General features: G+C 32.5%; 10 protein-coding genes across 15 annotated transcripts; 8 read left to right on the plus strand and 2 right to left on the minus strand.

Moving 5' to 3' along the window:
* Positions 1 to 21172: 21172 nt before the first annotated feature.
* LOC107632706 (uncharacterized) lies at positions 21173 to 22165 on the plus strand. The gene has a single exon (XM_016336372.1). It carries the CDS (start codon positions 21173 to 21175, stop codon positions 22163 to 22165), a length of 993 nt encoding a protein of 330 aa, XP_016191858.1.
* A 12146-nt stretch (positions 22166 to 34311) lies between these two features.
* Positions 34312 to 41796, plus strand: LOC107629968 (Polynucleotidyl transferase, ribonuclease H fold protein with HRDC domain-containing protein). 2 transcript variants are annotated; one of them, XM_088508746.1, is made up of 12 exons: positions 34312 to 34849; positions 35745 to 35986; positions 36072 to 36170; positions 37193 to 37276; positions 37365 to 37451; positions 37619 to 37739; positions 38082 to 38263; positions 38343 to 38387; positions 38946 to 39448; positions 39532 to 40003; positions 40283 to 40965; positions 41284 to 41796. In XM_088508746.1, the coding sequence occupies exons 1-12, from the start codon at positions 34612 to 34614 to the stop codon at positions 41288 to 41290; spliced, it is 2763 nt and encodes a 920-aa protein (XP_088364872.1). In that variant the 5' UTR covers positions 34312 to 34611; the 3' UTR covers positions 41291 to 41796. The 2 variants fall into 2 exon arrangements, with proteins under 2 accessions (XP_088364872.1, XP_016188430.1); XM_016332944.3 differs by having other exon boundaries at positions 41310 to 41796.
* Positions 41797 to 43256: 1460 nt separating this feature from the next.
* On the minus strand, positions 43257 to 50836 carry LOC107629967 (NEDD8-activating enzyme E1 regulatory subunit AXR1). 2 transcript variants are annotated; one of them, XM_016332943.3, is made up of 14 exons: positions 50537 to 50836; positions 49633 to 49805; positions 49388 to 49551; positions 49093 to 49203; positions 48706 to 48785; positions 47372 to 47522; positions 47177 to 47270; positions 46598 to 46686; positions 46223 to 46296; positions 45949 to 46111; positions 45447 to 45508; positions 45229 to 45312; positions 44928 to 45108; positions 43257 to 43650 (listed from the first exon to the last, which is right to left on the minus strand). In XM_016332943.3, the coding sequence occupies exons 1-14, from the start codon at positions 50572 to 50574 to the stop codon at positions 43567 to 43569; spliced, it is 1548 nt and encodes a 515-aa protein (XP_016188429.1). In that variant the 5' UTR covers positions 50575 to 50836; the 3' UTR covers positions 43257 to 43566. The 2 variants fall into 2 exon arrangements, with proteins under 2 accessions (XP_016188429.1, XP_016188428.1); XM_016332942.3 differs by having other exon boundaries at positions 45423 to 45508.
* An 8294-nt stretch (positions 50837 to 59130) lies between these two features.
* On the plus strand, positions 59131 to 60052 carry LOC107632705 (serine/threonine-protein phosphatase 7 long form homolog). Its single transcript, XM_016336371.1, has 2 exons — positions 59131 to 59621; positions 59881 to 60052. Exons 1-2 carry the CDS (start codon positions 59131 to 59133, stop codon positions 60050 to 60052), a joined length of 663 nt encoding a protein of 220 aa, XP_016191857.1.
* Positions 60053 to 63241: 3189 nt separating this feature from the next.
* Positions 63242 to 72224, plus strand: LOC107629965 (aconitate hydratase, cytoplasmic). The gene is made up of 20 exons (XM_016332940.3): positions 63242 to 63756; positions 64244 to 64348; positions 64533 to 64693; positions 64800 to 64892; positions 65899 to 66084; positions 66191 to 66352; positions 66557 to 66701; positions 66812 to 66954; positions 67105 to 67161; positions 67258 to 67337; positions 67412 to 67487; positions 68497 to 68682; positions 68829 to 68896; positions 69021 to 69139; positions 69299 to 69420; positions 70205 to 70303; positions 70386 to 70865; positions 70974 to 71072; positions 71187 to 71429; positions 71869 to 72224. Exons 1-20 carry the CDS (start codon positions 63489 to 63491, stop codon positions 71935 to 71937), a joined length of 2961 nt encoding a protein of 986 aa, XP_016188426.1. The 5' UTR covers positions 63242 to 63488; the 3' UTR covers positions 71938 to 72224.
* A 12509-nt stretch (positions 72225 to 84733) lies between these two features.
* On the plus strand, positions 84734 to 87341 carry LOC107629966 (uncharacterized). Its single transcript, XM_016332941.3, has 5 exons — positions 84734 to 84973; positions 85277 to 85419; positions 86340 to 86408; positions 86503 to 86912; positions 87082 to 87341. The coding sequence occupies exons 1-4, from the start codon at positions 84823 to 84825 to the stop codon at positions 86866 to 86868; spliced, it is 729 nt and encodes a 242-aa protein (XP_016188427.1). The 5' UTR covers positions 84734 to 84822; the 3' UTR covers positions 86869 to 86912; positions 87082 to 87341.
* Positions 87342 to 89153: 1812 nt separating this feature from the next.
* On the minus strand, positions 89154 to 89931 carry LOC107634280 (uncharacterized). Its single transcript, XM_016337824.3, has one exon. The coding sequence runs from the start codon at positions 89762 to 89764 to the stop codon at positions 89315 to 89317; it is 450 nt and encodes a 149-aa protein (XP_016193310.1). The 5' UTR covers positions 89765 to 89931; the 3' UTR covers positions 89154 to 89314.
* A 4647-nt stretch (positions 89932 to 94578) lies between these two features.
* Positions 94579 to 96838, plus strand: LOC148569944 (uncharacterized). Its single transcript, XM_088506748.1, has 2 exons — positions 94579 to 94963; positions 95196 to 96838. Exons 1-2 carry the CDS (start codon positions 94579 to 94581, stop codon positions 96836 to 96838), a joined length of 2028 nt encoding a protein of 675 aa, XP_088362874.1.
* A 22555-nt stretch (positions 96839 to 119393) lies between these two features.
* On the plus strand, positions 119394 to 124203 carry LOC107629964 (putative GPI-anchored protein At1g61900). 4 transcript variants are annotated; one of them, XM_016332937.3, is made up of 8 exons: positions 119409 to 119781; positions 120595 to 120780; positions 121306 to 121905; positions 122048 to 122293; positions 122573 to 122584; positions 122974 to 123120; positions 123229 to 123273; positions 123877 to 124203. In XM_016332937.3, the coding sequence occupies exons 1-8, from the start codon at positions 119721 to 119723 to the stop codon at positions 123945 to 123947; spliced, it is 1368 nt and encodes a 455-aa protein (XP_016188423.1). In that variant the 5' UTR covers positions 119409 to 119720; the 3' UTR covers positions 123948 to 124203. The 4 variants fall into 4 exon arrangements, 2 of the variants coding, with proteins under 2 accessions (XP_016188423.1, XP_088365881.1); XR_015907607.1 differs by lacking the exon at positions 122573 to 122584 and having other exon boundaries at positions 119394 to 119781; positions 122048 to 122302; XM_088509755.1 differs by lacking the exon at positions 122573 to 122584.
* A 6273-nt stretch (positions 124204 to 130476) lies between these two features.
* On the plus strand, positions 130477 to 133328 carry LOC107632704 (uncharacterized). The gene is made up of 10 exons (XM_021117534.2): positions 130477 to 130734; positions 130861 to 130957; positions 131071 to 131220; positions 131486 to 131618; positions 131857 to 132011; positions 132187 to 132244; positions 132364 to 132552; positions 132673 to 132843; positions 132945 to 133046; positions 133197 to 133328. The coding sequence occupies exons 1-10, from the start codon at positions 130500 to 130502 to the stop codon at positions 133326 to 133328; spliced, it is 1422 nt and encodes a 473-aa protein (XP_020973193.2). The 5' UTR covers positions 130477 to 130499.
* The last annotated feature ends 10851 nt before the right edge of the window (positions 133329 to 144179 follow it).

Here is a 144179-nt window from a genome sequence, read left to right on the forward strand (position 1 = left end):
ATGTTATGAAGAGAGAAGTTTTCTGGTTTTAGAGAGAGAAGAGGTTGTACAAAAATGGAAGAGTTAAGTTCAAAAAAAGAAGGCTAAATACGGAGATTAAAGGCGTAATATATAGCGCAATGCTCAATTCAATCGATCGTGTTACACTTTCAATCGATTGAATAAAAAAAATTCATATTTTCGTGCAAAATTTAATCGATTGTGTTATACTTCCAATCGATTGAATAAGAAAAAACTCATATTCCTGTGTGAAATTCAATCAATTGTGTTGTACTTCCAATCGATTGAATATGAAAAAATCTATATTCTAGTGCGTAATTCAATCGATTGTGTTATACTTTTAATCAATTTTTTGACACCACTCATTTCTTATATATCAATCGATTGGTGTCAAATCAATCGATTGAATTAACAGCAAACACAATTTTCCTAAATTTTAGGGATGTAAGAAAAAAAATTCGTTGATTCACATTACCAAAATATTTATGGAGGTAACGATTAATAGAAGATCTATTTCGTTGTTGTTTCTAATTGTTAATAAACATAAATAACGAATAATAAAATAATAATTTATAAAATAGAGAATAAATTTTATAATTGAATAATACATAAAAGATTAATTTGTAATTAAAAGTAAATAAGAACTATTTACCAAAGATAGAGAGACTCAAACCCGCGACTTCTTAGGTGAGTATGGGGAGACTATGTCATTTGAGCTATAATAGTCCAAACCTTATGGGACCGTCAAATTCTTTGCCAAGTCGCACAGATATTAAGTTGAAGAACATAATAGAATAAAGTATACTTTTTGTCCCTAAAGTTTGGTAAAAGTTTTAAAAATATCCCTAAGTTTTATTTTATTTTAATTTTATCCTAAGTTTTTTATTTGCATCAAATATACCATTGACAACTAATTTTTAAAAAAATTTAAGACCAATTCAACAACAATTTCATAAGATCAATTCTCAACACAAACAAATCAAATATAATTTTCATGCATTATTATTAGATTTGTCTTAAAGTTTTTTGAAAATTTAACTGTTGATAGTATATTTGATACAAATCGAAATTTTTTGGGACAAAATTAAAATAAAATAAAATTTAAAGATATTTTTAAAATTTTTAACAAACTTAAATGATAAAAGATATATTTACCCTAGAATAACCATGAACCAAGTTACAAGTGTCATATTATAATATAGTTAAAAATATTGACTAATTTTTATATTAAGACAATTAGTTATGACAACTTGTTTACAAGTTATTTGGTTGGATGTCTTTTTGTCTCCATAAGAATAGTATAAATAGGTAGTTTGACTTTAAGTTTATGTATATTATTTTGTTAAGAGTTATGAGTCATAATTAGTGAGTGCTAGAGAGAAAATTATTGAATTTTTTTTTTGTATATTGCGTCTCCACATATATTTTGTGTACTACATTATTAGTCACTCTTTTAGTTAGAGGAGATTGATTTTGTTCTTTTAGGTTGTGTTTGGTATCTTCTCTTGATTAAGTGTGTACATCATTTGGTTTGGTACATTTTGTGCATAAGTGAGACTTGGTTTTAGATAGAGTATCATAAATTACCACTTTTTATTTCGTTAAAGATTTATTAGGATAGAGTGGTTATTCGATTTTGTAATTTTGTTATATCATATTTCTTTAGTAAAATATTTGGTGTTCTTTTTGTGTCAATTGTAAATGTTGCGCTTTCGTTCGCACGTTCCGTTTTCTAACTTTAGTATCAGAGCTCTAGGTAAGGGTGGCAGGCAGACTAGCCCTCTCTGACACGCCCCACCAAAAGCCTGCCATTTGGCAGGATAGCCCACCCCGCCCCGCTTAGTGAGGTGGTCCCAAATTTCTATCCCGTCCCATCGGCGGATTGGCAAACTAAGTCTATCAATTTTTTTTGGAAATTATTAAACTATTAAATATTAAAAAATATATAATTTTACAAATATTTTAATAAAATTATAATTTTTAAAGATATAAAAAATTATAATTTCTAAATTCACGAACAATAAAATCTTTTTAATTCTAAATATCTAATAAATATAATCATTAATCAAGTATTTTGAAACAAAATAATGAAATCAAAATTATCTAAAGTAGAACAAATATTATCCAAAACATATAATTAAATATTGTCCAAGTCTCTAATTAATCAAAGATAGTTCAAATTATAATTTTTAACGTAGGGTTTATTATGTTGGGTCGGGTTTATAGTATTAATATGGGTTTGGGTAATTTTTTATTATAACTAAAAAAAATGGTCGACCTGCCGGGCAAGCCCATCCCGCCCCGGCTGAAACCCACCAAAACCAATGGGATTAGGTGGTGTGGATTAGTCAAGCTTCTTTATTATAGAAATTTTAAATTTATATCCTAACTTGCCTTTTTTGGTTAGTTATGCGAGCCAGTCCAGCGGGTTTCAACTCGTTTGTCGTTTCTAGTTCTAGGTTGAGTTCTGAACCAATTGTTCAAAGATGTATTGCATGAAGTTCGAGATTCAACAATTCATTGCTTGGTTGCATCAACTTTAAAATCTGAAAAATTCATAGGATGGCAATGCTTACACAACAAGGTGTTAGAGCAGCACTTGATGGCAAAGAAAAAAAAACCTAATACTATAAAAGATGATGCTAAATGAAAAAGCATTGATCAAAAAGTCCTCTCCATGATTCATTTATGCATTACAGATGATATATGACGAGAAGTAGATATTGTGAACAAGGTCATTAGAATAAAAATTGTTCTATACTTAAAAAGAAACGAAATTATTTAAATGTTTCAACAAATATTATTGAAGATGGTGGAGATGCTCTCTAGATATCTAACTCATTGGTGGAATTTTCGAAGATGTTATTAAAATTGATTTTGAGGTAAAAATTGTGAAGAAGTCAAAATTAATTTTGATTTATCAATGTGTTAGAAATGAATGTGCACAAATTGCACAAATATCAAGTTACACAAATATCAAATTGATAAACATAATAGAATCATCATGAACTAAGTTGCAAGTGTCTGGTTACAAGTGTCATATTATAATATAGTTGAAAATATTGACTAATCTTTATTGGTAATATTAGAGGGACAAAAAAAAAACAGTTAGAACTTATTTTATTTAGTATTTATTAATTATCACAATAATTAATTAATACTAAATAAGGCAAATTATGATTGTTTTTGACTAATTTTCTTTAGTTACTAAACATTTTCGAATCTTTATATTATGACTATTAATTATGGCTACTTGTTTGCAAGTTGTTTACAAGTTGCTTGGTTGGATGTCTTTTAATTTTTGTTTTTACAAGAATAGTATAAACAATTATTCTCCACGTACAAGCGTTTTAGCTATACAAGTTATACAAGTCCACATACTCTATCTTACCTCAAACGCGTATCTTCTTTCACGTCTATTCCACACGTCTTCCTAATTTAACAGATTTTTCAATAAACGCGCGAATATATGAAATCCTTTTTCGAAAGGATTTTATTTTCTTTTTCGAATTTTCTCTGCATTTTTCGTGCCTTCTTTCTGCGTTCTCTTTCGTGCGTTTCTCTCTGCATTCTCTTTCGGAATTTTCGTGTGTTTCTCTCTGCGTTCTCTTTCTTCGTTCTTCTCAATTTCTATTGTTTTTGAAATCAAGCTCTGAAATCGTTTTGTGGATAACAAATGATTCAAGTTCAGATTGTCAACTCAACTAGAGCGAAGTGGATTTTGAATTTGAATCCAATGAAGTCTCTAATGTGGTTCAATTCCAGTTAATATTTTTAGTAGTTTATGATTTCTGGAGGTGAATAATGTTGTGATTCTTGCCTGTGAAATTTGCTGTTCATTGTTGATTGTTTGAATTATATGTAATGTAATAGTTCCGATGAATCTATTTATATCAGACTTTCAGGTGTAAATCAGGAATATTTGGGTGTAAAGTGGGAAAGTTTAGGTGTATTTACATGTTCTGACTCTTTTCAATTGACCAATGGTGAATTATCTTATTGTTTTAGTTGAATTATTTTAGTTTTTGTTTGATGATGAGTCATAAATCTAATTTTTGTTATTTTTTATGATAATTCTATAGTTGTAGTTGCATTCTATAGTTGCTTCAAAGAAAAAGAAAATGAAAGCTCTAAGCGAGGTAAAAGTGATGTTCTTTAATCAAGGTGGGGTAATTGAGTTTATTATTGTTAATAGTTTTGCTAATATGTGAGTTTATTTTTTCGCAGTTGAACCTTTTTCATGGCGGATCAGTGGTGCAATCAAATTCCAGCCAATATCATGGACATGTTATGAATTATTAGTTCAGAGATTTAGTAGCACAGGACAGGTTTTGGGGTGTAGAGTGACACTATTTGGGTATACCGATGAATATTTTTTGGTGTATTTTGCATGCTCTTATTTTTTACATTCTCTTTTTTTATATATATATTTTTGAGATGCTGCTGTTTGTGTTGGAAATTAGTGTCTTGAAGGGATTTGTTTTAAATTTACAATACATATACAATTCAATTTCTAAGGAGGGTAACAATTCAAATTTCTGAACTCCCATAACTTCTGGTTATATTTTTCATGGAAATATGTAAGCACGTAATTTGGGTGTATTCCGATTATTTTTTAATGTATTATAAAAGTAATTCGTCATATTAGTATGTTCTGTCTTGTTTCTCTTTATTTTTTTGAACCTGTGATTAACAATTTTTGAATACAGCAGAGACAGCTTCATAGAAGTTTATTTATGAAAACAAAATTATAATAAGATTGAATTAAATATTCACAAACTATACAAAAAGTGTTCAAACTATTCACAAATTACACAACATTCAAACTAATCACTGTCAATATCATTTGAATCTATTTGACAATATAGACTCAACAATGCTGCAGAAGGCTTAGACAATCTTATTGCTTTACTTTCTCGAATGTCTCTAAGATATATGTGCTTACATTGTATTTTTTTTCCAGCTGGGTTATTGCTTGCCATTTTTATTGTAAGGAATAAAAAATATTGTTAATAAATAAAAACATCATCAGTTACACTCAAATCCGATGGATATACACCCAAATACTAGTTAAATATACCCAAATATCAACCACATACACCCAAGTACCAGTCACATACATATTTATTATTTTTTGGATTACACGAGATTATATGAGTTCAAAATCATATACAAGTCAACCAAACATACATACAATGATACTACAAGCGCAAGCACAAGCACAACAGCACCAGTTACACTCGAACACGCGTGATATATATTCAAATACCAGTCACATACTGCTGTATTATATGAGTTCAAAATGATACTACAAGCGCAAGCACAACAGCACCAGTCACACTCGAATTCGATTGATATACACCCAAATACCAGTCATATACACCCAAATATGAGTTCACTTGAAATACAGTCGAAAGTTTATATGTATACAAACTCACTTTCTAACATGCAAACATTTACAAAAACAGATGAAAAAATACGTTAAACCATTCACGAAAGAGTATGTAAAATAGTTATCACCGACTTGAACAGTTTTACAAGAACAGTAATATCTACTTTGAACCAATAACACATAATGAATCTACTTAATAAACCGAAATACGACAATATAGTGTTTCGCGTTTAAAATGAGAAAGAGAAAAGTGAAAAACCTCGAAGATTAGTGAAATAGTACCTTGAATAATCTTTTGGTGTTTTTTGATGGAGATTTTGAAGTTTTCTTATTGATTTCCTTGAGTGTTGGCGACAATTTTGACGGTTTCTTTAGAGTTTTTGAACGTGGTTTGAATCTTGATGTTTGTGGTTTTGATCGAGGAAGAAGAAGAAGCGTTTTTCATAATGGTGAGTGACCCTTGAGTGCGATATGAAAACTGTTGAGTAGCACGCGTGTTAACACGCTCTTATGAGTGAGCATGCTTTTTGTTGGATTTTGTCCAATTTGTATCACTTGTAAGACAAAAAGATTTGTTTATGTAGTATAACTGTTGTATAAATAGGTAGTTTGGCCTTAAATTTATACATATTATTTTGTTAAGAGTTATGAGTCATAATTAATGAGTGTTAGAGAGAAAATTATTAAATTTTCTTTTGTGTATTATGTATCCACATTTATTTTGTGTACCAAGTCATTAGTCACTATTTTGATTAGAGAATATTAGTTTTGTTCTTTTGGTATTTTTTGTTGTATTTAAATTGAGTGTTACACTATTTGATTTGATATTTTAAGTGTAATTAGGACTTAATTAGTTTTGGATAAAATGTCACAAATTACCACTTTGTATCTCGTTAGAGATAATTTAGTTAAGGTAGAATGATTACTCGATTTTATAATTCTGTTATATCATATTTTTTTAATAAAATATTTAATATTTTTTTGTATCAATTGTAAATTTTGCGTTTTTGCTCGCACGCTTTGTTTTCTAACCGTAATTAATTAACATGTTTGTGTAAATTTTTATAGTGTAAACTCAGGTGCAGTCGACTTCACGTGAAGTTGATAACTGATGATCGTTAAATAATTTAACTGATTTGACTAAATTTTTATCTAACGGCTCTCAACTATCAACTTTACGTGAAGTCGACTGCACCTGAATTTTCACCAATTTTTATTATCATTTGATATATTTCATTGAGTATCAATGAAAATATTTTCACTTTTAATTGTTCAAACACTACAACACTAAACCTCTTTGTCAAAAACCGTTTTGTTGGCTCGTTTAGAGACAAAAATTACCGACAACATAAAACACAAAATAAAAAGGAGCTCGCTAACTTATCATTTATTTTTGAAAAAGTTTCTGCAGTCGAATGAAGTAAGTGTTAATTAACTACTATTCCTAAAGGTTCCAAGATCCAACACAGTTCAATTTGCAATAACTTTAGGGTGACGGCACCATCGCAGCAGCAAATGATAGGATTTAAGATACATACAATGATAAGACCATGATTGAAACCAAAATTTACTTTCTTAAATACCATCTTAACTTGGTGATGATCATGCCAGAAACTTATATTATTGTGCCATGATTCAATTTATAAAAGGAACTATGCCACAAACATATAATTAAAAAGGGTGATGAGCAAGGCTCTATATATAAGACCCACATAAATTACATAACACCCAACCTTTTTTCAGATATGTTAATCATTCTGAAGACAAAATAAAGAAACCTAAATTGCACTTAGCTTCTCTTTAACAACTTCACATGGAAAGGGGTGTACTTCTCATGCATCTATATTAGTTCTTTAGTCTTTACCTTTCTTTTTGGTCGGTATTTAATTGTTAATAAAGAAGAATTTGGTGAAATGCATGTGTAAATGGTAATTGTGATTTTAAATAAAATCGCTCATGCAATTTATCATTTGAAAAAACTTAACGGCCAACAAGTTTAATTTATATTTGTCAGCATTTTTATAATTTTATGTATGAGCTTTTCTTTTATGTATGAGCTTTTCTTTTAAAAAAAATATTTAATATAAAAATTATACGCATAGCCAGATTATTTATCCTATGATATTAAGAAATTAAAATTCACCTTATTTGACCTTTTTAAAGCATTGTTACACAATTATCACTCCAATAATTTTGAGCGACAGAAGAAGCCCCACTATATTTTATTCTAATTTCTTGGGACCAATTCGGATTCTGTATGTTCTTAGCTAAAGTTAATATATTTATTATTAGGGGAGCAAGGACATTTCAATGGGGTTTAACTGTACTATTGTAGTGAGAATATAATAAGGTAAGTACAGAGTAATGTCATTATCAATCCCTACCCGTGAAAGTGTCGAGTAATTTTCAGTAATGATTTCAGCTGCTGCAAAATTGTCTTTTTTTTAACATCTTCCGTGGAAAAGAGCTATGAAAAAAAGAGAGGTAGAAAAAAGGGAAAAAGAAAAGAATGATATTTGGATTTGTGTTCGGTCTAAAGTGCACTTCCTAGTTTGTACTTTACGATTTGTTTGAACGTAGGGAAGAAAATAAAAAATAAAATAAAATTATGTATGTGTTATTTGAATGAATAAAAAGTAAATAATTTTTTTATTTGAATAAAAAAATAAAAAAATCATAATAATATAAATTATATTAATATCTTTATTATAAAATAAAATATAAATATTTTTATTTATTTATATTTTATTATATTTTATAAATATTATAAAATATTATAATTTTATATATTTAATTTAAATTATTTATCCAATACATATAATGTTTAAATATGAATCTTTATTATAATAATATATTATAATTAAATTTATATTAATAATTATTAATAGGGTAAAAAACACAAATAAACCAATGGAAAATAGTTATTACATGAATAAGCAAAATTGAAGATTGATTCACGAATGAGCCAAAGCATACTTATATGTAATTCGAACCTATTTGGTTCGAACTCCAATTGCATATAAATCGAACTTATTTGGTTCGAACTAGACACACATAATTCGAACCTAATTGGTTCGAACTACATACGAATTGGGCTATCACATAATTCGAACCTAATTGGTTCGAATTACTAAGGAATAAGTGTGAATATGTTACGTGCATGGGATTGTAATTGAAATGAAACAAATTTAAAATGTTGTAACATATACAGAAAAATTATTTATTATATAAAGTTTATAAAAAATATCTTTAAAATTAATTCTAAACTTTTTTAAATTATAATTAATGTACTCTTTTAATTTCTAAGATTACTTATATTTTACTTATTATTTATTGTAAAAAAATAAGTTTTTTTTTAATATATTAGTATCTGCTTGGGTTTAATTGTATGCCTCCTTAAAAAATGCTTTTAAAATCAAATTTTTTTTATTTTTTTTAATAATTTGATTACAAATTTTTTAAGAAAAAAAATATACTTTATATCTTTAATTGTCTTAGTTTTTTAATCTTAAATTTCATTTCGTTTCAATTTACTTTTACATTTATTTTGTGTTAATTTTATCCTTACTTCAATTTAATTAAAGAACATTAAATCTTAATAAAATAAAATTAAAATTAAATAAAGTTAAATAAAATAAAATTTAAGAATAAAATTAAAATAATCTTCAAATTGCATATATAAAGTGTATTTTTAATTTAATTCCAATATTTAACTGTATAATCTCTAGAAACAGTGATGAGCTAAAGAAATATACACGTAAAAGATAAAAATCAAATTTTTTTATTGACATTAAAAAATGTTTGTAATAAATTATATATTCATTGAAATAGAACAAATTTAAAATGGTGTAATATATACGAAAAAATTATTTATTATATAAAGTTTATAAAAAATATCTTTAAGATCAATTCTAAACTTCTCTAAATTATAGTTAATGTACTCTTCTGATTTCTAATATAACTTGTACTTTACTTATCACTTATTGTAATAAAAAATTAGGCTTTTTTTTAAATATATTAGTCTCTATTTAGTTTTAATTTTCTGTGTTGTTAAAAAATGTTTCTAAAATCAAATCCTTTTTAACTTTTTTTTAATAATTGGTTTACAAATTTTGTAAGAGAAAAATATACTTTATATCTTTAATTGTCTTAATTTTTTAATATTAAATTTCATTTCGTTTAGATTTACTTTCAACATTTTATTTTGTGTTAATTTTATCCTTATTTCAATTTAATTAAAGAAAATTAAATCCTAATAAAATAAAATTAAAATTAAATAAAGTTAAATAAAATAAAATTTAAGAATAAAATTAAATAATCCTCAAGTTGCATATATAAAGTGTATTTTTAATTTAATTTCAATTTTCAGTTATACAACATTTTAAATTATAATATTTTAAATTTGTTTCATTTCAATTACAATCCCATGCAAGAATCTATCTCTCTTAAGTGCCCTGCTACTAGGGTTTTTCAAAAAGTACTCTGGTAGGGTTTTGAGGTTAATCCTTATTAAATTTCTGTGAGTAAGTCTCATACGATTTGATCATGGCAGCATCTGCTGTATTTCAGGGGTTAGAAGGAGCATTGGAGGTACTGGAGGAAGACCAAATTATTCAATTTGGGGAGGAGGATATAAAGGAAGGTTTGGAGAAATGTACAAGAAGTCTAGTTGGGAGATTAATGGCTGATCGTAAGTTTAGTGCTGGTACGTTAGAGGCTGCTCTACTTGCAATCTGGAGACAGCCGGTGGGCTTCAAAGTTTTGGATCATGGTGGCAACGTGTTTCAATTTTTCTTTGAAAAGGAGATTGAGATGATTAGGATTGAGAATGGAGCCCCTTGGCTATTTAAAAATTATATTCTCAACCTAAAGAGATGGAAAGGAGAAGATTCAATAGTGGAAACTGAATTCCTAAAAGTGCCTATATGGATTCAGTTGTGGGGTTTACCGGAATATTGTAAAACGAAAGAATTAGGTAGGAAGCTAGGGAGAGTGATGGGGGAAGTGATGGATGTTGACTTATTTATTTTAAGAGGAAAAGAGGAGCAAATAGTTAAAGTGCAGATTGGGTTGGATCTCACAAAACCATTGCGAAGATCGATTAAGATTGCAGGGGGAGATAAAAAGGTGATTGAACTGCAAGTCAAATATGAAAAAATAGGAAACTTTTGTTACTATTGTGGATTCTTGGGACACGAGGCTCGCAGATGCAGCAAATTCTTTGAGGATTCAGCGGCAGGGAAGGTTGAGGAAGAGAAATCAGCGGCAGGGAAGGTTGAGGAAGAGAAATGGGGGCCTTGGGTCAGAGCTGAACAATTTGGAAGGAGGGTTAGCTCCCAAAAAGAGAACCAGAACCCACATTCTGACCAACAGTCAGAGAAGAAAAACCAAAGAGATAGAAAACCAACTCCGTTAAACCTAATTAAAAGCTTTGCAAGTCTTTCAGTTAATGAGGCTAACACGCGAAAAGGAGTTGAGGATGATGAGGTGAAAAGTGGAACACAGAAAGAGAAGAGAAGTATTTTGGGCCTTGCTGATCAGCCAGTTCAGGAAAAGCAATATAATAGTGAAAAAGTAGCACAGATGGAGAATAGAGAAGAAAATTCAGAACAGAATTATACCTCAGATGGCATACTCTCTTTTAGTGCTTCGGCCAATTCACCTGAGATCAAAGGAAAACTCAAGTTGAGTTGGAAGCAGATGGCAAGGAGAGGTAAAATGGGTAACAAGGTAACAGGGGTTAAAAGGAGAACAAGGGAAAAGGAGGATATGGCAGCAAGTAAGAAGCATTGTTCGATAGAAACAAGTCAAACTGAGAAGGGGGAGGGTGCCGCCCAACAATTGGCACCCAAGGATCCATGAAGATGACAATGTGGAATTGTAGGGGTTTGGGGAAACCCCTTACAGTTCACAACATTAAAGGGATTGTTAAATCCCATTCCCCCGAGGTATTGTTTCTCTGTGAAATAAAAAACAATACCTCGCATGTGGAGAGGGTGATTAAGGATGTTGGTTTCTCGAATTTGTTTTGCTTGGACCCGATTGGACATGCAAGAGGGTTAATGGTTGCTTGGAAGGAGGAAACGAAGGTGCAAATCAAAGCTTTTGAATCTTTTCTAGTGCACTTTGCATGGGAGGATAGTCGAAATGCAAAGACATGGGAAGTTTTTGCTGTGCATCTCTACACAGATGAAACAATTAGAGAAGCGCAGTTCGGACAGCTACTTCAGATTATGGATACTTCGGGAGAGCATCGATTGGTGGTAGGAGACTTCAATGCTATAAAGGCCCACCATGAGAAGGAGGGAGGGAGGATGAAATCAGCATCATCCATTCAGAAATTCAATGATTTTATTAATAAAGCTGAATTGGTGGATATGGGATATGAAGGCAAGAAGTTCACATGGAGTAATAGGCAGTTCGGAGGCAATTTTATTCAAGAAAGACTAGACAGAGCACTTGTGTCGACGGAATGGAGAGCAGAATATCCAAACGGTTTCGTATCTCATTTGGATGGTACAGGATCTGATCACTGCCCCTTGCTCCTTAATTCAGAAAAGGAAGAAAGAATGTCAAGAAGAAGATTCAGGTTCCAAGAGCGTTGGTGCGATAAAGAAGAGGTATCAAATATTGTTAAACATGCTTGGGACTTGGAAGTAGTGGGCTCACCCATGTTCAAATTGGCTACAAAACTAAAACATTGCAAGCATAAATTGTTTGAATGACAAAAATCAGCAGATTCAAATTCAAAACAGCAGATCCGAAGAGTGCAGGGGAAATTGGAAGAAGAAAAAGAAAAAGGAGCAGCTGCAGATGGCACAGTAATAAGGATATTGGAGGCTGAGTTAGTAGAGAACTTGGAGCAGGAGGAACGATTTTGGAAGGAAAAATCTCGGGTGCAATGGCTAAATTGGGGTGACAAAAACACAAAGTTCTTTCACTCTAAATTTCAGTCAAGGTGCCGGAGGAATAAAATCCAAGAACTCGTAGATGACAGTGGTAATGTGGCCTCTGATCAACAAGGTATTGCGGCTGTAGCTCAGGAATATTTTGTTAATCTATTTACTTCTGACAATCCAAGGGAACCTACGGAAGTTTTAGAAGAAATTCCTACGAAGGTAGATGCTCGCACAAACCGAATGCTCACTAGAACAGTAACAGACAGTGAGATTAAAGCAGCAGTGTTTTCTATTAATCCATTTTCAGCTCCGGGAGATGATGGGTTTACAAGAAAGTTTTTTCAATTTTATTGGGAGCTAATTCAGAAGGATGTAATTAGTGCAGTCAAGAGTTTCTTTTTAGGAGGTAAATTGTTGAAAGCTTTCAATCATACAAATATCTGCCTTATTTCGAAAATTAGAAATGCTAACACTATGAAGCACATTAGACCAATCAGCCTTAGTAGTGTTTTCTATAAAATCATTTCTAAGATTTTGGTACACAGACTACAACATGTAATGAATCAGGTGATAAGTGATACTCAGAGCGCTTTTATTAGAGGAAGATTGAGTAGCGATAATATTTTAATTGCGCATGAGTTTATGCATTTTCTGAAGAATAAGAGTTATGGAGACTATGAATTGGCTCTAAAACTTGATATGAGCAAGGCTTATGACAGGGTTGAGTGGACTTTTGTGTGGGAGATTATGAGCAAGATGGGATTTTGCAAAAAGTGGATGGACTGGATCAAAGAGTGTGTGACAACGGTTTCTTACTCTGTTACTGTGGAAGGTCAACCTCATGGTTTTTTTAAACCATGTAGAGGATTACGTCAGGGTGATCCTCTCTCCCCCTATCTATTTTTGTTCTGTGCAGAGGGTTTTTCCCGTCTGCTCCACAGAGGAGAACGGAGGCTAGAATTTTCTGGTTTGAGACTGAACCCCAGATGCCCTAAGGTCAGTCATTTATTCTTTGCAGATGATTCTATTTTGTTCAGTAAGGCGACAATGAAAGATTGCGAAAGTTTACTAAAGTTGTTTAGAGACTATGAAGAAGTGAGTGGTCAGGTGATAAATTTAGATAAGTCTTCTGTTTTCTTTAGCAAGAACACTCCCCTATCAGTCCGTGATCAGCTAGCTGCCCTGTTGTCTATACCACATGTTGGCTACCAGAACAAGTATTTAGGCCTTCCAGCAGTGGTCAATAGATCAAAAAAAGAGACATTTAACTTTGTCAAAGACAAGATTTTGCAAAAACTACAGCATTGGAAGCGAGCTTTGTTGTCAGCTAGTGGCAGAGAGGTTTTAATAAAAGCAGTGGCAATTGCAGTGCCTCTATACACACTGAGCTGCTTTAAACTCCCCGAGACACTATTAGAGGACATCCAAAAGTCAATAATGCAGTTTTTCTGGGGCCAAAAGAACGCAGAGAGGAAGATACAGTGGATTAATTGGCGGATTGCTTGTAGACCAAAGAACCAAGGTGATCTGAATTTTAAGGATCTTAGGGCTTTTAACTTGGCAATGTTAGGAAAACAGGGCTGGAGGCTGATCTCTCGACCTCACTCTCTAATTTACAAGATATTTTAAATTTTCAACCTTTCTACGCGCAGAAACAGGTAATAATCCATCTTGGGGCTGGAAAAGTGTTCTGGAAGGTAGAAAAGTTTTGGAGAAAGGCATTTTTTGGAAGATTGGACGGGGACATTCAGTTAAAATCTTAGAGGACAACTGGATAAAGCAAATTCAACCAAATAAAATTCAAATTCTCAACCATTCACACAATCACCCGATTTGGGTTTTTGAACTACTCCTACCAGATCAAAATTGGAATCAAGAGCTAATCACCTCAACATTCACACAAAAAATAGCACAGACAATCATGAACACAGGCATCAGAACAGCAGAAGATATCGTTACCTGGAGTAAAGAGAAGAATGAATGCTACTCGGTTGCCTCTGGATATACGTTGGCCTTTCAGTTCTACCATGCACCAGTTGAATTTTTGCCGGAACAATGCAGAAGAAGAGAAGTCTGGAGTTCAATTTGGAAGTTAAAATGCCAGCCCAAAATTAAAATTTTTCTATGGAAAGTAATGCATGAAGGCTTACCAGTTAAAGAAAGATTGCACTCTAGAATCCAAATGGTGAACCCAATCTGTAATCGTTGTGATGCTACAGTAGAATCAATTCTCCACTGTCTCACCCAGTGTCCGGAATCAGACAATGCTTGGAAAATAGCAAGCCTTCCCTGGACAAACCAAGAAACAGAAACATGGAGATAGTGGTTATGGCTCCAAGAACAACTCAAAGAGCATAGGCAGATGCAAAAAGAAACTCATTTGGCAACAATACTAACCTGGCAGATTTGGAAGATGAGGAACTTGAGAATTTTTGAAGCCAAAGTCATTTCTGCTCAAGAAGTAGTAGCTATTGCAAGATCCGGAACTTTGGAAGCAGTGACTCACCTCCATTGATGAAGATCCAAGAACGACACTCCTTCTCCAAAAACTCTTCCTTTTTCATTTTACCCTTTTTTACGTTCTATGTCTTAATGAGGAGATAACATCTAATACTTTTACTTAGTTGGGGAATTCCCATTTCTCTGTTGCTGTAAGCCCAAAATGGGCCTTTTATTTTATTACACCAATAAAATTTGTCTTTTGGAAAAAAAAAATTACAATTCCATGCACATAACATATTCACACTTATTCCTTAGTAATTCGAACCAATTAGGTTCGAATTATGTGTGTCTAGTTCGAACCAAATAGGTTCGATTTATATGCAATTGGAGTTCGAACCAAATAGGTTCGAATTACATATAAGTATGCTTTGGCTCATTCGTGAATCAATCTTCAATTTAGCTTATTCATGTAATAACTATCCTCTATTAGTTTATTTGTATTTTTTACCCTTATTAATAATAATATAACTAAGGATAGTATTGAAAATATAAAAAATATAGCATTTTTTTTGTTTTTTGTTTGTGATGGTATAAAATATTTTATATAGTCCTATAATCATATTTATTATTTGAATGACTATTCATACGATTAATATAAAAAATAATTATTTTTGTTGACACAATATTACGTAATTAAATTACAGTAGTGACAATGTATTAAAATTAAATTCTTTAAATTATTACATAAAGCAGTTTGATAGTTAAATCCCTTATATTTCATTCAAATTTGATATTGTACATCTGACTCTCATTTAATTTCTTCATTTCTTTTAGTACAAATAAATAAAAATAAAAATAAATGTGTTAGTTTAGATAAATGATTTGCTATTTTAAAAGTTAACAATATCTTATTTAAAAAAAATGTCTTTACTACTTAAAAATTTAAAAAATATTAAATATTAAATAATTTTTGTTTATTGAAAAATATTTTTTAATATTTTTTTCAAAAGTCAATTCAATATATATATATATATTCATGATTTATATATAGAGTAAAGTATCGTTTTTTATCCCTAATATTTGGGTTAAGTCCCAAAGTTATCTCTAACATTTCAATCGTCCTATTTAAGTCCCTAACGTTTCAAAATTGACTCAATATTATCCTGTTGTTAGGATCCGTTTACAGAATTGGCGGCGGAACAAAATTGAGACGATTTTGAAACGTTAGAGACTTAAATAGGACGAAAACATTGGAGACAAAACGATACATAGAAATAAATTTTAATTTTATCCTTCAATAATATCAATTTTTTACTGTATATAGTATTCAATCATTTTTTAATAGTCACATCTAAGTAAATTACAGTTAGTCACATTACTTTCATTCTAAATAAATTAATTTTTTTATAATTTTACTCTTAAAGTAATGTAATTTTTTTGTAAATAAATAAATTTTACACTTTAATTGAGTTAATTCTGTTAACGAATCTCTAACGACAGGACAACATTGAGTCAATTTTGAAACGTTAGGGACTTAAATAGGACGATTGAAATGTTAGGGATAACTTTAAAACTTATCCCAAATGTTGGAGACAAAAATAATACTTTACTATATATATATTAAGTTAATGTATTCTTATAAATTTTAATCTACCACCGTGCTAATATTCATCTCTATTAAGCCAAATGTATTATTGTTATTTTCTTTGACAACTTTAATTGGCTTAATAGTAATTGTGTAGAGCTGAAAAAATAATCAGAGTAAACTGGCAGTAGGCACACAAATTTGTTATACCTTGTTAATGATGTGCATGTCTCAAGTCTAAATCATAGTATTATTTAGATAAAAAATAATAAATATACACTAAAATCTGTTATCAGAATCAACTATTATATTTTTATATGCCAAATCAGTTATATATTAGATTTTTTACGCATGTAACCCACTCAACCATCACTACATTGCGCCTCTACCCTTTAATTTTTTCTCTAGTCCCTTCAATTCAATTTCTTTGCCCTACCTCCATCAAATTTTATAGAGTAAAATATTAAATTAGTCTATATATTTAGATTTAATTTTGTTTTAATTTTTAAAATTTAAAATGTTTTATTTAAATCTAAAAATATTTTATTTAATTTTAATGTAGTTCTACCATAAAATTATTGTTAAATAACTAACGTCGTCATTCCACCAAACTTTAATATCTTTTTTGGAGAAGAGGTACAAATTTAAGAGGCATAAGATCAGCAACAGATACATCATCGTGAGCTATTAATCTTGGTTCAAGTACATAGAGAACATCATCGAGAACTTATTTTCTGGAGAAAAGTTCACCAGTGGCGACGAGTACAAGGCCATCGTCACCTCTACCATAAGAAACTCTCCTTGGCAATCGAAGAGTTTAGTTATATAAATTTTTCATATCTAAAAATTGAATTTCCTTGATTATTTGACATTGACTTTACATTACATTGAAAATAAATAAATTTTTTTTGAATTTAAATATAACACTTTAGATTTTAGAGACCAAAATAGAATTAAACTCATTCATAAATAACCAATTTAATACTTTATCCATTTTTTTACTATTTTCGTAAAATCTCTTTTTTTTTTTTTTTACTCTCTTTTTCTTCCATCATCATCACATTATTGTCTCTTTTGTATAATTTTCTGTTTTTCTCTTGTACAACAAATTCGAAGATCTGCATTTTAATTCACTTGTCTTGATCATTTGTTACCTTCACATACAATTTTTTACTCATTCTCTTTTGTTTTATTTTATTTTTTAGTTGCAATAGCTTTGGCGGTAAATTTAAACGCAGTAATATAAATTTACAATTGAATATTTTTCATTGAAAGTGTAATCTTTTTTTCCAATCTACCATATTACATTTAGTTGCTTCACCGAAAACTCAAATCCCAACTCATCGAATATTGGATTCACGTGCTATACAAACTATCGAAAAATAAATAAATAAAATTAGATTCCATTTGAACCAGAACTACCCTTTGGATGAAAAAATAGGGTTGTATGTAGGGGTGCACATGGGCCGGGTGAAACCGGGTTTGATGTGATCCAGACCCGACCCGAAATATACATCGAGTTTATTTATTAGACTCGAACCCGATGAAACCAATACACTTTCGGGCCACAATTATACCGGGTAAAAACCGGGCCGTTAACATTACATTACGTTGATACCTTCTTGTAAGCTAACATGTATAAATATCCAAATTTCCAAGACTCCAACCATTATTTAACATGGTAAAATTCACTTAGAAAAATATAACAAGAACCAACCCTTCTTTAAAATTAAAGCATAACCACAATCAATACTAAAGCAAAACCACAATCAATACTAATATTGTCTAATAATACCAAATATTTAAATCAATACAAATAACACAATATTATGCATTAGTCTAAAGTCTTATGCATTCTAAACATAAAACATTAACTTATAGTCTTATAACGACTAATAACACAAAATATTAAGGTTTACAATACTTAAATTCCACATAAGAATAGTCATGATCCATCACTAATAACACAAAATATTAATTATGTATGATGACCGGGCCACCGGGCCGACTTCGGGTGACCCGAGCTATGGCCCGGACCCGACCCGAAATAATGACCGGGTCTATTTTTGAGACCCTTACCCGGCCCTAAACCCGATGAAATCACACCAAATTAGTCCCTAAAGTGTTCAGGACCGGGCCGGGCCGGGTTTATGCACCCCTAGTTGTATGTTGATTCTGATTTTATTCTTTATGTGGAAATTATGTATGAAATGTCTTTTTTTATATGGATTTTCTACTTGATTATAGCATAGTTTAAATTTAGATTTAAATTTTTAAGTTTGATTATTATCTTAAAAATATTTGATTATAAATAGAGTTTGTAATATAATTTTAAAATGTGTTTAATTATAATTTAATTATACCACAAGATTAGATTTTTTATTTAGATTATTTCAAAATTTATATACGTATAAAAATATAATAATTAATTTTGGTGATTGATTTTGATATTAATATGATTGTATTTAGTTTTAGATGCCCTCTAATAATTGAACAAAATAAAAACTAGGTAACGGATCAAAGTTAAAGTTTTTTAACATTAAATCAATTATAGCCATGAATAAGGATGGCAAAAAAAATTCGAACCCGTAACGGCAGAGAAGAAAATGGAAATACACAACTTTTATGGGAACCAAAACCCCTTTCCACGGATAAACGGGGATGAGATTAGAGACTGAGGTACATATCTGTAGGGGTGTGCATGGGCCGGGTGAAACCGGGTTTGATGTGACTCAGACCCGGTCCGAAATATATATCGGGTCTATTTGTTAGACCCGAACCCGACCCTAGACCCGATGAAACCTATACACTTTCGGGCCACGATTATACCGGGTAAAAACCGGGTGAAAACCGGGCCGTTAACATTATATTACCTTGATACCTTCTTGTAAGTTAGCATGTAAAAATATCCAAATTTCCAAGACTCCAACCATTATTTGACATGGTAAAATTCACTTAGAAAAATATAATAAGAAATAACTCTTCTCTAAAATTAAAGTATAACCATAATCAATACTAATATTGCCTAATAACACCAAATATTTAAATCAATACAAATAACACAAAATTATGCATTAGTCTAAAGTCTTATGCATTTTAAATATAAAACATTAACTTATAGTCTTATATATAATGACTAATAACACAAAATATTAAGGTTTACAATACTTAAATTTCACATAATAATAGCCATCATCCATCACTAATAACACAAAATATTAATTGTGTATGATGACCGGGCCACCGGGCCAATTTCGGGTGACCCGAGCTATGGCCCGGACCCGACCCGAAATAATGACCGGGTCTACTTTTGAGACCCATACCCGGCCCTAGACCCGATGAAATCACATCAAATTAGCCCCTAAAGTGCTCGGGACCGGGCCGGGTCTTCGGGCCGGGCCGGGCCATGCACACCCCTACATATCTGATAGAGACTTGTTAAAGTTTCACTAGAATGAAATTACTTAAATATTCTTTATATATATGAGGTTGCGGGTTCGAATCTCTTATCTTTTCAAATTTTTCAGGTTAATGAGTAATATCTCAAATGACATAGTCTCTCCATACTCAATTAAGAGGTTGCGGGTTCGAATCTCATATTTTTAGTAAAAAAAAATGTTTAATTCTCTTTTTTAGTTTTATTTAAAAATAAATTAATGATATTAATAATATTTAAATTTGCACTAACTAATTATTTAAACATGTATCATTACAAAAAAAGAGTACTATCACTGAATTATAATTGTCGACCAAGATTTGTTATGTTGTTATATTAAAAAAATTTTTACTTCATTTTATTTCAGTTTGTTTGTTAGAAATTTAATTGAATAATTTGAATTGAGTTTAATAATGTTAAATATGTTTAAATTTAGTTTGATTTGATACAATTTTAGTTAAATGGTATAAAATTTTATCATGGTTAAAATTTTCTTATTTTTTAAAATTTAATATCAACAAATATCTGTAAGTATTTGTTTTCCCGACAAAAAAGAAAAAATAGAAATCTATAACAGAAATGAAAAAAAAATAGAAGACAATTTTTTAAACAAAGACAAAAAACAAAAAAAATTTCACCCCATAAATATCCATTGACATTCTAATCATGAATTCATGCGATTAGTTAGCATATTTTCAGAGGTCAATCAATGGTTAACCTTTCTTCACGTCTTATCTTGGAAAGAATTTGAATGTATCGACTGCCGACAAATTACAGTTGACAGGACTTTTCATTGATGACACATTTATCTTCCAAAGTTTCTTAAGACCAATTGCGGTTGATACAAAAATCATTATATATAATAACTTTGGCTTTTTTTTTTTATCTAAATACGCATGGAAGAATGATTTATTCCCTAAATGCGCATGGTTTAAAACTGTTCTCAAAATACACAGCTCCATTTCATGCATGGCGACCATGAAATGGAATTTAACACCATTTCATGTTGGTGCCCGCGAAATGGAGACACCATTTCTGCCTCACCGGTCACGAAATGGAGGTCCCATATCATGTATGGCAGCCGCGAAATGGACAAGCAAACCCAGGGACGGCAGACGCAAAATGGTGGCACGCCAGACGTGAAATGGAGAGCATGTCAGGTTGGGCTCTCACAAAATGGACACCCTATTTCAAGTATACTGCACACGAAATAAGACAACTTAGTGTGTACCCCGCACGAATTGCAACGAAAGCTGGGCTATATAAACCCTTCTCCTGCAGAAGTAATGCCACAATTCCAATTCTCACTTCTTCTACTCTCTCTTCCTCTCCATGAGTTTCATTTCCATATAGCTTGGTATCATAAATTTTTTGTGTGAAAATGGCCTCTGAACACATTTACGTGGTCGTATACCCGAATGGAGAAATTTCTCATACTACCTAAGGAATTTATGTGTGATGACCCACTTTGGATAATGATTCTCCCACAATCATCTTTGCAACAACTAAAAAATCTTATTCTGATGAACACTCGGTTGGTTGGGAAAAAGGAGATCAGTACCTTGTTTTACAGGATGCCAGTTACTGTAGCTAGTTCGTTTGCATATCAGAAAATGCATATTAAATCTGACCAGCACGTTTCGATGATGTTTTCGTATCATCGTAGCATTGAAAGTATCTATTCGATGGAACTTTGTGTGAAGCTTCAAGATGTGGGGGGTAGCTCATCTAGTTTGAATAACGTGGAGGAACTGCGGAATTTCGGTGCTGGTGAAGCCGTTCCATTTCCGGAGATTAGCAGAGCTCACAGTCCGTCGTTTAACGCCTTCGTTGTGCCCAGCCGGAATGCAGAAAATCCGCACGGACGTCCCTCGCTCACAACTCATGCTGCATCTCCGGAAGGTATTGCAGACGGGTTGGCTGACTCGTCTGACGAAGACGAGATTGAGGATGATAGTGTAGACGAAGCAGAAGTTATTCCGGAAACCCAACCGGTTCAAAAAGAAACGTTTATCCTAACTCTAGTCGAACCGATAAATGTGATGGGGGTAGGCAGTTTTTCCAGCAGCACTCCCGACCACTATCTTCAACTGAGTCTTGGTCCAATGAACTCGACAACCGCGGAAGACATATCGAGCAACTATGCTTTGACCAGTGAAATGGAGCTGGAGATCGGACTGAAATTCCTGAATAAAGAAACAGCAATGCTTGCGGTTAAGAACTACAATATTCGTAGAAGTGTAGAATTCAAAATGGTAGAGTCAGATCATACTCGGTATGTATGTCGATGCAAACTTTTTGGTGAGCAGTGTCGCTGGATGGTAAGGGTTGCGAAGATGAGGGCTTCCAGATTTTGGAAAATCCAAAAATACCAAGGGCCTCACAGTTGTTTGGCATTTGCGACGTTGTAAGATCATGCTCAACTTGATTCAAATGTCATATGCCAGCACATATTTCCCATGGTTCAAGCAGACGCGACCATTTGCATAAAGGTGTTGCAGGGTTCTGTGGAGTCAACGTACGGATACAAGGTGTCTTACAAGAAAGTTTGGCTAGCGAAGCAAAAGGCAATATGCGCGCCGATTGGCGATGAAAGGTGTTGATGTTTAGCGGAGGGTTCGATGGACCTTGTTTGCCGCCAAATTGCCGCATGACGCTGTCAATGTTAACAATCTCGATCCACTTGAACAATATCAACGACACGACCGCGGTGAAGAAGTCACCATGTGGGGCTCTAAGAAATTTTGCAAGCACTCTTGACAGAATACGTGCATCGCTGTACGGCATCCACGTAAACTACAAATACCGAACATCACGAAAATTGTTAAACAATATACTTGGAAAAAACAAAATCATGCTCTAACAAACGACGAGAATAAGTACCTCATCCACCTTCAGACCGTCTAACCTCAGGTGGTGCCTAAGCAAGCGTTGCTTAGCGTAGTCATTCTTTCCTCTCTTACCCGCCCACCTATAAAGAAACATGTTAGTATTAACCTTATTGGAATTTCAACGCAGATGAAATAGCACAAACTCAAAACTACACATGTTATATAATATAATGTATTACCTTGTAGCTAAAGGAAACATATATGGGCTCGTAACTTTTGGTGCCCAGAAGGGAAGCTTGAAGTATATCCATGACATCAGCAACGTATGACAGCCAGCCATTCTCTCGACGTTATAATCAGTAGCTAGGCACATGGCTCTATATAACCAACAGAGCACGGCGCTGCCCCAACTATAGGTACTAATGGTGTCATAGTTGGCCAAAAGAGGAAGATAACGCACGTGAACTGTGTTATTCGCCTTGTCAGGAAGTAAAACGCCACCTAATAAATACATAATGTAACAACGTGCATACCGTACGACGACGTCCTCGGGAGAGTCAAGAGGCATCTGTTGGAGTCTACTCCTGAGCCACTTCAATTTTATGTTAAACTTCATGGTCCCGACATGACCATCAGGAACTTCCCCTAGGAACTCCTCACACCATTGTCAAATATCCCTCTGATGGAACTTACTCCAGCTTCTCAGAGCGCCACTCATCGGCTCACCATCAATTGGTAACCTCAACTGCATGGCAACATCTTCCAGAGTAACAGTACACTCGCCCCATGGGAGGTGGAATATGTGGGTTTTAGGACGCTATCTTTTCACAAGCGCACTAATCAATGGATTGTCGTATTCAAAATGCTTTATTAAGGACGCATAATAGAATCCAGCCCTTCTTAAATATGGTTCAAGTATTTGTCGCCTAATCTCCATGGCTGGATCATATTGATCAAAAGTAAAGATGTCTACTAGTGTGCCATGCAGAGTTAGCACACGTGCCGGCTGAAATAGAGAATGGGAAAAAACAAAATTATTAAATTAATAAATGTATTATTTTTCACAGTTTTTTTTTTACTAATAAAAAAAAAATTAACCTTCAGATGTAAGTGGGCAGAAATGTGAAACTTATCCAACCTATTAAGATTTTCTTTGACATTAATTCTACTTCCACTCATTTTAATAAATAATAAATTTTTTTCCCCCAAAATATGAACCCCACCAACAAAACCACACTCCTTGTTTCCTATTTTCCTACCACACGGTTTTGGTCCCTCCCCATCACCCCTTTTATATTCATTTAATCCACAAGCTTCCAAAACTTGCCTCCAAGACCAGCCACTCCTACCTCGTACGGGGTCTGCAACCTTTAGGCCCCAATTCGTGTGCGTCGGTCACTAATTGGGCCACTTCGTGGCTGGCTCAACTGATGTCTCCAATTCGCTGGTGCCAGGGACGGGTTGGCCATTTCGTGGTAGGCAGCCTTGAAGTGGAGATTTGACACGCACAGAGCCATTTCGTGGAAGCCTCATGTGAAATAGTGTTAAATTTCATTTCGTGGTCGCCATGCATGAAATGGAGCAGCGCATTTTAAGATCAGTTTTAAACATACGCATTTAGGGAATAAATCATTTTTTCATGTGTATTTAGATAAAAAAAAGCCTAATAATTTTTATGTCTTTGTGGGAAATTAACTAGTCTCTCCGATTGTTAGTTCTTTTGAATTTTTTTTATTTTTATTACTATAAAAAATTTCACTTTCTTTTTTTAAAAGATATTAAAATAACACTCCTCTTCTTTCTATTTGTAAAATATATGTTCTCCTTCCTTATAACTTTTAAAAAACTTTTTCTTTAATCCATTTTAAATTTTTTATGTTAACTAATGTTAACTTTATCTATTTTTCAAAAAAATAAATTATTTTTTACAAAAATACTCTTTAACAAAAATTTTATTTTTTGTCATTAAATTTTATTTATTAAAATATCTTAATAAATTATTTTTTTATTGATTAAATTATATTTTTACCAAAATATTTTTTAAAAAATTTAATAATTAAATTATTTTTTTTAAGATACTTTCAATAATTTTTTAATTATTAAATTATAATTTTACCAAAATTTTTGTTAACAATTATTTTTATATTTTACTATTAATTTTTTGATATCAATATATATTATTTTAACATTAAAAAAAAATCTTACCACTATTAATATGTATAATAATTAATATATGTTGATATCGGAAAATAATCTTACCACTGTTTTGATCATTTGTTACCTTCACATACATTTTTTTTATTCATTCTCTTTTGTTTTATTTATTTTTTAGTTGCAATAGCTTTGACGGTAAATTTAAAATTGAATATTTTTCATTGAAAATGTAATCTTCTTTTCCAATCTACCATATTACATTTAGTTGCTTCACTGAAAACTCAAATCCCAACTCATCGAATATTGGATTCACGTGCTATAGATTCCATTTGAACCAGAACATACTTTGGATGAAAAAATAGGGTTGTATGTTGATTCTGATTTTGTTCTTCATGTGGAAATTATGTATGAAATGTCTTTCTTTGATGGATTTTTAATTTGATTATAACATAAGTTTAAATTTAGATTTAAATTTTTAAGTTTGATTATTATCTTGAGAATATTTGATTATGAATAGAGTTTGTAATATAATTTTAAAATGTGTTTAATTATAATTTAATTTTACCACAAGATTAGATTTTGATTTAGATTATTTCAGAATTTATATACGTATAAAAATATAATAACTGATTTTGGTGACTAATTTTGATATCCTTAATATGATTGTATTTAGTTTTAGATGCCCTCTAATAATTGAACAAAATAAAAACTAAGTAACGGATCAAAGTTAAAGTTTTTTAACATTAAATCAATTATAGCCATGAATAAGGATGGCAAAAAAAAATTTGAACTCATAACGGCGGAGAAGAAAATGGAGACCCACTAAATTTTGGGACGGAAACCCCTTTCCACGAATAAATGGGAATGAGATTAGAAACTGAGATATCCATCTCATAAAGATTTGTTAATGTCTCACTAGACTGAAATTACTTAAATATCCGTTATATATATATGATGTAGGTATATATTTAATTTCCTTTTTCAGTTTTATTTAAAAATAAATTAATGATGTGCATAATATCTAAATTTGCACTAACTAATTATTTAAATATGTATCATTACAAAAAAAGAATATTATCATTGAATTATAATTGTCAACTAAGATTTGTTATGTTGTTATGTTAAAAAAAAAAATATTTTAGTTTGTTTGTTGGAGATTTAATTGAATAATATTAAATTAGGTTTAATAATATTAAATGTGTTTAAATTCAGTTTGATTTGATACAATTTTAGTTAAATGATAAAATATAAAATTTTATCATGGTTACAATTTTTTTACTTTTAAAATTTAATATCAACAAATATCTGTAAGTATTTATTTTCCCAACAAAAAAAATAATAGAAATCTATAACAGAAATGAAAAAAAAAAACAGAAGACAATTTTTTAAACAAAGACAAAAAAAAATTCACCTCATAAATATCCATTGCCATTCTAACCATGAATTCATGCGATTAGTTAGCATATTTTCACAGGTCAATCAATGATTAACCTTTTTTCACATCTCATCTTGGAGAGAATTTGCATGTATCGACTACGGACTGTAACACCCTACCACACAAAATTTTGTACTTAAGATGTAAAACAGAGGTGGCGAGACGCTACGACCTCTAAAAATAAAATATATACATATAATAGCAAAGAATGTAATAAACTATGAGTCTTGAAAAATAGGTGAAACAAAAATCGCGAAAATAAAAGCGCAACGCTTAAGAAACGTGATTACTTGCGTGTGAAGAAAACTAAGGTTTAAAAGCATAACTAAATAGCTAGGTGTTGAGTTAAGAAATTAACTAAATTAATTTGATGATGACAAATATTATTTTATTGGGTTAATCAACCAATTAGTTTTTAATTATGTTTGATAAAATGATGCAGGCCAAAATATAAAGATACAGCAGCCCAAATGCAAGGAAACAAAAATATTGCTAGTGGGTCTTTCTAACCAACGAAGCCCATAGAAAACAATGCAAAGAAAACAGCTGGGCTAAATGAATGAAATCCAACACAAGCCCAAGATTACTCCATTCAAGTTGAAGCCTTCCAATGCACCTCACTAGTTTGCTTAGGTCAGAACCTCATAGAGAAAGAAAGAGAAAGCTTTGTTATTCTTCTTGCCCATTTCATCAAAGAATAAATAAAGAGAAAGCTTAATCAAAGAAAGCAAAGGTCAAATCACCTAAAACAAACCCAACAAGTTGAGTCAAAAATTAAAGGTGATTTATTTCCATTTGCATGCATGTTAATTTCTTCACTCCTTCTCCAACTTTCTGCGATACCATTTTTGGTTAAATGAAGAAAGAAGTATTTGATCTCTGCTGCTATAAATCAATGGTTCACAAAGTTTTTTGGAGCCAAAGCACATGATTAATGGTTCGGATTTGGGTTTATCACTGAACAACTTTCTCTTTGCTACTCAAATGTCTTCGGTCAAGCAAAAAGGAGACAGCTTGAAAATCCCTAATTTGGGATAAATGAAGAAAGTAATCTCTGTTCACAATTGCTGTACATCAATGGTCAAGATTGTTTCTTGGGGACCAAGAAGTATCTCAAGGGTTTAAATCTGGGTTCACCATTAAAAATAATTTTTTTTGCTTCCCTGAGGCTTTCGGTCAAGCAAGAAAAAGTCAGACTCAAATTTCTAATTTGGTGATTAACTGGAAAAGTGATATGGTAAGCTGGAAGCACACAGCTCAAGGAGTTGATCTCGAAGAGAGAAATTCAGCAACATGTAAGGAGATACAAAAAGAAGATTTCTCATCATTCAGAAGCAAAGGAGAGATAACCAGAATTTGGTGAGTTGTGTTCTGAGAAGAGTTCCCTAAAGAAGTTCCTCTACTTGGACAGTGCTTTCTTTCAAAGAAGCATTCCGCCAAAAATGAAGAACTGAATCAGAGACATGCAAATCTAGTTTATCACATAGCAAAAAAGCTGTTGAAGAGTCAATCTCCTTCATGTTTTGCAGATTGTATTTTACTTTTCAATGTTTATCTTTCTGTAATTTCTTGAGTGAAAAAGGCATATTGTGAGAGCTCAAGTAAAAGCCAAATGAGTGGAAAGAGGCTGAGTGATACACTTGAGAGAAAAGCCTAGAGCTATTTTCATATTTCTTTAGATAAGTCTGTGTCTTGTATCTTGTACCTGTGAGGTATCCCTTTCTTAGTTGGGTTAGCACTAAGAGTGAAGAGTTAGGTATTAGCATAGCCAATGTCAAGTTAGGTTAGAACTTGAGTGTGAGAGGATTGTGTCAATCTTATGGAATTGGTGTATGCAATACTTTAACTATAGTGAAAATTCTACCACTGTTGTGGTGGAGACTGGACGTAGGTTGCATAGCACAAGGCAACCGAATCAGGATACATGATAGTGTTAGCTCTTTTCCTTTCTGCTCTGTTATGTTTTCTGATATTCATGAGACAAAAATAAATTGTCTCATAAATTTCTGCTGCTGAGTTCAAACAGAATCAGAATTGCAAGCTTATTAAAAAGGGGTTATTTCAGTAACTTAAAGAAAGGCATAGATTCAACCCCCTTCTCTAAGCCTACTACAACCTTCACTAGGTAATAGGAATAGAGAGACAAGAAAACGATATAACAAGCTCCTAACTCAGCTTGCGGAGTTAAGACTAACCGGAGAATATTTATATCCTAGGTGTAAAGTTCTGTGTGGTAGAGTGTTACATTGACAAACTACAGTTTACAGGACTTTCATTGATGACACATTTATCTTCCAAAGTTTCTTAAGACCAATTGCGGTTGATACAAAAATCATTATAAATAATAACTTTTATGTCTTTGTGAGAAATTAACTCGTCTCTCCGACTGTTAGTTCTTTTGAATTATTATTATATTATTATTATTATTATTATTATTATTATTATTATTATTATTATTATAAAAAATTTTATTTTTTTTTAAAATATTAAAATGACATTCTTTTTTTATTTGTAAAATATATATTCTCCTCTCTTATAATTTTTTTAAAAAATTTTTTTAATTTATTTTAAATTTTTTTTGTTAACTAATATTAACTTTATCTATTTTTCAAAAAAAATAAATTATTTTTTACAAAAATACCCTTTAGCAAATTTTTTGTTGTTATTAAATTTTATTTATCAAAATATCTTAATAAATTATTTTTTTATTGATTTATATTTTTATCAAAATATTTTTTAAAAAATTAATAATTAAATTATTTTTCTCTAAATTACCCTTCAATAATTTTTTAATTATTAAATTATTATTTTACCAAAATTTTTGTTAACAATTATTTTTATATTTTATTAATAATTTTTCTATATCAATATATATTATTTTAACATTAAATAAAAATTTTACCACTGTTAATATGTATAATAATTAATTTATATTGATATCAAAAAATAAACTTACCAAGATTTTTTTATTTAATGTTAAAATAATATATATTGATATAAAAAATTAACAGTAAAATATAAAAGTAATTGTTAAGAAAAATTTTGGTATAATCACAATTTTATAATTAAAAAATTATTGAAGGGTATCTCAGAAAAAATTATTTAATTATTAATTTTTAAAAAAATATTTTAATAAAAATATAATTTAATCAATAAAAAATAATTTATTAAAGAATATTTTGGTAAGTAAAATTTAATGATAAAAAATAAATTTTTTGTTAAACGGTATTTTTGTAAAAAATAATTTATTTCTTGAAAAATGGATAAAATTAACATTAGTTAACACAAAAAATTTAAAATAGATTAAAAGATAAGTTTTTTAAAAGTTATAAAGAAAAAAAGTATACATTTTATAAATAGAAGAAAAGAGAATATTATTTTAACATCTCTTATGAGAAGAGAATAAAATTTTCTTTTATTATTATTATAAGTAGAATCTACAATAACTATGATGATTATACAATAGATTATTATCATATTTTTTAATATTTGAATAGCACATTTTTTATTTTTGTCCAATTTAAAATATGATCAAATAATATTAAAAATATTTTTATTTTTATATTTATAGCCTATAAAATAATATCTTAGATTGTATTTTAAAAAAAATCTCATTTAGGTATTCAAATTTTTAGCAAAAATTATTACTTTGGACATACATATCTAATTTTGCCTTCCTCAAATATTTTATCTTTTTCTATTAGTCTATTACAATACAACTAACCAAATTGTCGTTCGTAACCCATTGAAGTCCTGACTAGGGGTGGCAAAACGGGTCGAGCCCGTCGGGCCGATCCGCTAAACCCGCTAAAAAAGGCGGGTCGGGCTAGGAATTGGAGCCCGTCAAATTAAAAAAACCCGCCAAACCCGCACCGCCAAATTGGCAGAGCGGGGCGGGCCGGTCCGCCGGGCCGAAAATTTTTATTTTTTATTTTTTTAATTAAATAAAAGAGTGATTACTATTATAAAATTAATAATTATAGAATTTTTAAACACTTTTTTTTTTCATTTTTTGTTTTTATTCTTTTTTGAGTTATTAACTTTATTTATTTTATTTTACAATTTCGTATATATGCTCAAATTATGTAACTTATTTTTTAAAATAAAGATGATTCTATTGACAAATATTATTTTGAACAATTTTATTGAAGTTAAAAATAAAAAAAAATAGTAAAAAATTATAATATAATTTGACTATTTTTTATTTGTATTTGATTTTTTAATTATTATTTTTTGGTTAATTTTAATGAATTTTATTTTTCAAAAAAAAAAAAGAGTCAAGCGGGCTAGCCCGCCAACCCGCAAATCCGCCATAAAGCGGGGCGAGCTAGCATTTTGAACCCATTTTAGTTGGCGGGGCGGGCCGGTCCGCCCCGTTTATGTGGCGGGCCTAGGCGGGACGGGGCGGGTTGGGGCGGACTGGCCCGCTTTGCCACCCCTAGTCCTGACCCAACACTATAAATATTGGTATAATTAACCGCAAAGATAGATACATATATAACTATTTAAAAAAGAGTAAATAACTATTTTTGACCATAAAAAATTTAAGCGCTGACAAATTAACCACAAAAAAATTAAAATATATTATATCTATGAAAGATGAGTATTATTTGACAAAAATATCCAATTATTAAATTTAAAATTAATTTTATTAAAAATTTAATGAAATTTCTAAAATACCATTTTCTTTCATTTTTTCCATCCCAATCTTTTATCCTAACAGAATGAACCAGCCCCACTTCACCTCTCTCGTTCTTCTTCACTCACCACTCTCAAATTATCGCCGGCAGTTTTCCCAGATTGTCGCCCCCTTCTCTCGCTCTGACAAACCATAGGCGTTCAATTCGAGTTTCACAGCTTCTTCTGCTCTAATCTTTCGGATCTTGACCTGAAAATGCTCGAGATCTAACCCGAAAAAGTCGTTAAGGTTAATTCCATTTTCGAGTTGCATCGCATGCTGGCCTGCTCCCGGTTCCATTAAGAAAGTTCTTGCCACGGTTAAGAAAATCAAGCCGAAGATCTTCACGATAGTGTAGCAGGAAGCCAACCATAACAGTCCGATTTTTGTGAGAGTCGTTGCATTATTACTCGCGATCAAGCTTGTTTGACTCGCTGGAGGGATCGGTGGCGATGGAGATGGCAGTGCCACCGCTGGTGAAGATTTATTGATGTCAGAACTGTACCTCAGGAGGCAATTTGCAACGTGGTGACGTGCAAGAGCACAAACTGGCTGTAACGGCACAAGACCCTTCATGTTGATGCAAATTGAACCTTTAAGAGAAAGATTGGACAAACTAGATGCTTGAAACCTAAGTTGGTCACTAAATTGCCAAAAATATTATTAATTGTTGTTCTCCATGACCACCAAATGCTTATAGATTTAGTAATATGAATTCGAATCACCACCAAAAGAAGAAGAATAATAACAACATATAAAGATTGGTGGGTGAGTAAAAGAAACTCTTGAGATCGGAATTGGAATGGACGATAGGAAGGAGGAAAATGATAAAGAAATGAAGAAATGTTAACTAATAAAGAGGGGGGTTTGGTTTAGGGCATGAAATTCCCAGGAAAGTGAAGTTGACTGGAGTAGTTGGATATGGCTTTGATTATTTCCTCTTGTTTTGATTTAGTATACATATACATATTTCTAAAACATGTGGCTAAGTTTGAATTGATGAGGATGAAGCACTCTCAGTAAAAGCGAGAGAAGGGGGCAATGATCTGAAAAACTACCAGCGATGATTTGAGAGTGGTGGGTGAAAAAGAACAAGGGAGGTGAAGTGGGGCTGGTTCATTTTGGTAGGGTAAAAGATTGGGATGGAAAAGATGAAAAAATGGTATTTTGGAAATTTCATAAAATTTTTAATGGAATTAATTTTAAATTTAATGATTGGGTATATTTTTGTCAAACGATACTCATTTTTCATGGGTACAATGTTAATTTAATTTTTTCGTGGTTAGTTTTGTCGGCGCTTAAATCTTTGATGATCAGAAATGACTATTTACTCTTTAAAAAATATATAAAAAAATTAAATAAAAATTTAATTTTTAGAATATATAATTATTTTTATTTTCAAAAATATTCCTAACTATTAATAAAAAATTTACTTAGTCTAAAATCGTTAAATTTTTATATATACGGATTTTGAGTAATCTATATCTAATTTTAGGTAATAAAGTTTTATATACAAATTTATCAAGTGTCCTCATTTATCAATTGTTTGTGTGTGAAAAAAAAGTTAGAAATATATAAATTTTTCATTGATTAATTACTAGTTGATTTGGTGATGTGAAATTTAATTATTTTAATTTATTAGATATATTTTAATAAAAATTAAAAAATAACTATAATTACATTCGCACATAAATTTAATGTCTATAATAAATGTGTTTTTGTATATTATTTACTAAATATATTTAATTTTAATTATTTAAATTAATCTAATAATTATAAATATATTCTCACATTCTAACATAAAAATCTTATTCTCATGAGATATATCCTAATTTTTGCTACGAATAAAAAGTCACATTAACTTCACAAAGTGCCACCGCCACTATCTAGATCCTTCAGCAGTGTTGTATACTTCAATTCAGAAACTAACTAGAATTTTAACCATGGTTCTTTGAATAAAGGCAACACAATTGTTAATTAATGACAATAAGACAATCAATGCTTCAAGGTAACTTCAGAAAATTTCGGGTAAATGGTCAATTTGTATGAAAACTCAAAATAATTATAATTAGTTCTCAGAAATGTAGAAACTTCTTACTTTACAACAAAATTTGTTTACGGCACTACAATTGAAAACAGAGGTCCCTGAAAAAGGAGTAACATCTTCCCCAACAACATGAAATATATGTCTGAAAATGAAAACTTCCCTTGCTTTCATTTTCTGTACGGACATATACAGTGGCTATTGCCATTGGTTCTCTATTTTTCATTATATCTTGATAAAAAAATTAACACACGTGTTCCATTTATTCCATTCCCATGCTCATTACTGAATAATAATAATAATAATAATAATAATAATAATAATAATAATAATAATAATAATTAATCACTTCATTAGATACTACAGGTTTTCAAAATATAGACGTTCTCCTAGAACAAATACTAACATCGAATTGGTTAACTTTGTTAGCATCAGACGTAAAATTTTTATTTTTAAAAGTAGTTTATAAAAATTAATTTTTAAAAGATAATTTTTTTAAAATTGTAATATTTATATTTGATAAAACAAATAAAAAATAATTTTCAATAAATATAAACAATATCAATTACATTTAATAAAATAGTTTTTAAAATTTTAAAATACTATAATAGACATAAATATAAGTATTAAATTTAAAAATTAGTTAACATATGAAGTTATATTAAATTTTTAAATTTTGAAAAGTACAAACTAACTTTTAAAAGCTTTATTTTAGGTGCTTTCAAAAATACCATAATTTTTTATCTTAAGAATTTTTAAAAATACCCTAATCTTTATTTACTAAATACAAAATAAAGAGTTTGAACTTTTAAAAAACACAAGCATCTCTTAGAACAACTGTACCAAACCAAGCCAACATCAAGCTAGGGGCTACAATGTTTTAACTCTACCTTGTAGATTGTAACTTCATATGCTGAAATTGTAGAAGTTTCTGGATAAAAGAGTTGAGATTTGAGAAAAAAAAGACCCAATTTAAGGTGGAAAATAACAAAATGAAACCCTAAACTTTGTTTTTTGGTCATTCAACAACCTTAAACGTTATATATTTGGACAGTAACCTTAAACGTTTTATCTTTACAACCTTTAATGTTATATATTTGGACAGTAACCCTAAACGTTTCATCTTTTTTTGTTTTGTCAGTAAATTAGACAATTCCCAATTTTAGGTATCTCAATAAATTAGATAACCTCCGATCCTAAGTACACAATACATATTCACACACTCTTCACATATTTTATCATATTTTTTTCTCAATTTCAATTTCTAGAATTTGAACCCTAGACCTTTAAAATAGAGAGGAAGAGATATGCCATCTGAGTTAAGATTCATTGACTTCTATATCTGTGTTTTTGGGCTAGCATCAGCATAATACATTCACCTTTTGAAGGATGTTTTTGGTCTTGACATCACGCAGATTATGACAAAAAAGAAAGACATTACATAGACTGAGTTTTAATTAAATGGGCTTAGCCCAATAAGGCCCAATATGTGAAATAGTTGTCAAGATCAGAACATGCCACGTAAGCACACAACCCCACTTCAGTTTTCATAAGCTGCTAGACACCGCCGCCGCGATCAGTCGCCGTCATACACCGTGCTCTCCACAACAAGGCCCAAACTCTTCAAATTCAAAGCCGCTAGGAAGAAGAAGAAGAAGAAGAAGAAGCAAAACAAAAAAGAGAAAGAAGAAGAGTTTAGAGAGCAACGAAACGAAATGAACAACGGAAACAAGATGCGAGCGGCATTCATAATTGCGACTGTAACAGCAATCTCCATCTTCTTAACCGCAATGAACCGCAGAAGAATCCGTAACCGTAACAAGAAATCACCTTCGAGTTCGTGTTATTTACATTCCGAACCGAAGCCGCAGAGTTCCTTTAAGCGCGTCTTGGCGGATAATTCTTACACTCCTTTCAAGCACTTGAAGAATCTCAACGACTCTTCTAACAATGGTACATTTTAAATATATTTTTTTATCGTTTTCGGTGTCTGGTTTCGAAGAACGCGAAAAAAAAGAAGTAATCGTGTGAAGATTTTTGAGGTGTTTGACTAATTGACCTAGCTTAGTTCAGTTCAGTTTAGCATAAGAAAATGAATCAAATTGAAAGGTGTGTTTAATCTAACAATGGCTCGTCCGTAATAACCTTGGGAGAGGCATAATAGTTGTTGAAACCGAGGATTTGTGGTTGAAGGAACTCAGATTATTGAGAGAAGAGAGTTAGTTTGGAAGAAGAAGAGAGAATGAGATGAAAGAAGAGAGAAAGAAGAAGCAATCAACTATAGTGGTGAACCTCACATTACACCTAGTTTAGTTTCAGCTTATGAACAAGTTAGCTAGTAGCTACTATAACTAACTTACCATTTGCAGTAACAACTAACTAATTCAGCTGGTGCTCATAACTGATTTTCTTAATTTAGCACTTAACTTGGACTACAAGTTACATCAAGCTATACCTACTAAGAGTAGTTGTTTTTGTGTCTTTATTTTTGTCCAGTTCTTGGAAGATTTGTCTGATTATTAAATCAAGATAGAACGTTTGAGTATCTTAATGAGTTTCATCTAGCTGTTGGTACTAACATGCTGGAGTTTGATGCATCTTTTTGGACATTCTGAATGTCAAAATCCAAGTGAGGCTGATAGAAGGTTATATTTGAACTTTGAACTTTGAACTTTGAAGCAACAAGTTTTTGATTTACTATATTTCTTAATACCCAAAGAAAAAGTCATGAAGATATACTGAATCTATAATTTTCACTGTCTAAGTTTTTTTTAATGCATGTTACCTAATCATTGAGTTCTCTATGTAAGATTATTAAGATCAAGCTAAATGAGTGGTTTTCCTGCAGATAAAGCTTCAAATTTGCATCCATTTGAGGCAGTGATCACAGCATTGTTGAAAAATTCTTGGCCTGAAATTGAACTTACTACTGAGATTGTGGACATGGAAATGAATGATTCTTATGTTTGGGTCAATACAGAGCTGCAAGTAAAGGAATTGGCCAATGTGTTAAGCAAAGAGAGATTCTTTGCTGTGGACACAGAACAACATAGCTTACGATCTTTTCTAGGCTTTACAGCATTGGTTCAGGTATGTTGTCATCTCTAATTGCTTTATGCAGTCATTTTTTACTGATAAATTTTATGATAGTGTGTGTTTTTATGCTATCATGCAGATTTCTACCCAGAAGAAAGATTATTTGGTTGACACAATCGCGCTACATGATCTAATGCCAATTCTTTGCCCAGTTTTTGCGGATCCTTCTATTTGTAAAGTATGTAAGTTATTACTATCATACTTCTAGACAGTTTAGTAGAAGTTGAAAATGTTTTATCTTCCTCTTTTTATTTTTTGGAAAAAGTGGGCAGGGGATTGGAGAAAATGATTATGCATTCACCTAACACCGCAACAAATTAGTTTTCTTATACCTAAAGTTATTTATAGTTGGAGACAACACCATATCACAAATTATGAGATTTAAATTGAGTATCTTGGTTCTATCGTCCAAGGTAATAAAGAGATGGGTGAAAATATAAACCATAACATTCAAGTTGGGTTAAATAGAGTGCTTAGGGCAGAACCCATGATTTAAATAAATAAATTTTAAGGGTAAATTTTACTGCACAACTATTAGACCTGCAATATTGTATGGAATTGAATGTTGGCTCGGAAAAAGAAACGAAAATAATAAGATGGATGAGTGGGCACAGTAGACTATATAGAATTGGAAATGAGTGCATTAGGGAGAGAGTTGGGGTAGTGCCAATTGTAAAGATGTTAGAATTTTTTTCCAGATGGTATGGACATGTTTGAAGAAGGTACTTAGAGACTATAGTTAGAAGAATGGAGTAGTTGGAGAGAAGTTCTATCACTAGAACAAATGGAGACCTTATAAAGTATATGGGAAATTATTTGAAGAGGTTTTAAGTATAAATGCTTTGAACTTTGGTTTGACCCACAATAGAGTACAATGGCATTGATTCCATGTAGCCGACCCCCTTTTAGTGGATTAATGTTTAGTGATTTTTATATATTAGAATTTTCTCTCTCTCTCTCTCTCTCTATATATATATATATATATATATATATATATATATATAGAGAGAGAGAGAGAGAGAGCCTGCACTACTATTCAGGATTAAAGCATATTTTAATGGAAAATATTATCATTAATTTTTGTATTCTTCATTGCCCTCCCCCCCCCCCCCCCCCTCCTCTCCCTCCCCCCAAAATTCTGTTGTCCAAGTGGATTAATTACAGTTTTTTCTTTTTTCTGAATGGAAAATTTGTGGATAGGTGTTCCATGGGGCTGACAATGATGTTGTCTGGCTACAAAGGGACTTCCATATATATGTTGTTAATCTATTTGATACTTCAAAGGTGAGCTATTCATGATAGATCATGCTTCTTGGCTTTTAAGGATTGATTAGCAGTTTTTGTTTTATGAATTTGTGTTTATGTACTACAGGCATGCGAGGTGCTGTCAAAGCCACAGAAATCACTTGCTTATCTACTTGAAACTTACTGCAGTGTGACAACAAATAAATTATTACAGGTTTGACCTTATTGATCTGCTTGTTAATTAAATGGGGTCATTTATCATCATCAATATAGTTTTCAGTTTAAGTATTTGGCATCCATAGTTGCAATAGAACATGTAAACCTTTTATCTTTCACATAGTTTGACTAGAATGACCATTTCTTTTATATGCTTAATTGTAGCGTGAAGACTGGAGACAGCGCCCCCTCTCAGCAGAAATGGTGCATTATGCACGAACAGATGCACACTATTTGTTGTATATTGCAAACTGTTTGATTGCTGAGCTCAAACAACTTGACAATGGTATGTCTTCTTGTCTGATACTTTAAAGTAAAAGTTAGAAACAATTTTTTTTTCTTGTCATAAATAATCAGTTTAAGTAGATTGGATATTTAAAAACTTGCATCAGTGAGCCCCTTTCCCTTATATCTCTTCCCATTCCCCAAAAGAAGTGGCCAGAGAAATAAGAAGGTTATTTTATACCTGGGATGATTATGGTATTTTGTCATCTTGATGGCTTTGATAAAACAGCATCATAAGACATTTTCCCTGTGTTGAGCTAACTGAGACAGCATAACACAGTAACTTTTTAGGGGTTTCCTTTGATAATAATGTGTCAAAATTCTGAATTTACTATTGTGTCAGAAAACTCTTGTGACGATGACAAATTCCATTTTGTTCACGAGGCTAGTCGGCGTTCAAACATAATCTGTTTGCAACTTTTTACAAAAGAAGTTGAAGCTTCTCCTGGTGATTCTGCTGCATCATCATTATTTTCTCGTCATGTGAGTGGTCAAGGCTTCACTTCAGTTTCCAATGAATCCCAGGTTTGTTGCTTCCTGCACAGATTAATCTTGTGAGATGTCTCGTTGGATATAAAATTCTGATGCGCTTCTCTGCTTTCAGTTTCAGACTATTGTGAAGCAACTGTGTGGATGGAGAGACCTGATGGTCAGTTATAATCTCCTTCAGTTAAGCTATCATTTAACATTGATTTATTACTGTAAAATGTAGATACCAGTGTTTTTCCAATTTCCCTGATCGACCATGTAGTTTGCAAACTGTGAGATGGAACAGCAATCTAGCCCTATCTATTATCAAGGACATATGAGAGAGAACTCAACATGATTCTTGACCTTATGGCACCATCTTTTCGTGCCATAAATTGATAAAAGCTAGGAGTAATACAGAACTAAGATGAGATATATTTTAGTATTTGTTTGTATTTTTTGAAAATTGTTATTATATTTTCTGATATTAATTATTGCTAAATGTTCAAGTCAAGATTATTATTCATAGTAATGAGAACAATTAGGACGAAATTCTTCCTGAACCATCGGAAAAAATGTACAAAACTATGTTAATCTAGACACAGGACACAACACTGAAACTTTTATTCACTATCCTCCATTGTTATAGTGACTAAGTTGCTTACTGTATAACTTTTGACGATGGTGAATCTTTTTTATGACAACATTAGTTACATGAGAATATTCTGTGGCATTTCAGGCTCGCATTCATGATGAGAGCTTAAAATATGTACTGTCAGACCAGGCAATTGTTGCTTTGGCAAGTCAACCTTTGTCAAGTGAATCCGAAATATACAATCTCATAGCTCTGGTTGATAATAATGTGGAAATGGGTCTCAATTTTTTCATCCATTCCCCATCTCCTGTTGTTTGCAGCCACTTGAGTGATATCCATCATATTCTTGCAGACAAGTTGATTGACCATGCTCACATTTATTCATGGATTATTCAAAAGTGCCTGGGTCCAAATGGGACTTGTCCACTTTCTATATTTAATTATGCTTTGCTGTTTAACAGTAACTTAAAACCTAGCTTAGCTTATAAACCCTCTGGTCTAAAAAATCATAGACAGATATCCCGGAAAGCTTCTCGAGATTTGTTTGTTCAAAAATTCTCCTGTAAGGCTCCTGTTTATCATAACTGCCGGATATTTGCTAATGATGGGAGGCTGCTTTGTTACTGTGATAAGAAGAAGCTTGAGTGGTTGGTGCACCTTTTAATTTGTTTTACACTTTTCTTAAAGGTGCTGTTTCTCTGTGAATACTGAATAATGATCAATTTTGCAGGTACCTAAGTCGGGATCTCGCAAAACTTGTTGATAAGGACCCACCAGCTATAATGCTTCTATTTGAACCCAAAGGTCGCCCAGAGGATGAAGACAATGATTTCTACATTCAGAGCAAGAGAAATATATGTGTTGGATGTGGTGAAGGAAGTCACTACTTACGGTACCGAATAATCCCATCCTGTTACAGAATGCATTTTCCTGAGCATTTAAAAAGCCATCGTTCTCATGATATTGTTCTACTCTGCGTGGACTGCCACGAAATTGCCCATGCGGCTGCAGAGAAGTATAAGAGAAAAATAGCTGCTGAATTTGGAATTCCTCTGTACGTTCAAAGGGTCGTTCATCCTGAACAAGAGCCTAATATACAGATTGAGGAGGGTGTATCTCCATTACAGTTACGTACAGCAGCTATGGCTCTTATACGCCATGGACCAAGAATGCCTCAAAATCGCCGTGAAGAACTGACTGAGGTTTGATCATATTTCTCTAATGTGAGCCTTGGTTACTGTAGCGAAGCCCCTCTTGATGATGAATGTCGGAATGATTTGCAATTTAATTTGATAGATTGAGCACAACTTAAATGTGATTATATAAATGACTGCGAGTATAGATTTGATGCATTTTTAATAAGGCTTCCAAATTGTACTTAATCAGTGGTCTTCAATTTGGCGTTGTTCATGAATGTTATTTAAGATCTTCATCAATTGTAGGGGCTTTTGTTTGAGGTTATCTGTTAATTTGTTTTGCAGGTTGTGAAGAGATATTATGGAGGAAGAGAAATATCTGAGGAAGATCTAGAAAGAGCCCTGATAGTTGGCATGAGTCCTCATGAGAGAAGACGGTTTGAGAAGAAGAGGGGTTTCTCTTTCAGACATGTGGGTAAAATAACAGCAGTGTCTGAAGAGGAAAACCCTGCTGATTCCACAACCAGAATTAGTAATGGGGATGCATCAAAGGTTGGTTCCCTTGATGATGGTTCATGTGCAAATGAAGAAACAAGTAATGATGTAGATAGAGAACATTTGATGGTAAACGATGATTCAGGAAACCCTTCTTTAGCTTCTGATCTTGCAGTTGATGCATCTGTCTCTCCTGATACTTCAAATGGGTACACAAGCTCATTTGAAATTGTGGATTATAGTGAAATTAGTGACTCTGTTACAAATGTTGATGGCACTAGTCTGAGTAAAAAGCAACCAAATGGAAGTGATGACTTATCTTATCCTCCCAACGATGAAGAATCGACTCAAACTAAACATAATTCAAAACAATCACTCTTAGGACATGGACCGCATGGACAAGAAGTTGTAGAACATTTAATGAAGGAATATGGGGAAGAAGGCATTGGACAGTTCTGTCAACGGTGGAGACAAGTATTTGTTGAAGCTGTAAATCCACGTTTTCTTCCTGCTGGTTGGGATGTAAAACACAGGTATGATTATTTAATTTTCGACTTGTTCACTGTGCAAACACAAATGGTCATCCTTAAAGTTATCTTACAGGAATATAATATGATGCTGTTAAGGCAATTAATATTTGCTTAAAGTTGTCATCAGATTTGTATTCACCTCCTGTTCCATTTATTTGTTATTGTCACATTCTGTTACATATTTGTATTCATGCATCTGGTTATGGATGTGGATACATATTCAGATACTTTGGGTTCAAGAATGTACCAAAAATTTATATAGGGAGTGTCTTATGATATTGTTTGTGTGTAGAAACTAAATTATCCATTTCTTTCTCTAAGGCTCTGACTCTGGACACTTTTGCCAGCGGAAGAAGGGACTTCGGTGAGTTCAGTGTATACAATCCTGGCAGAAGAGTTGGCGCTACTACTTAGTAATGACTCTGCGGAGCTGTGGCATGCTTTCGTCGTTGCTGCAATGCTGCTCTATCAAATTTACGGTGTTACTCCACATCCTCGTATAGTACATCCTGTACTGTTCAGAGAACATAGGTTTGATGATATGTTCATCTCAGTTGGTCAGTTTGTTATTTTGGTGAGAATATTTTGTTTTATAGCAAGCATAAGTGCATTATAAAGACATAGTTGCCTTCGTTTATATTCTTCCCTTTTGGTCTGATGGTGGTTATCATTTCAACTTGGGGAAAAAGCAAGCATTTCTGTTTGATGTACAAACTTGGTAATCTTTGGAGATTTTTTTTTTTTTTTTTTCCAAGTATCACGTTTCGGATTGCGTTTAGATTGATTGTAACTAAAACGACATTATAATTCTTAGCAGTTAGCACCATTCCGCCTAAGAGATCATTCCATACCTTAAACACAATTTAACACTTCATATTCATACATTGATAATGAGAAACGATGTTTGTATAAAATTTTTTGTATTTTTAAAAATTTTCTTTTTTGGATATAAGTGGCAAATTTTTTAACCTAAACCCACAATTTCAACCTAAAAAACGACACTTCCATTTGATATTCTTGGACGAGGTTGAAAGTAAAATAAAAATAATATTACTATTCGTATACCAAACTCTTTTAATACAATTATAATTAGGTGAATGTTATCTTGTCTTTTATAAAATAATATGTAAGTTACCTTTTCTGATGTGTCATATTTTAATGGGTATTTATTTATTTTAAATTTTTAGTAGAATTTGTTAGATGACTAATTTATCTAATAAAATAAAAAATAAGAAATTGATTTCAGGTCATTAAAATTTGTTGAAAATTTAACAAAATATTTGAAAAATAATATTATATATTACTCTTTTATTTTTTACACAATCTCTGAATTCTAACAAAAATTAAATAAAAATCTAGACCTTCATAAAAAATAATTGCAAATTAGCTACATTAATTTTTAAAAAACAAAATATAAAGTGTTTCAATTTCTTTTTTTTTTCATATAATTCTAAATCAAATTGTATAGAATAAATTTTCAAATTTAAAAATCTACTTGACACGATAAACTTTTCAAATTAAAAATTTTCACGGTGACAAATTAGATTTCCTTTTCATCTGAAACCTTGGCACAGATCTAAGCTACGATCCACTAAAAAGGATCCAATGAAAAAAAAGAAAAGGGACTTTAGCTTTTTAACAATTTTGGGAACGGAAGTGGAATTGCCCTTTTCTCGCGTTACCCGAAATCCATTTGCCTTCTTTCATCCCATTTTAACGAAACTAAAAACTAAAAAAAAAAAATGGCAAAATCATTTTTTTCAGGTTCTCGGCTATTTCGTGTTTCTATTTTTAATTTGTCACATCAATATTTTAGTTTAGAATTTAGTTAATATAAGAAAATTTTTAAATTTATATTTTAATAAATATATAACAAATGTATTAAAATAAATAAACATAAAATTAGAACATGACACATCAGATTGATATGACACATCAGAAAAGACAACTTACACGTTACTTTTGGTAACTTACATATTACTTTAAAGATGATAGGATAGCATTCACCTTATAGTTATTAATTACTTGTACATTCAAATTATTTTTTTGTTAATAAAATAAAAAAACACAGATTATTATTAAAATATACTATTATGAAAATAGTATCTACTATAAAAGATGTATAAGCAACAATTTATTTTTTAATGCTCGGCAGCATTTACTTTTATTCTTTTCCCTTCGTTCTTTTCACCTTCACCAATCGAACCATAGTGTGTGCAATAGTGTTCATAGGCATGATAACGTATTCCCTAGCTTACATTACATTGATCGATGCAGCCTTGAAGGGATTTTAATTTACAACGTAATCAAATAGCATGCATTTTATAAGGTTAGCAAACCATTTTTGTAATCAAATGTCTCTTAAACTATGCAATCTACAATCTATCATTTCTTGGACATAAATATCAGCACTAAGTTACAAAAATTCCCGTTACATAACAAGACTCCACTTGTGGCAGGTAGAGTAAAAAATGCTTCAAAAATGGGGTGCTATAAAGGGCAAAGCCAAGCAAGAATCTTGCAATGAGAATCTACATTCAACACCACTGCGCAGAAGGCCATGAAGCCATACCATACCAGCAAGTTAATCATTGGGAAATCAAATTACAGGGACAACAGCTGTGACTTGTGGTCAATGCCATTGAAGATGTAGGTTCCGGACATCGGTACAAACTGCCTTGTTATGAGCTGCATGGAACAAAAGTATGTGATTCCCAACTCAATGAAACATTATTAAAAATATAAATAACAATAACATAATGCTGTTTCTTTCTTTTTGTATCCATTCGTGATAATTTAGCGTTCATACCCATTGTTCAATGTTTCTACGAAAAGAGTTGAGAGCATCAAAACTATGGAAACAAAGAATGAACATCACTAGTGTATAACCTTCCCTTATTTATGTTTTTTGATTAAAAAATAAAGAATTAAGATGAGGAGGAGGATAATACAAATTGGAAATAAAGGTTCCCCCTATATAAAAGCAAAACAAAAGATTTATATAATAGAGCATAGCTTTCCAGTCTCTCAACATGTGTAAGAGAAAAAGTCCCCTATAAAGATCATGAACTTTATATCAAATAAATACTAGGCGTCTAATGGCATCCCATAAGATACACTTGTCGGAAAGGTGTGTGTGTTACAATCCAACCAAATAGTCCCAAAAAAAATTTGCCTCTTTCTACAACCAAATACAACAAATCTAGTCAATAGAAATTGATCTAGAGTTGCAGGGCACACAAAGCATTCATCAAAGATGCTAAAGAAATTGTTCCATAAAGAAACAGCTTGGCGGGCAATACAAAAACAGAATATGAATTTGGCTTTGAATTGCCCTACACATAACACAGTTGTATATACCCAAAATTGTTAGCAGAACTGATCATCTACCGGAAATTCTTACCGAAGATTGTCTTCTAGAGATTATATTTTTTATCCATAAAAGAAGAATATCCAATAAAGACAGACAGAAGAGGGATTAAAGAATTATTTATCCAATAAATTCAGGACTGATAATGGATTGATGTGCGGGAAGAAGTCCTGCCGTGGAATTTGTGGTATTGTGAACTGGATTAGACGAAGTTGTTGTTGTAAACCATATACAGAAAGAAGGGTGTTTGGAAGGAGCTACGAAGAGAATCGATGTAAAAAGGTTTCGAGCTGAAGCATAAATAAGGGAAGGAAAGGAAAGGAAAATAGGAGCTTATCCTCTCTAAAGCCTTACGAGGCAAGAAGCAGGACCTGTGCAAAAGGCAAAAAAGGTGTAACAAACGGCCATCTTTCATTGACTTTGTTTTAAGCACATATTTTGGCGTTTCTTTTATGTTAACTTTTCACAGCTTGAACTTGTTAAAACTCAAGAGATGACTAGACTAATTTCATACAAAAAGATATATCTTTGGAAGCTAAGAACCAGAGAATTAAAGCATGTAATAAAGTTATAAAAAATGAGCATGAATGAAAACCTTGATCACTTCTTGGGATGCAATTCCACCAACCAAAGCAGCCACAGCATGAAGCTCTGCTGCACCAAATCGACACATCTCATTGATGAGGTCCTCAGCCAAAGCGGCTCCATTGCATCCCAGGTCACTTAGGAGGCTAATAGCTGCACTCTTCAATCTTGGCATATCCTCATCCGTTGCACTGCAAATAATCATAATAAAGGATAAAATAAAATTTCTGCAAGTAAAAAACCAACCTCCATATCAAGTCCCACATAAAAGAAACAAATATATTTGGGCCTTGAACATTACAACGCATTACCTGTCAAACTGTCCAGGAAAACTGTTGTAATTAGCAGCAAACCGGTCCACAGCACGAAGCAAAATATAAATTCCTACAGCAATGCTGTCATGTATATAGACAGTAGTAAATTTTTAGAAAGAGTATTTGATCTCTACATATAAACTCTTAAAATGAATATTCTCCAGAAGCATCAACTATAAAATGGATATAACCTGCTATCCTCATCAGTTAGGTACCTCTGCAACTCAGGTATGTTTGGAGAATTAAATTCATCTTCAATTGACCGGTACCTGCAAACCTACAAAATAGGGATTTAGTATCCAAGCTGAACATGTAAGCGAACAACTCTGATTGCCTTGATAATAGAAAAGAACTGGAGAAAAGTCAGCTGGAAAGTAAGCATTTCCACCTTTATTTGGACCACTGAAGCAACACTAATAACAATATACACCATTAAAGGTAGCTGAGGGGAATTTTCAACCCATACTTTTGGTCCAGAATGTAAAAGCAGATTAATCCTTTTGAAGGTTCATTTTAAATCTATCAAGGTATTCTTTTTCCATGGTTCCACATTTTCCTCCTGAGATAGAGGCTATAAATTATATTGCAGAATAAAGGGCCTTAAGAAACCCGAATATAGTAAGCAAACAATTAAAGCAAATCATTAATCAGGAAAGGAGACTGCATTCATTACTTGCAACCTAAAGTGATTTTTTATCAGTAACTTCAGAAGCTTACTCTGAGTTTTCTTGCATTTTTACAGAAACTTCTAATTGTTGCCTTTGGAATGCTATTTGAATCTCGACCAATCTTCTTCAAGATACTTCTCACTAGTTGTTCCATTACAAGAAAGTCAGCCTCAGCCTTAGCTAGATAGATATTCTGCAAATTAATATATTGCCTGCAGGACAGAAGATACATAATGATTGCATGTCATGTAAATTAATTAATAGTCTTTCTTTTCTATGGAGGAAAGAAAATATCCCAAACATATGAAGAATTGGCTACTAACTCGGTGGAAGATGTCATATCCGGTATAGATCCTTCAAGTGGTGCCTCCCCACCACCTTCATTTGCAATGAATTCCTGCAACATGATCAGAATAGTACCACATAAATACCAAGGAGATTGACTGGAATTATAGTTCTACAGTGCAGTGTTTCGAAACTTAATCTAACAGAAGTAGAAGGTTCAAAGTGGCAAATTAAGACAAACTCTTAACAACTTTCTATCAAATTTCTAGCTGCTAAGTTTCACATGCTCCAACTAGTTAAACCCAATAAGATCACATTCTAGCATCAACTAAAATAGGAAAGTTTCTCCACATCAAAGTGAAGCAAGATATATCCAAAGCAAAGATCAGTGGCACAATGTCAGAAGGACAAACCTTCAGAGCAGCCACCAACACCCAAAAATATGATGAATTAGAGTCCACCTCAGAAGAACTATCATTTAGTATCCTCTGCAAATCCAAACCTAGGGAAGTGCATAACAAGACAGAAAAAAGTAATTTAGATTGGACAAGGGATGTAACATTCAAATAATAGGTAAAAGAATTTAATGTCAGGTTAATCTCCTGATGACAACCAAAAATAAGTTAATATTATAGAAACAATGATAATGATCCCATCTCTAACCAGTGACGATACATTTTTCAATAGTGAGCAAAGTATGGGTTTGTTAATTTTCAGAACCAAAGTAACAAATTTCTTGATGAAAAAGTTCAAAGTAATTTCATTGAGCTCAATATACTTGACATTTATAAGATTGAACAGCTTTCTTTAATTTTCATCAGCCACCAACCCCAATTAAAGCTTTTATAAAATTCAAAATAAGCTTGCAGAAGAAAATGTATATTCTTGTGTCCCTTATCCAGGAAAACAAAGGATAGTGTTGCTCCCAAAATGAATTTTGGGGCAGGACCAAAGGTAAAAGTATACCAATGAATCTTAAATTATCTACTTACTAATTCCTCGGGGAGCAAACACTTTGAATGATGCTTCAATAGCTTCTTTATAATTATCTTCATCTTGTGAAACCATCCTGGCCTTCAAAAGATCCTACATTGTTCACATTCAAACACCAAAGCTTATCATGAAAGTTGAATGCCATTAGATCAAAGGGGGGATCAATGACTCAGCCAAATGATTACACAACAAACCTTGAACTCCTTTTTTTGTTCTCTTGTTGATGGGAGCTTACCACCATGGCTTTTGGCCCACTCATCAGCCATCTTGACAAGAATGACAACATATGGTATGTGCTTATGAGCAACAGGATCTTGCACAGTCAAGTCAATGCTGTCTGCAAAACTACAGTTACAAGTGCAATTTTAGAATGTCTAGAAGACTTGAAGGACCATGTCTATAGTCTAAGCTTTACAAGATAGTTTTTGATTGCGGATGGCGGCTCATGGCGGTGAGCCAAAAATCCGCCATAAAATTATAGCGGATGGCGTTGTGGAAAATGGCGGAAATGGCAGATTACCTAAAAAATACATATATATGTACAAAAAAACATGCAGAAAAATTGCAAATATAATAAACTATAAAATCTATCTATATAAGCAACTTTCTAGTCATAAAGCATCCAATTAATGTAGCAAATATAGTAGCAAATTTAGCAAATAAACATAACATCAAGTTCAAATCATAACTCAAAAGTCATAAGGAAGCCATAAAACAGAAGACATAAAACATAAAAACTATAAACCATCTAAATTCTAGGTCTCATCAACTTCATCCAACAGGGGCAGTGCCAGCAGCAGAGGCAGGGGTAGGAGCATTAGAATCAAGGGCTTGTCTAGAAGTAGACATAGTGAACTGAATGGAGAAAAAAAAATTTGGAAGAAGAGAAGTTTAACACTGATTATTGATAACGTCTATAAAGAAGGGGCAGCAGGGAAGAGAGAAAAGAAAAAAATAGGACCAGAGAAGTTGAAACGGGATGTACGAACCAGTGAGGGAACCGTGGTTAGCAGTGGCTGTGGTGATGAGCAGCAGCGATGATCGCTGCGACGAGCGGCGGCGATGGGAGCCGCAGAGAGCAGCGTCGCAGAGAGTAGCGTCGCAGAGAATAGAGACGGAGGGAAGTTTTTGTGAAGATGAGGCAGAGGAGGGAGTTTTTGAATAAGAGGCTGATTATTATAGGGTTTGTGGGTTAGTGGGATCACTCAGGTTTCCTAAATTACCTGAAACACCCTCAGATTTTTTTCAAAAATCCGAAAAACCCCGCAATTTCCGCCATTCACATTGCGTTCTGCCATGGCGCCATCGCAATTGCGGCCGCCATTTCGCCCGCCGTGAAAACAGCGTTGCGGCGACCACCATATGGCGGCAGGGTCAAAACCCGCCACGCCATACCATTATGGCGCCGCCATAACCGCAATTTCAAAACACTTTACAACAAAACATAATTAATAAAAGGAGCTGTTGAAAAGGAAACTAAATCTTATGTAAAGGAAACCTGCCCAAAAAAATAAATAAACATCTATACCTCTTTAGTTCAAGCCAAGGATTATTTAACCGGAGGTCATCCAGAAAATGCTCAGGCTTTGACTCGATGACAGTATGCTCCTGTTAAAATCAACAAAAAAGAACCAATCAACCAAAGCATACAAATCATGCTGGTCCTCAATAACATTTTGATTACTTCTGGAAACAGGTATTTTCAGCTTACTAGTTATATATATGCCACAAAAGAAAATTACCCAATCTAATAATCAATCTAAATTATAATTCTGAAGACTTTGTTTTCCTTATTTCAGATAATAAGGTTTAACTTTATCTTTAGACAAGTTATGTTTCTTTAGTCATGAAAGCATTCTTTTAACTGGTAGCTCCAAATACACAGCAAAAACAAAGTTGCACTTTACCAAATTACCTTCAAACTAATTCGAACAAACCCTGTAAGGCCATAGGAACGAGCAAAGATCAAAATAACGTTTGCCTCCCGGCAGATTCGATCAAGCTTTATCATTGAACTTTCGACAAGCTGAAAAGTTTATAAGGATTACCATCAATGAGATTGCACGTCACAAGAATAAACATAATATTTAAACTGAATCTACTTTAAACTATATCATCAATTCATAGCTTTGTTTCATGCAGAAAGATAGATAATCATGAATTAAGCATAACTCTCCAATAAAGACATTGGTAGCATTACAGGAGCAGACCTGTGTGGCAATGACCAAAGTAAACTGAGAAAAGAATGATGGGTTTGTCTCAATCAATGCCTCTGGATACTCCTCTACAAATTTTGCTTTAACAGAATCGTTTAGCTCTTGAAGAAATGAGCTAACACATTTTGCCTTTGACTGCCCGACACTTGATTCATCCACTAAAGATAAGAGATAAAATGATTATCAAAAGAGGCACGAAACAAGAAGAAAATGAAAACAGAATGCCACAGAGACCTTACCCAGAAAATTGTTTCCAAGATCACCCACTTCAACTTTAGATCCATCAACTACAGTGATGCTTCCTATCCCACCAAGAACAAGATTCTTAAGTGTTTCAGAGCCAGTAGGGCCACAGTTAAGTAAGCAAATACTAGATTTCTCAAGTGCTGCCTGTCCTTGTTCACCCCATATCCTGCATTTTCAAATTAAAATTGCAATAAGCATGAAATATCTTAAGCATTTAAACTCAACTCGAGCACTACAACACACATTCAAAATAGAAGCAGAGAAAGCAGAAGAATAAGAATCAATACAAAAGCTCCAAACACCTCGAACCAGTCATCAATCAACTTTCTTCAGTAACTGACCATGCTTGAAGGGAATATCTTCTGACTACATTTTCCACTCATCAAGCAATGACCAGAACAACTAGATACCCAGCAATAAAAAAAAGCGAAAACAAAAAGAGCAGCTCCAACCCATTCCAGTTAGCAGCAAACTCCAGTTTGATTTTGGATTTAATCACAACCTAAATCAAGGTTTATCGAATCCATAGTATCCAATTCCTGAGTTTCCTTAGTATTGTAGGTCATGTAAAACTACCTCTCTAACCGTTGTTTTCTAGCTTAAAAAAAAGTAAATAAAAAGAACGAAAAACTAAAATAAAAAAAAATCCTAACACCATAAATTTATTTCCACGGTATCATAAACAGAACTCAGCAAGAATCCACAGCAAACCATAACAAAAGTGAAGCAGTATTATTCGTAGATTTTCATCCAATAAAGCACACGATACTTGAATCGAAAATATACAACAGTCTCTATAATCCATCGGAACACTAAACACACACGTACAATTAGTAATTAGCGATTAGAGTAAGGAAATATTGGTAATGAAAGGGTAAAAGTGGAGGAAAGGGTTACCTGAGTTGGCGATCATACTTAACTTTGGGTTCTGCCATTGTTATAGAGAGAGAAGGAGGGATAGATTTTGTTGCGTTCGTAAGTTGGTTCGGTATTTCGAATTTGGTTTGCTTATAAAAAACGCTGAACAGAGAGTTGTTCAGTGTGAGAGTGTCTCACTCTGTTAAACCGTCTGACAGTGGTTTCTGATTAAGTGGTGACAGAGAAGAGATACATGTTTTTCCCTTTTTTTTTTTTTTGTGATAATAGTGAGAAGCAGTGTAATTGGACTTGGGCTGGGTCTTATTTATGCTCTCCCACACAAGATATGTAAAGTTAGGGGTTTATATAGGCCGCTTATAAACCAACTTGGGTTGGTCGAGTGGTCAGATCATCCGTCCACTTAAGCAAGTGTGAGGGGTTCGAATCTTGCCTTGTGTATACAACAATCCGTTGACCAGTAACAAATTCTTAAATGGAGTTCAAATCCATGACGAATTAGTCTTTGACCTGTCGGGTGTTTTGGCCAATGAAAAATCTTTAAGTGGAGCTTTGTAATGCAAACTTCATACTTCCTGTCCAAAACAAATAAAACTTAATAGTTAATAGTTTTTAAAAAAAAATAGAGACAATATAGTTTCTTTCTACAAGCTAATAACAAAAGATACTTAGAGCCCGTTTGGGAACGCACAAAAGTTACTTTTTTTGACTTTTGAATTATGAAAAGTTACGATAAGCGTATTTGGCACTATTTTTAAGAAGAGCTTTTAACTTCCCGAAAAGTTAATTTATAGCTTTTGGAAGAAGTAAAAATAGATGACTTTCTCCTTTTTGATAAGTCATTTTATTACTTCCGTGAAAAAAAATTGATTTCAAAACAAAAAAATTTACTTTCGTTCTTGATTCTGTGGAAAGATGTTTCCTGTTTCTGCTGGAAATACTAGCCATCCACCACCATTTTCACGCAAGGTTCTATCTTCTAGAAGCATTGGCCTTCCACCATCATCCTCACGCAATGTTCCATCTACTGGAAGTGTTGGCCTTCCACCACCATTTTCACGTAATGATTCATCTGCTGGAAGTATTGACCCTTCACCACCATCTTCTGTTCCATCTGAACCAGCATATATTTCTTCCATGTATTTTTTTTTATCATTTTATCATTCTATTTTTATTATTAAATTTGTATTGAATATTTTGTATGCTATGAAATCTCAGTTTTAATTTTATTTTTTTATATATGATTTTTATTTTATTTTTTTATATGTGATTTTATTTTTATACAACTTGCTATTATTTTTATAATTAGTTTTATAATTTTTTTTTTTATGTTCTTCCCCAACAAATTCATGAAAGTGGCAAGTCCGGAAGAAAATTTAAAGCTGATTGGAATGAATTATTGGTGCTTGTATGGCTTTACACAATTTTATTCGACGGAATGGCACAAGTGATGAACAATTTGAAGAATTCTATGAAAATTTTGATCTTATGGGTGAAGGTGAAGGTGAAGTAGAAGAACCAGTTTCTAATGATATTATGTGGGAAGAACCGAATGCTGAAAGTACTAGAAAAATGGAACTAATTAGAGAACAAATAAAGAATCAATTGCCTGATTGATTGTAATTTTAGTGATTTGATTATGTAAAATTAACCTTCAATAATGGAAAGTATTTGTTATTATCGTTATTTTAATATCCATTCTCTTATGTTAAAAAAATTGTATTTTTTGAGTTATTTATCCAAACACTACAACTTTAAAATAAGTACTTCTATAGTTAAAAATCCAAACACAAAATAACTTATTTATAAACTACTATTAATAAAAGTCTTTATACTTTAAGTTCCTTTTCCAAAAGAACTTATTTAAGTTATTTACCCAAACTGGGCCTTAATAGTTAATAGCTATTTAAAAAAAAGAGACACTATAGTTTCTTTATACCAAACTAATAATGGAAAAAGAGACAATAATACTGAATTTACTACTGTCATATTTTATACCTTTGAATAAAAGATTCAAATATTCATAAAGAAAATATGTAAAATACACATGAAAATTGTATTTAATAGTGTGTTTAAAAACTTTGTATTCAATATACCATTCACTGTAACGTAAAGTTCTATTATTTTATTAATGACCCAATTATTGGTATGCACTATGAATTTTTACTTCAAATATGATTAATCATTAAATTCTTATGTAAATTTATCTTTCTCTCATAATTCTTGTATGTTTAACTTTAGAAAAAAAATCTAAAGATTATTCAATTTATTCTCTTTATATCTTCCACTCATATTTTTTGGTATGAACTATTATAGTTATAATTTGTTACGAGTTAACTTTTAGATTGAGTTTAAAAACAGTGATTGGCATAGAAACGTCTCGCTTATGCATGTTGGCCCCTGAGAGAAAATATGAATCATGTTCAAATTAGATCACACCTAAATCTTGATGAAATCTATGAGAATTCTCTCAAGACTTTCTGTCCAAACACCATAAGGAATTTAACATATACTTAAGGTATATCTTTTACTCCTAATTCTTACCTTTTGAACTACTACTGATTTGATCATTAGAATTCCTTGTACGTACACACTTATATCATTAGGAAGACGCTAATCCGAAACAAGGATATCTATCGAATTCGAATGTTGGAATAAATTATTTTATTAATCCACATTATTCATATTAAATTACTAAAAATATATTATAATATAAAAACGTACCTTTATTCATAAAAATAAGAAATTAGAACTTAAGAATTGATGGAAATATTGTCTCAGTTTTGTGGTTTTTTTAATCTTCCTCAACAAAGTCTTCTTTATTTCTAATAGAACTAAGTTGTGACTCCTCTGATGAGAAAAGAGCGACAAAGACGGTATCTTGGAGACCAAAATCCGCACTATTTATATTTGAGCATGACACTCATTAAATATAAAGCCCAAATAAAAATAATATCTAAAGTCTAAATGATAATATATCTAAAATCCAAAAGATAATTATCTAAAGTCTAAAAAATAATATCTAATTTTATTCTTATTTAATTTAAATTAAAAATAATTATGATTTATTTAATTTAACATTTATAATAATAAATAAGATTACTATTATATAAAATATTTAATTTGAAATAACATAATTTATTATTATAATTAATATATGTATTGTTCACAACAAATTAAGAAATTAAATAATTTCTAACACCATACTCTTATTCAAATCCTACAAACTCATGTTTTATGACTATGAGGACGACAATGCAGGTGGAGGCAGTGGCTATGCTGTTGCAGGAGACGAGTAGCATCAGCTGGATGCACAGATGCAGTTGGACCGTTGGAGGCAGAGCAGTGGCACTATAACAATTCTGGTAGATAGCGGCGGAAATTTGCGGCAGTTTTATAAAACTGCCGCAAAACGGCAACCTGCGGCACATATAGCGGTGGTTATTACTTATTAGTTGGGTCTGCAATCAGGACTACATTTAACGGCAATTTTTCTTGAACCGCCGCTATATTTCAATCAGGCTTGCATTTAGCGGTGTCTTTTGAAAAACCGCCGCTATATATACCGTCGGGCGAGTTATTGCAATGTTTTCTTTAGTAATAACCATCTAAGTATAATCTAGTAAGTTACTATCTTAAACTACATATGTTTAAATCATTGTTACTTAAACTCGTAACACTTTTTCTACATTCGTTTTACGTAAAAAAAAAAATTCACAAGTTAAATAAGCTATATATGTTAACTCATGTGAACAAATTTACCAATAAGATTTTCTTGTTTATTGTATTAGCATTTAAATTTGCATTCAAACATGGATGTAAAAAAAGAAAATAAAATCGTAGTCTGAACTAATTAAAAATCAAACATTTTCCAAAAATAATAATTATAAATATTTTCTATAAAATATTAAAAATAATAATTAAAAATAATTTCTACAAGTCATTAAAAATTTAAAACTTTATAATTTTACCAAAATTGTAATTTTAAATTTTAATTTTTTATTTTAATGATTTATTGAGCATTTATTAAAATAAAAAATTTAAAAAATTTTTTAATAACGATCTTAACTTGTATTCTTATATATAAGAATTCATAATAACTAAATTCAAAATTAATTAATGTTTTATCAAAATTAAATACTAAATAGAATAAAAATATTTTTATATGAAAACCAATCTATCATCTGCATATTATTATGGTTAATAGATTCAATAATGCTAACTGACCAACAAAATATAATATTTTTGGCAAATATTTCACTAATTTTAAATATTAAATACTAAATTCTAAATCTTAATAAATATTTTTAGAAAATATTTTATTTTTAATAATTTATAAAAAATATTTATAATTATTGTTTTTTTATTTATGATTGAATGTACTCTTTATTGAATTCATTATGGATATTATTAAATGTATTCTTTATTGTACTTTTTATATACGCTTTGATCATATATAAATAGCTGTAAATTAATTCGATCTACTATGGTCCAAAATTAATTTGAAGCAGACCCATTCAAATTATTAGGGACATCCTAGTGTGCATAATTCGAATCACCCTAATTCGAACTACCCTAAAACTACATGCAAGCATAATTCAAATTTGACAAATTCGAATTACAACCATTACTACTAATTTGAATAGGACTAATTCGAATTAGTGTTGGTTTGTCTAATTCAAATGAAACTAATTCGAATTACATAAGAATGTGCTTTTAGGAGATCCTAATATTTTTTTTTTCAATTTGGTAGAATTGTGTAATTTGGTCCTCCATTTGATTTAATTGTGCATTTTACTCAATATATAAGGTGCCTATAATAACTATGATCAGATATAAAGTATACAACAAAAAATTGTGTGGCAATCAAATGCGTTTATATGATATATATAATTATTAACGCTATATACATCGAAGAGACATTTGGCTTGGTGGTAAAATGACATTGTTAAAGCTTTTCCTTCTTCCAGGTTCCAGGTTCAAGCCCTACCTTCTTCGTTATGATCCACACGTTGTGGGTCTATTGGTGGAAGCGCGGTTTTAACGATTGAGTCGATTGGACTACCGGACGGTCCGGTCCGATTCTAATAACTATGAACAGAAATACTAAAATTTGGCGGCGGTTTAGAATCACCGCAAAGCAAATGCTGTTTTCGTTTATTTGCTATTTAGTGGCGGAGTTGTATCCGCCGCAAAATTGATAGACCTTTAGCGGCGGTTATTCCAGCGGTTAGCTAAAACCGTCGCTAACCGTTTACCCGCGACCTATCTTCCAGCGTTTGGTTTAACCGCTGCAAAATGTCGGTTGTGTTGTAGTGCATAGGTGGGGCAGTGGCGCACCAGATGGTTTGTGAGAAGAAGGAGGAAGTGAGGGCGTGAAGCATGAATGTGAGATTGAATGTTGAATACTGAGTGAGTGAGGTTAAGAAGTGAAAACTAGGAGTTTTCATTTTCCAACTAAAAATATATATATATATATATATATATATATATATATATATATGGGTATTATACGGGTATCTATAAGGTAATCAACTCCCATTTCTTCTGCTCTGTTTATTAAACGGGTACTTATATCCGCCTCCAGACCTGAAAAGTATATTTTTGTGGATACTCGTTCTGTAAAACAAAAAAAGGACATCTTTAAACAATAATGAATGAGCAAGCAGATTTTTGTAGAAACCTGTTTCGTCAGAAAAAAAAAAGGGACATCTCTAAACAATAGTGAATGAGCAAGCAAAGCTGATGTGGTATTGCTTGTGTGAGATGAGAGAGTTGAAACTAAAAATCTAAAAAAAGTGAATAATGACTTTAGTGAGGGAGTAGTCGAAATTAGTTTAGGATTTTAATGGCTTTTGTAATAATAAAGCATGACTCAGTCCATTTTTTAAATTCCACTTGACCATTCATTTTTATGAAAATTGGTCGAATTGCACCAGGTTCCACAAGTTTCATTGCAAGTGTAATCCGACCAATGACTCGACCTAACTAGGTAACCGGGTGACTTAATTTCCAATAAGAGTTAGGTTCGATAATAGGATAATGCTATGATACGTTATACCTTTCACTAAAGAATAAACATTGCTCCATTTATAAAGAAAAAAGAGATATATTCTATATAAATTTAGTAAAAATATCCATTTTTCACAAATTTTATTCTTCATAATATATATTTTCTATAAATTTTGTAAATAATTTTACCTTTTACCTTGTATTCAATTTTATTTTTCACTAAAAAAAAGTTTCATAATAATAATCTAACGATAATACTAAGAAGATAATAACTTAAAGCTACTTTATTTATTTTAATATTTATAATTTTATGTATGTAGCATATATAATTGTTCATACTCTGACTCAACACTAAGGCCCAAGTCCAAATAAGAGGTCCAATCCAAAGATTGACTCTCACTCGACACTGACCTCCTCTCAAGAAGTCGGTTCCAACCATGACCTGCTTTAAGGAAGTCGGAAATGAAGATTAGCTGGCAGATAACACCTATTCAAATAAGTAACTGCCCCCAAAATCTCTCGCCCACTTCCATAAGTCATATTTCAACTTCCCTAAGATAAAGGGATGGTTATCCTCCTTAAAAGGTGGAGTTACTCCAACGGTGGTTATTGATTCACCACTATAAATACACTGACACCCCTCAGGTATCTCTAAGTTCCAATACTCTCTAAACTTGCTTAGACCCTTACTGACTTAGGCATCGGAGTGTCTTTGCAGGTACCACCCCTCATTCTCTCACACACACAAGTCGGATGGAGGCTCTTAGACACAAACCTAGTCAAAAGGCTCCCTCCTCCAGATGATTGGGCCAACCCAACGAGTCCAGTCCATTAATCTCCTGTTATCTATCGTAACAATAATCATATATTTATTATATCTAATATTACTTAATTATTTTAATAATAATTAATAGATATAAAATAAAATAAATAATAATTAAAAATACAAAATAAAATAAATTTAAATGATTTTGTATTAATTTGTTTATTATTCTCAAATATTATTGATAATGTATAAAATACTCCCTAAGTTTTAAATTAAGCAATTAGTATCCACCACCACAATCAATAAAACTTGGGATTTTTTATTTTATAATTGGGGAGGAGACGGTGTTTTTCATTAAAATGTAAGAAAACGGAGTTATACAGGAGACTGGGGCGCCGTCCTAACGGATCTGCAATACGCCCCGTTCGTAATGTGCCTGCAATCCATCCCCTTGTATTGACTGCATGCATGACACGTGTTTATGGCCCCCTCAACCTATGAATCTCATAATCCCCCTTGGTCCCTTTTCATACTCACATTCTCTCTATTCCTCTCACTTTCAATTCTCGTCCTCTCTCTCCTGAGCACCCCCACACTTAACAATTCTTTCTTCTTTCCTTTGTAACTCAAACAACCCCTTCCTTCTTACTAGGGCTTCATATTCAAATTTATTATTTTATTATATCTCCATCAACATAACCAAGTAAGTACATTTTTTAGTAATAATATTTTTAGTGAGTTAAATTATTTTAATTATTGTAAATAAAAAATAAATTAGATTAGTTTTCATAAATTAATTTGGGTTAATTAATTCATTGTTAGTAAGAATAGTATTAAAACAAGTATCAGTTAGGGTCACAATTTTAGTTAGACTAAGATAATACTAAAATATATTTGTAACTACAAAAATAGTACTTAATATATTATTAAGATACTTTAAACTTTAAACATACTTTATATATTATATATTTTTGTAGAAGAATTTAAATACTTAAATATATACTACAATACATACGAACATATGTTAAAATTTAAATATACATTTTTTTGTATTTAACAATAAGTTAAACATATTTAATATAATATATTAGTATATATTGTTTACATATATTATTTACAAAAATATAAAATATAAGATTTGATGCCATACATGGTATGTTTAGAATATATTTTATTTATTGTATTATTAAATTTATGTTGAATAAATATTAAAGTGGGGTATGTTGTTTATTTCAAACAGAACCAAAAATATTATATATAATATTATTTAAATATACTTTTATTTATTTATTTAATGTTAGAGAAATATTGGATATATGTTAGATATAATTTATATAAGATAATAGTTTTTTTTGTTTCAGAAAGAATACAAATAGAAGATGGTTCGTGACATTACACGTCCTGAAGATCACATTATTGAATACCTTGAACGTCCACCATATGTAATTATTTTTATGTTTGTATATTTGTTATTATTGTTGTTGTTATTATCATAGTTAGTATTATTGTTAATATTGTTGTTATTATTATTATTATTATTATTATTATTATTATTATTATTATTTATGTTTGTTTTTTTTCGTTGCTGTTGCTATTGTTAATTATAATTTTTTATTTGTTTCAGAGTTCAAGAAGTTTAGAATCAAGACATCAAGATTCATATGATCCCCAAGTTGAGATCGAGTTACGAGATAGTGGATTCTATCACATATCTCAAATTGGAAAACTTGTTTTGCACAATGCACTTATAAATGCCTTAATCGAGCGACAACGTTGAGAGACTCATACGTTTCATCTTCCACACGGTGAATGCACGATAACCTTAGAGGATGTTGCAATGATATTTGGACTCTCGATAGATGGTATACCAGTGTCAGGATTTACGGATAGCAACACTAATGGCCTCAAAAATGAATTCATGACACAATTTGGTATTGTACCTACTGCCGCTGATCATAAAGGAAGTGGTGTCAAGCTTGCATGGCTCCGCACCCTAAAGCGGCGCATGCAGTTGGACACCGCACTTGGTAGACAAATGTACGTCAAGATACACTTGTTATTGTTGTTTGGCACAAATTTATTTTGCGACAAGTCAGGAATGACAATCCACTGGAAGTTCTTGCCTTTGCTCCGAAATGTTTCTGACATTAGAGGCTTTAGCTGGGGATCCACTTGCCTAGCACATTTGTATAGGGCATTATGTCGGGAATCACGTTACGATTGCAAGGAGGTGGATGGCCTATTGGCACTGCTTTGTATATGGGCTTGGGAACGGTTACCGTTCCTAGCACCTGTACGATCGCATCCTAGTTTTCCGCTTGCGTGCAGGTAAAATTATTTCATATGTTAACATATTATCGCTTATGTATTGTTTAATTATATTATATAACATATATTGGTTTTGAGCATTAGAGATTTATTTTATTTCAGCTGGATGTTTTGGCGCTCGCAGTTTCACGGATACTAAAAGTGGACCATTTCTCACATCATGCGTTTACTAGATGCTACGGATGGGGTTAGTTGTTTTGTTGTATTTAACAATGTTGTTATTAATATTGGCATTATATTTGTGTTTGTATTTATGCAGTCGTTCTGGAATATTTTTGCAGTTTGTGTGGAATCCGTACAGTCCTGATCATATAGAAAATATTGTAGTTCCAAATGACATTTTGCAGCATCGATTGATGTGGAGTGCAGTTGTACCACTAATATCGTTTGAATGCATTGAGTGGCATGCATCCGATCAGGTGATGAGGTAATTCGGTCTGGTGCAGGAAGTTTCTGGAGAAGCTACTCGTCTTGCAGAATCTCACAATGTGGTTCTCACTGGACCAAAGAACAAAGATTGGACAGTTGAACATTCTGGATACATTATGAGATGGACAAACCGTTTGAGTTTCGTTCTGGTTGGTGATTCTGCACTACACTATCAAGCATCTGATCGGTACATGCAATGGAATATAGAAGCATATGGGGCTCACCTACTTACCTGCATTGACAAATTCAGAAAATTCTGGTGCATTCATAGCGTCTAGATCCAAAGCATGCATAAAAGAAGGCTCTCTAAATAGATGTTGGCTCGTTAGTGCATTTGTCACATCTGCAACGTCAGGCTCAACTATGATATCATCTTCATCGACATCTTCAGCTGGACCAACAATATGATAAGTGCCCTCGAATTCCTCTTCACTTTCAGTGTTATAAACCGTCCAGTCGATGTTAGGTTCGGGTAAATTAACCTCAACTAATTCTTCAAACTCAACATATAACTCGATAACTGACACTTGTGCCCATGTTTGTTGGTAGATCGAAAACATCCCTTGCATACTTGCATCGTCAACCACATACATTATTTGAAATTGAATAAAACCACCAAATACTAATACAGGCAGTCTATAAAAAATATTTGTGACTCTCTTTAATATTTGATTATCAACACATTGACAAAGTATACTATTAAATTCCTCATATGTTATTCCAAAAGGAATAACAAGATCATATGGATTTTCACATACAAAACTCACACCTTTAGATGTTTGTGGAAAGATTTGACCATTGTAATATATTTTCAAACTAACACTTTCCTCCATTTTCCCTCTCTTACTCTCTCAACGAAATAAACCACATTCACATTCAACAAATTCGTTCTTCTTTTTATAATACTCGAAGTATTTTTTTTAATCTAAAAAATACAGTACACCCCCTGCGTAATGTCATTTCGCTCCCTGCGTTCTGGCAATACGCTGTTTTTGTATTGTCAATGTGCCCCCTTATATTATGTTTTTAATATTAAACTAATACAATATGCCTCTCTTATATTGTGTGTTTAATATTAAACTAATACAATCCTTACCTTGTATTGCTTTTAAAAATTTTTAGAAAAACAATACGCCCCTTGTATTGTCTTTTTTATTTTCAAAAAAATATTTCGATAAAGCAATTCGCTCTCTGCGAATTGTTAGCCCCAGAAACAAACAAAACACCACCAGAAAGCATTACACCAAATCCTAACTAATATTCAAAAAAATGAGCCTAAAACTTGACCTGACTTCAAAATAGTAATAATATAATAAATTATTAATCAACTATTTACATAAAATGAGATTCTTTTAAGTATATTTTACATTACAGTGTATTGTAACGTTAGAGAGATAAGTATCTTATTTAATTTAATATTTAAAACGTTATGAATATAATATATATAATTATATATTTACTATATTTAGTATTATTAAGTTACTCTAATAATAATAATTAAAACATACAAAATAAAGTAAATAATAATTAAAACATATAAAATTAAATAATTTTAGCTTCTATGTTTTTTTAAATCGAAATCTATAAATATGATATAATATGATATGATAGGATAGCCATGTCCGTTTTTGCTGACTTAGAAAATAAAAATATCATCATCTAGTATCCTCCGATACGTTGCATTGCATTATGGACACATTTGTCATCTTTCTATTTTATGCTTTGGAGATTGCTGATCTTCCACCGCATCAATGTTGTGACACCATGGACCATTTCTGGAATTTGTCTTCTTTATCATATCAAGATATATATTAAGATGTCAGTTTCTTCACTCTATATTTTCACGGAAAAGTGTTTTAATTCATAATTTTATATACTATTTTTACTTTCATATCATGTTTATTTTTATGATATTTAATAACTTATTATTACATCAATGAAGCTATTAGATAATAATAATAATAATAATAATAATAATAATAATAATAATAATAATAATAATAATAATAATAAGAGTTATGTTAAGTAACTAATAATTTTTTTGAACAACATAAACAATTATCAATAAAATAAAAATATATTATACCTGTAAATTATTTACCTAAATTTTAATATTAGAATAACCATCAACATATTTAGTGAAATAAACTTCGAATATATTTATTGTTCACATTATTTAATATTTTCATTATCTACCTATATTTTTTCTAATAATAATAATAATAAATTAATAATATGACAAATTTATTGAAAAATGTGTCTATGGTACTATACTTATTTACTTTGATACTTTATTTAAGAAAATTTAAAAGAAAATTATAATTATAAAAAATTTAAATGCTGATAAATGTAATAACAAAAAATATAAACTAGTCTAATATTTAGTAAAGATCGAGTTAATTTAATAAAATTATTCATTAAACTATTAAAATGAGTAACTCGTTTGATTATTTTCTCGAATATTTTGGATACTTTTGCCAAAGTAATACAATTTTTTTCATAAATATCAATTTAGTCTTATCTTTTATGGCTAGAATTATTAATATTCAATTTTCTATTAGAAATAATGATTTAGTCAACATTGAAGTATTGTCTTCTAAAAAAAGAATATTTAGATTAATTAGTGCAGAGAATAATTTAGATCAATTAGTAACCAACAACAAAAATTATTTCAACCTATGTAACAAAAGTATAGTGAGAAATTTTTTTTAAAAAGATTTGAGCATAAAAATTAAGGGATTAACTAATATGTATACATGATAAATTTGTTATTAGTAAAAAATTTTTATTGAAAATATAAATTTTTTTCTATTTTTTAATGTATTTGTTTTATTATTATTAAATAAAAATATTTTTAAATTTTTTTATTAATAATAAATTTATTATGTATCCTAAGACACATGACTAAATCTAAAAATTAAAAATCGTTTTATTTTAATTCTTTAATGAACATTCATAGAATGCTGTTAAATTTTATAACATTTATTTTTTATAATAAATTTTAAATATTTAAAATTTATTTAATTTTTATATTTTTAAATTAAATATTAATTTTTAATTCCAATCACCTAAACATTTTCAATAAAAAAAAGAGTGTGACATCTCACATCTGAAAAAAGGAAACGATAATGGCAATGGTCAGCATCAATAATAGGGCATCCCATTTAGCTAGCCAGCAAGTGAACAAAAAACAAGGCACGCAGCCCTAGTTTTTAGTTACTACTTTCTTTCTTCTGCTCTCCACACGCCCCATCACTCATTCAATTATTTCATCACTCTCTCTTCTCTCCATTTCGTTCTCTTCTTCTCTCCATTTCTCTCCAATTGCATAACACGCCACTGCGCCATCGCCTCTTATCCCAACCAATCAAAGCACACCCACTCTCTGTCTGTCTCATCCCGTTTTGTTTTTTTCTTATGAATGCGTGATCCGTCACTATGTATAAATCCACCTCTTCCCTTCTCAGGGCTACAAGGTCCAAACTCTCTTCTTCTTCTAAAACGTTCGCTTATTCTCATTCTCGCACCTCTCCTTCGGTAACCGCCAACGCTGCGTCTTCTTCACGCGCTTTTACCTCCTCCGCCGCGCGTGCTTTCACCCGCTGGAGCCACCGCCTCGACTTCAGTTCTCCGATCAGCCTCCGCGCTCACGCCAGAGCCCTCGCTCCTCTTCTCCAACGTTTCCAACGCAGCTTGGCTTCCATGGGTACTCACTCCCACAATTTCGGAGTGTTTGTTTGCTTTCTCGAATTCTTGCCTTTTTTATTTGAAGTATTATTATCTTTCATTTAATTTGTGCTCAGATTCGCTTTTTCGCTCTTGTTTTCATTTAACTTCAGTTATCACTAAGCCGCTTTAGACTCTGTCACTCGCATTTCCTTCCATTTTTTCAACTTTTTAAAAACAATAAGTTAGAAAACTTATAAAATAAAGAATAAGGCGATATCTTTATGAAAACTGAAAACTATTTCAGAATCCAAACTTGTCCTAAACTGTGCATTTTCATTTCCATTTCTTATATTCTGTTTCTCGTTCTTTTTATTTTTATTTTTTTTAGTGAGGATTTGAATATTTCATTTGTGCTTGAATGGATCGAGGAATTTTTGCCTTATAATTAATGTGTATTACAACTGTAGTCTCAAAGTTTCTGATAACTGGTGCTGAGTTCTTTCTGTTCTAATTGGACGTTTCAGCCAGTGAAAATCCATTCAAGGGAAACCTGACAAGTCTCCCCAAGCCTGGAGGTGGCGAGTTTGGAAAATTCTATAGCCTTCCTTCTCTCAATGATCCAAGAGTTGGTAAATTTTGCTTGTTTTGATTTCTTTCTTGTTTTAAGCCATGTTTGTAGCTGAATTTTGGTTTAAAGATTGTTTTGATATTGGTGATCGGTGATTTCCTTACTGTTACCCCTTCTTCAGAATTGTGCATTTGTCTTCTGGTTTAGTCACTTGCTAAGATGTTCACTATTATTTGTGATCACAGACAAGTTGCCGTATTCTATCAGAATTCTCCTTGAATCTGCCATTCGTAATTGTGACAATTTCCAAGTCAAGAAAGAGGATGTTGAGAAGATTATTGACTGGGAAAACACTTCCCCAAAGCAAGTTGAAATTCCTTTCAAGCCTGCGCGGGTCCTCTTGCAGGTACCTTGTTAACTTTTGGAATGTGGATTGTGTGAAATGGTTATAGTAGGGGATGGGTTATATAAGTGGTAACTAATAAGTGATTTGTTTTATACTTTTTGCCTAGGATTTTACTGGAGTCCCGGCTGTTGTTGACCTAGCTTGCATGCGTGATGCAATGAACAAGCTTGGCAGTGATTCTAATAAGATTAATCCTCTGGTATGGTGTCTTGTACATGTGCTTTGGCTTTCTATGAAGTTATTCATTATATTCACCAAAGTGATTACGTAACTTTAACTATACATATGGAATTTTAAGTCTTTTTGTAGCTCAGGATTACTTCTCTGATATATCATCCTTTTTTTTGTGGCACAACAAAAGAGCAAAAAAAAAAAAAAAAAAGAATTGAATCTCATGTATTACTATACTAAAATGTAGCTTTACTACTATAATTTTGTCTTATATCTTGGTGAGACCATTTTTGGCTTCTATATGAGGTACTTTGCTAAAAAAATTCTGAAATTGGTATTCAATTAATATATAGTCCTGGAAAGCTACTCTTGATATATATATCTTTTGTTTTTTGTTTTTGCTTTTGTACAGGGGACCTCTTATTCCCCACCTATCAGCTTAAATTTTTGGGATAAATGGTTTTATGACACAGTATTAGAGCTTATATGACCAAAAGGTCAAGAATTCAATCCTTGTTATTCCCCTCCCCAACAAAAAGAAAGCGGGTCTTGTGTGAGGGGGCGAGTCAGATATATAACTATTTACATGCCTCTTTTTATCAGTTTTAGCTTTTGAGATAAGTGGTCTTTTGACAATATATAGGCCTGGCTTACTATTTTAGGATTTGAGGAGTTATGAATAGGTCAGAACTGCTCAGTTTGACTACTTTGTTATTGAAGTTATCTGATAGATTGCTTTAATGATAAGAATTGTTTGGTTATTATTTATTTATTTAACAAAGTTGAGAAAGAATAATTAATTCAAGTAAAATCTGATTGTCATGTGGGATTACCTTTAAACTAGTTTTGACTTAAAACCATTGTAGTAAAATTTGTTGTTCGAAGTTTTTGGTAACGACCGATTACAAAATCTGAGAGCTAACTCCATCATACATGGTTATTGGTTTTTAAGAGTTTGAATGACATCATCTTTGACATATTTCCTTATATGTTGTGTTTGTTATAAAATGATATCTGTGAATAATTGTTGGCAGGTTCCAGTTGATCTAGTCATTGATCATTCAGTTCAAGTTGATGTTGCAAGGTCAGAAAATGCAGTGCAGGCCAATATGGAGCTTGAATTCCAGAGAAACAAGGAGAGATTTGCTTTTCTAAAATGGGGGTCAACTGCATTCCGTAACATGCTCGTTGTTCCTCCTGGTTCTGGTATAGTACATCAGGTAAGTTTGGGAGCAAACATGTAAAATGACTTTGTAGAAATCAAATGTTTCTTTTTCTTCTTAATGCTGGGCTGGGTCAACTTAGTGATGTGTGGCTATAATCCAGGTCAATCTTGAATATCTTGGACGGGTTGTTTTCAACAATGAAGGCATACTCTATCCTGACAGTGTGGTTGGGACTGATTCACATACAACTATGATAGATGGGCTTGGTGTTGCTGGATGGGGTGTTGGAGGTATTGAAGCTGAAGCAGCAATGCTTGGCCAGGTACATTGTCTTCTGATCTTCATTTATTAACGTGTAAAGTAATGACTGTTTCCATCAGAAGTATCAATTTATCACGACATAGTGCATGTTATCGCATATTGAGCTCTTTAGAATTACTTCTTTATATGCTTTATCTTGAAATAAGGGGGAGTGTAGTTTAGCTACAGTGTGATTATTCTAATGCATCTTATGTGATACTAACAGCCGATGAGTATGGTGTTGCCTGGTGTTGTTGGCTTCAAGTTGTCTGGAAAACTGCGCAATGGTGTTACAGCAACTGACTTGGTTCTAACTGTGACACAAATGCTTAGAAAGCATGGTGTTGTTGGAAAATTTGTTGAATTTTATGGTAATCAAGTTTTCTTACAGCCTTCTGTACAGTGTTATTTCTTCTGCTTTTGTTGAACTTATGTTTAATTATCCCTTCTAATGAATAGTTTTCCTGGTTTTGTTCTCTAGGTGATGGTATGGGTGAATTATCACTAGCAGATAGGGCCACTATTGCTAATATGTCTCCTGAATATGGTGCTACCATGGGTTTCTTCCCTGTGGATCATGTTACACTACAATATCTCAAGTTAACTGGTCGAAGTGATGAGACTGTGAGTAGTTTAATTAACTAGAATTTTATCCCCCCAACACACACACACAAAAACAAAAAAAAAAAAAAAAAGAAGAGAGATTTAATTTAACTAGTTAGCTGCTGTCAAATGCTCCCAGAAGTATTTGACCTGGATTTTATCTGAATATAGGTGGCCATGATAGAGTCTTATCTCAGGGCAAACAACATGTTCGTTGACTATAATGAGGTACTGTTCATAGAATGTCCTATGCAATCCTCATTTTGAACAGAATGAAGTGCATCATTAAGGTACAAAATGCTAATGTATTTTCCATAAATGCAGCCACAACAAGACAGAGTTTATTCCTCGTATCTTGAATTAAACCTTTCAGATGTTGAACCATGTATCTCCGGACCAAAGAGGTAATATCGTCTGCATTTTTGCATGTTGCCTGTTAACTTTGTTATAATTTTTTTAATAAATCAACTTTTCCCAGACCTCATGATCGGGTGCCTTTGAAAGACATGAAAGCTGACTGGAAGTCTTGTCTTGATAACAAAGTTGGGTTTAAGGTTGGTAATACTGCAGTGTTCTAAAACATTTTCTCATTTATTGGTCTTGTATGCCGAAATTGTGTTTCATAGTTAATATCTCTTACTTGTTAATTTTATGCAAACCTTCTATTTTCCATACACGTTTTTGTGATAAAATGCTATTTTTGTTCAGTATAGCATCCGTTTTACTGGTTGTTTGCTATACTAAACTAACAAAAGTATACTTTGAGTAAATTGGTTTAACCTGAACCATTTCCTCCCACCCACCCCCTTCCCATTTGTAATGTTTATCAAATCAAATCATTTTGTATTGGCAATAGGCTTGGCCCTCATCATTGTTTGGAGGTAACCTAACAATATATTTAATTCTGGTTGTCTGAAATTTTAGACTTCAATTTGCTGATTCAGTTCAATTTACAGAACTCTTTGGAGTATTTCAAGGTCAATTCCTATAGTTGAGTTACTGTATTTTGCCCGTTTCATCGGCTTTCTCCATAGCCAAAATTACTATGTTCCAATAGCGGTATAATTAGTCTTCATCGACTAATTTCCGTGTTCTGTTCCCTTCACCTATTCATCAAAATTATCAAACAGTTGGTCGCCACTCTAACCAGCATGATCACTAAGCTATCAGTGACGACTACATTCTTTGGCCATTAAGAAAATCAAGATTCTTCGCCATTCTTACTTTATCACTCATTTTCCCATTTATGTAAAAGACTGTCCTTTGGATCTCAATGGTGGAAACAATGTGAAAACATCTTTTTGGTTTTATATGTGTGATTTCTTAAGAGTTAATTCATCAGAGTGCTTGCAACTTGCAAGTGAACTGGAGGGGATCTCACTTGGCTTGTTATCCATGTTTTGTTGAAGCTAAGTCATCTGTGTTTCATTGACTGTTGCTTTATGAGAACCCCAGAAGAAAATATAAGTTGCTGCATTTTCGGAATGCTGCTTTATGAGAAACTCAGACGAGAATATATTGATATAATTGGCTGCATTTTCTGAATTTTATATTTAAATACAGGGATTTGCTATACCGAAAGAAGCACAAGGAAAAGTTGCAAAGTTTAATTTCCATGGGCAGCCAGCAGAGCTCAGGCATGGCAGTGTTGTGATTGCTGCAATCACAAGCTGTACTAATACATCAAACCCAAGTGTTATGCTAGGAGCTGGTCTTGTTGCGAAAAAGGCCCATGAGCTTGGTCTGAAGGTTAGTTAGGCACTAATATATGAATATTAAAAACTGTTAAAAATGCTACTTCTTTTCTTCATAGCATGAAGCATTTGCATCCTTTTCTTCATTCTCTTATTTGCCTCATAGTTACTAACTACTAACTGTTTTTCTCCATTTGCCAGGTCAAGCCTTGGGTTAAAACTAGTCTTGCTCCAGGCTCAGGAGTTGTTACAAAATACCTTCTCCAGAGGTATTTTTTGCTTCTATTTAGAACACTAAGTGATGCATATTATAATGTAATAACTTCTACTCTGCACACTTTACAAATATGCATTTTGAATTTGTATTTGTATTTGTTTCTACTTCTCTGGCAGTGGACTGCAGAAACCTCTAAACGAACAAGGTTTTCATATAGTTGGATTTGGCTGTACTACATGTATTGGCAATTCAGGGGACCTGGATGAATCTGTTGCATCTGCCATCTCAGAAAATGGTTAATATTTCTTAATCAAATATTATTTCTTTGCCAAAGCTTATTTTTATGCAATTCTCACTTTTCTTGCATTGCTTGTCCTTGTTTATAATTTAGATATCATCGCTATCCATATTCTGCTTTATATTTATGTTACATACTTTTTGTTGTCTGATGTAGACATTGTAGCAGCAGCTGTGTTGTCTGGGAACCGTAATTTTGAGGGCCGTGTGCATCCCTTGACTAGGGCTAACTACCTTGCCTCACCTCCTTTGGTTGTTGCTTATGCTCTTGCTGGCACGGTATGTATGTTAATATCATATTTTGAATATGTATAAACATTTGTTCATTCTTCTTTTATATTGTTTTTTCATTTTCATATTTGAGTTGTATCTTGATATTTATATCATTAGCACCTACTAAATCTTCCGAAGGAAATATAACTTACAAATGTTAAAACTCAGAGGCTAATCACAAGCAATATCTATTTGCTTATAGGTTCATAGTCTAAATGGTTGCAAGAAATATAATTCAGCAGTGTTATACTATGTTTAATGTATTTGAATTTGAGTACAAATGCATTGCGAAATTCGTTTCTTTTCTTCTTGATTCTGTCCTACAGAAGATTGCTTTAATCCCAATGTTCTGGATACTTATAATCAACAGTGTGGTTATAGATTCGTATATGCAACATTAACTATGTGATTGTGCATATGAAACATACACTTTTTTGCCATGTTTTGGTGTAATTAAAAAAGTATTTGATTATGGGCTGGCTTCAGGCTTTGGAACTTACTTTTGTATAAGATGTCATAGGCAGATACTATTGGGTCACCTGATCTATGTAGCTAACCTAATTTAGTGGGACAAGTTTTGATTGTTCTGCAGAGAATGCCATGTAACAAACTAAATTATTGTGGATGCTACTTCCTATTTAATATAAGTTTCATTTAGATTATTCCTTCATTGGTAGGATTTTCATTTTATTTGTTTTTGGTAAACGATCATTGAGGTTTTATTTTAAACATCATGATGATCTGGCATGTTTCTAGACCTTAATCAAATACCTTTCAATCAAATTTCCAGGTAGACATTGACTTTGAGAAAGAGCCAATTGGAAAAGGCAAGGACGGCAAGGATGTGTACTTGAGGGATATCTGGCCATCTACTGAAGAAATTGCTCAGGTAAATTATGTCTAATTTGCATGTTGTCTGAACCATAGTCCTTGTGTGTGGCAAAATTAACTTTGGAGGACTTTATTCCTAGGCCGTGCAATCTAGTGTGTTGCCTGACATGTTCCGAAGTACATATGAGTCCATTACCAAGGGCAATCCTATGTGGAATCAACTACAAGTTTCTACCGACAAACTTTACTCATGGGACCCCAGCTCAACATATATTCATGAACCTCCATACTTCAAGAACATGACCATGGAATCTCCGGGAGCTCATGGTGTCAAAGAGGCCTATTGCTTGCTGAATTTTGGGGACAGTATAACCACTGATCACATTTCTCCAGCTGGAAGCATTCACAAGGAAAGTCCTGCTGCTAAATACCTTATGGAGCGTGGGGTGGACCGCAAGGACTTCAACTCTTATGGAAGTCGCCGAGGGAATGATGAGATAATGGCAAGGGGAACTTTTGCCAACATTCGTCTTGTTAACAAGCTCTTGAATGGGGAAGTTGGCCCCAAGACAGTTCACATTCCTACCGGGGAAAAGCTATATGTGTTTGATGCGGCAATGGTGAGTTATGGTCTAGTCCAGTATGACTTGTGTCTTTCAGCAATAAATAAGCAAATATTGATTAGGCCTGTTAGGTTTCTAATCTCTGGATTTATTCTTTTATGTCAGAGATACAGAAATGCCGGGCAAGACACCATTGTGCTGGCTGGAGCTGAATATGGTAGTGGAAGTTCTAGGGATTGGGCAGCCAAGGGTCCAATGCTATTGGTGAGCTCCTTGTAATAAGTTTACATCTTCTGGCTTCTTACTGAACTGTATTTTGTACATGGATTCTTAACATTTAGAATTCAGTATTTCCTGATGACACTTGCATTTTGATAGGGTGTCAAAGCTGTGATAGCTAAAAGTTTTGAGAGAATTCATCGCAGCAATTTGGTAGGGATGGGTATTATTCCTCTTTGCTTCAAATCCGGTCAGGATGCGGAAACTTTGGGATTGACTGGTCATGAACGGTATACAATTGACCTTCCAAGTAAAATTAGCGAGATTAGGCCTGGCCAAGATGTCACTGTTACAACCGATAATGGAAAATCATTCACCTGCACAGTACGCTTTGACACCGAGGTAATTGATGCCTTTCTTTGATTTATGGATATTTTTAGTAGTTGCAAATTTTACTTTATAAGCTATAAGACGGAAGATGTATGAGAGTATATGTTCTCAGATAGCGCCTGGATAGTTTAAAAAGGAAAAAAATAAAGCTAAATATTGCAAACGTTCAGGATGTTGCTATGAAAGAGTGGGCATGATAGATAAAGATAAGATTAGGAGGAAAAAATGCTTGAGAGAAAATTGTGGTAGTGCCTATGCTAAAGATAAATAGTAAAGACGTGTCGGGGATGTCATAGTTGGGGATAAAGGGAGATCTTAAGCAAAATTTTCATAGGCGAAAATATTAGAGATAATTTGAAAGGTCTTGGTGAGGATGAGCCACTAATATGCTTCATACTTGCTTCAGTACCTTCTTCCTTTGCTTAGTGCATTTCATTTGTCTTATTTTCAGGTGGAACTAGCTTACTTCGACAATGGAGGCATTCTTCCATACGTGATAAGGAATCTCATCAAGCAGTGAAGTCATTGTTAATGTAAAATTCCAGAGCCGGTTGCTGTTGCACGCTTTTCATGTTGTAAAACGTGTGATAATAAGTTTCCAATAAATTGGAACAAAATCCCTCTTAAGGGATGTAATTTTTGACTCCTTTCTCAAGTGTTTATTAGTTAGTTACTCGGCCTGTAAACGGTTTCTGTATTGAGTTCAACGTCCTAATTTTTGTGCCATAACCCTGTCCATTGAAAAAGAATGGGGGATAATTGTATTCATTAAAGCAAAATGAATAGAGATTTGAATTTTTTTGCTAATAATTCTTGAAGATATCTACTTTTGATTGGATTATTGTAATTATAAGGCATTCCTTCCATTTCAATAACCTCTTTTAAAATTGATCAAGAACTCCACCGGAAAAATGAAATTGATCAACGAAAGTATAATATTCATAAGTTTGTATACATGGAAGCAAAATGAATAGTGAGATTGAATCAGTTGGGTAAAGTTTGCAACGGGTGCACATGTGCCCGCTCAAGGTTTTGAAGGTTGTACAACCTAGGGATGTTAATGGGGCAGGGCGGGGGCGGGGAATGCCTCCCTACTCCTCATCCCGACCCTCAGATTTGCTTCCCATCCCTGTCCTCATTCCCTGCCGTGGAGGAATATTGCTCTCCATCTCCATTCTCCACGGGGATCCCATTTCCCATCTATATAATAGTTCTAACTAATTATTAATTTCCATATGAATAGAGCTGCAAGTATCTATCTTATACAAAAACTGCAAGATTTTATACAAAAAAATCTAAATGACACGATGGTGACTTCTTTCGAAATGACGCAATGGGGAGACGCAACGACGAGTCAAAGGACAAAGCAGTAGACGAGGTGGGAAACGCGGCAAATAGAAATTACGACGCGGTAAGGGTGATGGCACGGTGAAATGTGACGATGCGGTGAGAAGGGTGGCGAGGGGGTGGCTGCAGAGAGGTTGTATTGGATGGAGTATGGACAACGTTAGGGATCTCTGAATTAAAGAAGGGTTATGCAAATAAAGATTAGGAGTTTTGGCGCCAAAAATTTGATGGGTTGAAAACGGATTCCAACACCTAAACTCACCGGCAAGTGTATCGGGTCGCATCAAGTAGTAATTACTCACAAAAGTGAGGTCGATCCCACATGGATTGATGGAATGAGCAATTTTAGTTAGGTGGTTAGTTTAGTTAAGCGAACAGTTGATGATTTGAGTGATTTGTAACCAACAGAAGCTAAATTGCATGAAACTAAAAGGGAGAGGGAGAATTGACAGAAAACTAAAGTGCAGAAGATTAAATTGCTTAAAACTTAAAGTACAAATAATGTAAATGCCTGAAACTTAAATTGTAAGAAATGTAAATAGCTGAAGCTTAGAGTGCAAGAAATGTAAACTGCTTGAATAGTAAAGGGATGTAGGGTGTTGGGATGCAGAATTTAACAATAGAAAGTAAAGAAGATGAAGTGTAGTAGATCTAAATAGAAATGAAAAATTGCTTGAAGAACAAGACAAAAAGTAAATTCAGCTCAATTGTAAAAGCTAAGAAAGAAATTCAAAATCTCAGGGGCTCAATGAGACTAGAAAGCAGGTCTTGATCTCAGTTCTTTCCTTGATCCAACAGAGAACAATTTGCAAAAGAAAAGAAGATGAAAGCAGTAAAGAAAACATAGATCCAATTCTTAGAACAATTGAGAAGAGTGGTAAAAGATGATTCTCAAACTTAGAATCAGTGAAGCTCTTCAATCTCAATTCAAATTCTAAGAACAGATAGCAAGAGTTGCAGAAGAAATGAAAATGAAGACAGAAAGCTAAATCAAATTCTCAATCCTTAGAATTATGCAGAAGTAAACAAGATGAATTGCAGACCAAAGATTGAAACAGAATTCCTTCAATCTCAATCCAAAATTCATAAACAGAAAGTAAGAAAAATAAGAAATGCAGAAGTAAGAACAAGAGGAAGAGAACCCAGCTCTCAATCCCAATTCCCCAATTCAAAGCTAAAATAAAACTCAAAATAAAAGAAAGTTCAAAAGTGAAAGTAAGGGTTTTCTCTTACTCAAACTAAGTCCTATTTATACACTTTCTAATTTTGATCTTCAGAATTTGAAGTGGGCTTTTCATTTGGTGAATAATTGAATTTAATTGATTTTTGGATTAAAATTGGAGCCATGGTGCACCTCCAGGGAACTGCTCGGTTAGCTTCACTAACGGAGCGCTCAATCCTTGGCCCAGGTTCGTCTCGTGCATGGCTCCAGGGAAGCGCTCAGTTAAGTAAGGTAACTGAGCGCTACACATGCTTGTGTCAAGGCTTTGACCCTTGCCTCCTTGTGTGCAATAACGCTCAATTGAGAAAGGGAACGTAGCGCCCTTTGCTTCTCCCAGGCTCGAACCAAGCTTTTCCTTCCTAGAGCTCAGTTAATTGTTTTAACTTAGTGCTACAAGGGTGGACTCCCCCTTCGAACCATGGTGGCTTCTTTTGTGGCCAATTTCCTTGGTGAAACACACTTGCGCTCAGTTAAATCATTTCACGCAGCGCCCCTTTTCTTTTAGTGGAAGCTCCCCAATTCAAATCCTAGTGAAGCCATTTCGCCCATTTACTTTGTGAAGAGTTGTAGCGCTCCTTCCTTGCCAGCATGGGTTTGAACCTTAGCTAGCTCCTTTTGCCAATTTCTTTTGTGGAGTAGCGCTTCCTCTTATGCCTCATGTGCTTGGTTTGAAACTCAGTGGCTTCACTCCTTGATGTTGCACCTAGTTTTTCTTTTGGTTGATGCACGATAAAGTGAAATAAGTTAACTGAGCGTTCCTCATTTTGCTTGCTTCCTTGGGCGCTCAGTTAAGTGCACCAACTTAGCGCTATGCTTTGCTCCCTTGGCCTTGCTTGATGTGCCACGCTTTTGTTTTCTTAGGTCACGCTTTCCAAAGCATGGCCTAAGGTCTAAAGCATGCTTTAACTTCAAAAGTGTACCAAAAATTCCTTTTTCCACCATTTCTTCACCTACAAGTAATCAAAACAACCAATCAAAGCCTCACCAAATTCACAAGGTTTATAAATCATTCAAAAACTAACTAATTCTAGCTTAAACCTTATGATTTAGTGTCAAATAAAGGATGGTTGATTGATTCAACAAAACCATGCAAATCCACTCCAAATTACTTACTTACAATGCAAGAAAGTGCATAAAACCTAATGAAACAAGTGAAAAATGCTTGAAAAGCTAGCATAAGATGACTTGTCATCACAACACCAAACTTAAACCTTGCTTGTCCCCAAGCAAGCTCTAAACATAAGAAAAAATGAAATGAAACAGAGAAGTATGCATGTCCTTATTCAGCAGATAATTGAACTTGGTTCATGGGGTTTTATGCAGACAATGGTAGCTCATTTATTACTTGCTGACAGATAAGAAATGTTTCCTTAAAGGTTCACTAGAGTTGCTGCTATAATGCCTTGCTTTTGCTTGATCCCTTGCTAGCTTTTTCTTTCTTTCTTTTGCTTTAGAAAGCTTATTTCTTAATGGAGGTTTGGTGGCAAATGTTGCAGTAGCCTTTTGGCTAAATTTTGCTCAACATTTCTTCACCAAAGACACATGGCTCACAATTTCTTCCTAGAAACATTGATGCCCAGCATCTCTTTGGATTACTAAATACTTTGTAACTAGGTTGCTCTTGATGGTGGACTTTCAGTTGGCAATCCCAGATCAGTTGATCTAAGTGGCCAAGTTTCAAAATACTCCTCAGAACCTACTTGTCCAAGCATATCCCAGTACAAAAACACCACATGCATATATCCTAGGGTCCAAGCTATTGGTGTCTAGCCTCATTGTTTGTTTCTTTGCCAATTTCTTGGCTTTTCTTTTTCTTTTCTTTCTTATTTTTGCTTCATTCTCAAGGGAATTTCATTAATAACAGACTTTATAGCAGCAAACTAATTCACACTTCAAAGAACATGTTATTATGCAGCTTTTGTTATTTGAGCTAACCATTAAATCAAACAACTACCACCACTGAATTCTCATTCTAGTTTCTACAACATTGGGCATTTACTTTCTATTTCAAACACTTTTCTTTTATTTATGCAGAAAGAAAACAAAACAAAATTCAAGCTAGTGATGGATGACAAGCACAATATGCAGGCTAGCATTCTTAGCAAACATCTCCACTTGCACTTAATTGAACACTTCAACAAGACATATAGGAATTTCCAAATTAAAATACTTCAAAGCAACAAAGATTAAGTGTCAATACAACCTGTTGGGAATGTCTCTTAGCTTTTCCTTCTGTCATCATTATTTCTCTTTATGGTACTTCCTTTGGACAACGATGCAGACTCCTTCCACAGGTTGAATGTTTTCCTGCATAATCCTCAAAAGTTGCTTGTTTCTCAAGCCCTTAAGAAAATGGTTAGCTAACATGACTTATTTGTGGGCATTTTGAACTTACTTTGGTGTGTAAATACCAAACTTAGTCCCTTGCCAATGTTTCTTATGTATCAAGTTAACCATATGTAAAACCCTTCTGTCTTTTCTAAAGGCAGTATGACTAAGAACTAAAAAAAAAGACAATGGTTAAGTAGTTTCTCTGATTGCTTAGAGCTAGCAACCCTTTATGCAGAAGGTGAAAATGTGTTTTCGAATGAGATTTTGGTGGAACACCAAACTTAGCATCCTTCATTCTCCCTTAAATTATTTTGGTGCGCAACACCAAACTTAGCTCCTTGCAATACATACAAAACTACTCAACCTTTCTATTGAAATAGCTATGAAACGAAAACTACCTCAGGTTGGGTTGCCTCCCAACAAGTGCTTCTTTATTGTCATTAGCTTGACATTCTTCATTCTTGTTCAGCTCAGGTTCTGGACCTCTTTCTCTTTGTCCCATTGTCCTCTCAGGTAAGGCTTTGCCCTGTGCCCATTTGCTGTGAAATGGCTTTTTGTTGCTTCGTCTAACAATTCAAGGCTTCCATAAGGGAGAACCTTTGTCACCAAGTAAGGACCAGTCCATTTGGATTTGAGCTTGCCAGGGAAAACTTTGAGCCTGGAGTTATATAGGAGTACTTGCTGTCCTGGTTTAAACTCCTTTTTTGAGATCTTCTTGTCATGCCACCTCTTAGCCTTTTCCTTGTATATCTTAGCATTTTCATAAGCTTCTAGTCTAAACTCATCCAACTCATTTAGTTGCAGTAGTCTCTTCTCCCCTACTACCTGAGAATCAAGATTGAGGAGTTTAGTGGCCCAGAAGGCTTTGTGCTCAAGCTCCACAGGGAGGTGACAAGATTTGCCATATAGCAGCTGAAAATGGGACTTTCCAATAGGAGTTTTGAATGCTGTCTTGTATGCCCAGAGTGCATCTTCTAGCTTTCTGGCCCAATATTTTCTGGTGGCTCCCACAGTCTTCTCTAAAATCCTCTTCAACTCTCTATTTGCAAGCTCAGCCTGGCCATTAGTCTGAGGGTGGTATGGTGTTGCTACTTTATGAATCACTCCATATTTGTGAAGGAGTTTCTCCATCTGCTTGTTACAAAAATGACCACCACCATCACTGACAAGTCCCTTAGGCACTCCATATCTAGTAAAAATGTGCTTCTCCAGAAATTGAAGTACAATTTGTGCATCACATGTGGTTGTGGCTATTGCTTCCACCCATTTTGAGACATACTCTACTGCTACCAAAATGTATTTGAAAGAGTAGGAAGGAGGAAAAGGCCCCATGAAATCAATGCCCCAAAGATCAAATAGCTCCACTTCAAGAATGAAATTTTTAGGCATCTCATTCATTCTTGTCAATCCTCCAGCTATTTGGCATTCATCACATTGGTGAACAAATTCTCTGGCATCCTTGAAGATGGTTGGCCAATAAAATCCACTCTGCAATATTTTAGCAGCTGTTCTCTCTGGTCCAAAGTGTCCACCATAGGCTGAACCATGACAATGCCACAATATATCTTTCATTTCATTTTCAGGCACACACCTCCTAATCATTCCATCAGAGCATCTCTTGAATAAGAAAAGTTCGTCCCACAAAAACTTTCTTGCTTCATTGAGTAGCTTTTTCACTTGTTGCTTGGAAAATTCTTGAGGTATCTTCCTTCCCACTTTGTAGTTTGCTATGTCAGCAAACCAAGGTGCTTGCTGAACTTGGAAAAGGTGCTTATCAGGGAATTTTTCATTCACTTGCTGTGGTATATCTTGATTGGCTTCTTGTGACACTTTTGATAAATGATATGCTACTTGATTCTCACTCCCCTTCCTATCTCTCACTTCAATGTCGAATTCTTGTAGCAGCAGCACCCACCTAATAAGCCTTGGCTTTGAATCCTGTTTAGACATTAGATACTTGAGAGCAACATGGTCAGTATATACTATAACTTTTGAACCAATCAAGTATTGTCTAAACTTATCAAATGCATATACAATTGCCAAAAGCTCTTTCTCAGTAGTGGTATAATTTTTCTATGTTTCATTTAACACCTTGCTAGCATAATATATGACATGGTGCAGCTTGTCTTTCTTTTGTCCCAACACAGCACCAATTGCAAAGTCACTTGCATCACACATTAGTTCAAAAGGTAGTTTTCAATCAGGGAGTGTGATAATTGGTGCTGTGATGAGTTTTCTCTTTAAAGTTTCAAAGGCATGCTTGCAACTGTCATAAAAAATGAAAGGGCTATCAATCATTAGCAAATTGCTCAATAGTTTTGCTATTTTTTAAAAATCTTTGATGAACCTCCTGTAAAAGCCAGCATGCCCAAGAAAACTCCTTACTTCTTTCACATTAACAGGTATAGGAAGCTTTTCAATAATTTCTATTTTAGTTTTATCAACTTCTATACCTTTGCTTGACACTTTATGCCCAAGAACTATCCCTTCAGGAACCATGAAATGGCATTTCTCCCAATTCAATACCAGGTTAGTTTCTTGGCATCTTTTCAAAACAAGAGTCAAATGATGCAAGCAAGTGTTAAATGAATTGCCAAAGACAGAAAAATCATCCATGAAGACTTCTAAAAATTTTTCCACCATATTAGAGAAAATAGAAAGCATACACCTTTGAAAGGTGGATGGGGCATTGCATAGCCCAAATGACATCCTCCTGTATGCGAAAACTCCAAATGGACATGTGAAGGAGGTCTTTTCTTGGTCCTTGGGATCCACCACTATTTGATTGTACCCAGAATACCCGTCAAGGAAACAGTAATGAGCATCGCCAGACAATCTTTCCAGCATCTGGTCAATGAATGGGAGAGGAAAGTGACCTTTCCTTGTGGCATCATTCAATCTTCTATAATCTATGCACATCCTCCATCCAGTCACTGTCCTGGTGGGGATCAACTCATTCTTCTCATTGGTGATGACTGTCATTCCTCCCTTTTTTAGTACAACTTGAACTGGACTCACCCATGAGCTGTCAGAGATTGGAAAGATTATCCCAGCATTCCATAGCTTCATGACTTCTTTTTGAACCACCTCCTTCATGGCTGGGTTGAACCTTCTTTGGGGTTGAACTACAGGTTTTGATTCTTCCTCCAATAGAATTTTATGCATAAAAATGGCAGGGTTGATGCCTTTGATATCCTCAATTGTCCAACCCAAGGCTGTCTTGTGAGCTTTTAACACTTCAATCAACTTTGTTTCTTCTTCCATGTTCAAGGAGGAGTTTGTGATTACTGGCAGGGCCTTTGCTTCTCCAAGAAACACATATTTGAGGTGAGGGGGAAGAGGCTTCAAATCCTGTTTTGGCTTCTCCTTTTCCTTGTCTTCAATGGAGATCTCTGCCACTTCCTCTTCTTGTTGCTCATGACAGCTGGCTTCTAACATTTCTTCCACCAAGCTTTCTATCATATCCACTTTCATGTAGTTCTCTTGCTCAGGAGAATGTTGCATTGATTTGAAAACATTGATGACCATTTGCTCATTGTGCACCCTGATGATCATTTCTCCCTTTTCTACATCAATAATAGCTCTTGCTGTAGCTAGAAATGGTCTTCCCAGGATAATTGAGTTGTTTCCTTCCTCCTCCGTGTCCAAGATCACAAAGTCTACAGGGATGATGAACTCTCCAACCTTCACTAATAGATTTTCCACAACTCCATTGGGTGTCTTGATTGATCTATCAGCCATCACCAAAGACATCCTAGTAGGTTTGATTTTTTCTATGACAAGTTTTCTCATTATTGAGAGGGGCATTAAGTTGATACTAGCACCTAGATCGCAGAGAGCGTTCTCTAATGTCATCTTGACTATGGTGCATGAAACTACAAAGCTTCCTGGATCTTTGAGCTTTGGTGGAATACCCCTTTGAATCACAGTACTGCATTCTTCAGTGAGCATAATGGTTTTCTTCTCATGTCAGCTTCTTTTTTTGTTAATGAGCTCCTTCAAGAACTTTGCATATAGAGGCATCTGCTCTAATGCCTCAGCAAGTGGGATATTAATCTCCAACTTCTTGAAGACTTCAAGGAACTTGGGGAAGTGTTGATCCTTGGTTTCCTTGTTGAACCTTTGAGGATATGGCAGAGGAGGTGTGTAAGCCTTCACTCCTTGCCTTTGTTCTTGAGATGGTTCCTCTATTACTTGCTTCCCTTTCCTTGATTCTTGTGACTGCTCATCTTCCTTTTTAGGCTTCTCTTGATCCTCCTTGTTAAGTGCAACTTCTTCCTTGTTGCTGGCTTCATCATGCTTGCTGACAGCCTTGTCATTGTCCTTCGGCTTCTTATTGGCTTCAGTGTTATTCACCAAGATTTTTCCACTCCTCAGTTGGATGGCTTTGCATTCTTTTTTAGGATTTGGAATGGTATCACTTGGGAGTGAGCTTGTTGGCTTTTCAATCACTGCTTGCTTGGACAGTTGTCCAATTTGCCTCTCTAAGTTTTTCATTGAAGCCTCATGATTCTTGCTTGTCAGTTCCTGATGCTTCACCATTTTTTCCATGAGTATCTCTAGGTTTGAGATTCTTTGAGTGTCTTGTGATATTTGTGGCTGGTTGTGGGGTGTTGAAGATGGATGATAGGTGTTTTGGTTAGTGGCTTGGTTATTGGGTGGATAGTAGTTGGAATTTGGGTAGTTATTTTGGGGTTTTCTATATGGATTGGGGTTAGTGTTTTGCTGGTTATTGTTGTTTGTGTTTCTTGAGTTGTTGTGGTTTGAATTTCTTTGCCATGGCTGCTGGTTTTGATTGTGGTTATCCCCCCATCTTAGATTTGGATGGTTCTTCCAGGATGGATTGTAGGTGTCACCATAAACTTCATTTTGGCCTGAGCCTTGGTTGTGCACATATTGAATTTGTTCCTGCTGCTGATCTTCTTGGTTTTCTTTATTTTGCCCCCATGTGGGTGATGGTTGGCTTGTATTCACTGCTGCAACTTGGAGGCTATCAATCCTCTTGGCCTTCTGCTCAAATTGTTGCTGGATTTGCTGCTGCATCACCTTGTGTTGAGCTAGGATAGTGTCCACTCCTTCCAACTCCAGCACTCCCTTTCTTTGAGCTGGTTGGCGTTGCCTTTGGTGAGCAAAGAAGTATTGATTGTTTGCCACCATATCAATGAGGTTTTGGGCTTCCTCTGCTGTCTTCATTAATTGTAGTGAGCCTCCTGCTGAATGATCTAGTGCTTCCTGAGCCTTCAGAGTCAATCCTTCATAGAAATTTTGAAGGATGTCCCATTCATTGAACATTTCAGGGGGACATTTTTTAATCAGGGCCTTGTATCTCTCCCATGCCTCATAGAGAGACTCTGCATCCATTTGTGTGAAAGTTTGGACTTCTGTCTTGAGCCTGGTGATCCTTTGAGGTGGGTAGAACTTGGCTAAGAACTTATTCACTAGATCCTCCCAGCTAGTGATGCTTCCTTGTGGGAAGGCTTCAAGCCATTGAGCAGCCTTGTCCCTCAATGAAAATGGAAACAGCAACAATTTGTATATGTCTGGATGCACACCATTGGATTTTACTATGTCACAAATCCTCAGAAAGGTGGATAAGTGTTGGTTTGGATCCTCCAAAGGGCTTCCTCCATATGAGCAATTGTTTTGTACTAAGGTGATGAGTTGGGGCTTCAATTCAAAGTTGTTTGCATTGACATTTGGGGTAAGGATGCTACTCCCACAATGCCTTGGATTGGCAAATGTATAGGAAGCCAATACTCTCCTTTGTGGTTGACCATTGTTGTTGGCCACTCCCACTGTTGGATTTGTTGGATTTGTTGAATGTTCCTCCATTTCTTGGAATTCTTCCTTTGAATCCTCTTCTCCAACAATGCCTTTCCCTCTTGCTTCTCTTCTTAGCCTTCGAAGAGTTCTTTCATTAGTTTCACAGAAGGTAGGGATCTCTCTCCTTGCCTCTATCATACAAAACAACAAGAAACACACACAAAACTAGAAAGCAAGAATGATTCACTCTATTGATAGAGCAAAGTTAGTGTTAGCTTAGGCAAAAATTCAAACAGTTAATGTGCTTGTTAAAAACAAAGAAAGTAAACAAAAAATAAAGAAAAAGTGTTTAATCTAGACCACCACCTTACTTAATCATTGTCAATCTAAATCAATCTCCGGCAACGGCGCCAAAAACTTGATGCGACCCGGTACACTTGCCGGTAAGTTTAGGTGTGTGAGAAATGACTAAAAAACATATATGAGAAATAAATTATTAAGGATAATTCATGAAATTCATAAATTTCGGGGAATAGTGGGAACGGGGTGGAAATCCCCACTCGGGTCTCCGTGCCTGCTTCGGAGAAATTTTGTCCCCCATCCCCATCTCCATCAAAAAAATTTCCCACAATCGGATTCCCATTTGGAGCAGTCTCCGCAGGAATCTCCGTGTCTCAAGAAGTTTTGTCATCCCTAGTACAACCAACGGTGGAATGATAGAATGGTGGTTTCTTTTGGTCACGAGTTAATGTTGTTCTTTATGAGATTTTACTTATAATGAAAACAAAGGCTGTTGTAATGTCAATGAAGTAGAAGCTATATCGTTGTTTAAAGGAGAAAGATTACATTATGCAACCAAGGTTTGGAATATATTCAAAATAATTTCCTACAATCCAAATATTTAAGAGCGGAGGAATTTAAGATTTTGATAATGTTTCGATTATCTCAAAGCGAAGACTCACCTATAATCGCTTTCATATAAAATTGATGGTTGATAATCGTTAGATAATTTAATAAATTTAATTTAATTATCAATCATTTTTAACTATCAATTTTACGTAAAGACAAAATGCACGTGAGTTTCTATCTTATTTCAATACTCTAAATAAAATTCTAAATAACAAAAATATCAAAAGAAAAACATAAAATTTTAGAGTTAAATTTCAAAGTGGTTCTTGAACTTATAATTGAGTCTCGAATTTGTCCCTAAACTTAAAATTTCCCTAAATTTGTCCCTAAACTTAATAACGGTCGTCCCTAAGGTATTTTCCACTGAATATTCGTGAAGGGAGTGACGATGTGTATGGAGGAAAGTCACGGTGGACAACCAAAGGCTATATTACATGAAAATTATAAGATTTTGACTTAATTTAGTTCGTATTGTTGGTTTATAATCTAATCCAAATTTGAGGTCCAGAAAGTGTGATCCTTTGCCTTCGCTAGCTCATCAGATTGATTACCACTCCTTGTTCATAATCTCCATCCTACTATAGGATTTCTTCAAGTTCATCTTCACCTTCAGCTTCTACCCTCTCTTCCTCTTCTTCTCCCCAAACTTCACCATAGCAACTAGAAAGCTCTCCTTTTCCCTCGACAACACCACCTCCATAGTAGGCGACCAGCGCAGAATCGGAAGAAGGCAGAGCAAACTGTCAAATTTTGGATCTTCCCTAATAAACTATTTCAGATAATCGATGATCACACGGTTCTCGATATTTCCAAGATCATCGAAAAGGAGAAAAGGCAGCGGGAGGAGGCCAGCAACACACCATCGGCGGCCGGTGGGAGAGGACTTGAGGCGGCCGGAACGGAAGTATGTCTGGCGGCAAGATCTTGTGCTGTCGTTGAAGAAAGAGGGGTCGATTTTAGGAGTGACAAGATGGCAACAGGTGGAGTGGAGATCGAAGGTGGAGAGAGAGGAGAAAGACAGGGCATAAAGTTCTGACTGTGAGAGAGTTGTAGTGTCTATTCGAGACAGGAATTTTATGTGAAAAAATTACTGTTGTTGCTACAATGGCAGCGCCGGCAACTGCAAGGTAGCTGTAGGGATTAAGAGAAGAAGAAGAGACTTCGTGAGAGAGAGAAGCACAGTAACACCAACGCATTAAATCTCTCTCAATACTCAAAACGCGTCGTGTCGATTGTATTTGGGGCTAGAAAGGAAATGACGATGTTTACAAGTCCAGCGTAGTCTCCGTCCAACCACGTCATCAATCCATCGCTAGAAAATATCTCAAGGATGGCCGTAGCTAAGTTTAGGGACAAATTTTGGGAGCAATTTTAAATTTAGGGACAAATTCGAAGTTCGATTACAAGTTCAGGATCACTTTGAGATTTAACTCAAAATTTTATTTAAAATTGATATACGTTTAATTTTAATGCATTATCAGTGTAAAATAACTTTGCATGCACATCCAATTATGTAACATCACATTAGAAAAAATAACTATCTTTTACACTAATTACATAAATAATCATCTAAAAATAAATTTAATTACACAATTGTATTTTACATTGTTAATGCATCAAAATTAAACTCCAAAATTATATATAAAAAAAACTTCATACTTTTAGTATTATTAAATAACAAAATTAATTGCTGAGTGTGACGTGGCAAATAGCCCTAGTTTACAGTGGGTCAGTGGCTCTCCACACGCCCATACAAAACATTGATCCCACTCCTCTTCCTCCATTTTCTTCTCTTCTCTTCTCTTGCGCTTTTGCAATCGAGCATCAGCGACCATGTCTTCTTCACTCCTCAGATCCAGCAGGGCCAAGCTCTTCTCTTCCTTCAACTCTTCTCTTTCTAGAACCTTCTATCCCACCGCCTCTCCTCCTCCTCAGATCGGAGCCCTCCCTCCACTCTTCCACCGCACCAACTCTCCCTCCCCCGGTACTTCCACTGCATCCCTCTCTCCATTTTCCCTATCTCCTTTTCTAATTGCTTTTATTTTATTCTAATGTTGATGAGACGCGAATAGTTAGGTTATCCACAAGGTAAATTAGAATACAAATAGCATTACTACGGCGATTGTGATTACGAATCTCTTCATTCTTTTTTATTGGGAAGAGAAAAGGGGGGGGGGATTGGGGATTTGCATGTTTATATGTTTAGTTGAAGCAACCCTTCCAATCGATATGCTTATTATGCATTCAAAGTTTTAATTCTAATCGTTTGGTTCTGAATTTTTATCAGCGAATGAAAAACCTTCCAACGGAAACTTGATTGGTCCCTCAAAACCCAGTGCTCGCGATTTCGGAAATCTTTATAGGGTTCCTGCTATCGGAAACCGAGTTAACAATCTTGGAAATGGTTCTACTAAGAAGGTCAATCTTTCGGTATGTGACATTCTCATTATTTTCATGCCATTCATACTTTTAGCAATACATGATGGTGCATCATTTTTTAAATATATAGTGGTTTCGTAGTTGCTTGTGAAAAAAGTAGTTTGAATTTTTTTTAATTAGTTGTCTAGGATAGATATCTTTTTTGGTGAGATTTCTAGACTAGAATCAATGGAAACTAATATAGAACTAGCTGAATTACATTGTCTACTGTACTTGTTTCGGAGAAAATACCGAGGAACCATGTAGCTGTACACCTTCTATGGTATATGAAAGTTATTCATCATTATATTAGCTTCTATGGTTTACTATTATAATTTTTGGGGGTTAGAACTGTTCCAAGTTGAAAATTGCTAAATCTGCAAATCTATGTCAAATTAAAATTATGTATAACATTCGAGTAGTTTAACGTCAAAATACTTGTTTGAATTTTAAATTCGATAAATCATATCGAAGAGAGAGAATGGGAGAATAATAGGGAAGCTCCTGTGTAATTAAAACCTGACTAGATACAAGACAATTGTGTTGATTTTTTTTGAATTAGTTAAGAGTAAAATATTAATTATCTCAGAACTGGTTCTTCAAATTTCGAGTTCCTAAGACAATTTCTAACTGATTCCATCAAACTTGGTTATCAGGTTTTTGGAGTTTGAAAATGTTAACAAAAAGGTTTTAAGTGGTTTGGAGCAATAAATATTTGAAGGTTCTTGCTGATCTTAGGACTGTGCACCATTTTGCATCAAATACAATTCCTTTCCTTTTAGTCTTATCCTTTTCTAATGGAAATAGAAAAGGGATCCACTGCATGCCATTTTACCAAAGGATGCGATAAATGATCATTGACTTCAACTCTGTTTAGTTTCTAACCCGCTGGAATTGTTCTCTTATGCCAAAGTTACAATGCTTTTGGACAGGACACCATTGCACTGGCTAGAGCTGGATATGGCATTGGTGCTGTCAAGGGTCCAATGCAATTGATGACCGTGAGTCCTAAACTTCAAATTTATGACTGATCAAGTTGAATTTTTTCTGTCTCTGGCTTCCACATGTGGCTGATTATGCTTACTTTTTCAACAGGGACGCGAAGTTGCAGATGGTCGATTGGTTAATCATTTCCGTGTTAAGAGTACTGTTGCAAGTTCCAACAATGAGACAAAGGCTTATGGTCTTCGACCGTTATCTCCTCATCTTCCTGTTTATGAACCACAGCTATCTTCCACACTTTCAATATTCAACAGAATCACTGGAGTCATCTTATCTGCTGTCATCTTGTTGTTTTACATGATATATATGAAAATGGGCTTGATCAGTCTCACCTTTGGTTCTTTCTATGATTTCCTGTTTTACTCATCAAAACTCAACCTGCTTGTTCTTGAGATTTCTGGCTTAGCCCTTACCTATCACACATATATGGGCATTCGTCATTTGCTCCACCGACTATGATCTTAGTCACAACTGATACCTGAACATCACGCTTTGTACCTGAGGTAATTTAACCTTTATTTGAGTTTTGATTCTTTTATGGTTGCAATTATTAGAGCCAAGTGTGGTCCGTTATCTTGGTTTGCATTTGATTGAACCATTTGTTAAGCCTTTTGAAAAACTTGTTCAGAACTTTTATAGTGTGAATAGCATATTAACATGTAGTATTTCCAGGTGAAGCTTGCTTGATCAGAGAGGCATACTTCTCAGTCCTAAGGAACTTCAATCAGCATCGAATCTCTTTTTGATGTTGTGAATGTGCATTTCTGTAGTTGTGTTAATTTCAGCTTAATAATTTTACAATTTAGCACTAACTTGGTGTTTAGTGCTTAGCATAACTGCATCTGTTTGGAATCTGAAATCTCAGCGATGTTATTATCAAATTGCGTGTAATTAACTTTTGCAGCTAATAAGTGGATGAGTTTTGGTGTGACACCGACTTTTTTAGTCCTCTTTTTCAATCAATCGATCTCTGTCTTACCAAAAACCGAGTCTTTGTATTGTATCCAGATAAGTGATTGTATATTGAGGATTTGGCCCTAATCTTTATTTAAGAGTGGTTTATCACTCTTAAATAAAGATAAGCACTCTTAAATAAAGATTTCGATGAGAGTTATAAAATTTAATACGGATTAATCTCCTATTTTATTACTTTATCATTTTCCTCACTTAGAGGATCTGAATTCACTGCTGTGTGTGCAACATGCAGTTGCTTCTACATTGCAATGATAATTTGGCAGTTACATCCAACCCTTAATAACTAGACAATTATACTCGACATCCTAGATCACCAAACAGCCTATTATATTTAAATGACCCTCCAGGAAGTCACAACAGACATGAACCTAACTCACACATTTACTTAACACAGAACATAGCTTATGGACGTATATAAGATTTGAAATTTGTAATTATATTGTCCAAAATTGTAGCTAGTTATTGGTACTAACGCCTTCCTGGGCACCACAACCATGTCACTATAATTGATTAATTTTTAAGAGTATAGATGATAAGACAAAATAACTTTAGCTTAGTGGTTAAAAATTGTGTGCAATTACAAAATCCTATTTGTAGTATATATAAGTATAGATCTAACAAAGGGTAAATAATTTTTATCCTAAATGTTTGAATTAAATATCAAAATTGTTTCTAATGTTTTTTTTTGTTTTATTTATGTTCTAAATCTTTCAAAAGTTATTCAATGTTATTCTCACTCTTAACTTCATTAAAATACTTAGAATTTATATATTTTTTCAAATTCTATTTTTTTCTGCAATGTAGTAGAGAAAAACGGGGTTTTATATAAATATAATAATTTGATGTAGAGTGAGGAAGAAGACTACAATATCCTAAATTTTCATAAGTTCATTTTTCATTATTTTATGTTTTTTATTTTATTGTTTTTCAATTATTTTTAAATTTATTTACAATAATGATATTATAGGAGTTTGTCACATAATATTTATTATACATGAACTTTCATTAGTAATTTTTTTATTTAGTTAATAATAGAATAATGTTGAGTTAAAATATTTGACACATAAATAGTATGAAAAGAATAGGAGAAACAATATTGATATTTATTTCAAATATTCGGGACAATAATATATCTTAGCCTATAGTAAATGAAAAATGTCTACTGTACAAAATTAAAAAAGAAAGATTCAGTATATGTCTCATCTCCTGTCATAATAACATGTTTTTAGCCATAAGTATAAGACTAAAAGTAAAACTCAATGTGGATTCACTAAAGGTTTATAAGCTGATCTTTGAGTTCATAAACTAGTTCAAATATGATGAATACAGGGATACGATCATACGAATATTGATCTATATTTATGATAGAAGAGTGTTAAGAGATCAGCAGTTTTTGTGATTTGTATCTATCAATTAGTGGTGTGAAATTACATCTAATGGTGTAGAATTACTCACTCTTTTTTTACTAGTTAAGTGTCGGCCAGATTTTAATAAAAATGCTAGTCCCTAAACTTTCTCTTTATAATAATAGAATACGAATATTGATAAAAATAAAATAAAATAAAATAAAAAGAAGACACTTGTAATTAACACCACCATTTTGTTAGAAGACATTAATGTATTCAAAACTTTCCGAAAGGAGTAAATTGGAGAACCATAAACTATAATTCTTATTTATTTCTTAATATCTCGTCCAAACAAATGAATCTTTTTTTAAGGAAACAATACCGCCCAACAAAACACAAATTACATCCTTAATCCCACATACATTTCCATCAATCTTTCAAGTCAAAATCAATACATTACTTCATTGATATGGAGTTCAATACACACTCCTACATCAAGTGACAAAAAAGAGGGTCAAATTGTTTACATATATAGATATATATTGTTAGACACAACAAATAATTGAAACTACATAATCAACAAGCTAAGTAGCTATGTCCTCTGGAATGCTTTCTAAAGATGGCCTCCAAGGATTCATGTCTCCATCATCATCATCATCATCATCACTAACCTTAAAAACTCTTCCTCCTCTCAACTTCACAACACTTAGTAATTCTTCCAATGTCGTATTATTATTCTGATCATTGTTGTTGTTGTTGTTGTTTCTCAACATCTTCTTCAACTCTTCTTGAGTCATCACAACTCTAATCCTCACAACCCCATTTCTAGAATTATCATCAATAATATCATCCTGTGTTTCGAACCTTACCTTCTTGACCTTCATGCTTGGTTGTGCTTCTTTTTCTTCTTCCAACTTTGATGATGATGAAGATGGTGGTGTCTTTACATGCTCAACTACTACTTTGGCTGCTTCATAGTTATTCTCATCATGAACTTGTGCTGAAATGTTGCTTGTTCTCAAGCAATTCCCCATGTTATTATGTTGGTGTGTGTGATGATGAAAAAGAAATGAGTCAACAAATAAAAAAGCAACAAGAGCATTAACACAAACACATGGGGGGTGGAGGAAGCAAAGTTGATGAAATATGAAGCATATAAATAGAAGAAATTTGGGAGAACAGGCATCACATGGAGTGTCCGCTTTTTGCGCCGGCTATTTGGAATAATAAAATGAAATAAAATAAAATAACTTGCTTATCGACACCGCCATCACCCTGAGTCCTCACTCTATAATTTAATTGTTTATATTTATAAGTAAAATAAAAAATTATGATGATAAGTAACAGATATTTTTATGTTCATAAAAAAATTTAATTTTATTATTAATTTATTACAAGATATTAATTATTTTATTAAAAATATATATAAATATATAATAATTAATTTTTGGTATTTATTGAATGTTTTTGTTAATTTTTTTAATAATTTTTTATTTAAAGTATTCATTTTTTTTTTGAAAATTCATATTATATATGATAGATAGCATTGACACAATTAATTATGTATTTATTTTTGGCGTATTCTAGTATGTTTGTACTATAGTGGTTATAGTGGTAATGATATTTTAAAAATATTATTAAAATTAAAATAATATTTTCCATTATTTAGCAATATTTTTAAAAAATATTACTAAACACATTATCATCAAAATATAAAAAAAAAATATAATTTTAATGACACTTACATAATTATCATAAATATAGATATACTAGAATCTATCTTTATTTTTATGCATGTATATTATGCATTTATTTATAAATATTTTATTTATTTAGTGGAATTGCGAGGTACTTTAATTGATTGTAAAATGTTTACTCATAAATATAACCTGATCACTCAAATTTTAATTAGTTCTTTATGTTTCAAAGTTTTTAATGCTTTTGTTATACAAAAGATTTTCAATTAAGTTACTATAACTCAAGCACTTCTACTTAAGTCTTTATTGTGTGTACAACATTTATTTTAACTGGATATCCATCGATCTGCTTTAGAAATTTGGTGACTTTTCCATAAAATTTTTAAACTATAAAAACTTATAGTTGAAAAAAGTTTGATTATATGTACTTGGCTTGTTCAAAAATGGGTTTAAACTATAAGAATTTAATTGAAAATATATTATATAATATAAAAATTTGATTAAGGTTTGATCTAGTAATTTTTTTTTTTTAAAATGTGTTTATGCTTTTCAAAAATACAAACATCTTATTTTGTATTTTGTATTTGTACTTATAATTTTTAAAAATTAAGGGTACTTTTAAAAATACTTAAACAAAAAATTTTTAAAGTTGACTTATACTTATCAAAATTAAAAAGTCTAATATAATTCTATATATTAAGTAATATTTAAATTTAATTCTTACATTAATGTTTATTATAATATTTTTAAATTTTAAAAATTATTTTATCAAATATATTTATTATTGTTTACATTTATTAAAAATTATTTTTAATTTAATTTACTAAACATAGATATCACAATTTTTAAAAAATTAAAATTTTAAAATTAATTTTTAAAAGTTAATTTTAAAAAATAAAAATTTTATCAAACCATATCTAATAATTAAACTCTAGAAACTTCATTAAAAATTGAGCAAAATTACAAGGACTTCTAGAATCATTCAACCTAAATAGTAATTAAATATAATAATAACTTAATGTTTAGAATAGAAAATAATTTCGATTGATTTGACTCATCACAAATGAAAAGTTTAATGGTGGGCGACGTGGGTAGGGAGGAGGAGGAGGAGGTGGTTTATATTTTTTATTTTATAAGTATTAAATTTGTAATTTTTTTGTTAAGGATAAATTTATCTTTTTATTAATAAAAATTATTTTAAAAAATAATTTTAATATAAGAATGATTTTAATTTTCATATCAAATTATAAAAACTAAAATAGTACTTATTTTTAATTTTTAAATACAGAAACTCGGAGTTGAAATCTTTGTCAAAATGTATTTTTCAAAATGCTGATATCATATAATCAGGGATCCTTAGTTGAATAAAAGGATCAAATCATCAGATTCTCGGAATTATTCAATGAAATTTCTGTCAAAATTAATTTTTAATTACAATGCAAAACAATATCATATAATTATAGATCTCCTTAGATGAATAAAAGGATCATATCACTGTTTTTTTGGGTAAGATTCTAAGATTTTTGTCAAAGTATCATCATATTTTTTTATTAGAATAAATGATCATTTGTATTCATAAAAGATAAAAATACTAATATATGTACTTATATTAGATCGAAACTAAACTTGTACCTATGTAAGATGTCCTATGTGTGACAAAAATATCCTATGTGGCACTCCAACCTTCCAAAGACAGGATACTTTTGTCACACGGAAAGCATCTTGCATAGGTACCAGTTTAGTTTCGATCTAGTGTGGATACATATGTCAACGTTTTCATCTTTTATGGGTACAAATGGTCATTTATTCTTCTTTATTAACTAAAGTATAAATTAAAAAAAAAAATACTATGACCGTACATTTTTCTTTTATCAAACTAGTTATTATTTAATTTATTTTAAAAATATATTTTATATTTTAATATATATTTTATATAAATAACTGATTTAATAGTTAATTTTTTGTGTATATCTAAATATGGTTGATAAAATTTATATATACCTTTTGAGTAATATTGCTTCCAAATCATTCTTTCAACAATTGTCATTTCTACGGTTTTTTTTTCTAAAAAGTCTTTCTAATAAAATCTTGACCTTAGCTTTAATATCTAATTTTCTGTATAAGTGTACAACCTGTTTATTACTCAACTTGTATGGAAAGATTTTAGCGTTATAAGTTATATGGTACCACTATATGTTTATTTTTGACAAATAAAACGGGGCTGTTGACAAATGAAAATAAAAATAATTATAAGGTAGCTACATCATTTCTATCAGCATCAAAATAAAAGGCGAGAGGGAAAAGAAATTTCTAAAATTAGTAATTTAACAGTAATTATATTTGAGAACATAACACAAAAAGTTCACATTGCGATTGGTCACTCAATGTTGCCATTTGTGAATTAGGAGGTCTTGAAATCTTGCAACCTGACTAGCATCATGAATAGGATGAGTATTAGATATTGTTTCAGCGCCATTAATTTGTAAAAAAAAAAATGAAAGAATTTTTTTAGTGTGTTATGTAAAATTTTAATAATAAAAATAAAAATATTTAAAAAAATAAAAAATATTTTTTAAAAGACTATAATTTATATTTTTTATATAAGATATCTAAATATAAAATTATTTTTATTTTTTAAAAGATCGTTTAAAAAAAGTTTAATTATTCTGTTGATTCTTATAGTTTTATCAAATGTTTAATTAAGTCACTATACTTTTTTTTTAATTGGATCCCTACACTATTTTTAATTTTGTAACTAGATCATTTTTATATAAAAAATGTTAAAATTAACAGAATATTTCTCCCAAAATACATGCAATCAAAGATCTATTTAAATTTTTAATTATAAATATCTTCAATTTGCGAAAAGATATTCCGTTATTTTTATACTAGGAAGGATATAAATATAAAAGCTAAAGCAGTGTAGAGACACAATTAAAAAAAAAGAATTTAATTAAAAATTTAATGAAATTATAAAAGCTAAAATAATTAAACTTTAAAAAAATAACACTTAAAAGAAATTCGTAAAAATTTACTTAAACAATATTTTAGTAAAGTTTGAAAAAGATTCATCAAAGATGTGTTTGGATTAAAGTTTATAGATAAGAATTTGTATTAAATTTTATAGAAAAATAGATTATAATAAAATAATCTCTCTCAAGGTTCTGCCATAAATAATGGTACCACATCCCAAAATAGCTGATTAATTATTGAAGTTCCCATACCATCTTGGAATTTGTTTGATTCAAATAAATAAATGGTCCCCCAAATTTATATTAAAAATCTTAATTTATAGAAAGTAAGAAATTAATAAAAGAAAACAAATACAGAATATAAAGAATTAAAGTTTATAAATACATAGATAAAAATGACAAATATAAAGTACAGAAGGAAAATGGTAGAATTGAAATAACAGAAAAAAATAAAATTAAAATATATAAAAGAAAAAATAGAATCTCTCAAGAGTCAAGACTCATCTCGGCTTGTAATTAATTTTCGTGCATTAATTAATGTAATTGAGAATTTTTAGAGTACATCAATGTGTAAATCAATTAAAGTTCTCTAACATATTGAAGTTATTTATAGGGTAGAATTTTTAAATTTGTAACTTAAGTGCAAGGAATAAATGCTGAAATTGTGAAGTAATTATTAGTGTCAGTTGTTAAGAAGTGTAGTTAGTTGTAGTTAGCTTGTTGCACGTGTTAATATGTATAAATGGCTTGTGAAACCCTTACTATAAAAGTTAGTTTTATTTTTCATCAATTAGAGAGCTAATTCTCATTTCTCTTCTAATTTTACATTTTTTGTAAACACAGCTCCTCCATTTTCAATTTCTTGGTTTTCTTTTCAATTTGATTTCTGCTTCACTTTTGGACTCATACAACAGAGTCTAATGAGAGCTTGATCCTCTCTTCCATGAAATTTCACATGGTGCGGTGAGCGTGGAGGAGATGTTATTGCTCCGATTAGCGAGACCGAGAGTGGAAGATCTGAATCTGACATCTTCACAGATTCATCGACCTGGTTAATTTCTTGCCTTTCTTCCCCTTCTTCTCTTTTCTCTTTCTCAGATTTCGTTCCTTTTCTTGGAGCTGTTCTTGAAATTCCTTTCGATTCAACATTTCTTCGAATTTCTTTAATCTTGATTGACAATGGAAGCAAGTCAAAATCAGTCTGCAAACTTCAATTCAATGGATCCCCAATCAATTGCAAACTTTCTAAGTCAGATTTCAGCAATCCAAGCTCATGTGGCAAAGAACACAGTCAATCCGATGCAAGATCTAGCAAGTCCGTATTTTTTGCATCCTGGTGAAAGTCCTGGTAATAATTTAATTCCAGTTACATTGAATGCACATAACTACAACTCTTGGAGCAGAGCCATGTTATTAGCCTTGAAATCAAAGAACAAATTGAAGTTCATTGATGGTTCGATAACAAAACCAAATGAGAATGATCCCTTATTCGAAGCCTGGGAGAGGTGCAACACGTACATTGTGTCATGGATAAATCTGTCTTTGAGTCCAGATATCGCAGGAAGTGTCATATAGATTAACAATGCCTCAGATCTTTGGAGAGATTTAAGACGCAGATACTATCAAGGTGACAAGTTCAGAGTGGCTGAATTATAAGAGGAACTCTTTCAATTGAAGCAAGGAGATGCTAGTATAACAGCTTACTACACAAAGCTGAAATCAATTTGGGAGGATTTGGACAATTTCAGGCCCGTTCCTAATTGTGAATCTTGTGATTTGTTCTTGTGGATTGAAAGTCACGAGGGAGTATAGACGCGAAGACTACACAACCAGATTTCTCAGGGGACTTAGTGAACAATATTCTGTTCCTAGATCACAATTGATGCTTATGGATCCTCTGCCTGACATCGACACTGCCTTTTCCATGCTCACACAGCAGGAGCGACAATTTAATGAATCTCAAGAAACCAAAATCTTCCTCAACAAAATAACACCAAACTTCAATGATGATAGAAATAAAGGGAGAGGCAGAGGAAGAGGAAGATCTAATGCAACTGGAAGAGGAAGAGACAGTAGGATGCAGTGTACCTTCTGCGACAAACCAGGACACACAATTGACACATGTTATAAGAAGCATGGTTTGCCACCTCATTTGAGGCAAAGGCAGTTTAGCAGCATCAATTACATGGCTGCTGAGGCATCTGCTGAGAAGAAAAGTGATGATCTCAGCCAATGCAGTCTAATCGATTGCCAGAAGAAAGCTAATGACTCGTCAAGCCTCGATCTCACTCCACACCAAAGGGAAGCTATCATCAAAATTCTCAAAGGACAGGAAGCTCAGCTGCAATCTCAAGTCACACCTCAGGTTCAATTTTCTTCAGCCAATCCTCAAATGAGTCAAGGTAAAACCATCATTTTAAAGTACAGTAGTAATATTTCATCCTTTGTTACTGCCAAATCACACCTCTGGGTCATTGACACAGGGGCCACTGACCATGTCACATTCAATTTAAATGATTTTGAAACTTATCAACAGGTCAACCCCATAATTGTTAGAATACCAAATGGTAACCAAACCATCAGTAACATCATTGGTACCATTAGGTTATCTAATCAATCATATCTTTCAAATGTGCTGTTCATTGCAGAATTTGACTTCAAACTAATTTCTGTTTTAAAATTGACAAATGGATTAAAGTGCCAAATGCTTATTGATAATAAAATCTGTGAGATCCAGGACCAAATTACTTTAAAGAGGATTGGAGTAGCTAAATGTGCTGATGGCCTCTATACAATGGATAGTCAGTTTTTTAATCATGCAGCACACACAAACAACCATTTCATGCATAATTCACACCACCCACATCTGACTGTTGCAGCAGCTGTAACAAGAAATAAAGCACCTGCAGATGATGCTCATTCACATACTGCAGCGCATGCAGCACACACAAATAACCATTTCATGCATAATTCACATCACCCACATCTGACTATTGCAGCAGCTGTAACAAGAAATAAAGCACCTGCAGATGATGCTCATTCACATACTGTAGCGCATGCACTTTGGCATTTTAGATTAGGACACATTTTCCAACATAGATTAGAAATAATGCATAAAACTTATCCTGTTATTGCTTGTAATGAACAAATAAACCCATGTAATTCGTGCCACTTGACAAAGCAAAAACGATTGCCTTTTTCTTACAGCATTACTGAATCCCTCAATTGTTTTGATCTGTTATATGTCGATATATGGGGACCTATTTTAACTCCTTCAATACATGGTCATAAATTCTTTTTAACCATAGTTGATGATAAGAGCAGATATACATGGATTTTTTGCATGAAAACAAAATCGAAAACTGCGGAGCTTCTTAAGAATTTTGTAAAACTGGTTCAAACTCAATTTGAAAAAGGTTGTAAAATGCATAAGAAGTGATAATGGTCCTGAATTTTCTATAAAATCCTTCTATGCATCAAATGGCATCATACATCACACATCATGTATTGAAACTCCCCAATAGAGTGGGATAGTGGAGAGAAAATATAACACATTTTGGGGGTAACTAGAGCACTACTTTTTCATTCATCCATGGCAAAATGTTTTTGGAACTTTGCCACAACACTTGCTGTGCATTTAATTAATATACAACCTACTCAATTTCTCAACAATGCATTCCCTTTTGAAGTTATTTTCAACAAAATTTCAATCTTATCAAATTTAAGGGTTTTCGGATGCCTGGCATATGCATCAACACTTACAAATGGCAGGACCAAACTAGACCCAAGTGCTAGAAAATGTGTTTTCTTGGGATTTAAAGAAGGCACCAAAGGCTTTACTCTCATGGATTTGAAGTCTAAAACCATTTTCACATCTAGAAATGTGATCTTTTATGAAAACCATTTTCCATATTTCACACAAGAAACTGATTTACACATTGCAAATAATGACCAAAAGCATAATTGAAGGTTGTGGTAGGCTTAGAGAAGGGGGGTTGAATCTATGCCTTCCTTTTAATTACTGTTGTTACCCTTTTTAAACAAATTTGCAATTCTGATTCTGTTGTAACTTAGCAGCGGAAATTTATGAGACAATTTATTTTTGTCTCATGAATATCAGAAAACAGAACACAGCAGAGAAGAGAAAAGCTAACACCAGCATGTATCCTGGTTCGGTTGCCTTGTGCTATGGAACCTACATCCAGTCTCCTCCACAACTATGGAAGAATTTCACTATAGTAAACAGTATTACATACACCAATAACATAGGATTGACCCAATCCTTTCACACTCAAGTTCTAACCTAACTTGACATTGGCTATGCTAATACCTAACTATACCTCTTAGTGCTAACCCAACTAAGAAAGGGATACCATTCAGATACTAGATACAAGACACTTAATCAACCTAAAGAAATCAGAAAATAACTCTAGGCTTTTCTCTCAAGTGTATCTCTCAGCCTTTTTCCACTCATGGCTTTTTCTCAAGCTTTCTCACAATGCCTTTTCTCTCAAGAAATTACAGAAAGATAAGCTTAGAAAAGTACATTACAATCAGTAAAACATGAAGGAGATTGACTTCATCAACAGCCTCTGTGCTATGCGAAAAACCAGATTAGCAAGCCTCTGATTCAGTTCTTCATACTGGCGGAATACACCTTTGATTAGGTTACACTGTCCAGTTAGTTGAACTTCTTCAAAGAGCTCTCTCAGAACAAAACCTCTATTCACTGGTTTTCTCTCCTTAGTTTCTGAATGAACAGCAAACTCCTTATATCTCCTTGCATGTGGCTGAGTTCATCTTCCAATGTCAACACCTTGAGCCTTGAGCTTCACCAACCCACAAGCTTACTTTTTCTTCTCAAGCATCAAAGTAGAACTTTTGCTTCTGACTTTTCCAACTTGACCGAAAGCCACAAAACAGTAACCATGGAAATCTTCTCATGGTCAACCAAATCTGAACCATTGAACACCAACTTGGTCCCCAAGTCTTGATTAAGACCGTAGATACACAGCAGAATAGGGCAGCGAACAACTTTCCCTTCAATGCCATTTTCGGGTAGTGCAGAGAGTTGGGAAGAAGAGATGAGGATCTTGATGCATGCAAGATGAGATGGATTACCTTTCTTAAGCTTGATTTAGCTTGGGATTTCTGTTTTAGCTTCTGTGCTTCAAGCTTCAACTCTCTCTCTCTTGCTTCTTTGGTTAATGGCTTATGGAAGAAGCTTTTCTTCTTTTTCTCTTTCTTGCTTTTTCTGAAATCTTGATGTGACTTGATTAGAAGGAAGAGGAACGTTGCTTTTGGTTGAGCAAAATGGTGGGAAAATGAAAAACAATTGAGCTTGGATCGGGTTCTTCTCTCTTTAGCCCGTGGTGTCTTGCTATGCTTCTTTGATGAATTTGTTTGAGATGAATGACTTGGGCTTTATTTATTCATACTTACCATTCAGCCCATTAGCCTTGTTTTGTCATTCATTCAACTTGGGCTGCTTAAATTTAATTATGGCCTGCAACATAACATAAATAATTAGTAACATACACTTATTAATTAAACAACTCTAATTATTTATTTTGCCAAAAATAATGTTTGTCATCACTAATTAATTTAGTTAATTTCTTAACTCAACAATCTCCCCCTTGATGACAAACATGATTTAAGCAATAATCAAAAGGAAATGAGTTTGAGTAAGGTTTTAGAAACTCCCTTTGAATGATGTTGCTTGTTAATGTGTTGCTCCCCCTTTCCTTTTCAACAGTAGCTCCCCCTGAATCTATGCTCGATCCTTTTGTTCCTGTTTACATTAAGCTTAAAAAGGAGCTATTCAAGATGTAACTTGACTAAGAGATTCTATATAACCAGCAACACATATTCAGCCCAGTAATACTTATCATGACAACAGCCAAGGCAAGTTGTAAAACAAAATTAATTTGCAAGAACAGAGTTCAGTTCTAATCCGAAACATAGTTCAGAAAAGAATTATCAGCATCAACATATCAGAAAAATCAGCAGGCATCATTCAACTGAATTAATCAGAATCAATCAGAGCTATTACTCCCCCTTTTGTCATCAAGGGAGGACAACAAAAATAGTACCATAAAACCTGCAAGAAAGGTCAGTGCACAGCCAAAATAGCTTAATAAATAGCTAAAAGTGCATCAGCAATCAAAGTTATTACAGTTATCCAAGACAACAAAGGTATATTAAACAGTAGCAAAATAAAACAGAGTTTATGAGACAAAATGAGCAGCGTCAGCAGATTTTATGAGACAAATCCTAGGCATCAGAACCATTCCCTTTCGAAACAGCATCCTCTTCAACATCAGTGGCATCATCTTCATCATTTTGAAGGTTATCAATGAAGGTCATCAGTACAGTCACCCTATCCCTTGACTTCTTCAGGAAGTTCTCATGCTTGCTAGCCAGCTTCCTTTTCTCTTTGCTCAATTCAATCAAGTGGTTCGATTGAGAGACAAACTCTTGAGCAACATCCCTGACCACATTCAGCAGAGTGGATTTCTTCCCAGTGGAAATGGAGGTCCCCTCAGTGGAAGGAGCAGTGGAATCCTCAGGGACAAAATCCTCATCTTCATCATCTAGGACGACTCGTTCAGATCGAGTGGGTCCTTTGTTCTGTTTCACTGAACCACCCCCCTTTAGGTATGAATGTCTATTCTCATATTTCTCATTGGTCAAGTCAACACCAAAATACTCAAAAATACAAGTTAGAAACATGCCATAAGGTAGAGCTTTGTCCTTTTCACTTCTAACAGAATCAAACATGTATCTTACCATCAAATATGCAAATGAAATTTCAGTTTTGGTGAGAATGGCATATAAAACAAGAGTGTCAGTGTATGAAACCCTTTGATATGAACCACTTTGAGGAAGTATAATGTGGTTGACCATGCGGTGCAACTGAGCACGTTCATATCCTAGGGCTTTGTGTGTGGGTGTAATACCATTTATCAAGGAGATATGTTCACAAATACTAGCCAGGGCATCATTGTAAGAGACACCAACTCCTTCATCCCACTTAACTGACGTGTAGGCACAGGGCCCAACATCAGTATACTTCAAGGCATCACTGATGGTCTCATTGTTTAAAACGATATCTCGACCCTTGACATACGAATGAGCAGTGCCCTCATGATAAGTCATGTTTGCATAAAACTCTTTAACCAACAAGGGATAAACAGGTTTTTTGATATCAAAAAGGTGATTCCAGTCCAGAAAAATCAAGTTATCAACAAAAGGAAAACCTTTTCTTTTCAAAGATGGTAAATCAGCGAGAAAAGAGGGACAAAGGGTACGATACTGGATAACCTTCTCATAAAAATCATTGTTCATGGCAGATTTGAATCTATAAGGGTTATAGTTCGAATGAGAAGTCAAAAAGTGAGCTTTGTGATCAAAAGGTCCAATGTCTGGTTCTTTAACATTCTGGAGAGGGACTTGAGTGTTACCTCGTTGAGATCGCATTGGAACCGACCTGGATTTTGGTTGTGTTGGTTCGGGTATGGGTTCCTCAGTCGCCTGACGTTTGCCTTTGGAGGAGCCAGGCTTTGCTGAACTTGGTTTTGAGGAGCCAGGCTTGGAAGGTGTGGCCTTTGGTGGTGGCGTCGGCTTGGCAGAGGCAGGAAACCTGGGAGTGTTTTTGGTCCGAGCCATGGGGTCACAGCGATGAGGAGAGGTAGGAGGAGAAGGAGAAGGGGTAAAGGTGTGGTCTTGAGAGCGAGTGGATGGCTTTGTGGGTAGCTTGAAAACCTTCTCTCGAGGAGCCCTTTTTGCAATGGTTTTCTTCCTCATTTGGTTAGTTTCAATTTAAGAAGAAGAGAGAGCAGTAAGGGTAGTGGTGAAAACCGAAGTGATGGAGAAGGAGTTATGGAGGGAAGAGAGGGAGTGTTGGTAACCGTACCCAAAAAGCAAGTTTCCAAAACCATGCAACTGCATCACCATTTGAAAAGACTTGAAAAGACATGACCTCATTCAAAAAGATTTTATTTGATTTTAAAAATTAATTTTAAAATTTTTAAAACAACAATATTAACCTGAAACACCCTTTTGGGCCAAAATTAGATCCTCTTGAAAATCTTTTGGGCCACAAAACCTTTATTGAAAACTTTTCATGAAACACATAAGTCATCAAAAAACTAACACACAAGATTGTAACATTCATATTTGGGCCTTGAGGTGATTTAGATTTAATGAAACATATAGGACAACCCAGATCCGAATTGAGGTTGGTCCAGATCAATTTTTCACTTGAAGCAAGCCCAGAACACGTTGACATGAGGGAAACGTTCATCACCTGCCCAGAATTGTCTCATACCTGTTTATCAGACAAAAAGCTCCAGCAAATACATCAGCACTTTTCAAACAAGGAATCATAACTCAAAATTCCTAAACAAGTCCTAAGCATGCAGAATCTATCCTCAGCTAATGGTTTTGTAAAAATATCTGCTAATTGCTCCTCTGATTTAACAAATTGAATACTAATATCCCCCTTTTGGACATGTTCTCTTATTGAGTGAAATTTCACTTCAATATGTTTAGTCCTAGAGTGCAAAACTGGATTTTTGGAAATATTAATGGCACTCATATTATCACACAGCAGGGGAATATTTTCAGCTTTTAATTTGTAATCAGCAAGCTGTGTTTTTAACCATAAAAGCTGAGAACAACAAGAAGAAGCAGCTATATACTCAGCCTCTGCAGTGGAAAGAGCCACTGTTGGTTGCTTCTTACTTGACCATACATTTAAGGACTTCCCAAGGAAGCAACATAAACCAGAAGTGCTCCTTCTATCAACTCTATCACCAGCAAAATCTGCATCACAATAACCAACTGCAGAAAAATCATCAATCTTAGGATACCAAAGACCAAAATTGGATGTGCCATGAACATATCTAATGATCCTTTTAACTGCAGAAAGATGTGACTCTTTTGGTTTGGATTGGAACCTAGAACACAATCCAACGCTTTGCACAATATCGGGTCTAGAGGAAGTTAAGTACATAAGAGAGCCAATCATTCCTCTATACCTAGTCTCATCAACATCTTTCTCAGTTTCTCCCTTATCTAATTTAGAATTAGGATGCATGGGAGTTCCCATGGGTTTGGCATTTTCCATACCAAATTTCTTAACTAATTCCTTGGCATACTTTTCTTGATGAATGAAAATACCTTTTTCAGTTTGTTTAATTTGCAGCCCAAGGAAGAAATTAAGTTCACCCATCATACTCATGTCAAATTCACTTGTCATGAGTTTTCCAAATTCAGAACAAAGGGATTCATTGGCTGATCCAAAAATAATGTCATCAACATATATTTGGACTAGGATAAAAGAATCATTAGAATTCTTGATAAATAGAGTTGTATCAGTGGTGCCTCTTTGAAAACCATTTTTCAAAAGAAAAGAGCTAAGTCTCTCATACCAAGTTCTAGGAGCTTGTCTTAAACCATAGAGAGCTTTAGATAGTTTGAAAACATGATCAAAATGCTCTTTATTTTCAAAACCAGGAGGCTGCTCCACATACACTTCTCTATCTATCACTCCATTCAAAAATGCACATTTCACATCCATTTGGTATAATTTAAAACCACAAAATGCAGCATAAGCTAAGAGAAGTCTTATGGCTTCCATTCGGGCAACAGGGGCAAAGGATTCATCAAAGTCGATTCCTTCTTCTTGGTCATATCCTTGTGCCACCAGCCTTGCCTTGTTCCTTGCAATGCTACCATCTTCTCCCAACTTGTTCCGGAATATCCACTTGGTGCCGGTCACTTTCTTTCCACTTGGCCTTGGAACCAACGTCCACACTTGGTTCTTTTCAAACTCAAGAAGCTCATCCTCCATAGCTTTAACCCAAGAAGGGTCACTAAGTGCTTCCTTGACGTTTTGAGGCTCCATTTGTGAAAGAAGGGCAATGTTTGATCCTTCATTTGCCTTTCTAGTGGAGGACCTTGTTTGCACTCCATGAGAGACGTCCCCAATGACAAATTCCTCAGGATAATTCTTCAAGAATCTCCATTCACGAGGTCTGGTGGACTTGGAGGCAGATTCAGTCACCAAGGGATTCTGTGTGCTGCTGTCTGCAGAATTTCCTTCAGATTCATGAGACAAAATGGAATTGTCTCTTGAATTTTCATTATTTGCTGTTTCTGGTTCAGCTTGTCCAGAATTCTCTTTTCCATGATTCTGAGCAGTCTCATCCTCCTTTTGAGCTTGATTTCCTGCATCAACATCTTCCAAAATGCTTTGCACCAAGTTAGTATCACAGAATGTAACATGTATGTACTCTTCAATAATTCTAGCATCTTGATGATAAACCCTATATGCTTTACTAGTTGTGGAATATCCAACAAACAAACACTCATAAGCCTTTGGATCAAATTTTCCCAAATTTTCTTTGTTATTTAAAACAAAGCATTTGCATCCAAAGATGTGCAAGTAATCTAAGTTTGGTGGGTAGCCTTTCCAAAGTTCATAAGGGGTTTTCTTCAAAAATTTCCTTATGATTGTTCTATTTAAAATGTGGCAAGCTGTGTTAACCGCTTCAGCCCAAAGGAATTTTGGAACATTGCTCTCACAAAGCATGGCTCTTGTCATTTCTTGTATGCTTCTATTTCTTCTTTCCACAACACCATTTTGTTGTGGTGTTCTTGGACAAGAGAAGTTGTGAGATATTCCAAATTCCTCACAAAAGGATTCAAACAAATTATTTTCAAATTCAGTTCCATGATCACTTCTTATAGAAGAGATTTTCAAATCCTTTTCATTTTGAATTTTCTTGCAAAAAGGTTCAAAGGCCGAAAAGGCTTCATTTTTGTGTGCAAGAAATAAAACCCAACCAAACCTAGTGTAGTCATCCACAATTACTAAACCATAATGTTTACCACCTAGGCTTTGAGTTCTTGTTGGACCAAATAAATCAATGTGTAGCAACTCAAGTGGTCTTTTAGTAGAGATGTCTTCCTTTGGTTTAAAAGAACTTTTTGTTTGTTTTCCCATTTGGCAAGCATCACAAGTGATGTCTTTGTCAAACTTTATCAAAGGAAGACCTCTTACTAATTCTTTCTTTACAAGTTTGTTTATTTGAAACATACTTGCATGGCCCAATCTCTTGTGCCATAACCACTTTTCAGATTCTTTAGAGTGAAGACAAGCTACATTTTGATTCTTTAGTTCATCAAGAGTAAGTCCATACATATTATTGAAACGCTTGGCAACAAACATCACTTCATTTGTCTTTTCATTAACAACACAGCATTCAAGCCTTTTGAAAACAACTAAATATCCCAAATCACACAGCTGACTTATACTTAAAAGATTGTGCTTTAAACCACAAACCAAAAGTACATCATCAATGAAAGTAGATTGCTCATTACCTACTTTTCCAACAGCAATGATTTTACCTTTACCATCATCTCCAAAGGTCACAAAACCTCCATCATACTTATTTAGTTTGATGAAGTAGGTTGACCTTCCAGTCATGTGCCTTGAACATCCACTATCCATGTACCACATGTCCTTTTTGTTCTTGGATGCTAGGCAAATTTGCATGATGAGTTTCAAGTAGCCTTAGGTATCCAAATTAATTTGGATCCTTTGAAGTTAATCCATCTTGGTTGCCCAAGTGCATTGAAATCACAAACAACATTGTAGACTTTGTTTCCTACAACTCTCTTTTCAATGAAGCATTGTGCATATGAGTGACCAAATTTCAGCAATTAACTCATGTGAAGGATCCACAATATGCTTTCCTTTTAATTTTTCAAGTTCAGATTTTAGAAATCTGTTTTCTTCAATGATGTCCAAAGCACATTCAGTTTCCTTCACTTTTTCTTTTAAAAATTCATTTTCAGCTCTTAACACATTTCTTTCAGATCTGCATTCATTGTATTTATCAAGCAGTTTTGATGTGTTTAAAGTGAGATCATCAATAATAACATGCAAGTCCTCAATGGTCAAATCATAATAGTTTACCTCATCAAGATTGTTGTTTCCAGCCATGAAGCAGTCTTTGTCATCTCCTTCAGATTCTTCTTCTTCATTTGAGTCATTCTCAAGATCCTCCCAAGCTGCCATGAGTACTCTCTTCCTTTCCCTCTTGTCTTTGTCCTCCTTTTTGAGCTTTGGACAGTTTGACTTGAAGTGTCCAGCCTCCTTGCAATGATGGCATGTCACCTTGCTCAAGTCCATCTTTTGCTCCTTTGAACTTGAACCCTTGTATTTGCTCTTGCTTTTCATCATCCTTCTAAATTTCCTAGCAAAAAACAAAAGTTCGTCATCTGAAATACCATCACTAGACTCACTCTCTTTTGGTTCTATTTGTGACTTGAGGGCTATTCCCTTTTTCTTTGAGTCTGTGTTTGTGTGTGTGGCTTCATAGGCAAGGAGTTTTCCTCTCAGCTCATCATAGGTTATGGGACTTATGTTGTTACTCTCGGTTAGGACAGTGGCAGTGTTTTCCCACTCTTTTGTGAGGCTTCTAAGGAGTTTTCTCACCAAGGTTTGTTCTGCATAGTTTGTACCCATAGCATCAAGGTTGTTGATTATGATTGAGAATCTCTCAAATGCTTCATCAATGCTTTCTCCATCCTTCATGCTAAACATCTCATACTCTTTTCGCAGCATATCAATCCTCGTTTCTTTGACTTGTTTAGTGCCTTCGTGTGTAACCTGGAGTTTTTCCCAGATTTCTTTGGCTGTCTTGCATCTAGACACCTTCCGGTACTCTTCAAAGCTGATAGCACAGTGAAGAAGGTTGATTGCTTTAGCGTTCAGCTCTATCTTCTTCTTGTCATCTTCATTCCATTCAGCTTCTTCTTTCGGAGTCACCACTCCATCAGCACTTGTTTTTGTTGGGATCTTGGGACCACTCACAACGATCTTCCATAAGTTGTAGTCAATGGATTGGATGAAGATCCTTATCCTTTCTTTCCAGTAGGAATAGTTCTTTCCGTTAAAGAAAGGTGGCCGGTTGTTTGACTGGCCTTCAGTGAGGGTGTAGGCAATTGTGGTTGTGCCCAGATTGTTCGCCATTGGATCTTTGCTCCAAGCGGTTAAGCTTGATTCTTGAGACCTTAGCTCCTGATACCAATTGAAGGTTGTGGTAGGCTTAGAGAAGGGGGGTTGAATCTATGCCTTCCTTTTAATTACTGTTGTTACCCTTTTTAAACAAATTTGTAATTCTGATTCTGTTGTAACTTAGCAGCGGAAATTTATGAGACAATTTATTTTTGTCTCATGAATATCAGAAAACAGAACACATCAGAGAAGAGAAAAGCTAACACCAGCATGTATCCTGGTTCGGTTGCCTTGTGCTATGCAACCTACATCCAGTCTCCTCCACAACTATGGAAGAATTTCACTATAGTAAACAGTATTACATACACCAATAACATAGGATTGACCCAATCCTTTCACACTCAAGTTCTAACCTAACTTGACATTGGCTATGCTAATACCTAACTATACCTCTTAGTGCTAACCCAACTAAGAAAGGGATACCATTCAGATACTAGATACAAGACACTTAATCAACCTAAAGAAATCAGAAAATAACTCTAGGCTTTTCTCTCAAGTGTATCTCTCAGCCTTTTTCCACTCATGGCTTTTTCTCAAGCTTTCTCACAATGCCTTTTCTCTCAAGAAATTACAGAAAGATAAGCTTAGAAAAGTACATTACAATCAGTAAAACATGAAGGAGATTGACTTCATCAACAGCCTCTGTGCTATGCGAAAAACCAGATTAGCAAGCCTCTGATTCAGTTCTTCATACTGGCGGAATACACCTTTGATTAGGTTACACTGTCCAGTTAGTTGAACTTCTTCAAAGAGCTCTCTCAGAACAAAACCTCTATTCACTGGTTTTCTCTCCTTAGTTTCTGAATGAACAGCAAACTCCTTATATCTCCTTGCATGTGGCTGAGTTCATCTTCCAATGTCAACACCTTGAGCCTTGAGCTTCACCAACCCACAAGCTTACTTTTTCTTCTCAAGCATCAAAGTAGAACTTTTGCTTCTGACTTTTCCAACTTGACCGAAAGCCACAAAACAGTAACCATGGAAATCTTCTCATGGTCAACCAAATCTGAACCATTGAACACCAACTTGGTCCCCAAGTCTTGATTAAGACCGTAGATACACAGCAGAATAGGGCAGCGAACAACTTTCCCTTCAATGCCATTTTCGGGTAGTGCAGAGAGTTGGGAAGAAGAGATGAGGATCTTGATGCATGCAAGATGAGATGGATTACCTTTCTTAAGCTTGATTTAGCTTGGGATTTCTGTTTTAGCTTCTGTGCTTCAAGCTTCAACTCTCTCTCTCTTGCTTCTTTGGTTAATGGCTTATGGAAGAAGCTTTTCTTCTTTTTCTCTTTCTTGCTTTTTCTGAAATCTTGATGTGACTTGATTAGAAGGAAGAGGAACGTTGCTTTTGGTTGAGCAAAATGGTGGGAAAATGAAAAACAATTGAGCTTGGATCGGGTTCTTCTCTCTTTAGCCCGTGGTGTCTTGCTATGCTTCTTTGATGAATTTGTTTGAGATGAATGACTTGGGCTTTATTTATTCATACTTACCATTCAGCCCATTAGCCTTGTTTTGTCATTCATTCAACTTGGGCTGCTTAAATTTAATTATGGCCTGCAACATAACATAAATAATTAGTAACATACACTTATTAATTAAACAACTCTAATTATTTATTTTGCCAAAAATAATGTTTGTCATCACTAATTAATTTAGTTAATTTCTTAACTCAACAATAATGCTCAAGTGCATAATTTTGATCCATTTGCATATGACTTTCCTTTTGTTGATAGTAATTTCTCATCTTCAACGCATGAAACACGCAGCACTGCTCAGAACACTCCACAACTGTCTTTTCATCAAAACTTTGACACAAACACTTACACACCCGAACACATAGCATATACTGATCACAACAGTCAAGAACCACACATTCATGCACCTACACTAGATAACAACATCAATGTCCATTCATTACATGCATCACCTACACCAGATACCAATGACCAAATTGCACTTAGAAAATCATCTAGGGTCAAACGAATACCACCTTACTTAAAGGACTACCATTGTAAGATAAATAGCACTGTTTCCACTTCCAATGCTCCTAGTAGGTATCCGATCTCACAACACATTTCCTATGATACACTTAGTCCAAAGCACAAAGCTTTTTCTCTGGCCGTCACTACCAATGTTGTTCCTCGTGACTATGAGGAAGCTGCTGGTCACCCCTGCTGGAGAGAAGCAATCCAAAGTGAACTGGAGGCGTTGGACAAAAATCAAACTTGGCGAGTTGTGAAACTTCCTCATTGCAAGAGAGCCATAGGATGCAAGTGGGTGTTCCGTATCAAATTCAACTCTGATGGGACAATTGAACGTTACAAGGCTCGGTTAGTGGCCAAAGGTTTCACTCAAATTGAAGGAGTGGATTTCATTGACACATTCATCACAGTGGTTCGCATGACAACATTGAGAGTAGTATTGGCTCTGACTGTGGCCAAGAATTGGCACATCAAACAATTGGATGTAAACACGGCTTTTTTGCATGGAGACCTCAATGAAGAAGTCTATATGAAGCTGCCACCAGGTCTGCAACATCCAAATGTTGATTCGAATTCAGTTTGCAAATTAGAAAAGTCTCTCTACGGATTGCGGCAGGCAAGCAGACAATGGAATCTGAAATTAACAGAAACTCTGAGCTCAGCTGGCTTCAACAAATCAGAATCAGATCACTCCCTGTACACCAAAATCACTGCTCAAAGTGTCACGATCATCATGGTCTATGTCAATGGCTTAGTCCTAACTGGCAACGACCTTAATGAGATTGAATCCATTAAAAGACTGCTGGACCAGAAATTCAAGATTAAAGACTTGGGTGATCTTAAATACTTTCTGGGTATGGAAATGGCAAGATCCTCAAAAGGAATTCACTTGTGCCAGCGCAAATATGCAGTCAACATTCTAAAGGATCACGGTTTTTTGGAATGCAAGCCAGCCAGCACACCCATGGACTACACCTCTGCCTCTAAGTTGTCTCAGAATAGTGGTACAGCGCTTGAAGGCAAAACTCATTACAGACAACTAGTTGGGAGGCTGCTTTATCTAACCAACACCAGACTAGACATAGCCTATGCTATAGGGAGGCTTAGCCAATTCATTGATTGTCCCACCGATATTCACATGCAAGCAGCTCAGAAGGTGTTAAGGTACTTGAAAGGATGCCCATCAGTTGGCCTTTTCTTTGCAGCAGACAATGATCTCAAAATCACTTGTTTTTCAGATGTGGATTGGGCAACGTGTGCTGACTCTTGAAGATCCATCACTGGCCACTGTTTTTATCTTGGAAGATCCTTAATCAGTTGGAAAAGTAAGAAACAGAGCACCATTGCTAGATCATCTTCAGAAGCAGAATATCGTGCGTTGGCTCTTGCAACTTGCCAAGCTCAATGGCTATCGTATATCATGCGGGACTTGGAAATGCCAGTCATAAAACCTATTATGTTGTTCTGTGATAACAGATCCGCCATCCACATTGCCACAAACCCTATCTTTCATGAGAGAACAAAGCATATAGAAGTAGGCTGCCATACCGCGCGCAACCAACACCTCTCTAGACTCACCCACTTAATGTCAGTGTCCTCTTCGAACCAATTAGCTGATTTTCTCACAAAAGTTTTGGCACCTGGCCCCCTTGCAACCAATATTTCCAAACTAGGACTCTTAGATATTCATAGCCCTAGTTTGAGGGAGGCTGTAACTTAAGTGCAAGGAACAAATGCTGAAATTGTGAAGTAATTATTAGTGCCAGTTGTTAAGAAGTGTAGTTAGTTGTAGTTAGCTTGCTGCACGTGTTAATATGTATAAATGGCTTGTGAAATCCTTACTTAAAAGTTAGTTTTCATTTTTCATCAATTAGAGAACTGCACAATGCTAATTCTCATTTCTCTTCCAATTTTATATTCTTTGTAAACAGAGCTCCTCCATTTTCAACTTCTTGATTTTCTTCTCAATTTGATTTCTGCTTCACTCTTGGACTCATACAACAGAGTCTAATAAAAGCTTGATCCTCTCTTCCATAAAATTTCACAAAACTATTTGGCATAATCTTAAATTTTAGCAAATAATCTTTAATCTTAAACCTCAAATAAATTTGAACGCTAACATAAGCTATTTTAAGTTTTTAACTATTAAAGTTAATGTTTTTTATTTTCTTTTATCATTGTCTGTTTCATATTTTAATTGTTAAACTCTTTCGACTATTAAAATCTTTTTACTACGATTGATGAGATCTTTCACATTCTGACCATTTTTGTGCCAAATTTTTTACCTAAATACATCTCAAATTATTTATTTATATTTTAGAAAATTTCTTTTAAATGCATGTTTTAACTTTGAAGTCAAAATTATATAATTGTATTAGAAATTAAATGAATCTAATTTACCTTCGAAAAATATTAGCTTGAATGGTAAAAATGATCTCACACTTAAAAAAGGTTATCACTTCTGAAACATTCATTTGTGGATAATGTGGGACTTTATAAATTAGCTTTCAATGTGTAGCTTCAAATAGTAAAATTAAGAAGTGTGTTGTGTTGAAATTAAACTTGATGGCGGCCTCTAATCACTGCTGGAAAAGCGGATAAGTGCTATTAGCATCACACGACAACCTTAAATGTCAATCTAATCATTCTGTTTGGCACTTTAATTAGTATTAATATCATATACAAATAAATATAAGCTTCATTTAGTTGCGGGTCAAATCATTAATCTGAAATATCCAACCATTCATGTTTTCAGTAACTCTAATAACACTTTATTATTCATACCTCTCGAGTTATATAGCTAGTTATTTATTTATGTTTGTCTCTTTAATTTGTATTTGTATTTTTTTTTATATATACAATTTACGTACATTAATACATTTTATAAATGATAATATATACTATTATTTAATAGCTGTACTCTCTGTATAACATTTCCTGAATTTTGTGTTAAAAATAGGTTATATATATATACTTATAGCAAAATTTTTTTATATATATAAATAAATAAATTAAGCCGTATATCTCACAAGTCACAAATGTCCTTATTATATTACAAGTGTCAAATGTCTAATCTATATAGCTCTCAAATTATATGATTAATTAATTAATTAATTAATTAATTAATAATAATAATAATAATAATAATAATAATAATAATAATAATAATAATAATAATAATAATAATAATAATAATAATAAACCGAGTTTGCGTAAAGGGAATAACCAAAAGTTGCCAAAACAACTGAAACATACATATGTTCGATCACAATAACCACAACGTATAAAGATACTACTAGAAAATATATATAAATAAATATAGAAATGAAAATTAATTAATGCGTCACGTACAAATACAATGAATGTATCCCTAACGTAAATAAAAAGAGTCAGAAAATGTTGTTTGGTGTTTGATAATATAAATGAAATCTCACGTGAAGACGAAGGAAAGTGGTTCAAGGAAGAAGGGGGAGATTTATTATCTAGCAAGTGTGCCTTTGTTTTATTAGTTTTTTATTTTTCTCATTAGCAAGTTATTGAATTTATGTGATATTATGTATCTTCATTAGGTGAAGGAGCAGAACAAGAATCAATTATAATGATAAATCATAACCGTTATTAATTATTATTATTAATCTTTATTATATTCTTAAATATAAAAATTAAATTATAAAAAAAATATTAATTATACAAGAATACCTAGTAGTAAGGGATATGATATTATAATTAATATCATTAATAAGTAGAGTTGATAAGAATACGATAAGTGGAATGATAAGAGAGTGGGTTAAAAAATAAAACTGTTATTAAATGATGTAAATAAAGTATATTATGAAAAGTTTTGGCTAATTATGGTTGAAACTTTTTTGTTACCAAATTTTTTCCATATATATATATATATATATTATTCACGTATTATATACATTATTATAAAAAGAATTAGCTTTAAATTTTAAATAAATGAACTAAACAAAATAGCTTGTAATTCAAATCAATTTTAATTTCAACCATTTTTTATTAACTATATATAAAAGACAAGTTATAAAATTACTTTTTTTTTCCTAATAAAAAAAATTAAACGCAAAGCAGTTTTTATAGCACAAGAAATAATGTTGAGGTATTTGAGGACAACGTAACAATTAGGCATGCATTTATTCCAAGAAGCAGTGTATTTGGACCCATTTGATCTTGATGATGATGATATGGTAGTAGTTGATCTATATTATTATGGGTCTTAACTCTTACGTTAGACATGAATGAAGTTGCCATCCAAATGGGGCATCTATTCACATGGGTGCTCATGAATTTGAAACCCAAAACAATGGTATCAACTTGTGTTTTTCTAACCCTAGTTTCCTACGTACTACATCTTGGATCCTTTATTTCTTCTTTTCTAAAACCTAAATTGTTAGGTACAGACATAATTAGTTTTATATAGTGAGAATTTTTTTGGGAAGAGATAAAAATTGATGAAGATTTTTATTAAATTTATAAATAAATAAAAAAAATGTTAGAAGGTTAGTAAAATTTATTATTTAGAAATATTAGAAGGTCATTTGAATTTATTATTTTTTACCATCAGTTAGTCATCAATGTTTAAAAATATGAGTTAAAAGTATGTTATTAAATCATTAGATCAAAGGAATTTAGCTCATAGCTAAAAGTAATGGTAAAAAATAATAAATTTTAATAATTTTTAAGTATTTTTTTAATTATTTTTAGTCATTAATAAGTCATTAATATTTAAATGTATATTAAAAATATGTTATTAAATTATTAAACTAAAAGAACTGAATTAATGACTAAAAATAATAGTCAAAAATAATAAATTCTATTAGTGTTTGAGCATTTCTCAAATAAATATATGCAATATAAATTTCTCCAAAACCTCATTCTTCACTGTAAGATTATTCTTAATATCATGATTTTATTAGTAAATTTATCCTTCAAATTTAAAGTATGGACCATGCATAATCCTATTTATTTAGAAGAATAGATACGATAAAAAAAATTAATATTATATCATAAATTATCTCACCCGAATATTTAACTGATTAAGAGAAATGGTTAATTGACGGATAATGTTTGCTAGGTTTTCAAATTCATGTTTGGTAACCAACTAGCTAAGCACATATATGTAACAGTTCACCTGATACAGTATTTTGCTAATTTAGTTAGAGTCCTTTATGTTTTATGAGGTTGTAATTCGGTAACAATTTGAGTAAAAATTGAGTTGTTTTTGTATAATTTTAAAGTCACGAATTTAAGTCTTGAAAACAGCCACTAATATAATTATCAAGTTAAACGGTATATATTATATTTTGTGAATACGGTCCTTTCTCAAGTTAAACGCAGAATGTCTGTATACTGAGCTACCCTCCTTAATTCAGTAATAATTTGTTAATATTTGAACAGCAATATTTTGTTTGCTACCTGGTCTACGGGTTTACTTTTAATATAAAAGAGTAAGCTATCATTTTTGTCCTTAACGTTTGGGATAAGTTTTAAAGTTGTCCCTAACATTTCAATCGTCCTATTTAAGTCCCTAACGTTTTAAAATAGACTCAATGTTGTCCTGCCATTAGGAATCCGTAAACAGAATAGACGGCGGAACAAAATTGAGACGATTTTAAAACGTTAGAGACTTAAATAGGACGAAAACGTTAGGGACAAAAACGATACATAAAAATAAATTTTAATTTAATTTTATCTTTCAATAATATTAATATTTTACTATACATAGTATTCAATTATTTTTTAATTACATCTAAATAAATTACACTTAATCACATTACTTTCATTTTAAATAATTTATTTTTTTATAATTTTAAAGAATTTTGATACATAATACATTAGAGACAAAATGTATAATTTATATTTTATTGTCTATAAATTTTTTTTTCTGCAAATTTATATACTAGTCATTCTACAAACATTTCATGATAACTAAAAATCTTTAAGAATAAAATTATAAAAAAATTATTTATTTAAAATAAAAGTAATACGATTAAGTGTAATTTACTTAGATGTGATTAAAAAATAATTGAATAATATGTATAGTAAAAAATTGATATTATTGAAGGATAAAATTAAAATTTATTTCTATGTATCATTTTTGTCCCCAACGTTTTTGTCCTATTTAAGTCCCTAACGTTTTCAAAATCGTCTCAATTTTGTCCCGCCGTCAATTCTGTTAACAGATTCCTAATGGCAGGACAACATTGAGTCAGTTTTAAAATGTTAGAGACTTAAATAGGACGATTGAAACGTTAGAGACAACTTTAGGACTTATCCAAAAAACATTGGGGACAGAAATAATACTTTACTCTGATAGAAAAACATGTGTAATTTTAGAGTAAAAGAAAAAAGAATCATGTGATGCAAAGGAAAAATATAGAATTAATTAGTTCATAATGTTTGAGTTGACCAACTCAAAGAGAATTAATTAGTGCTTATAAAGTGTCTTTGCTTTGTTTCTAGATTGGTGAAGTCATATACTAACATAATTGACTTTGAAATCTTATTCTACTTGTAATTATTGTTGCACGTCTGTTAATAATAATAATAATAATAATAAGAAAAACACAAACTACCTGTTGTATGGATTGGTGCAATGGAAGCAAGTTATAGTCGTGTCTCTTTCAGGAATTGTGCTTATGCTCAATTCTAAAATAAATCTTACACAAAAATAAAAATGATGTTAAAGAGATAATATTTAAAATTATTTTATATAATATAATATTTATAATTTTATACATATAATATCTGTAATTATATATTTGTTATATTTAAAATTATATAATTATTTTTATGATATTTAATTAATATTAAATAAAATAATTTTAAATTATTTAGATTAATTTTTATTTTTTTTAAATATTATTATTTTTGTCTCCTAATCTCATATTTTTGGTTTCAGTTTCTTTTCTAAATGTAACCTAAAAAAAATTTCATCTAATTTTTACATATATTCTATTCAAATATATGATGACTTTGATACTGAAATTCTTTGCAGATATCCCTCATCCATCATCCCGCACCAATTCAAGCCCATTTTTTCATTTGCGTTTAGGTACACATTTTAGAACATATATCCATTTCAAAATTTTCTAATTTAAAATCTTACTTAAATTGATCAAATAAATGTTAAAATGTTGCTTAAATTATAGTTTAAACTTGGATTTCAAATTGACTACGTAGTATAAAAGACTCAGTTTTAATTAGTCAACGTAAAATTTTATTGTAATAAGCTTTTTAACATTCACTTTTTAGAGGATTTATAGTTTATATTTAAAATTTAGAATTTAAAATTTAAAAATACGATTAATAAGGATTTATAGTTTATATTTTAATATGGCTGAAAAATAATTATTTTTCAGATAATTTTTTTTAAAATTAAGAATACAAATGTACCTGTTCGAAATGAATAATGACCTGTCTATAGGTGTGGGACAAATTTTTAGCGAAGTGAGGTTGGATTTAAATAATACCATTTCTACTAGTCACCAAAAAAAAAAAATAATAGCATTTCTACTCATTTTGGTATATAAAATATATATACTTTTAATATATAATATATATAAAATAATTAATGAAATAATTAATAATATTATATTATTTTAAATTTTTATTTTAATTTATATTATGTATGTGAAAATCGTTATATGAATAGAATTTTTTATTTATATAAAGTAAATAAATATTTTATTTATTAAAATAAATAATTTTTAAAATTATTATGAAAATATGTTATCTACTATTATTTCGTTTACAGATGATTTTTAATATATCTCATTTACACTTATGAATTTTTTCAATTTTTATATATTTGATTTACTTTGTAAACGAGATATATGTATATTTATAAATATAAAAATATATTTTTTGAAAATAATAAAAAAATATTAATAATTTAAATTGGACCAAACTCTTAAAATGGAACATTTCAAATAATAGGAAAGACGTGCGGTTTTATATAATAAAGAAGATGGACGATTTTAAAGATGAAACACTATTAACATGTTATTCGTCTCAAGCGTTGAAATAAGTGAAAGCACATAAATAGTACGGTTATTATTATTTTTTTTAACTACCCACTCTTCTACGACGATTTTTTATTATGACTTATATTAAATCAATTTAAATAATACTTCAAATTTTTAATTGAGATATAATTTGTTTATTAAATTTTTAACTGAGATATAATTTTTAACGGACAAAATTTTTAAATTTTTATATACTTTCTTGAGTATTAATATATATAATTTAAAATATATATAATTTTTTGTGTACTTTAATATGCAAGAAACGAAATTTGAAATATATAATTTAAATTTAAAAATTAATACCAAGAGAGTACATAAAAAATTAAAAAATTTTGTCCGTTAAAAATTATATCTCAATTAAAAAGTTAAAGTATTATTTGAATTGATTTAGTGTAAATCCTAATAAAAAATCGGGTGGCTACACATCCATGTAACCATGTAACCAAATTGGCAAGTCCAAATAGAGTCACGTGCATTAATGACGAGTGAAATTCTTCACGCTCATTACGAAAAATGTTACTTCTTCTTTAACACGAAACCGCTCATTCTCTTCGAATCTCTCTTAAAATCACTCAAACTTCAGTCACGTTCTCTGCGAAAACCACTACTGGAGAAGAATCGCGAGAAGATTTGGCAAGGAACAACTAGAAACGAACGAAAATAGTAACAGAGATTCGCCTTCCTCCTCCTCATTCTCCTCCTTCTTTTTCGCGTTCCTTCTTATTCATATGTTTTCTCCTTATCTTTATTCTTTTGTTGTTATTGCTGCTGTAATTTTTTTTTTTTGTATTTTCCTCTTTCTCTCCCTGGTGAAGAAGCAGTAGAAGGTGAGGAGGAAGAGTTTTAAATTGTGCAGAACAGAAATGAACCGAAATGACCAACTCCACTGAACCGAACATCAGTCATGTGCTGAATAAAACATCATAAATATTTAATCATCAAGAAAAATATTTCTACATGTACAAGGACTCAATTGAACACATTAACAATCAAGTAAATCAAAATGAGCAACTCCACTGAACCGAGCAACATTTATGTGCTGAATAAAACGTCATAAACATTCAATTATCAAGAATAGCATTTTTTCATGCAAAAGAAGTCAACTGAACACATAACAATCAGGTGAACCGAAATGACCAATACCACTGAACCGAACACCAATCTTGTGCTGAATAAAATGTGATAAACATTCAATCAATAAGAAAAATATTTCTGCATGCACAAGGACTCAACTGAATACATTAACAATCAAGTGAATCAAAATGAGCAACTCCACTTAACCGAGAAAAATGTTGGTGTTGTTGGAGATGATTATAACGAAAGAAGAAGGAGAAAAAGCAGAAGAAGAACCTACGTGCACGAATTTGAAAGAAGAAGAAGAAGCAGAAGAAGAACCTACGTGCGCGAATTTGAAAGAAGAAGGATGAGGAGGAAGAGGAGGAGAAATACTATTCTTGTTGATTGAAAGTTGATCACCATTTATTTACCACATGAACATTGTTCGGTTCGGTGGCCTTTGTGATTTTGATTCACCAAATGAATGTTGTTTGGTTTCGATGGCCTCCTTTTATTTTGTTCAGTATTTAAGATTATTGTTATAGCATGCGGCAATCATTTCCTAGCTGTCTCAACGTAATAACCTCAGTGATTTGAAGTTGAATCATTCATTATTTCCATTCAGAAGTGTAGATCGAAGAAGAAAATGAAGAAGAAGAAGAACGACAGAGCTTATTACGTTGAATTCAATGCAGATCAATAATGAAGAATGCGAGTAGAGAAGAAAAATGTGAACAGAGGAGAACCACGAATTTTATTAGGTTGAAGAAGAAGAAGAACGAAAACGCGAGAAGAGAACAAGGTTTACGTTATATGAGGCGCGTGTATAATAAACGCGTAAGGGAATTGGGGAGGCGCGTGATTGAAGTTACTTGAATAACTTAGATGAAAAAATTATAGAGCTTTTCCGATAAAAAATAGTCAGTGATAGAAGTAATGGAAGAAGCGATGGTGTTAACAGTGGCTACTTAGAAAAAAGATAACCATATTAATAGTGGGCAGTGTAACAATCATCTCAACGGTAGGGAAAAATAAACGTGTTAATAGTATTACATTTTTAAAACTGTTCGTTTCTCTTGTTATATAAAATAATCCATCTCCCATATTATTTGAAATGTATGGTCTAATTTAAATAATTAATATTTTTTATTATTTTAAAAATATATTTTTATATTTATAAATACATCTATCTCGTTTACGAGATAATTTTTAATGTATCTCGTTTACACAGTAAACGAGATATATGAAAATTAAAAAAAATTATCTGTAAAAAAGATAAAAGTAGATGATATATTTTCATAATAATTTTTAAAATTATTTATTTCTGTAAATAAAATATTTATTTAATTTATATAAATAAAAAATCCTATATGAGTTTAAATTTTTACTATTCACAGTTAAGAGTAGGACGGTTCTATGCAAGTTATTATAGAATAAAATGAAATAAAGCAAAAATCTATCTTTATCCATATGTACTCACCACATTATCATCCCTAACTAATTTATTTATAAAAGTCTAATACTCTACTAAATTTATCAATAAATAAAAATAGTTTTGTATCTATCAAAAATAGTTTCTAGACAAAAATATCCAGATATTAAATTTATTCATTGATAACTTTGTAAGCTTTTTAAAATTCAACGAGTAAAAATGGTAATTCATTCAAAAGTCAAAACTTTCATGCTTTCTCTTCGACAATCCAACGGTTCTTAGTCCATTTTATACTTCCATCGAACGGTTGAAAGTTTCAGCATGGCAATGCTGATGCAGGGCCAAGATGTAATTAAGTTATTAACTACCGAAGCTACCACTCCACATGGCATTCAATCTATCACCTGCCTGGCACGTGACCTTCCCTGATATTGTAGCTGGCATTTCCATGTCTCTCTCTCTCCCTCTTCTCTGAGGACTCAAAAACAGTGACTCACTCACTGAGTCAAATCGGTAAAAACTGAAAGAAACAAAAAAAAAAAAAGAGGGTTCTTTCCAAGTTATTTCACTACTTTTCCTTTTCAACATTGCTATCCATATTTGTTTTTGTTTCTTTTTTGCATTGAGGATTGTTCTGTGAGATTGTGGATTTAGGGAAGTGTTGTTAATGTGCACTTTGGAATTCACTGTGTTGGTTAGTTTCAAGCTTCAAACATGAAGGAGTTGCATTCTCTGAGTCTCCTTCAAATTACTCTGTTTCTTCCTCTTCTTATGTGTATGTTTTATTTCTTGAATATATCTGCATGACCCATAATTGCTAATTTCAATTCTTGTTGCATTAATTGCCCTTTATAGTTGCAAGTTTGTATCTTTTGTCGTCTTTGTTCTTAAATTTCTGTTAGATTATGTAATGGCATTGCAATAAGCATTGGAATTAAGTTTGCATTTGCAGTTTCTTGTATATTGTGATGTTTTAAATTCAAGCTGAGTATTGTATGAAGCTTTGTGTGTGTTGAAGGAAACCTAAAATTACTATAGGTTGGAAATTCTTGAAGAGTAGAATTGTTCAACATGAAATCAAGTAGAATAGTATAGTATTGATGTTATAGATTTGAGTAAAACCCATGGTTAAAGAGGGAGTATTGGTCCAATTTTCTATGGCAGTGTTTATCTTATTGCAAAAGAATGAAAATGTGCTACCAAAGTAATAGGCAAACTCTTTAGAAATGTTAGGTCCCTTTTTTTTTTTTTAAATTAAAACCATTTACAATAAGAAATGAAGAACTGAATGTCATTAAAGTTGGCCTGCTATTGTTCTTTATTTTGGGCTTGTACTTGATGAACACTGAACACAAGTATACTTGTTTCGGTATCTTAGACTTTAAGCATGTGTTTGCGAGTTGAAGTTTTTGGGGGAAAGTTTGGAAGGGTAAAATGGACTTCACCTTACACTTGAAAGCTGTTCCCTTCTCTCCATTTTCCTCTAAAATCAAAACTCACAAACATTTCCTTAGTCAATGTTGGAGTGTTCCATTTTTTTGTAAGAAATATCACTCTTTATGATGTAATTTAATTTGCCTCTAAGCAGGTATGAACAAGTCTCAGGGCTCTCCAACCAGTGGTACAAAATATTCCATTTCGATCACAACGAAGGATGGCATGCTGCCTCTTGATATCTCTCCAAGTGCACAGCCACAGCCATTTTTGCCTCTTTTAGCACCTTCGCCATTGACGCCTTTCAAAAACTATTCTATGCCTCAGTTTAAACTGTCAGGTACAGTAAACTTTTCCTTTTCAATTTTCTAGTGTGGGATCATAGGTTGGGAATTTTCATTTGATAAAATCTCATTTTCACATGTACTTATAACTATTTAACACATTATGGTTGGTGTGGTGAAATTAAGGGAAGTTTAACTGGATAAATGGAGATTAAGTCTATTGTGATGCAATTATATCTTAGAAATGATTTTGACTTACTCATTCATTAGGAAAATTCGGATATCCTTGCAAATGTGCTGACTTTGCATTTATTCCTAACTTCATCATATGATTAAATCCATTATCATGAATGAGACTATAAATAGCTTCTTACCAACGAACAATGAGATCACTTTATTTTTCCTTCACCACATTATTCCCCTCGTCATAGTAGTGTTTTGAGGTTAATCAGCCCCAACCCCATCATCAAAGGATAATTAAAAACAAGTGAACAATCCACTGTAAAAATTTATCTTGAAATGCTTTGAGTTGCCACTCCTTTTAGCTGTTAAGATGATCTAAAGTTCCCTTTTACTTGCAGGTCTATGTTCATTAAATTTCTCTGCTGCCGAAGATATAATGACCACAACTGCTACTGATTGCTGGACTTCCTTTGCTCCATTTTTGGCGAATGTACTATGTTGTCCTCAATTTGATGCCATGCTGTTGGTCCTTATTAGTCAATCAAGCAAATTCTCTGGGGTACTAGCATTGAACACAACTCATGCTCGGCATTGCCTGTCTGATGTTAAGAAGGTCCTTGTCAATCAAGGAGCAAACGATGACTTAGGGAAAATATGTTCAGTCCATCCAGTGAATCTCACTGAAGGCTCGTGTCCTATTGTATTTGTTGATGAAGTTGAGAGCATTGTTGACTCATCAAGACTTCTGACTGCTTGTAGAAAAATTGATCCCGTAAATGAGTGTTGCAACCAAGTTTGCCAAAATGCTATAAATGATGCTGCAAGGAAAATAGCCTTGAATGATATGTCGAACTCAAATGGTAACCATAGCTTGCCTGGGAAGACAACTAGGATCCAAGATTGTAAGAATATTGTCCTTCGTTGGCTGGCTAGTAAACTTGATCCATCGGCTGCAAATAGTGTTTTTAGAGGTCTCTCAAACTGCAACCTAAACAAAGGTTAGTAAAGGGGGAAAACGAAACTGAAAATAAGCCCTCGTCTATCATGTTTGATTATTTAGTACTCTCTTGTCTAATTTACTGAAATATGAAGCATAATCTAACATGTTCATGTTTAATGTTATTGTATCACTTGGCTCAGTTTGTCCGTTGGTTTTGCCGAATGTCACAAGTGTAGTGAAAGAGTGCAGAAATGATATAAGTAACCAAACAAGTTGCTGCAAAGCCATCAAAAGCTATGTGTCCTATTTACAAGACCAGAGCTTCATAACCAATCTGCAAGCCTTGAAATGTGCTGCATCACTGGGCAAGAAGTTGCAAAATGCTAATGTCTCCAATAATGTGTATAATCTTTGTCGAATCGGCCTCAAGGACTTTTCTCTTCAAGGTTGGCATTGTTAAATTTCCCTTGCTTAAGAAACAACTACCTTCTTTACAAAATAAATGTTTGTTACATTTGACTAAATTGGTGCATTGGATAATGTATCTCGATGCAGTTATGTCGAAATATCTTGGTTTTTCAACATACCAATTTAGTCCAAGGCCACATTTATTTTGAAAAGGACGAAGTACTATTTTGGTTTTTGCTGAGTACTGATACTGCTACTTGTTCTGTTCTGCAATGTATTGTCGATGGTCGTTTGATTTTCTCATGGATATGGATCAGTTGGATCACAAGGTATCTCTTACAGCATAGATTTTTATCTTGATATATATTTTTCTTTACCATCCTGTTGAAACAAGAATAGTTTGTACTTCTTTTATTGTTCCCTTTTGTCATCACAATAAGAGTGTTTTTTGACATGCTATTATTGTTTAATTTCGGTTAAGCTTGAACCTGTACTGGGATCAAATTTTTAAAACAAAAGGCTTAAATATGTTTTTAGTCCCTGTAAATGCAGATTGTTTTCATTGTAGTCGAGTTTAATTAGTGGAAAAAATCTTATGCTTGTTACTTTGATAAGTACTATACATTAATGGGAAAAATCTTATGCTTCTGAAGATTGCATCTAATTTTCCCTTATCATATAGTATCTGAACTTAATTAATTATTTCGATTTCATGTAGAATCTGGCTGCCTTTTGCCGAGTCTGCCTTCAGACGCAGTATTTGATAAATCGTCCGGTGTTGGATTCATGTGTGATCTTAACGACAACATTGTAGCTCCATGGCCTTCATCATCATTGTCGCTGCTTCCGTCCTCATGCAATAGAAGTATGTGTAAGCTCCATGAATATTTTCAATCAAATACATAAATAAATATTCTGTTACTCTTTTCGCTATGTCTAAATTTATTCGTTTCTTGGACTCATGCAACTGCAGCGACGAAACTTCCATCGCTTCCCACAGCGACGTCTTCACAAAATGGTAAGAACCATTGTCTACTCTGCTGAATCAATACAAACTAGTTTTTCAATATCTGATGATGTCTTCACTTTCAAAGAAACTAGACTCATCTGTTCTTGCATACATGTTTTTGTTTTAGAATGTCTTACATGAAGGTCAACAAACCAGTTTGACTTTTTAATTTAATTTGATGCTGATTTGCTTAGTTATGAGATTCATGACCCATTTTATGAGAGGAAGGGAAAGAAGGCTAACAAACAGTCATGGATTGACTATAGTCCACTAATTTACCCCTTTGGCATTTCCATCAAGGATATATCTTGATTGGTGCAACTTTTTCATAGATCTCTCTTTCCTTTTTTTTCCATTTACTTTAATAGAAAAAGTTTCACAATTTAATATATTTCTTAAATGGAAGTACTTGCATCATGTTGATGGAGCAATTTACAGTATCCTTAAAAAAAATATATATATGGTGTATCATGTAATATAAAGTAAAATATTTAAGCTTTGAAGAAAAATATAAGCAGAGAATATGATAGCATCACAATAATTCTTTATAATCCTTTTAATAATGCGATCACACTGATGAATGTCTAACTTATATTTCTGCATTTGATTCAGGTCTTTACATTAATAACTTGGTTCTACTTCACCTCTTTACCTCTTTAATACTTTTCAAGAGGCTTCTTTAACATTGGAGTTCCTTTGGCTACCGGAAAAGACTAAAAGCCCTCGTTCGTATCCAGTTATCAAATTGTTTATATTGTTAGCTAGTATAGAAATTCTGCTGAGATAGTCCTTCTAGTACAATTTTTTATTGTATTACATTACATTAGCACATCATTGTTTCAATATTCTTTGAAATTGTAATGAGTTCCCTTTTTCCCCTTAATTTATAAAGATATTCTATAAATATAATAATATAGAAGTATTCTAAGTTCATTTTAGAATTAGCAACGTTCCGTGATTTGTTGTCCTTTTGCAATTGATAATGGTGACAATACATTGTTGGAGAATTATGTGTGTTAACTGTTAAGAATGTGGGATTTGGATAGAGATAGACAGAGATAGAGATAGATAGAATAACAAAAATGATATATGAATATTAAAATTCAATCATTGCATATTTGTTTCTATATAAGTTGTTGCAATTATTTTTCCAACAATATATGGGGAATGCTAGGGGGACAATGACTTTGTTGAACAATATGAACAACCATTAATCAAATAAAAATACACTGTACCTCCAAATTAATCCTCTAAATTTTAATATTAAAATAACCATCTGTACACTAGTAAAATGAACATCCGATACATCTATTGTTTACGTTGTTTAATATTTTCATTGTTTACCTATACTTTTCCTATAATTAATGGGTAATGCTAGGTAGATAAAAAAAGTAGTCAGAATTTACTTTATTTAGCATTAATTAATTGTCACAACAATTAATAAATACTAAATAAGGCAAGTTATACTTGTTTTTGGCTGATTTTCTTTGGTTACCAAATATTTTCGATAATTAATATGGATTTTGAAAATCAGATTGAACTGGCAGTTAACCTTGAATTGACCACACAAGACCTGTCCGATTTAAGATAATTGTTTGGCGGCAAACCGATTAAAACTGAAAAATTAGTAAAAAATTGATTAACTAGTCAAATTAGTACGATTTTTAACGGTTTAAATAATAAATTACAATAAATTATTTTTTAAAATATATATTTTATTCATAAATATATTATTTTATTATATCGATTCAGTTCCAATTAAATCTCGGCTAAATCTTCAAATCTTTAAAACTTTAATTTTGTCGGTTTGATTTTCTAAACTTTGATAATTAGAGATAAAAATAAGGGTAATTCATTTTTATAAACCAAATGGAAACTAAAATTACCTGAATCCCCCAAACGAAAAAGCGTTACCTAAATGTCTCAATCTATAAATTTATGTAAATCGAATTTAATGAATTTGAATTAGATTTGTTAGTAGTAAATCGAATTTAATGAATTCAATTGACTTTATTTCGGGTTCAAACATAAATCGAATTCAATGAGCATTACTTTACATGACACTAGTAAATCGAATCAATGAGCATTAATTTACATGACACTAGTAGATCGAATCAAATAGCTTCGATTTATATATGGTACTGGCCAATGGTAAATCAACTCCATAGCATCAATTTATACATGGTGCTATGAATTTTTGTTTTTATTTTTATTTTTAATACTTTTGAGTTTTTATTATTATAAATTTTTGGTGTAACACCCTACCATATAAAGTCTTATACTATAGTCATAAAACTGAGGTGACGAGGTATTACGACCTCTAAAATAAAAATATATACAGATAGTAATTGAAAGGATATAATATATACGAGGAGTCTTAAAGAATAGGTAAAGCAAAATCGCGAAATTAAAAAGCACAACGCTCAAAAAGTAATGTAACTTGCGTACTAAGAAAGCTATGGTTCACTAACATATATATAGAAGACAAGAGTAGAGAGCCAAGGGTACAAAATAACAAGCTCCTGACTCAGTCTACGAAGCTAAGGAGAATATTTACTTACATATATACTTAACCCCGAAACTCGAAATACATAGACAATAAATCCTGGTTCTCCATAAACCTCTAAATAAAAATATATAAGAGATTAATTGAGTATCCAGCTGGATTCTGGGATTCTGATCTGAGATTGCATCGCAGTTAAGGAAACAGAAATGAGTTCAGAACATCTACAAGAAAATTAAGTTAAATAATTTTTCTTCTTGCTTATATTTATATAAATTATATTTAGTTTGTTCTTTTTTTTTTAGTTTAATAATGTTTTTTTTTAGATAATGCATATTTTAGAACAAGTGAAATGAGAAGAACCGGTTGATTGTAGAAAGAGAAAAAACTTTTGGCTTTTTTTGAAGTTAAAGATTGGTTTCTGATATATATTTAGTGGTTCTCATATTTTATATGCTAAAGTTTTTGCTTCTTTTATGTGTTGTTATGTTAATATAAATTAGCTTTTCATCTTTGAATTATTGATGTCCTATTTCTTTTTCGGTCTTTAACTAAATAAATAATTAGTGTTGTTGTTTTACTTTTTTTTTTTCCACCATTTGCTTCGCACCGAAACTCTTAACTCTTTTGTTTTAACTCTTAAAATGATATATTTTTAGACATTTAATTTTAAAAAGCTTCTATGGTAAAAGGTGAAAATTTCTATAAAATTCAATCCAATGCACTTTCTCTATATTGAATCTAACCATCAAGGATCTCATCTTTGCCTTTCCACCTTACTCCTTTCATATCACTTACATATTTTGTTTTCCTCTTTTTTTAATTAAAATTAGTGAGAAGCTTATTCTTATTCGTATTATTATACACCACTTGAATTGAACTTGCATGTTACTTAGATTTAGTTATTTATTTTTTGTAATTTTTGCTATAATTGATTGAGTTATTTAGATTTAGCTTTTAGTTTTAGAATTATTGATGTCGTATTTATTCTTGTGTATTTAACTAGATAAAAAATTAGCTTGTGTGTATTTTCATTAGAAATATGATATATTTTTTCATTGAAAATCTAAATATATTTGGTGGTTTGGACTGTTGATATTTATTTTATTTTGACTGGTGATACTATATCAGTTTTTAATCTTTTTATTATGAATGGCATATTTTTTTTTTATCTTGAAACTTATTTTCTTCAATTGGGGACTCTTCGATGCAAATGGTGCACCTAATTACATTTTACACTTGACTGGATCAGATGCACTCTTAGCAAATGATATCAGCAACCAAACTTACTGCATTGGAGAGGAGGGTGTTGATCCGAAGATGTTGCATGCTGCACTAGATCGGGTGTGTGGACTGGGCAAAGTGGAATGCTCTGCTATACGGTAGGGACAACCATGCGATGAACCAGACAATGTGATTGCACATTCAACTTACGCTTTTGATAGTTACTATCATAAGAAGGGAAAGACTGCTGATTCCTGTGACTTCAATGGAGTGGCTACTATCTCCACTATGGATCCAAGTATGGTGCTATATGCATTTTTTAGTTTAATTTAGCATTGATTACTAAATCTCTATAGTTTAAAAGCTCTAATAAAGTTCTTTTATTGTGCACAAATTTTCAATTAGTCTCTATAGCTTAAATATGAATAATTAACTGATTATACTGTGCATACATACCCAAACATGAAAACATATTATTCTTTCAAATAAAAAAATTACTACCTTGAATTTCAGTTGCCTAATAAATTTTTTAATAAACAATGACATGATCTTTTATTATTTCATTCACTATTATCATTATAAACTTTTTTTTTGTTTGGTTTGTTTTTTCGTATGTTAATTGGCAGGTGAAAAATTTTTTTGATTATTTTTACCTCAATATTAATTGCTGGAGGTTGAGGTGAGTTTCATTATTTTTCAATTTTTTATTTTTTCCAAAATTTTATTCTGTTTAGGTGGGAGCAAATTTCTAATTTTTTACTTTTGCATATCTCTGAATTTTATTTTATTATTTGATAAACAAAATCTTGTGAGAGTTTGCTTTGATTGAATTTTTGGTATGGTGGCGTTATTTATTTTATTTTTATTTATGATGCTAAATTAGCTTTTCATCTTTGAATTATTGATGCCTTATTTCTTTTTCGATCTTTGACTAAATAAATAATTAGTGTTCCTGTTCTGGTTTTTTTTTTTTTTTCATCATTTACTTCGCACTGGAACTTTTAACTCTTTTTTTTTAACTCTTAAAATGATATATTTTAGACATTTAATTTTAAAATGCTTCTATGGTAAAAGGTGAAAATTTCTATAAAATTCAATCCAATGCACTTTCTCTCTATTGAATCTAACCATCAAGGATCTCATCTTTGCCTTTCCATCTACTCCTTTCATATCACTTGCCTGCTTATATTATGTCTTAGTTGATGTAAAAAGCCATTTCTCCAATAATAAAGGGGTTAGTTTCTTTTGTTTCTTCTCCTACTATTCTAACTTTTAAGGCCTTAAATATTTTTCATCTGAATCTAGCTATTTGTGTCTCATATTCGAATCCAATGATTGGTAACTTGATTGGCATGGAAGATCAATATTGTTTGAGTTTTGCAGAAAGAAAAAGTTTTGTCTTGCCAATCCATGAATATATCATGGAAGTAGTTATGTGAGGATTTTGGGTTTATTTAATTTATCCACTTCGATGTGTTTATAAATAGATTCAGTTTTTCTTAGTTTAATCACATCTTGCCTAATAATTTTTTTCAATAAACAATGGCGTGATCTTTTATTATTTCATTCACTATTATCATTATAAACTTTTTTTGTTTAGTTTATTTTTTCGTATGTTAATTGGTAAGTGAAAAACCTTTTTGATTATTTTTACCTCAATATTAATTGCTGGAGGTTGAGGTGAGTTTCATTATTTTTTAATTTTTTAATTTTTCCAAAATTTTATTCTATTTAGGTGGAAGCAAATTTCTAATTTTTGACTTTTGCATATCTCTAAATTTTATTTTATTATTTGGTAAACAAAATCTTGTGAGAGTTTGCTTTGATTGAATTTTTGGTATGGTGGTGTTATTTATTTTATTTTTATTTATGATGCTAAATTACTTTTTCATCTTTGAATTATTGATACCCTATTTCTTTTTTGGTCTTTAACTAAATAAATAATTAGTATTGATGTTCTGCTTTTTTTTTCACCATTTGCTTCATATTGGAACTTTTAACTCTTTTGTTTTAACTCTTAAAATGATATATTTTAGACATTTAATTTTAAAAAGCTTCTATGGTAGGGGCGGCTGTTTACTACATATCTCTAGATTTATATCTATTGTTCTTAGTTTAGTATCTATAGAAAGGATTATTTATTGAGGGCCGTGAATATCTTTCGCTAGATGTCTAGATATCTGAGGTCACTAATTATCTTTTAAATTTTCATGTTACTTACTTCGTCCCTCCCCCCCCCCACCCCAAAGTAAAGATTCTATGTATTTCAAAATTCAAATATCTTAATTGATATATGTTTATACATAAAGCCATAACCCATTTGTTGATTCATAGTTTTTTCACATTTCTTTGGCCTATTGTATTACTTTTTTATAGAGTTTATTTTATTAACTGAACTCTATTTTTTCTTTCACCCTTTTAAATGTATATCTTTTTTTTTGAGCTCAATTTTTGAACTTTATTGATGGCCACTTTGTTTTTAGTATTTCATTACATAGATAGATAATTATCTTGTGTGTAACTTCATTGGGAATATGATATATTTGCCATTGGAAATATAATTATATAAGAAGCCTAATCAAATAATGATATCTATACTAAAAGGTGTCATCATCTAGGTCTACCACTCCTAAATCTATGTATAGGTTTTCTTTTTATTTTTAGTTCTCGCTTTTCTCTAGGTGTTACCTAATGTTATCTTTGTTATGTGTCTCTTCTCTCTCATCCTCTTCTCATCCCATCCTCTCTTCTCCTGTTAACTTATAATTTATATAGAAGATAACTTAGGGTTAATATAGCTTACCATTTATACACCTTATTTGTGTATCAATTGTTGTTTGCTTAGGTCCTATATATAGGATTATTTAGTAGGACCCGCAAATATCTTTCGATTGATATCTAATGTCAATCAACACCAATATCTTTCAAATGTCTATCTTGCTTCTTTTTTTTCCCTCCCAAAATAAGGGTTCTATGGATTTCGAAATTCAAATTACTCAATTAATTTGTGTTTATAAATAAAGGCAGAACCCATTGATCATGGCCGATTTTTCTCATATTCATGTTGCTATTGTATGTGTTTCTTAGTTGCTGTTTAATTTACTGAAATCTGTTCCCTCTTTCATCCCTTTAATTGCATTTTAATATGACAACTGCCATGGATATGGTTAATAAGATTAATCTTGAGAAGGAAGCATGGAACCTCAAAGTTAGGGTGATTAGGCTTTGGACTGTTCCAACTTTCACTGGTCAGCTTCTCCCAAATTCCATGGAGATGATTTTGGTTGATGAATCTGTGAGTTATAGTGGTCTAAATCTATTAAAATTTTTTGACTCTTTGTTTTTTGTATTTAGATGTGTTTCTCCTTGCCTTTTTTATATCGAGGTCTGAAATTTTGTTTCATTTAAATTTGTTTTTCTCTGTATTTGATTTGTCATTTATCAGATTTTTAGTATAATTTATGTTGATTGGTAGGGGTGCAAGATACAAGCTACTGTTCGGAAGACTATGATTTACAAGTTCAAACAACTTCTCTCCGAGGGTCAAGTATATGTAATGAAGCTCTTCTCTGTTGTGCCAAACCAAGGATCTTATAGGGCCACTAGGCATCAGTTTAAGTTGATTTTCCAGTTCAGGACCACTGTTAGGGATGCTATCTGCGATTTTATTCCAAAATCTGCTCTTACAATCTCTCCATTCACTGAACTTTTGGAAACCAAAGAGGATTCCGATTTCTTAGTTGGTATGTTGTGCTATTTGCTCATACTTATTTTTTGTCTGGAATGATTGCAGTCTTGTTTTTTTGTGATTTGTAGAATGTTGCTTTGTTGTCATTATTTCCTAATAGTTTTTTTAATATTTATTTGAGATGTGGTGGGTCTGTTGGTCTCTGTGTCGGAAGAGAAAGAATATGATAAAGATGGAAAGAAGATGAAGATGGCTGTGATGGAACTTGCTGAAAATGAGTTAGCGTTCTTTAATTTCTACCTCTTCCTCTTATTGAGATTCTTTTTTGTTTTCGGTGTGTTTGTATGGTCAAGTTTCTAATAGTGTAGGTGATTTTGTTGGTTGTTTTCAGTCACAGGATTCGGTGTGCCTTATTTGGTGAATATGTTGACGAACTTAATCGATTTCTGTCTTCTGGGTATGCTGAACAACCAGTTGTGATTTTACAGCTTGCCAAAGTTAAGGTTTTTAGAGGTTTGTATCATGTAAATTTTCATTTCAGGTGTGTCAGTTATCCAAGTTCACTTGGTTTTACCACTATATTCCTGTAACCAATGAATATATATATATATATATTATATATATATATTAGGTAGAGTTGGACTTTAGAATGTTATGTTTGCATCAAAGCTTGGATTTAATCTTGACATCCCAGAGGTGGCAGCTTTTAGGAAAAGGTATTTTTGTACATGTAGTTTCTGTTGTGTTTTTTGTTGTTGTTGCTGTCATTGTTTACTTATTTAAGTTGTTGCTGTATTTGTTAACAGTTCTATTCCACATGGAGTTAGTGCATCCCAACCCATTGGCATTGTTGGATCTGGAAAAAATATCGGAATAGAAGAAGATTTTATGAAACTCACACCTAGGTGTACTGTGAAGTCGCTTGATGATAACAACCAGGTTGGAACTAGTTTAATTTTTTTTATTATGTTTACTCTTGATAATTTGTGTTAATTTTTTTTTCTATTCCTTAGTAAATACTGCTTTGTTTTGGAACGATGTTAATACTTTTGTCCTCCTTTCTACTTGAAAATACTATGCTGTTAGTATTTATTTTAGTTTTTCAGTTTTAGTTTGTATTACAACTATCTTTGGTTATAATGTCTTAACATTTATAGACCTGGTCTTATATTTTTAGGCTGGAACTTTTGTTGTACTAGCGAAGATAGCTGAAATAGTTGAGGATGGTCCTTGGTGGTATTCTGCTTGTGTGTGTGGCAGAGGTGTTCAGGCAGAATCTGGGATTTACTTTTGTCAATTTTGCAACATCCATATTACAAATGTGACTCCTAGGTATAAATATTTTACAATGCTTCCTTTGTGCTTTGTTAAATAGTGAATTATTTCTGCGTAGTTGTTAACCTTAGGCCAGTATTTATGTGCATCTTAAAAAAATCCAGGTTTAGAGTGAAGGTGTTGGTTAAGGATCTGGTGTTTCTATTTTTGTCCTCTTTGATTGTGAGGCAAGTTACCTACTGAATAAGACTTGTGCCCAGCTGTTTGAACAACATCTTAAGGATGTTGATGTAAGTCACTCGAATGCTATATTCTTTTTATGCGCTGATTTTATTGTTAAAGAGTTTTCTTATCCTTCGGTTTTTACCGATTCATTTTTTCTGTTATGTCTGTTTTATATTGTTCGTAGGTTGTGTTTGGCACACAGTCTCCTCCTATATTCCAAGAAATTGTTGGAAAAACTATGCTGTTCAAGGTTCTTAGTAGGCCTGTTGGGATGGAGAAATTCAAAAGGACTTATCCAGTGAGGCGTGTTTGTGATGATGCTGCAATACTTGGAATGTTTGAGCTCTCTGGTTCATATTTGAGTTCTGAAAAGGTATACAATGGAATTCGCACCTATTGTTTCATTTTAATAAATTCTTTCTTAAATTTTTTATTTTTTGGTTGTTCCACCTTTATTCATGTCTTATATCGGATGTGGTTTGTATTATCCAAGGCTGGGTTTGTACCAAAAGGAGAGGGATCATTTGGGGAACCCTCTAAGATTACCGAATCACCGAATTTGGGATTGACTCCTTCCAGCTGCTCTGAGCTCTTTGCTGGTTCGCCTAAATGTACCCAACCAAAATCAAGTGTTGTTGACTTGGGAGCTGATGAAGATGTTAAGGTTCCATGCTTGCAGTTTCTTCTATTATTTTTTCTGTATTACTTTTCTCCCTTTTTTGAGTTGTGTTTAAATTGAACCTAATATGTTGTGTCATTTAATAGTGTCCTCTACTCAAGAGAAAGTCTGCTGATGATGTGGTGGATAAGTTAAATGAAGTGGATAGTTCTGAAAATTCATTTGATGAAGTTGATGAAAGTGAAGAGGTGAGTAGTATTGCCAAAATTTTTTTTTGACAGGGAGCTTAATTTTATGAACAAGTTCCTTTGACTAGAACTCATTAATTATCCCTCTAATTAGGTTTATATTTTCATGCAATTGTTTACACTAGGAGTATGTGGTTGGCGTTAATCGAGGCTGTTGATGCTGAGAAAGATGTGAAGCCTTCGTTGAAGAGGTTGAGAAGATCCTTGAGGCTACAGTTTGATGAAGCTGATGAGTCTCGTGGCTCTGGAAATGATGGCTCCTTTGGACATGGGGTTAATTGAGGTGGCTGCTCATGGCAGTTAAGTAGAGCTACTGATTAGGACTAATCTAGGGCATTAGGTATTTTGGTTGTGTCCATGTAATAGCATTTGATGCATTGGATTGTTGTGGATGAGAATGTGTGTTGTCATGTTTTGTATAAGTTGCTTGGATTGTTTCTCATGTAATAGATTAAGTGCTAGGGTGTGGACACAATATCGTTAGCCACTAGGTAAATTAGCTATTTAGCCCTTTATGTTTGTACTTATTTCTTTGAAATTCAATAAAATGCAGTAGCTCTTTAATGATATAAAAATCTCTCCTTCTACAATTTAGTTTATTCCTTAACTTATGTGGTTTTGCCAAGTGAATGCTTTATGGTATTTAGATGACTGAATATTCATGTGTTGTTGAATTGATTTGTACTTTCTTGATATATCTATATTGAACAGGTTGGAAGTGATCTTTTGGCCATTTCTTTTGTTTGGTGGATTTCTTAGGTGCATTTTGCCTATAATGGCTAATGTAGCTTATGTATTAAAAAGGTTCATTCTTTGTTAAAATGATGACAAGGATATATGTAAACCACAAAGTCAGTCATGATTTTCTTTGACTGATTGTTTTTTTTATTAGATAAAGTAATTTCAAAAATATTTGGATCTTATTGGCTCTCTCTCATGTCAATTTGAGACTTAAATACCCAGTTCTCTGAATACACAATTTTGACATTAATGGCACAAAATTTTGATTAGTTGATTTACTATAGAGTAAGTTTAACTATATATTTTATAATAATAATTCTATTTTCATTGTCACTGTATACGAAAACACTATTTTTTTGAATATAATGAATGGTGTATTCACTATATTTTACCCAATTACTGCTGGATCCATTTTTTCAATATATGTTGAATATGTAAATTGTAAATAGGTAAACAAATTTTGCATCATGTTATAATGTAAAGATCAGCAGCAGCAGCATGCGCTAGACCATTCAATCCATGAAGTTCTCTATACTCAGAAAGACTAGCAAATTTTGGATGAAGCTTATACATACAAACTTTGTCACTTCATAATAACATAGACATTGAAAACACTATAATATTAACAATACACTTCATGAATTCAAAATATGGTGAATGTAAATTTTAGGATCCCAATCACCCACAAGCTTTAAGATCTTTGAATTGTCAGATCTATTCGGCGGTTTTGCAAGGAGTCTATCTTCAGGATAATGGTGTCATTTTCCTTCAAGTTATAAGTTTGACAATATTTGGCCCAATCCACTCCGAATCTCCACTCTGTATTTCTTCCTTGACTTTTGAGTAAATGGAAAAAAAAGACATTGTTGTCTCCACTAGATGATGGACCAGCGATTTGCCAAATTGAACCATGTCCAAATGGAGTGAGATGTGCAGCAAAATTAGCACCCAGGTACTGCAAAAAATGAAGCATTGTTAGTGTTTTGGGAGAAATTATTAAGGTTATGTATTGTAAATGGATAATCAAAATTTGATGTCTTTGCATAAAATTGATATGAATTATTTACAATGAACTTACCAATCTACTTCCGGTCACGTCAGTACTTGTCAATCTCTTTCTATAGGAAACCTCTGGATTGTACCTGCTTGATGATAGTTTAAATTGTTAGTCTCCATCCCAAAATTTATCTCAATGTTATCTAGAAATAGAATTTATGGATAAATACATAAATTAAGTGTCACATTACCTAAGGTAAGCTATTTCTTCTCTTTCAGAAATGTCTTCGCTCAACTCAATGATTGAATTGGTTTCATCAGACATAATTATTGGATTGTTAGGGTTATTACCCTCCATTGTTGAAACTTCATCCTTATCTGATGAGTCTTGAAGTTCGGATGGTTTAGACCCGAACAATATCATAACATCAGGTGAGGAAGACTCATTGTTGCTGCTGTAATCTAGATGAAATGCTCTATTGACATTGTTCGGTGTGTTTTAGTCCAATCGGTCCCCTACATAAAAGTTTTTATCAGGAAAAGTTTTAATTGGTTGGTTCATTTTATTGAAAAGTGAAATGAAAAATATCCCAAAATCTGCATAGGTAAACTGTATAGTATTCCCTCTCCGGATAAAATAAAAATTCCTAATCAGCTCGAATGAACCCTTAGTTATAGCCTTCTATTTATCTTTAGTCTCTATATCCAACACTAAGCAATTATCCCACTCATCAATTGTGTAGTATGACGACCCTAATTCATGCCCATAAATTGCTTCAAAACATGGTGGTAGAGCTCTGTCTCCCTATATTACATGTTACAGTTCAACTTAAATGATGCAACTCACATGCTATTTACGATAGATGACATAATATTATATATATTTAGTTACCTGCCCGTCATATAGTTGAAACTTCAGAGTTGCTTCTTTTCCTTGGATCCAGTGCTGTTGGGTTGCCAGAAACCTCCTGAAAGTATATAAAAACACCATCATAAGTTAGTCATACTTCGATTATTTGTAGCATAAGAAATGGACTTCTGCCGACGTAAGTAAATAGTCATCTTAAAATCAACTATTCTTTTGATTGGTATATATTTTCAATTACTTAAAATCATTTTAATAAGATCTGGATGCCTTATATTATTGATCTTTTCATTCTAATTAAAATTTCTCAAAAAGTAAAAAAAAAAAAAGAATCAATAGGGCAAAACTTAAGAGGCAAAATACTACAAGGACACTTAATAGTTTTTCTTTTTTTAAATACTACAACAACAACCACTATATAAATTAATTAAGGGAGCAAAGAACAGATAAAAAGATAATATACGCCAATAATAATCCTAAATATTAGACAGCGACCCAACAAGAATCAAATTAAAGATGCTAAACTCCCTAGATTACGATCTTGCAACACAAAATTTGATTACGATACATGTACCACCCAAGGTTCATTCACCTGATTTGACCCTTCTCTGATAAGGATTCAGATTTTTACCTGTTGGCATCATTCCTGTCTGTATGTGCCGCCATTGAATTTTATGATGTTGCTAACTGCGTTCTCAGCACTGAAGAGTAGACCAACGATTTTTTCTCTTAGTACAAAATATTGTTTGAGTATAGAAAATTAATTAAAAAAAAGAAATTTTTTTGGGTTTCTTTTTGTGTTAAGAGAGACAGTTAGAAGTTAGAGAGATAGGAACATTTCATATGGATGGTGCAAACTTTACTTTGTTTTTTGGAAGGATCTTGGATAGATGATGCTGGTCTAGATTCTTCTTTTGTACTTCTGCTGAAACTCCTTGCTTTCTAATGTTTGGTTTGCCTTGCTCACTAAAGAGTAAAGACAGAGGAGTTTCACTCTTTCATTCTCCTGGACTCTAAAGAAAAATTCAATGCCATTAGTTTAGCATGTGTGTTTAGTTTAGATAGGCCAAAAAGTATTTTTTAATTTACATATGTGTTTTTTTTATTTTCTTGGGCCTAATAGTTTATTACATAGTTTAATTTATTTAAAATTTAATTTTAAATCCGCATGATCAACACAGGTTCTGGTACGTCACTTAGATGAGAGTTAAGATTAAATCTCATATCCACAAATTATTATTATTATTAGAATAAATAAATTATCATTTATATATATAAATATTAAGAATACTTACACATTTAAATATCAAAAAATAAAACTAATTTTAGACATTAAAAAATAATTTTTTATTGACAAAATTATTCCAACCCTAAAATTTTGTAAAATTTTTTAAATTAACCCTTATAACCTAATATAACCTACTCCGCGTGAATTTCCAACTATTCACCGTCACGCCTTCAATTTCTAACTCTTGTCATATCATTCAAATTCTTTTTCAAATATTTAATTAGGATATCATTTATTTTTCTTTCTTCTTTCTTGTGTTATTTTATTTTTTCATATTGACTCTATATGTAAATTTAAAAACTGTCTCTTTACATAGTTTAGTTTATTACAGTTGCACAAAATAAGTTAAATAAACATTATTATTAAAAAACTATCTCTTTTATATAGGATTAAAGATTTTTTTTTGTTATTATCTTTGTGTAGTCTCTTTTTTTATAGTTATCTAATATTGTGAATTATGAGTATTCTTCTATTAATTTTTTAAAATTTGCTTATCATATTTACTTATTTATTTATTTATTTTCTTTTAAAATTTCAGTTCCTATGATAAATGAATAAAATGGTAAAAAAATCTAAACTGAAAAATTTATAGTTAGCCAATGACAAAAATTACTTCAACCCAAGCCAAGTTTGATAAAATATGACATATAAAAAATGGTTACATAAACAATAATTATAATTAATGAGATTAAAAAATTAAGAAAACTTTTGGTACATTATAACTTATTAATGAGTACAGTTATTTCGTGAATCTCATGCTAATATATCTTTTATTTAATTTTGAAGAATTTATTCAAAACAACTACCTAAAAAGTTATATAAAAACTACTAAAATAATGAAATTGTTAAGAATTGTTTTTTGTTGAGTTGGGTTAAATATCAACTATTTTTTTATGGGTATTTATTTTTAATTACTTAAAATTATTTTTGTTTGTCAATATATCTACGAAGCAAAGTATGATGAACAAAAAATAAAAAAGATAAAAACTTAAAAAAATAGGGATCTTTCTAACCAATAGACATGCTAAAAAATACAGATAAGAAGCAATGGCTGAATTCAAATATAGCACAAGAATAAATTTACAAACTACATACATTTAGATGTTAACACTATTAATATTTGAATAATTCAATATTTATCTGATATTATAATACTAGAAATTTTAGATTGAAATAACTAAAATAAAATTATAGCCTTTGTTAATTCAGAATTGAAATTCACTACAAAATTATTTTCAATTTCTTTACACAAAATACTATTATTATAAACAAAATAGCTAAATTTAATATATTTAAAATAATATTGAAGAAGCTAAGTTTAATATATTTAAAATAATATTTTGGAATTTAAAACTTAGTCCATCAAGGTGATATTTTTTTAAAGAAAAATTTAGCTAATTTACTAACCAACCATGGTTAGTAAAGTAACCTATTGATTGATAGAAGCCATCATTTCACAATTCATATTTTAAAGTAGCCTCATTTGTTAACACAGCTACTTCATGCACAAGAAGTATAGTTTCTAGCTATCTATTGTTTTGCTACTTAGAGTTAATAATACCCCAAAAGAAAAAATAAATGTCATTGTCAAGCATTAATGTTTGTTTTCTAAGGAAACATGTAAATTGTTAATAATTTGACAAAAATATCGTCATTTTTATAAATATTAGTCTTTTGAAAAAAAATTTCATTTGAACATGTTTATGAAAATCATTAAGTTATATTATTATTATTATTATTATTATTATTATTGGTAGTATTAATATTTTGTCCTTTTTCTTTGGTCTTATATCAACTATATTTTATCATTTGTAATTTATTAGAATTTTTTCAGATAGCTTTCCTGTATATATAAATTAACTATTCTTTTTTTCTTTTTATATTGGTATCCGAGTACACTGATTTCAAAGTGTTGTTTGCGGTGTTTGCGATGGAGTTACTGGAATTGATGGAGTTGGTTGTGTTATGAGAATTACTTGCATTTGAGATCTTAGGTCAATAAATTAGCGACTTGCGTATGTGTATGAAATTTTCTTTAAGTATATTGGTTTTGGTTCTTATTTATGTTAATCTTCTTAATTATGTTGTTTATATTTTTAAGTTGTATTTATTGTTGCATAATTTATGAAGTTGAACAAGATACAATGTTCTGTGAGACAGGATTTCTATAGCCAATTCTAAGATGTGCTAATCAAAATTAATGTTTTGAAAAGCAATGATACTTATGCAAACAATGAAGAGTTAGAAAAAATACTTATGTATTAAGTGGTGATAGAGTAAATAAATTTGTTACAATTAGTTAAGAATTAAATAACAAAAGTATTTTTTATTAGCGTAAAAAATGACAATCCAAGAACACTGAAAAAACAAATCAAAAAGAAGGAACAAAAAATTTCAACCCGTACGTTGCACGGGTCTTCTGCTAGTAATCATATATAAACTATAAACCAAAATAAACCCCCGAAAATCCACTTCGCTGCAGAACTCCAGATGCCTAGCGAGTTGCCTCTCGACCTGCATCTGAAAAACACAAATATCGTATGGGATGAGAATCGGGAGTTCTCAGTATGGTAAAAGTGCCACGTACATAAGATATAAGGTCTTGGAAATGCCAGAGGTAATCCTAGAACTCTGGCACTCAGATTATAAAACTTAAAGGACTAAAACAGAAACCATGAATCAGGGTGGTTCTCTAATGCTTTCTAAACTTAACCAATTCCTTAAATCTAACTAAAACTTAACTAGAACCCTAATTCTCTCTGCCTTTCCTCCGTTCTTCCATCTCTGGTGAAATTACAAAGACAAACAAGCAGACAATGGTAAACACAGGTAGAATACAAATAATACAGATAGCAAATATAACAAATAGCATATTATAATCACTTAGGTAATCCCAATTAATGCACAAGCAAGCAATTCAAACAGTATGCATATAGTCACCAAAAAAAAAAAACAGTATGCATATGATGCATGCCTGTCCTACAGCTGATGAGTCTCATCTATCGGTTATCAAGCCAACCCGACAGTCCGGCTGCTAAACCCTGGACTGTCCCCCGATGCGCATCCCCAAGAGTCTATGCATAGCTTTTTCTCGTTTAATTATAATTGCTCAATGGGGAGGGGGGTTAACCTTCCCAGGAATTTATAAGTGTCCGGTCACCTCTTATGTCGTAGGGTCAGCAGAGTATCGAGTCTCAACCTGGAATATATGGTGGCAAGCCACGGTACTTTACCCAAGAAAACTCTTATCTCAGATAATCATTTCATATTCATTCATAAGCATTTCATAATCATTCATTATGGCCATATCATCACTTATACATCATATAATTGCACTTTTTATACATAACTTACCATAACCCGGAGCAAGTGGGGCGAAACCACGACCCTTGCGTCTACCCGGGGAGCCTCTATACTAACCAACCTGGAGCAAGTGGGGCGAAATCATAACCCTTGCATCTACCCAGGAGGTACGTTCTCATATGCCCAGGAGGAATAAAGGAGGGATCCTAACCTCCCACTATCTCGCTGGGGCCAATTTTACAATACTAGGAGGAATAAGGAAGGGGATCCTCACCTTCCACCATCTCCTGCGGTCGCACTTTCAAGAAAGAGTACTCAGATGTAACACTTATTCCTTTCTTTATCTAGTTTCATAATTTAAGTAGTATATATATACCCTACTTTCTCATACCTAGATCATCACCTCTCAAACTTTCTTCATCTCTAAGTTACCATCTATTCCTAGCTTCATCTCATTACTAGGCATACTACTAAGAACTAGGGTTAAAAGAATGAAAATAGAGGTTTAGAGGGTCAACATTAGGTTTAAAACACAAAACATTTGTTTGCTGAAAACAGGGGTATGCGTACGCATGTTATGGTATGCGTACGCATACACCTGCCTGCGTATGCATGTACACTGGACAGAGTCGCACGTTTGCGTATGCCCTATGCTCGCATACGCATAGGTCCCTATTTGGCAGTATGCGTATGCATTCACATGTCCGCGTACGCATACATGCCAAACAGAAACGACCCTTCGCGTATGAAGGGTATGCGTACGCATGCAAGGAAGTTAAATCATTTTTGACGCGCATAACTCTTTTGTTTTAAATCATTTTTCATCCGTTCTTCGAACGGCGTAAACTTTACGGACCCAATTTTTATATGAAATAAATTTGAAACAATTTGGGAGTCCGGAAGCTAAGTTATGGCTCGCTGAAATTTGGCCAAAGATCAAATTTTCACAAAAATCTCAAACCTCTATTTTCACCAAAACAAAATTTTTACCCAACAATTACAAGGTTCTACACAATATTAAAACAATCCAAATTACCTTCTTCACATCTTCATTCTTTCCATAGCATACAACACATCATTTCAACTACTCCAACCTAACAATCCTATCCAAAATAACATTATACATTAATGAAACAACAATAATAATTCATGTTCATAAATTCTCACTACAACATCATCAACCACAAGCAATAACCATCAACCCATTCTCATACTCATTCAACATCCTTCATAAATTTTACTAAGCACTAAGCACAATCATGCATTCTAACCTATCCTATGGTCATCTAGCCTAAGTTTTCACAAGACATTACATATTAAATACGAGAAACTTAAACCATACTTTAGCCGATTTCCTCATATAACCCAAGGGCACCACCAAAATGTTCAAAATTCAACCCCAAGAATCCAAAGCAATGACACCCAAAACTCCACCAAGACTCCAATGTTCACAATCAAGCTCCAATTTACATATATACACACCTAATACACATTACCACATATGTATACCCAAAACTTAATACCCAACACAAAAAATCAATGAATTAACTAGGGTTCTAGGATTTTCACCTTACTTAAGCACCAATGAAGCAAGATTAAGCGTTTTTCTCAAGCTAATTCGAACCTAAATACCGGAATTAAACAATTTTCAACATCTTTGGTCACCAATTTTTGAAACTGAAAATGAGGAAATTGAGGAAGAAAACGTGACTTTCTTATCTTATAATGTACTAGGATTTGTAGAGCTTGATGCCTCGGACATGTGGCCGCAAACGGTGCAGCGATCGGAGTTCAAAGCAAAAAGTTATGGAGGATTGAATTGGAACCAGGGTTTTGGAACCTTCCCCCTTTCAAGTTCCAGCATGTTTCCCTTTAAGGGAAGGGACAAGAGCTGAAGCTCTTTTCATTTGATAGGAGTTGGGTTGGGCCATGGGCCCAATATGGTTTCGGTCTAACCGGTTCGGTTCATTCGATCTAATCTTGAACCAAATTCTTTGAAATTAGTGTCAAAATTCTTGTTTTTATTTGCTCTATCTAATTAAACTATAAAATTTGCATTCCTAATTTTTTATATTAAAAATTAATTTATTGACTAATTATTCGCTAATTTTACGGGTTTTACATTTAGTATTTTGTGTATTCCTTATTTTAAAGATTTTTGATATTCTTGTACAATTAGTACTCATATTTTTAGTAAAAATATTATATATACATAAAAAATTAAATACCAAATTAATCGTTATGCAAATGTGTATAAATATTGTTTAACTTATTTTAAAGTCTAAATTATACTTTTAACTTAATTTTTTATTTTAAGTATTTATATAAATGACACTATTTCTACTCATTATCACCACTTTTTGTAAAGTAGAAAATCTGTAAATCTAAAATTGATATAAAGTAAAAATATTATATATTTATATATAATATTTTTTTCATGCATAAATATTTTTTTCTTAGTACATACTTTTTTCTTCATGCATAAATATTTTTTTAACCATTATTTTGTTTTGCATTCACTGTATTTCATTTTCTTTCTTTTTTTTCCTTTATCACTATTTCACATACAATTTTCACAACTACACTTTCTTTTTTTTTTTATCTAGTATTTCATCAAATTGCATTAAATGTCCATCATGTACATCTTTGTATTTTATATATAATAAGTATTCAAAATAAAAAAATTAAGTTGGAAGTATAATTTAGACTTTGAAATAAGTTAAACAATATTTATACACAACTGCATAACGATTAATTTAGTATTTAATTTTTGATGTATATATAATATTTTTACTAAAAATATGAGTAGTACAAGAATATCAAAAATCTCTACAATAAGGAATACACAAAATACCAAAAATTTAAAATAATAAAACTCAAAATATTAAAAAAAAAACGAAAATTCATAGTAAATCGATGCTAATGGAGTCGATTTATCTTTGGCTAGTACCATGTATAAATCGAATTCAATGGATTTGATTTACTAATGAGGCTAAATCAAAGCTATTTGATTGAATTTACTAGTGTGCATGTAAATCGATACTCATTGATTCGATTTATTAGTGTTTGGTCTAATTCAAATTCATTGAATTCGATTATGATATTATTATACTAATTTCATGGTTTATTAGGATAGCTAGCATCCACTAAATAATATTTACCTAATAAACCATGAAATTAGTATAATAATATCATAATCTTAAAATGACTAAATATACTATATTTTTAATTGTGAAAAAGAATAAAGTTCATGCTAGGTGTTGTAAGAGCATGGTCTAGCATATGAGAGCACCTTTCCATCCAATAAAGGTAAAACTAAAATACATATCCTAGTCACAGTCACACGCAGCCATCACATTTTGGGTTGGATATTCTTTTTTACCTATAAATTTAGCTTGTTCCATAGGACTAACCACATATGGGATATGAGTTCCATCAATCGCCCTTATAACATTCTTAAAAAAGGGCTGATATCTTTGGTCATTTTGTATTTTTGGATGAACCAAATAAAATATACCATCATTACAAGAAAAAGCAATATTTGTAACAAAAAATGGAACTGTTACAATTCAAAGTGGTATTTTGTAACAAATTTTTCTGATACAAAAAATCAGAAGCCGTTACAAAAGTGGTAACAAATTTTGATCTTCAAGGTATTTTTGGTGACAATCTATTTTTTCCTATCATAAAATTTTGTTACAAAATGTAATTTGATTTTGTAACTTTTTTTCTTTGGTTACAAAAGTAAATTAATTATTTTGTAACAATTTTTTTAATATAAATTGCATGCATAATTTACTAAATTATTTTTAAATTAACTAATATATTAACTATTCTAATAAGCAAGTCTACATTCATATAATATGCAAAAACATACATAATTCAAACATGCCTTATTTAGCTAAAATTGTTTTAAAACAAAATAATATTAGTGAGTACA

This window comes from Arachis ipaensis, chromosome B3, assembly GCF_059453495.1.
Source record: "Arachis ipaensis isolate K30076 ecotype BB chromosome B3, ASM5945349v1, whole genome shotgun sequence".
Taxonomy (NCBI): domain Eukaryota; kingdom Viridiplantae; phylum Streptophyta; class Magnoliopsida; order Fabales; family Fabaceae; genus Arachis; species Arachis ipaensis.

Bases quoted from the DNA above. Each gene is read 5' to 3' on its own strand.
- LOC107629965 (XM_016332940.3), top strand. From the start codon at position 63,489: ATGTATAAATCCACCTCTTCCCTTCTCAGGGCTACAAGGTCCAAACTC. The intron at 67,162-67,257 runs GTACTGTTCATA...CCATAAATGCAG, and splicing joins TGTTCGTTGACTATAATGAG to CCACAACAAGACAGAGTTTA. The intron at 70,304-70,385 runs GTAAATTATGTC...CTTTATTCCTAG, and splicing joins CTACTGAAGAAATTGCTCAG to GCCGTGCAATCTAGTGTGTT.
- LOC107629966 (XM_016332941.3), top strand. From the start codon at position 84,823: ATGTCTTCTTCACTCCTCAGATCCAGCAGGGCCAAGCTCTTCTCTTCC. The intron at 84,974-85,276 runs GTACTTCCACTG...AATTTTTATCAG, and splicing joins CACCAACTCTCCCTCCCCCG to CGAATGAAAAACCTTCCAAC. The intron at 85,420-86,339 runs GTATGTGACATT...GCTTTTGGACAG, and splicing joins CTAAGAAGGTCAATCTTTCG to GACACCATTGCACTGGCTAG.
- LOC107629968 (XM_016332944.3), top strand. From the start codon at position 34,612: ATGAACAACGGAAACAAGATGCGAGCGGCATTCATAATTGCGACTGTA. The intron at 37,452-37,618 runs GTTTGACCTTAT...GCTTAATTGTAG, and splicing joins CAACAAATAAATTATTACAG to CGTGAAGACTGGAGACAGCG. The intron at 38,388-38,945 runs GTCAGTTATAAT...GTGGCATTTCAG, and splicing joins GTGGATGGAGAGACCTGATG to GCTCGCATTCATGATGAGAG.
- LOC148569944 (XM_088506748.1), top strand. From the start codon at position 94,579: ATGGAAGCAAGTCAAAATCAGTCTGCAAACTTCAATTCAATGGATCCC. The intron at 94,964-95,195 runs GTGTCATATAGA...GTGGATTGAAAG, and splicing joins GAGTCCAGATATCGCAGGAA to TCACGAGGGAGTATAGACGC.
- LOC107629967 (XM_016332942.3), bottom strand. From the start codon at position 50,574: ATGGCAGAACCCAAAGTTAAGTATGATCGCCAACTCAG. The intron at 47,523-48,705 runs GTATAGATGTTT...TTGTAACTGTAG, and splicing joins CCTTGGCTTGAACTAAAGAG to TTTTGCAGACAGCATTGACT. The intron at 47,271-47,371 runs GTTTGTTGTGTA...TGAACAATGTAG, and splicing joins AACAAAAAAAGGAGTTCAAG to GATCTTTTGAAGGCCAGGAT.
- LOC107632704 (XM_021117534.2), top strand. From the start codon at position 130,500: ATGATTTACAAGTTCAAACAACTTCTCTCCGAGGGTCAAGTATATGTA. The intron at 130,735-130,860 runs GTATGTTGTGCT...TATTTATTTGAG, and splicing joins GGATTCCGATTTCTTAGTTG to ATGTGGTGGGTCTGTTGGTC. The intron at 131,221-131,485 runs GTGTGTCAGTTA...ATTTGTTAACAG, and splicing joins CATGTAAATTTTCATTTCAG to TTCTATTCCACATGGAGTTA.
- LOC107634280 (XM_016337824.3), bottom strand. From the start codon at position 89,764: ATGGGGAATTGCTTGAGAACAAGCAACATTTCAGCACAAGTTCATGAT.
- LOC107632706 (XM_016336372.1), top strand. From the start codon at position 21,173: ATGGAGAAATTTCTCATACTACCTAAGGAATTTATGTGTGATGACCCA.
- LOC107629964 (XM_016332937.3), top strand. From the start codon at position 119,721: ATGAAGGAGTTGCATTCTCTGAGTCTCCTTCAAATTACTCTGTTTCTT. The intron at 119,782-120,594 runs GTATGTTTTATT...GCCTCTAAGCAG, and splicing joins GTTTCTTCCTCTTCTTATGT to GTATGAACAAGTCTCAGGGC. The intron at 121,906-122,047 runs GTTAGTAAAGGG...CACTTGGCTCAG, and splicing joins AAACTGCAACCTAAACAAAG to TTTGTCCGTTGGTTTTGCCG.
- LOC107632705 (XM_016336371.1), top strand. From the start codon at position 59,131: ATGATATTTGGACTCTCGATAGATGGTATACCAGTGTCAGGATTTACG. The intron at 59,622-59,880 runs GTAAAATTATTT...GTATTTATGCAG, and splicing joins AGTTTTCCGCTTGCGTGCAG to TCGTTCTGGAATATTTTTGC.